This window comes from Kogia breviceps, chromosome 2, assembly GCF_026419965.1.
Source record: "Kogia breviceps isolate mKogBre1 chromosome 2, mKogBre1 haplotype 1, whole genome shotgun sequence".
NCBI classification, from domain to species: Eukaryota; Metazoa; Chordata; class Mammalia; order Artiodactyla; family Physeteridae; genus Kogia; species Kogia breviceps.
The window spans coordinates 18,572,272-18,716,450 of NC_081311.1; the positions used below are offsets into that span (position 1 = coordinate 18,572,272).

Sequence of the window (144,179 nt, forward strand, 5' to 3'; positions counted from 1 at the left end):
TGAGGTTCACGTTTGAATCAGTAGAATGAGTAGATTTCCTTCCCTCATGTGAGTCAGCCCCATCCAATCAGTTGAAGGCCTCTGTAGCCCAAATGGACTAAGACATTCCTTAATTTCCTTTTGTCTCAAATTCCTCATCTGTAAAATGGAGACAGTGAAACTACAGCGCCAACTTTCAGGCTGTTGTGAAGATTAGAGTTACTGTAGTATTAAATGATGTATTATTATATGTAGGATGTTTAGAATAGGACCAGGAACATAATAAGCCCCTCATTTTAGCTTTTACTGCTCCTGTCTCAGAGCCTCAGTTTCCTGGACCCTGCAACGGGGAGGTGGCACTGGATGAACTCCGGGTATCTCTCCCACCTTGAACGCTCTAGGATTCAAAGACTCCATTTTTTCCTTGGTACATCTCCCAGGGAGTTGGGTGGTACGTGGAGCACGGGCTTCAGTGGTCATGTGGCCTTGTCTCCCTAGAAAGCTGTCTGTCTCCACCCAGGCAGGCATCCTTTCCGAACCCTCTGCTCTCACTTGCTTCTCCTTCCCAGGTGCTGACTCACTGCATTGATTAAACAGTCTGCCACAGCTCAGTCCTTCCCTACGAGGACTGGATGTCCTAGTGGAAGGCATCCAGGTACCTTTGTTCTCTTGGGCTACAAGCCCCCCTTTCTCTTTTCCCCAAGAGAGATTTTAACGTAAAGTATAACGTGTGTTGTTTATGCTTTCATTGATGCATGCATTTATTCCAAGACGATGCTTCCTTTGGTTAACTGTTAAAAAAACGTGATTTTATAGGAGGTTATTTTTGACTGTGCCTACTTAAAGGAACAGAAAAGCAACTCTCTATAATTACTTTCAAATTCAGAAGAGAAGTCTACCTTATGAGAAGCTGAACGAAGCAATTGCCTTTATTTATGTCCACCTGGCTTTGAATGGGCTCCTTAAAAATTGTATTGGTTCACGCTCAGAACCAGCAGAGGGACATGAAAAAAAAAATGGAACAAAATGGTTCCTCGTAGGCTTTTTATTTCTCTCACTGTTTGAGGGGTTGGGTTTTTTTGTTGTTTTGTTTTAAGAACATGAAATACAGTTCTGCCTTTGGATGGACTCCCTTTGTTCAGCATTATTGCCTTTGCCACCTGCCTTGAAATGGCCCTTCAAGGGTTTTGATAAATCAGTTGCAAAGGTGTGTGATTTCATTGTAACATCTATAAGTGCCTTTTCTGAAAGGCTCTTTTTATGCCACCTAGAGAAATTCACCTCAGTGAATCTTAGGAGAACCCTAAAATCAGCTATATCAGAAGGGGAGAGGGAATTATTTTTCTCTCCTATCTATACTTTAGAAAGACACTGAGGGCATTTCAGAGGAAGGAAAGCAAGTAATGAAAGGAAAATCATCCTTTTGAAAGAGACTTCTGCAAATGCCTTTTTCTTTTTTCTTTCTTTTGATACCATGATGCTAAGAAATTTAAATAAGACCTAGCCCAGCATTCTTCATCAGTCATTCACCCCTGCTGAGGTGCTTTCCCTTTTCACTTCGGCCAGATGAGTGAGTAGATGCTGCAGGGACTTATAGATACTGATCCCCCAGACCCATCAACTGATGCTGGCATTTCTCCCTGTGTGAGCTCACCTCTAGGAACACAGGACAGAGCTGCAGGATAGATGGCCCCTGGCAAGGCTGGAAGGAGTGAGGGGCACCATCTTCTTCTCCAGGGTTCTTGGGGCATAATGGTATGTATATGCCCACAGATCATTCAGATCAGCTTACAGATCACTGGTGTACAGCAGAGATCCATAGAGCTTTAACCAAGTGACTGGATTCTATCAAATTATCTAGACATTCAGAAATCAACCAATCCTGGCTGGTCTGTGATTTTCCAATTGATGAGTCTGTGAGGGTAACACTGTCCAAATAGGTGGAGATGGAATTTTCCCGTGAAGGACATAGAGATCAACTATACTAAAAAGATAGTAATTTGGGGCCAGGCAATTAGGTAATCCATGGGACTGACTGGAAGATGGAGAGACTTTCTTCTTTCTCAGACCAGGCTTCTGAGGTGGGAGAAAGCTTGGCCACAGAGGCACATCACAGCCTTCCTGCTCTTAGTAAAACTAGGCAGCCCCTCAGCATTAAGTTTGGTGGCCATTTCAAAGAGTAAAATCACCCCCCTCCCACACACACACACAAATGCAAAATACATGTCACTAAATAGATCACAAAAAAGGCACGTGTTGGGGCTTCCCTGGTGGCGCAGTGGTTGAGAGTCCACCTGTCGATGCAGGGGACGCGGGTTCGTGCCCCGGTCTGGGAGGATCCCACATGCCGCGGAGCGGCTGGGCCCGTGAGCCATGGCCGCTGAACCTGCGCGTCCGGAGCCTGTGCTCCGCAGTGGGAGAGGCCACAACAGCGAGAGGCCCGCGTACCGCAAAAAAAAAAAAAAGGCACTTGTTTTCAGTGTAAGAGCTAAAACATGAGAAAGAGCATCATTATGTTTGACCTCAGCTGGGGACGGACGTGTCAGATGACTCAAACATTTTGCCGCTCCGACACGTCTGAGCTACCATGAAAGTGCCATGAGTGTTGATTTCGGGGTTACACATAAATTTTACTGAGTACACAGACTTTCAAATAGTCACTCTATGAATAATGCGGATCAGCTCTACCTCATCCTGTATTTCAAAGGCTCCAATAACAAGCTCACTTGTTCTCTCTCCAGTATTATATCCCATTATGTCCCTATACTTCACTCCTGTTACAGTACTTAATCTTTCTGATTTCACTTCCTGTTTTCTTCCTTCCATATCTCTCCCTGTTAGTTTTATCAATTTAGAATCCTTTGGATGCAAGCAATATAAACTGACTTGGACTGACTTAAGAAAAATAAAGGGGGAGTAGAGGGTATTGCCTGGAAGGGTGGCTCACAGACTCAAGGAACTTGACAGCCAAGAATTGGGAAGGCTGTGAACGAAGGCAGCTCAAAGATCCAAGCAAAAGGAGCCCATGAACCTTCTAGAAGGTTGTCTTTAAGATGACTCCACACCAATTTACCGCCATAACCCTCTCTATCTTACGTCTCCAAGTTTCTAATTCTTAGGAGAGACATTCTGATTAGCCTAGCTTGAATAAGATGTCCCTTACCCACAAGGTGTCTTAATCCCAGTGGCTAAAGTAAGGTAGAATAATAATTGGCCTCACCTGACTCATTTGCCTACCACTTGAACCAATGTGGCAGAGTCTGGTACCAATGTAAGACTGCTATTGATGCTGCCCAGATAAAGACAATAATTGCTGCATTTATTTTTCTTCCCCATCTCCATGGCCTGTAACTCTATTCATCCTTCCGTTCTCATCTAAACATCATCCCTTCTATAGGGTCTTTACTGATGCACCCAGCTGAATGTGGTCTTCCTTTTCCCCTCTTTGAGCCCAGATAGAACTTGGCATTCATCTTCTGGCTTTCATATTCAGCCCTATCTTATGGCTATATGTGAGCCTATCTTATTATTCGTTAACTTATCGTTCAGTAAGTAATTCAGGCATTAAGTACTTACTGTGTACAGGGATTATGCTAAGCGTACCCTGGGCTTGTAGTGGGCAGGGACCATGGCCTGCTCATGTTTGAAGCACCTGTAAAGACTAATGATGGGCCCAATAGATTCCACATGGAAATCACCCACACCTAAGGAGGCTGCGTTTATCCGGGAATGTGTCCTCTCATGAGGGCCATCTAGCTTGCTGTAGCTGACTTCATGGCCAATATTATAATCGATGCTATGAATAAATTTATTGATGTTAATTTACCCAGAAAAACCCTGCTAGAAGGATTAGATACAACACACTACATAGCAGGATAAAAATTTACACCCAAACACACATGTATACGTAATTTTTAATGACACCGAGGGAAAAATTCTCATAGACCTTCGTAAAACATAGCACAAAAGAGATCATAGGATTCAATTCTCCACTTCTGTTAAGTTCCACTCATGAATTAGTCAAAAGCTAGTCTCTTTGTCAGGAATTAGCACACAGCAGCAATGAAGTAAAGAAATAAAATGGTTATACACACATATATATCAGATTATAATCTGAAAAAATAAATACTTAATGAATCTCAATTTTAACAGTAAATAATTCTAATGAAAAGAGGAAATAGATATAACCTAGCCCTTGAGTTAAAGCCACAAAGACAAACAAATTAGAACACAATGGATAAGAACGTATAAAAAGGCAAAACTATAGATATACTATGTAGATTTGACTTAATTGTGATAGGAGTTGTAAAATCAGGCGAACATCACCAGGAAATGCTCTCCGCCAATAGAACGTCACACTCTCTTTAACATCTGCCCACACTCTGCATTTCTTCAAGGGCCAGAGGATCAAAACTGGGACTCACCACAGAGACTATATTCAAGTTCTTGAGAATAATCAAAGCTCTTTTCCAAGAAAAAGATATAATCTTTGTCCAGCAAGTCTCTGTTGAAATAAGTTGGTCTCTGGACAAGACAACAATTCCACAGCTTAACCTCCTACCCCAGTGGGCCAGCTCAGCCTCTTTCATGACTGGCTATTCAGATCACATTTTGGCTAATAGTCTTGACTGTCTGCATTCCCTGAGGTTTGTACTTTCCCAAATTGACTGCTTGTCAATGCCTACCAACAGCTTGCTTGAAGCAGCTGTAATTTGCTAGAAAGGGTCTAATGGACATAAGAAATGTCTTCTTTCTTCTAGGTCCTTTAAGTGAATTCCCTGTCATAAAGCAAAGTACACAGACCACAATACCTCAGCTTCCTACAAAAATGCCTTTGTGGATTTATACAACTCAACTTTTACAGACAGCTGGCCCAAGAAACATTTTTAAAACTGCATTTCTATCTTTCCTTCAAAATTTTTATCGAATGCCTTGTCCATTCGATAACCAATGTCCCTTATACAAATATCTACAGGATAAATTCTTCTTTCAGTGGAGGAGTTTGTCTCTATAGAGTGATTCTGATATTTTCTTGTTATCAGATAATAAGCCTCATGCAACCCACCATTTCCCTTCTTTCCACAGTTCCCAGAAAATTCAGGGGCAGAATTCAGTCATTGAGTTTATCTGTTGTAAAGTAATTTCCCTCTGAGGGATAAAGAGATTTGTATCCTCTTGTCCCCTCCCTTTATTGCCTTATTTTGTGCAGTATTTAATTTTTGAAGTGGTCTCAAATGCCTTTGAAATAGGTGGAGGATAAACTTTAAACCAATGCAGATCTAATTTCTGATCCTTCTTGCATTAATTCAAATTCCTGTAAAGATACAAAGTCAGGAACAATATCTCCTTGAGTGCTTATTCACTCACTATTCAGCGTTGGGGAAAAAGAAAAACGGTAAACTGTGTTTTACTTTCTTAGAGATGCAGCCAGTAAGACCATTTGTCTGAGCATCAATAATAATTAGATCTTAATTGTAAGGATACGCTCCAAGAAACACTCTGCTCCCAAAGGAGCAGGTTTGGGTAATTTGAGCCTCAGATTCATTTTGTCATTTGCCATGAAAGTCATGCTGAAGTGAATACGAATGTTCAAAGTGATGTGGTAAAGGTATAGATCCTGAACTTGCGTCAGACCTTTGAGGGCTCTTGTCGTTAATTAAAACCAGACCTATAGAACAGAAACGTTATGTGCTTCCTGTTTTATTATATTGTTATTACACATAATTATGTGTAATCCATAATTATACAATAATAATTTTGTAAATAAGGCTAGTCAGTAACTCGCACAATTTCAGACCCTTTGCTAGCCTCTCTTGGCATTTAGAATAAAGTCTGAACTCCCTATCATGGCCAATAAGCCCGGCGTGATCTAAGCCCTGCCTAGCTCTCCAATCTCATTTCTTTCCACTACCTCTGACCCACTCTGCTCATTTGTACCACAGTCCTTTTCTACTCCTTTAACTTCATAATGTCTTTCCCATTGCAGGTCCTTATGTGTTTACTGTTCCCTAGCCTTGCCCTTTTTCTCATATCTGTCTCTTCCAATCTCAGCTAAAGCAACATTGCTGCTTCTGAGAAGATGCCTGACCATCATCTATCATCACTCTGTCTTATTTCCTTCCCAGCTCTCATTGCATCTCTTATTTATCATCTCTCACCCCCAGTGGACAGAAAGCTCCATGAAGGCAGTGCCTTATACACACGCATTTCCTTGCACCAAGCTCAGACCTTGTTGTTCTCCTTTGATTATTTTGTGGATTGATACAATTTGATCTCCCCAACTCTCGAAGACAGAACTATCCACAAATCAGAAATCACTGCATATTAGAACTGGAACATCACTTAGAGGTAATCAGGTCCCTCAATTCACAAGGAGAGAAATTTAGGCCTTGGGAGGTGAAGTCACAATGGTGAAACTAGACCAGGGCTCTACTTACGTTTCAGTAACTGGTCTGTTTCCTCGCTACGTGTCACCATTGGTCTCTCAACAGATGAAACTTGGCCCACTTAGGGTGATCCACTTGTGCCAGTTGCCCAGGACTTTCCTGGTTTTAGCTCTGAAAGCCCCATGTCTCAGGAAACCCCTCAGTCCTGGACAAATAACATGGTTGGCCACCCTAAACGGGCCAGGGTGTGTGTTGATACATCCTCTGTCCCCCCAGTGTATGTGTTACTATAAGTAATAAAGAGCAGGGGCCAGCCATACATGCTCAAATTGACTGAGATAGTATGTCCTCAGAAGCTATAACTAGCAACTGATCATTGACAGAAAATCAACATGCCCAATGTCAGCAGACAAGCTTTGAATTCAAAAACATTCCCTTTCTTATCAGAAATCTAGTTTCCAACAGTCCATTCTTCTAGGACAAGTACGTCTTAGTCTGCTTAGGCTTCCATAACAAAATATCATAGACTGTGTGACTTAACAGAAATTAATTTCCTACAGTTTTGGAGGCCAAAAGTCCAAGATCAAGGTTCAGTGTGGTCAAGTTCCAGTGAGGACTCTATTCCTGGCTTGAAGACAGCTGCCTTCTCACTGTGTCCTCACATGCCTTACCTCAGTGCACATGTGTAGGGAGATCCATCTCTCTCTTCCTCTTCTTATAAGGCCACCAATCCTATTGGTTTAGGACCCCACCCCTATGACTTCATTTAACCTTAATTACCTCCTTAAAGATCCTATCTCCAAATACAGTTACAGGGGGGTTAGGGCTTCAACATACGAATTGGGGGTGGGGGGACAATTTAGTCCATAGCAAAATGCTACCATATTTCTAAGTGGTGATCATATCAAGTCTGCAAACTATGAATTTACTTGGCTGTGTTAGCTTGTGGCTTCAGGTTCCCCAGCACTGGGATGGTCCCCCAATAGCAGTGACAACTTGTTTGATGTTGGGTTTTAAACACAGGCTGGGTGCAGCAACAGGTTGGCACCCACCTCTTGCAGGGAAGAGAAGCCTGAAGAAGAGGGTTGGAAGGGACAACAGAGAACTCCATGGAGCCTGCCCCAGTTAGCTGCCCAGAGTGGTATACTTCTGACAACAGCAGCAGTGGCAGCCCAGGGAACCCTTGCCTCCTACAGTCTAGATGCACTATGTACAACTTCAGCGGGTATGTCTGCTGTTGCTAGTGAAGGCTGGCCTGGTGAGGGGTGGGTTGGTGACAACCTCACACCCATTTCCGTTTCCGTTCTCTGTATCCTTTCCCGTTGGCTTTGTTATTCATGAGGGAGATGAAGGCCTCAAGTGCAGGCTCAAGCCCTGGCACAATGTTTCGGCCCCCTTTCAACATCCATCTGGCTGAGCAGTGCTTTTGTGAAGTGCATCTCAAAATTCCATGGGCATAGAAACTACCTGGGGGTCTTGTTGAAATGCAGCTTCTGATGCCGTGGATCTGGAGGTCTGCCTTTCTGATGAGCTCCCGGGTTTTGCAGGTGCTGCTGGTCTGAGACCCCACTGTGACTCGCAAGGCTTCCAAAGATGTTAACACACTGCCTCAGAAACTCTCCTTAGATTGGTTTCTGGAGATGGGAGTAGCCCAGTAATTGCGCATGTAGATCTCTCTTCACTAGAGCTGCAAGCCTTGCTGCTGTTCTCTCCTTTGCTTCCTCCTGAGATAACCTTTACCTGCAAACCCGACTTCTCTTCCCCAGATAGCCCGTGATCCTTGTCCTTTCTCCCCCTCCCTTCCTGATTCTCCAGGGAAAGAAAAGCAAATTTGGAGTTCAATTGTGACTCACAGGACTTGGGCAGGATTCTGGGAAAAATGTGAAACAGTTAATCCCAAGCAGATCCTAAATTGCTGCTCACACTCCAGGAGGACCCAATGGAGTCCCAAGGGCATTGCCAACTACAGAATATCAATTTACTTCTTAAAATTGTTTTGCCCAAAAGCAATCACACAGCAGCTCGCAGGATCCCAACCTGGAATGGCATACCTGAGCACTTCGGGCTTATTTGAACTTCATTTTAACTTCTTCAATAAAGCAATACACTCATAATTATACCAACACAGAATTCTTGTTTCCCAGTGAGTCAAGGACTTCAAGGAAATGCATCCAAATTAGACTGTTTTAATAATTTCCTAAGCACAATGGTCTAGAGAAAGAAACATATCCAAAAAATAGCTTGCTGAGCAGCTTCCATATATGGTATTGGATATTTTCTGAAAAATCACAGATTTAAAGAGGAAAAAAATCTTTAACCAAGACTTCAGCCAGCAAAGTCTGAAAACTTGGAAAATGTTATCTTCAGTGCCCTCGGTTCCCTCCCCCTACCATACACCTCTTCGGAATGCTTTCTTTGACGAATACCCAGTTTCCTCATTCTGTCTTCCTCCCCACTGCTTACAACTTGCTGTCAAGAAAATCATTTATATCTGCATGTGAATTTGAACTATTGCTCCTTTTTTCTCCCACGGGTGTGTGTTTAAGCCTCACCTCTGACTATAGAAACAACCTGGTTGCTTAGTAAATAATTTCAGGGAGGTAGGTAGGTAGCTCATAGCGTGTGACCTCTTGCCCCTGTCTTTGAAAGCAGCAATAAGCATGGATACTTATATGACTTATTGTGCTGGTACCTTGGATTAGTGTTCTAGGGCTGCTATAACAAAACACCACAGACCAGCTGGCTTGAACACAGAAACTTATTTTATCACGATTCTGGAGGCTGAAAGTCCCAGACCAAGGTGTGAGCAGGTTTGTTTCTCCCGAGGCGTCCCTCCTTGGCTTGCAGATGGCTGCCTTCTTAACTGTGTCCTCTCATGGTCTTTTTTCTGTGTACAGGCATCCCAAGTACCTCTTCCTCTTCTTATAAAAACACCAGACATATTGGATTAGGCCCCTACATTTATGAACTCTCGTGGGGCGGTAGGGTCTCAACATGTAAATGCTGGGAGACACAACTCAGCCATAATATGCCTCTAGTTTTGCCCTCATCACTTATGACTGGTTAGTGTTTCCTTTTGGAAAATACCTGAGTCTAATGCCTGTTGTGTCCCCTACTTTTGAACTTGTTGGCTGATGGATTCCTGGATGAGATGGCTCGTAATTCCACCCCAGTAAAGTCATCAAATGATAAGTGCCAGCTTGTTTCTATTGCCTGGGCTCAAATCTCTTCTTCTCTTTAGGACAAACAGAAGGAACCCTAAAAACATCAATGTGAGTTATCACTCTCCTTAGAGAGTCGGCCTGCCAGTTGCCTCTGTTTGTTAGGACCTGCTGAGGTGGCAGTCACAAAGCCGAAGAAGTTGGTAAAACCAAGATAATTGTGTAGGTCAGTTCCCGTTTGCCCTCAAATCCATTGTCTGTCCTTCATCTACTCTGCTCTGTGTTTCGGAGAACCCTATTTCCCAGGATCCCTTGCTCTCTGGCTCCTAGGTAGGTCTAGTCAATGGGATGCACTGGTGGAAGGCTGGAGGATGGGAGCTGGAGAGATGCCAAAGTATCCTCTCACTTCTCTCTCTCCACTTCCTGTCGGGTCTCTGGTTCTCTCTCTCCACTTCCTGTCGGGTCTCTGGAAGCAGCAATATCTCTTCCAGAGCTCCAGCTTCATAGGGCAACCTTCCTCTCAGAGGGCCCGACTTTGGAACTCAGGGACATCACCTCTTCCTTGTGCCTTCAGCCCATAGAGTAGCAGCTTCCTGCTGTCGCTAATTTTTGAGCTGCCTCACTGCCCCCTTTTTACTTTCTCAGCTCTCCCACTCTGATATAACCCATTTCCCCAAACTTCTTATGCTCAAAGTCTTAAAGTGGTTCCTGTTTCCTAGCTGATACAATAATCATTGTACCCACTTTGCACTGTAAGAATTAGAGAGAGAGCTCAGCATATAATAAGTGCTTAAAACATAGAAACTGCTAAAATAAATTGCAGAGCTGTTAATGAATGGTGTCGTTTTAGAAGAGTAATTTTAAGAAGAATGAATTTCATCTATCAAATATTATTCAGAAATGGAACCATTAAATATAATTCTATGTATAATTCACCAATAATTCAAACCACCTCTGAAACCCAGTTTCACAGTTCTGACTTTGGTCTTTCCTAGAAAGAGAAGGATGTAGTAGAAAAGGCCCTGGATTTGGAGTCTGAAGGTGTGGCTTTCCACCAGCTACCTGTGTGATCTTGAGTTTCTCATTTTCCTTAATGGGCCTCGGCCTTTACATCCGTAAACTCAGGTGCTTCAGAGTGACAATTTTTAAAGCCCCTGTAGCTCTAACTTCTTATGACTCTGTAACTGGCATAAGTTAACTGTTCATCTCTGGGGTGAGTGGGGAGTGAAATAACATTCTTCCTTTAAAAATAAAATGGCAGGGACTCTGAGGACTCACATGACTAGGCTGGTAAGAAATCCAGTTATGTTCCTGGGGTTTTACTCATCAGATATTTCTAAGGATGACCCCCATTCTCCAGCAATGTTGGCTCAACTGGTCCATGCATTAATCCAGAATAGCAGAAGACGTGAATTGGCAGGGAGTAAATGATGGGCGAGTAGAGGAGAGGCATACCCAGAGAGTAGATGTGCAATGAGGTGGATAAGAAATCAGTATATCTCCTTCAGATGGGAGGAGCTCAGCCTGTTAGGCCAAATGATGCATGAGGGGAAGGGAAGGAGTCATGTTTGAACAGGCAGTAAAGAATATTAATTCAGGTGTTTAAAAGACAAGCAAACCTAGACTGAAACCTTGGCTCTGTTCTTTATCAGCAAAGGACCTTGGGGCTAGTAATTAACTTCTCTAAACCTCAGTCTGTCAAATCTGTCTCATGCAATGATGCTCAACTGGGTGTGATACTGAAGCCCATCCTCTCTGGGGACAATGTCTGAAAACATTTTTGACTGTCAGAACTGAGGGTAGAGGGAGACCTACTGGCGTCTCTGGGATGCTGCTAACCATTCTAGAATGCATAAGACAGCCGTTCACAATGAAGAATTATCTAGCCCCAAAATGTCAACAGTACTAAGGTTAAGAAACCTTGGTCTAATGGTAGTGCCCACTTTTTTTTTTAATTGCAGTATTGTTGACGTACAACATACTGGTTTGACATTTATATACATTACGAATTGATCACCACAAAAAGCCTAGTAATTATCTGTCACCATACAAAGTTATTACAGTATTATTGAGTATATTCCCTATGCTATATATGACATCCTCATGACTTACTTATTTTGTAACCAGATTTTTGTACCTCTTATTCTCCTTCACCTATTTTTCCCAACCCTGCACTCCCCTGCCCTCTGGCAACCACCAGTTTGTTTTCTGTATCTATGAGTCTGTTTCTGTTTTGTTTTGTTTTTTAGATCCCACATATAAGTGAAATCATATGGTATTTGTCTTTCTCTGACTTATTTCAATTAGCATAATACCCTTTAGGTCCATCCATGTTGTCATAAACGGCAATGTTTTCTTCTTTTATGGCTGAATAATATTCCATTGTGTATATATACCACATCTTCTTTATCCATTCAACTATCAGTGGACACTTACATTGCTTCCATATCTTGTCTTTTGTAAATAATATGCAGTGAACACAGGGGTGCACATATCTTTTTGAAGTAGTGTTTTCATATTCCTTGGATAAATACCCAGAATGGGAATTGCTGGATTATATGGAAGTTCTATTTTTATTTAAAATGGACCCTCCATACTGTTTCCATAGTGGCTGTGTCAGTTTACATTCCCACTAACACTGCACAATGGTTCCCTTTTCTCTGCATCCTTGCCAACATTTGTTATTTGTGATCTTTTTGATGATAGCCATTCTGACAGGTGTGAGATGATACCTCATTGTGGTTTGGATTTGCATTTCTCTGGTGATTAGTGGTGCTGAGCATCTTTTCACGTGTCTGTTGGTCATCTGTATATCTTCCTTGGAAAAATGTCTATTCAGGTCCTCTCCCCATTTTTTTTTTACATTGAATTGTTTCTTTAATATTAAGTTGAATGAGTCCTTTATATATTTTTTAGATATTAACCTCTTCTCAGATATATTATTTGCAAATATATTCTCCCATTCAGTAGATTGCCTTTGTATTTTGTTAATGGTTTTCTTTACTATGTAAGAGCTTTTCAGTTTGATGTAGTCCAGTTTGTTTATTTTTGCTTTTGTTGCCCTTGCCTTTGGAGACAGATCCAAAAAAGAAAATATTGCTAAGACCAATAGTACCGAGTATTTCATGTAATAGGAGGATTAAATTAGATAAGGGATATAAGTATCAGTGTGCTCTATGACCAGAAAACAATTCATAGGATGGCATTGGTAAGTCCTTACCTGACAATAATTACTCTAAATGGATTATAATTTCCGGTCAAAAGACACAGAGTGAATGGATGGATAAAAAAACAAGAACCAACTATATGCTGCCTACAAGAGACTCACTTCATCTTTAAAAACACACATAGGCTCAAAATGAAGGAATGGAAAAAGGTATTCTATGCAAATGGAAACCAAAAGAAAGCAGTGGTAGCTATACTTACTTCAGACAAAAGAGACTTTAAGCCAAAAAATGGTAACAAGAAACAAAGAAAGTCATTATGTGATAATAAAGGGGTCAGTTCATCAAGAAGGTGTAACAATCATAAATATATACACACCCACCATCACTGCACCTGAATATATTTAGCCAAACTAATATATCTGAGGAAAGAGATATACACAAATAAAATAATAGTAGGAGACTTCAACACCCCATTTTCAACAATGGATAGATCATCCAGACAGAAAGTCAACAGGAAATGTTGGTCTTGAACCATACTTTGGACCTAACAGATATATATAGAACATTCTATCCAACAGTACCAGAATACACATTCTTTGCAATTGCACACATAACATTCTCCAGGATAGATCACATGAGAGTTAATGAAACACGTCTTAGCAATTTCAAGATTGAAATCATACCAAGTATCAAAAGGAAAATCAATAAATAAAACAAATGAAATTGAAAGCACAACATACCAAAACCTATGGGATGCTGCAAAACAGTTCTAAAAGGGAAGTTTATAGCAGTAAATGTCTACATTAAGGAAAAAAGTTCTCAAATAAACAAAGTAACTTTACACCTTAAGGAACTAGAAAAAGAAGAACTAACCCAAAGTTAGCAGAAGGAAGGAAATTTAAAAGATCAGAGCAGAAATAAATGCAATAGAGACCAGAAAAAAAAATAGAAAAGGCCAATGAAACTAAGAGCTGATTTTTCAAAAAGATAAACAAAATTGAGAAATCTTTAGCTAAACTAAGAAATAAAGAGAGAAGACTCAAATCAAATCGAAATTGAAAGCAGAGACATTACAACTGATACCATGGAAATACAAAGGATCATAAGAAACTATTATAAACGATTATACACCAACAAATTAAATAACCTAAAAGAAACAGACAAATTCCTAAAAAAATACAACCTACCAAGACTGAATCATTAAGAAATAGAACATCTGAACACAGGCAACAAGTAAGGAGATTGAATCAGTGATCCAAAACCTCCCAACAAAGAAAGCCCAGGACCAGATGGTTTCACTGGTGAATTTTACCAAACATTTAAGGGAGAATTAATGCCAATACTTATTAAACTCTTCCAAAAATTTGAAGAGGAAGGAACACTCCTAAACTCATTTTACAAGGCCAATGTTACCCTGATAACAAAAGCAGTCAAGGACATCACAAGAAAATAAAATTACAGTTCATCATATCTCTGATGAACATATATTCATATTTCATATGAAACTGACAGATTATTTTGCAAAGCAATATGGTAGAGGACCAGTTGCGTCCTATCCTCTCCAACACTTGGTGTTGTAAGTCCTTCTAAATTTAACTGTTCTTAAATGTGTATAGTGTGTGTCTACATATTAGGAGGAGAAAACCTTTTCCAGAGACCTCCTAGCAGATTTGCTGTATTGACCATGGCTGAGTCTCATGCCTATGCCTTAGCAAGTCATGGCACTTTTCAGTCTCTAGAGTGGGAGAGGTTTTTCCAGCAAAACAAAAGGGAAATGGAATGAGTGTTAATTGGACAACCAATAATGCTTCCTTGGTGTGCCATGGTTCACTGGTTTAATTCTACTTCAAGCTGCTGAATGCAGTGATAAGGACCTGATAACTAAGTTCCTTTGAAAGATGATTAGGAAAAGTCAGCAGACCCAAGTTTTTAGCTTGGGTTATTAGAGACAGGTGGCATTGGTGGGAAAGGTATGCAGCCAGGTTTGGTTCACACTGTTTGCAGAGCCTGCCTTCTTTGATCTGCTGCCTTTTCAGTGTTTCCTAGGATTCTGAAGTACTGTTCAGTCTTCCTGGGTCTTTCCAGAACTTTGCAAGTCATCCGGAGGTGACAAAATGACCCCTACCTTGGAAAAATTGGAGGAAGTGTGTGGATCAGAATTGGTTGTGATCACAGTGTTAATTCAAGCAAGAGATACAGCAAGAATCCATGCATGCCCCCCCCACCCCCTTTGAGTACTGATGAACACTTAGGTCTCTTTCTTATGGAGAAAGACTCCTGAAAGCACTGATATTTGATTGAAAACCCCAGGAAAAGCCAGAGTGGGACTCTTTCACCAGTCTCCAGTGTGTTCCCCAAGTTTTAAGCCAAGGATTCACAGAGAAGGACTACACATACCTTGCTACTATAATACATTTCAAGTCAATCATCTTCTCTCCTTTTAGGATGTTTCAAATGACAGTGACAATGTAATGTAAAAAGCAATCATTACAGTTCATGTCACAACATTAAAAATATGAGCATAATAGGAAATGATCTCTATTAACTAGAGTTTGATCTCCATTTTTATTTATGCAGATACAAAAGGATATTTGGATTAGTAATTATGTTTTTGGCATTTCTTGGGGTTTCAAATTACTTACTGGAAACAGCCTGCTGAATTCAAATACTGGATTCTAAATTTCTTATTCATCTATAAGCCATTGCTCAACATGGATAATGGAAATGCTGTACCAGTAAGTAATGACTTGGAAGGGAAGTAGATCATTGGAATTCAGAGTGGATTTTTAGGATTTTGGTAACAGCTTCTTAAGAAAACTTTAGTGGACTTTCTCTGTAACTGAGATGGACTTGGAAGTTTTAGTTTATTTTCTTTCTTTCTCACTTCTGTTATTATGAAACTGTTTATTTCAGGGGAAAAAAAATCTAGCATTTTTTTCAAGTCTTGCCAAGGATATGTTTGCTTTATATAACTTACTGCAGTATGCCTCAGTTCCGTTTTCAAGTATCATTGTGCACAGTACCATGTATAGCTCTATGTGTGTTCAGAGAAAGAGACAGTTTCAAAATTGCCTCAAGAAGATAATTAATGTCCAGCCAGATATAAGGTATAAGAGCCAATTTCTTAATAGGGAAATAGATAATTATGAGCATAGCTACAGCACTTTGGGGTTCCCTTCTCTCAAATGCCCTGGCAACATATTGTTCTCAGAGCCCAGGGGGAGATTTTGGTCACCCCCACTCAGCATGCCCTCTACTAACAGGTCGACTCTGAGATAAGGAAAAGAATCATTCCTCAAGCATACTTCTCTCTACCTTCTGCTAATGATAACGGCGGCTTGTGTGTGAGTGTGTGCGTGCGTTCTCGCTTGTGCGCACAATACCATCCTCTGCCCAGAAACAGATGAAAAGATGCAATGCTACTCTTCTCCTCCCATTACAACTGGCTTCATGGTCCTGGGTGGGAGAGCGAGGCTTCTTTATCATTGGAGGGTCAGCTCTAGGCAAAATATTAATATCGTTGCATTTTAATTTTTGTCCCTTCTTTCTGCCACTTTCCCTTTCCCAGTGTTCCGATCACACACTCTCTTTCCTGATCACAAACACCACTCTCCCTCCTTTCCTCCATCACTAGTGGCTGGGAGGGGGTCTGATTAACACAGCCGGGCCGGGGTCTATTCAGGTACCCCTTCCTGTCATAGGGCTGACTGGTTGACTCAAAGCAATGGTACTCCATCTTTTCCCCACACAACACACCTGATGGGTGGCCTTCACATATGAGACACACCCTGCTGAGGGTATGAAGGGTTATGAATCATTCCCAGCCCACTAGGTAGCTGTAACTCCTCCCTCTTCTCTCACAAGCATAAAAGAAAGTCTAAATGAAAGTGAATAAGAGAAAATTATTGCAGGGATAATGTTGAATCTCTTTAATTTACAAAAGAAAGTAATTTGCAAGCTGTTTTGTGATTAGAGACAAATTATAATACTTCTGTCCCGCGGGACCACTGTAAGCCCCTGTGCTGACCATCTCCATCTGCCTTTCCAGATCCTCTCCCCACCCTGCTTTATGCCCTGGAGGGGGGACACATTTGGACTATCTCACCCACGTAACTTTGTCCACTGGCCAATGGAGACGACATCAGGATACTGGAGGGCAGGAGGAACGAGAGGTTGGTGTATTCATTGTCATTCTTTCTCTGCTGCTTGAGCTCCTCTTCCCAAGGCCACCCAACTTCTGGTAGGCAGCCCTCTTCCGTATCGGCAGCCTGAGTTGCAGCTATAGGTCTCTCAGGGATCCAGGAATGGTTTCCTCCCCCTCATCCTAGGGGAGCAAAGGGAGGAGGTGGGAAGGAGACCTCCCTGTTACAAATGCTGGGGTATTTCGCCGGCCCTTATTGGCTCCTCTCACCTTTGCTCACAACTTTGTAATAATTCCCAGCTGAGTGTGCCACCATACCATCTCTCTCTGGTCAGGATCCCAACTAATCTTGTGGCTGAGAACTTGTTAAATAAGTTTATTACTACTCCTAAGAGTTCTGAGGCTTAATAGGACACTCTTGTTGTTGATAGCATAAAGACTGAAAACCCTTGATGGCCAAATGGAATAGCTCTCAAATGGAGGGCTTGTCAGCTTTTGACAACTAAAGGTGAGCTACCTGGGTGCAAGATATACATTCTTCACTAATACTGCCTATATAGCACACTTCTTCATAAACTCTTAGGACACTCCAGGAAACACATACATACACAAACACATAACGATTATAATTTTCACATTCTAAAAATATTAACTATCACTATTTGCCAGACTTTGGACAATGACTTTGTTCTTGTCCTGACTTTGTTGTGTCTTGTGTAAACTAATATCATAACCCAACACTTAAAAGTGTGATACTGCCTTTAAAGTCAGATGGACTTGGTTGGAGGCTTAGATCCACCAGCTACTGTATATGTATACACTAGTATATAACTTTTCCATACCTTAAGTTTCCTGAAAGTAACATGGTGATAACAATATTCTCATAGGATGGTTGTAAAAATTAAGGGGGGGAACTTGTCCTGCTTTTTAAGCATAGTGCCTGTTGCACAGTTAATGCTAAATGAACATTAGCTAAACAAACATACAAAAAACAGACTGCATGGATTCCATTAAGCCCCTTGAAGGTAACAGCCTGTCTTCACATCTTTGTGTTTTCCTCAGTATAAGTCCAATACATATTGAGATGAATGAATGATGGATGGGTGGATGAGACTGGCCTCAAATAAAAATTTCTTCAGGCTACTTAGACATTACTTGGCCGAGATCACATTTTTAAGATCTCCAATTAGTCCTTTGGTTCTCTGGATATGAGGTTATTTTCTGCTTAATCATTCAAATCATGTCTGTGCATTCCTCTGTTTACAGGTATCTTTTCATTTTTCTTTCAGCGAGGAATTTAAATTCCCTCCACCGTGTTGTGAAATCCTCATTTCCGTTCTTCGGGAGCTTCACACAGGTATTTGCCCCCCTTGAAGATTATTTTGGTGTTCCTTTAAGCAGAGAGGGCACAGTTTCTGCCAAAGCAAACAGCAGGGGATGGAGGAGATCCTTAGCTGACTAAATATTTCCACAACAAAAGTTGGGAAATTTAACCCTGAGGGTATTGGTCTTTCTAACCATTCGCTATGGATCAACAATTAGGCCAAGTTCATCTATCAGTTATGAAACAGCCCAGAAAGAATTTGGACTTTCATTTTGGCCAGGCAGCAAAATAAACAGAAAAGTATCAAAAATACCACACAAAAGCCCGGATTATTTATTCCTACATCTATTACTGTTTTCCCTCTTAACCAGTCAGAAATTACTTAATCCAATTAAATACATTTTTTTGTTACCTGCCACATGATAGGCACTCTGTATATCTGTTAAAATAATTCTTATGCAACAAAATTTGGTTTAATTAAAATAATCCCTATGATTCATTTGCATTATTTGACATAAGTAAATTTTTTTCCTTTTTTGGAAGGTTGAATGAACCAGTGACAATGGCTTAAGTTTTTCCAAAGTTGGGAGAGTGGACAGTACATAGATTTGGAGTCACTTTTAGCTGCACAGTTACCTGGTCTATGCTTGAGCAAGTGGTCTTGTCTGTGTGAGTTTCTTTCTTCCACTGAGAAATGGATGTAATAGTATCTCCCTCACTACAAGGAGCTGAGGAATGAGTGCAACAGCATGAGTTTTCCAAAATATGTCAGTTTCCCCGATCACTTTATCCTCTTAACACACCTTGCATGGCATCTAGGACAGGCTGGAACAAAAGCAAGCACTATATAGTTTGGTTTTTGCTTATTTATTTAATGACCACAAGAGTAGAAACTTGACCTGACTTATTTTGTGAATCTTCAAGTGCTACGAAAGAAATAACTTGGGCTTTGATATGAGATTACTACAACTTTTGAGGGCAGGAAGAAAAGTGCTTGCTGGGATCTTACGTGCATATTTATTTTGGATTAATTGAGTAATGGCCAATGTAACCCCTTAGTGCCAAGAGGTTATAAATATATGAAGTTCGAAGGATTTTTGTCTTTTTCTTCCAGTTGAATAGAAACTCTGACAGCCCCTCTTGGGGCAGGGATAGCTATATGCACCAGAGCCCAGGCCTCCCTGGTAGACATTGAGAAGTACATCACTCAGGATACTCTGGTGCCAACTCTGGAAACCAAATCAGGCTACCTTAAATCACACAAGAATTTCCTAGAAAAACTATTAGATAGCCCACAACATTGAGAGCCTGGAGACTGAGCTCAGAAAATGGGCAGAAACCAAGGGAGGTTGGGCACCATTAAAATCCTGTGATAGGAACAGTCTTTCTGGACTGCTGTCACCAGCCTGGACACTGCTGGCTAGGCTCCTGCACAGCTACCAGGTTTAATCTTGGACCTCACCTGTATATAACCTGTATATATGTCACATTCTTGATAGTCAGAGTCCTGGGTGGGAGCATCTGATTGGCCAGTTTAGGTCATATGACCATGTGCTACTCATCATGGAGCTAGAAGAGGGACCGAGTTCTGTAACGGAGATGGAGGGAGGAGTGACCCTGATATCAAGCTACCATGATTCTTACAAACAGGTCAGATGGTACAATGCCTGGCAGCCAAAAATAAAAAGTATCTACTACAGAAAGTTCACCTCATTTTTCCCCTGCTTTGCTGTTTCTCTTTACTACAGTGGCTGGTCCTGGCTGTTTGGGGGCATGGTCCTCTCGAGAACAGACATACGGATATGTACTTTGCAAAGGCTAAGAATGGACATAAACTTTGTAGAATGACCTGGCAATGCATCCTGCTTTTATCTGAGTCTGACCTCTGAATTCCTGTCATGTGCAGAGACCAAGAGTTCTCTGGAACCCAGCAAGATTACCAGCGAGCACATGCCCAGAAGTGAGAACCCGATGATGGAGATATTGCCTACTGACTTGCCCAAAACTGAGATATGAGCTGCTGAAGTACTCAAGGACAGCATGTTAAAAGCTTCTTGTTTGGTTCTAGGCACCAAATAATGTTTCTTTGTTTCCTGCATTCAGGCCACAGAGGATCAGTTTTGCCAAAGGAGGAGAAGCAGCCAGAGGCAAAATAGCAGCCAAGTGAAAAGTACTTTGAAGGGTAGTGGATAAAACCACTCCTTAAATTTGGAGTCAGTTAGGCCTGGGCTGGAATCCCAGCCCCCAAACACTTCCTAGGACTACAGTCTTGGGCTGGTGACTTCGAACTCCCCGATCCTCAGTTTCTTAATCTATAAAATAGGGATAGAGGGGATCGGATCAAGATGGCGGAGGAGTAGGACATGGAGCTCACCTTCTCCAACAAATACATCAAAACTACATCTACACGTGAAACGATTCTCACAGAACATTTACCGAACACTGGCAGAAGACCTCAGCCTTCCAAAAGGGTAAGAAAATCTCCATGTAACTGGGTAGGACAAGAGAAACAAAAGAGAGAAAGGAATCGGGATGGGACCTGTACCCCTGGGAGGGAGCCGAGAAAGAATAAAGGTTTCCACACCCTGGGAAGTCCCCTCCCAGGCAGGGAGATCAGCCAAAGGGGGAACTTCAGAGCCTTGGAGGAAAGCTCAGCAACCCGTCTGCAGAGAGCAAAACGGAGAGAGACCTGCACAGATGGTCTGTGCTACCCAGCACTCCCCAGCCTGAGACCCTCCTCTGCCGGGGTGGGGTGGGGGCTGGGTGCTGAGGCTTGGGCTTCAGAGGTCAGAGCCTGGGAGAGGACTGGGGTTGGCTGCGTGGAGACAGTCTGAGGGGGCTACGGTGTGGTGTACCACACCCGACAGAGTACGTGAAGAAGCCTGGGCCCACCAGAGAGGAAAGGTGCCATTGTTGGGGGGCACACAAGGAGAGGGGAGTGCCCACCATAGGAGGGTCTTTCTCTGCTTGCGTGCTCTCAGGTGGCAGGGCACTGCCTACACGAGCTCCGGGGGTGGGTGCAAACTGCTGCTGCCATCTCAGATTCCAGAGGTGGGCGTGGGCCGCTACTGCCACCAAGGGTCCCATGACTGGGTGCCAACCACTGCCCCTGCCTCTCCAGGAGTATGTGCAGGCCACGCACCTGCACACCCCCATCAAGCAGATAACAGCCAGCACGCGCGAGAAAGGAGGTGGCAAGCATCCAAACCAAAAACAGCCCTCATGCCAACGTTAAACACACACACGCTACGCAGGGATGCTCCTGCATGTAAATAGCCCTCCAAGACTACAGTAGATAATTACTTCTCCTAAACTCACAGAGTAAGAGGAATATAAGTAAAATGAAGAAGCGGAGGAACCACTCCCAGTTAAAGGACCAAGAGTATTCCCCTGAAGGAACAAACAGTGAAACAGACCTCTTCAGTCTAATAGACACTGAGCTCAAAACCGAGGTAATGAAAATACTGAAGGACTTAAGAAAATCTAAGGACAGAAATGCAGATCACTATAAAAAGAAACCAGAAACTATAAGGAGGAGCCAAGAAAAATTAGAAGATTCATTTGCTGACACAAAAGCTGAGCTAAAAGCAAGGAAGAGCAGAATGAATAATGCAGAAGAAAGAATAAGTGCTCTGGAAGACAGAATAATGGAAATTACCCAATCAGAACAGCAGACAGAAAGCCAATTAAAAAACAAAAATGAAAGCAATACAAGAGACCTATGGGATAATATAAAGCATGCCAATCTACGCATAATAGGGATTACAGAAGAAGAAAGAGAAAAGGGGATTGAAAATGGATTTGAAGAAATTATAGCTGACAACTTCCCAAACCTAAAAAAGGAAACATTATCCAGAGACAGGAAGCACAGAGGGTCCCAAACAAGATGAACCCAAACAGACCTACACCAAGACATATTATAATAAAAGTGGCAAAAGTTAAAGAGAGGGTTCTAAAGGAAGCAAGAAGAAAAACAAAGAGTTAATTACAAGGGAACCCCCATAAAGCTATCAGCTGATTTCTCTACAGAAACACTGCAGGCCAGAGGGAGTAGCAAAATATACTCAGAGTCTTGAAAGAGAAATCTGCAACCTAGAATACTCTACCCAGCAAGATTTTCATTTAGAATAGTGGGAGAAATAAAGAATTTCTCAGACAAGCAAAAATTAAAAGAATACCACAATACTAAACCTACCCTAAAAGAAATATTGAAAGGTCTTCTCTAAATAGAAAAGAAGAAAGAAGTTATAGGAAGGAGGAAATCACTTAAATTAGCCAACAAATTTGACCTAGAAGAAATGGATGATTTGACTGACCGATCACTAGAAGTGAAATAGAATCTGTAATAAAAAAAAGAAAAACCTCCCTACAAACAAAAGTCCATACAAAGAACTTATACTGGCCCTTCTCAAACTCTTTCAAAAATTTGAAGAGGAGGGAACACTCCCAAAGATGTTCTATGAAGCCACCGTCACCCTGATACCAAAACCAAAGATACCACCAAAAAAGAAAATCACAGGCCAACATCTTTGATGAATACAGATGCAAAAATGCTCAACAAAATATTAGCAAACCAAACCCAACAACACATAGAAAAGATCATACACCACGATCAAGTTGGATTCACCCCGGGCTCACAAAGATGGTTCAACATACACAAATCAATCAATATAACACATTAATAAAAGAAAAATCAAAAACCACATGATCATCTCAATAGATGCAGACAAAGCATTTGACAAAACTCAACATCAATCCTTCATAAGAACTCATACAAAAGTGGGTATAGAGGAAACATATCTCAACATAATGAAAGACATTTATGACAAACCCACAGCCACTATAATACTCAATGGTGAAAAGCTGAAAGTCTTCCCACTAATATCTGGAATGAGACAAGAATGTCCACTCTCACCACTTCTATTCGACACAGTATTGGAAGCCCTAGCCACAGCAGTCAGACAGGAAAAGAAATAAAAGTTATCCAAATTGGAAGGGAAGACGTAAAAATTTCACTATCTGCAGATGACATAATAGAAAACTCTAAGAACTCCACACAAAAATTACTAGATCTAATAAATGAATTCAGCAAAGTGGCAGGATACAAGATACAATACCATATTTGCAAATGACACAACCGACAAGGGCTTAACCTCCAAAACATACAAACAGCTCATACAGCTCAAAAAGCAAACAACCCAATAAAGAAATGGGCAGAACACCTTAATAGACATTTCTCCAAAGAAGACATACAGATAGCCAGTAGGCACATGAAAAGATGCTCAACATCACTAATTATTAGAGAAATGCAAATCAAAACTACACTGAGGTACCACCTCACACTGGTCAGAAAAAATCTACAAACAACAAATGCTGGAGAGGGTGTGGAGAAAAGAGAACCCTCCTACATTGTTGGTGGGAATGTAAGCTGGTGCAGCCACCATGGAAAACAGTATGGAGGTTCCTTAGAAAACTAAAAATACAGTTGCCACATGATCCAGCAATTCCCACTCCTGGGCATATATCCGGAGAAAACTATAATTCAAAAAGATACATGCACCCCTATGTTCACAGCAGCACTATTCACATTAGCCAAGACATGGAAACAACCTAAGTGTTCATCGACAGATGAATGGATAAAGAAGAGGTGGTATATTTATACAATGGAATACTACTCAGCCGTAAAAAAGAATGAAATAACGCCATTTGCAGCAACATGGATGGACCTGGAGATTATTATACTAAGTGAAGTAAGTCAGAAAGAGAAAGACAGATACCATATGATTTCACTTATATGTGGAATCTAAAATATGGCACGAATGAACCCATCTACAAAACAGAAACAGACTCACAGACATAGAGATCAGACTTGTGGTTGCCAAGGATGGGGTGGGGAGGGAGAGGGATGGACTGGAAGTTTGGCTTGGTAGATGCAAACTATTACGTTTAGAATGGATAAACAACAAGGTCTTACTGTATAGCACAGGGAACTATATCCAATCTCCTGGGATAAACCATAATGGAAAAGAATATTTTAAAAAAGAATGTATATATGTGTATCACTAGCTGAGTCACTTTGCTGTACAGTAGAAATAAGCACAATATTGTAAATCAACTATACTTCAATTAAAAAAAAACTATTGTACATCCATACAGTGGATTTCTATTCAAGAATAAAAAGAAATGAACTACATACCTGCTCCAACATGGATGAACATCAAGCACAGTCTTCTAAGCGAAAGAAGCCACGTGCAAAATTCCATTTCTATGACATTTTTCAAGTGACACAATTACAAAGGCAGAGATCAGATCAGAGGTTGCCAAGGGCTACGAATCAAAGGAGAGGATAAAGGATTAACCACAAAGGTACACGTGGAAATATTTTGGGGGTGATGGTAGTTACATAAGTGATTGTTTGTCCAACTTGTCTGATGAGGCCCATGAGTGACGTTGCACAAGCAGATCACAGGTTCCCCAGCAAAGGCAGAATCAGACCAATAGGCAGCTTCTGGAACTGTGCTGTTAAGTACAATGCCTGGTACAAGAATTATTCATTGACTAAATTAATACACTTATCCTTCAAGGAAAAACAAGTGCTTGTCAAAACTTATGTAACTGTCCACCCAAAATTTTGATTTTTGCCTTTATAAATTTTACTCCAATAAACTTGACTTTGGGGGAAACAAAATAAAACAAAATAAAAATAAAATAGGGATAACGTATGCCTAAAAGTGGATGGTTGTGAGGATTAGAAATAATCTATTTAAAGCATTCAGCCAAACTCCTGCTCAGCCAGTGCTTGGTCCTCTGTGCTCTTCCTCACTCACAGAAGAAACTAGAGAAGTCAGCGTAGTTACTCAACTGTAAAGCACGAAGTTACAAGAAGCAGTTTAAGTAAAGTCAAAGGTTAGATTTCAATGGTGAAATAAAACATCAGTGTCAAGAAGAAAGGGCACTGAGGAGGGAGGCAGGGCTGTGGTATCAGCATCACTTCTGTATCAATACTAAAGCTATTTAGCACTGGAGTCACCTGGAGAAGGCGAGACTAGGAGAGGAATCAAAGACAAGAGAAGTCATTTTTGCAGTGCACATACGGTGCTTTAAGCTGGATGCTTTAACCCACGTTATCATACTAAACTACACCCCAGGAAGTAGGTCCGTTATTACCCCCACTGTGTGGATAGTGAAACTGAGGCACAGAGAGGCAGTGAGTAGGTTTCTTCGAACCTTTGCTTTCCCGTTGAGGTGGCAGAAGATTACTGCATCCATCAAGCTCCAGAGTTTCTATCTCTTCCCCTCAAGAAAGCAACCAGCCTGGGGTAGGAACCACTTAGTCCCATTTCAGTTTTGGAGACTGGGTCAGGTGCCAATCGTGGTCTAGACAACACAGATGAGGACAGGCGGGGGAGAATCGGGTCCAACTGAATAAGCATAAGGGCTCCGGTGTATCCACACAGAGGGCCGGGGCAGGTGGGAACACTGCATCAGCAAGTCCAGGAGGCCCTGGTCACATTTTAATGCTGTTAAGAAAATCGAGCCAAAAATTAGAGACAAAGCAATAGGATACCTGCATGTGCCCTCAATGTCACCCTCAGCCATTGTTTAACTGGCTCATCAAGTATTTTTTAATCATCTAGGACAGGAGCTGGCAAAACTGTGAGCCTCGGCCACATGCGTTTGTACATGAAGGCTTACTGGAAGAGCCATGTCCATTTGTTTATGTATTAGCTACGGTTTTTGTGTTACAATGTCAGAATTCAAAAGAGATCATATGATCTAGAAAGCCAAAAATATTTCCTACCTAGCCCTTTAAAAGATTTGCTGCATCCCTGACCTGGGAGAATGTGCCTGTATTTGAATTTGCTATTTACTAGTATTTGATTAGAGCCCAGATACTCTGAAGTTGTATGCCCACTGACTGGTCAATTTCTGTAAAGTAGAAAACATAACCAGAAGTCTACAGCTTTATTGCTCTGTAAGACATTAAGCAGTTTTATAATCTATGAACAAATTCATCTCAGTATCCCTTTGACTGACTCTATAAATTCCCTTCCTCTGATTCTCCTTTGAACCAGATTTGCCATCCTAATGATCTCATGAATTGATAAAGTGAATATATTTTTTTATTCATGTTCATTCTATTTCATATGAGTCATGTTTTTACCTTTGGGAACATTATACTTTGACAACTCCAAGGGATGGCATGGAATACATGAATGCTGATAATTCTTAAAATAGGGATGGTAGTACTGGATAGCCAACCCCGTTGGTACCCACTACTATACTGTAGCTCATTTAATCCACACAACAGTCCTATAAAGTACGTTAACTTACAAAATGGAGAAATTAAGGTAATAGCAAAAGCTACCTCATAGGGTGATTTTGGTGGTCAAAAAAGACAGTGCAAGTGTTTAGCAAAATACTTAGTGCCTAATATTCATTAAATGCTAGCTATGATTATTAGTATTAATGGTATTATCCTAGGTATGAGTTGTTCTTTGGTTGAAAGTAACAGATGTTTGACTCCTACCAGCTTTAGCAAATAACAAGAAGAAAATAATGGAAACAAACATCTTGAATGCACAGAATCAAAGGAAGGGCTAAGCAGCTGATCCACAGGGCTCTCTTTTCTCCACAAGGCTTGAGACTCTGAAGGACAAAGAGCCTGCCATGTCTAAAGATTCAAGTGACTTGGTTTGGTAGGACTGGAAACCCTGATCAGGTAGGGAGTTGGCCCCATTTCTTGTACCCTGTAAAGTGAAGCAAAGACTATAATGTCCTCACCTTTGTGTCCCCGTGTTGCTCAGAACAGTGCCTGCCACATGGTACATGCTCGATAAAAGTTTATGGAGCTAAATTACCAGCAGGTAGACAGGGATGCTAAGCAGACACAAATGGCAAAAAAAAGTCGAGATCATCTACAGAAAGAGTAATATATCTGATCAGGTAGTGCAGATGGAGGCCAGGTTAGGGTGGAAGGGGGCTTAAGTGGTAGCCTAAGGCTATACATTTCCTCTTCACAACTGTACAATGGAATGAAGATAATATTCCCAGCACGTTTGAGCACGCAGCAGAATTCACCTTTGTGTTCTCCACTTTGTCACTGGAATCCTCCTCTGCTTTTGGGAGGAGCTGGGAGATAAGACCTGTTCCCCTTAACCCCTCAGGGCACCAAGCCGGCCAGTTGAATTGCATCATGGGAGCTGTCTACCTCAATTGCACTGACAAGACATGCCAGGCCTTTGCACACATCCTGATCCTTCTAATCCCTTTAAGTTCCATCACCTGGACATTTTATTTGAAATTGATTTTTAAATGTCTTGAGTAATTGAGGTTTATGTGTAGTTGCCTCTCAGCCACAGAGGTAAGCTGAGGCTGTTTATATCCTCATTAAATGCCGATTAAAAGTGATTGCATTACTGGAGGCCCCAACTGACGCCATGCCTCAGGGCTCCCATGCAAGGAAAGCTTCCATACTTGGCAGACGTGAGCGTCTGGAGAGCAGAAATAGTACAGAGTTGGGCTTTGCATCCCCTGAGTGTCTTTGGCAAATGACCAGCTCTAACAGGAGGCTATCTTCCAGGCCGCCCATGGGTTCCATCTCTGGGACGTGTATAAACCATCAGGTTCTGGTGAAGGCAAAATATCCGCTTTTTTTTTCCCAGAAACATGGGACTCTCACTGGAGTCAATCTTATGACCAAAGTTTTGAGGTAGGAAGTCTAATGTCCTTTAGTGCTAATCTTTTAACCTTAGGCAAGTCCTAGAGCCTCTCTTTCCTCTTTTTTTTTTTTTTCTGCCCAGTGTCCCACTCACCGTGTGTGTGTGTGTGTGTGTGTGTGTGTGTGTGTGTGTGTGTGTGTGTGTGAGAGAGAGAGAGAGAGAGAGAGAGAGAGAGACAGACAGACAGACAGACAGACAGACAGACAGACAGACCGACCGACCGACCGACCGACCGACCGACCGACCCTGGGCTTGTTCTTTACCAAACAAATTGCCTTCAGATTTGCCACAGACCAGGGAACAAAAGAGACGACTAGGAAGGGTTGTGATCTTAAGAATATCCTCTGTCTTCGATGCTCTCTTGAGAGTAGCATTGCCACCGCCCATTCCAGGAGAAACAGAGTTCTGGGGTTGAAAGTGATGTGGAGAGACAAGCTCTGATGCTGAAATCAGAAAGACCTGGGTTTGAATCATGGCTCAACCGTTAGAAGCTGGATACTGACTGGCAAAAGCTGACTGTCTCTTGGTTCATTCTCTTCGTCTGTGAAATTGGGATATAGCAACGCCTACTTCAGAGGCTGAGTGTGAAGACATAATGAAACAAGGTGTATAAAGGACTGGGCATAAAAAAAGAGTTCACTCAATGTGAGTTTGTTTTCCCCTGAAGAGAATGTAGAGGTCATCTAAATAATAATAATAGTACCCCACCGCCTGGCCCTTGCAGATCTTTTTTTTTTAAAGTCTTGCATGCTCCACTATGGATCATGTCCTCTAAGTTCTATGAAAGAACGTTAACAAAATTCTGAAGAAAAAAGGAAGGCTGAAAAGGCAGGACTCTGAGATCTCCAACCTTCGTGAGAACATACACTACCTGCAGCAGCTCATTTTTTTATCTATTTGTATACTGAGACTATGTAATTTTTACATCGAAAAATTTACACTACTTTGGAAAGAAGAATTGACTACCGTTAGAAAATGCAGAGTCCACAGGTGAAGTCACACTTCCCAGATCCCATCACGCTGTAATGCCCTCTCACCACACCAGGTGGCAGAAGCTCCTCGGCATGCAGGTGAGGAAATCTCACATCACAACCTGTCTGGACTAGTGTATCACTAAAGCTTTTGCAACAGAGAAAGGAAGATGCACACAGATCCAGATAAGGGTTAAGTCTCCAGGACTTAAAGTTCCTCTCTTTCTTTTAAGCCAAACCTAAAGCAGCAGAGGTCTCATTGTGTTTGGTCTTTTCAAAGCTGTCCCGAAAACACTGTTAGTCTCTATTCCAGCACTTTGCACAGAGCTAGGCATTTGGTAGGAATTCAACTTGTGTTAGTCAACAGAAGAGTCTCCATTCCAAGTATATCAGACCTCTCTGTCCTCGTGGCCTGTGCTGCACCGTCGTGAAAGACCCAGGAAGTGTATGTTTTGCACTGAATGTATGCCAACAGAACTAAGTCAGGAGAAGCTGCCAGAGGCGGGAGGTAACAGGGAGGACCTCACAGAGGGGGCGAGAGTGAAATGGGCCCTGCCAGAGGGTTAGGACCTGGAAGGGCAGAGAGAAGGCAAACGATTCTTGGTAGGATGCAGAGTCAGAGCAAAAGTGAGGAGGAGGACTGAGCAGAGCATGTGAGTAAGAAAAAGATGACCAGGCTATGAGTAAACGGGATTCAAGAGAAATGGAGGGCTTCCCTTCCCTGGTGGCGCAGTGGTTGGGAGTCCGCCTGCCGATGCAGGGGACATGGGTTCGTGCCCCGGTCCGGGAGGATCCCACGTGCCGCGGAGCAACTGGGCCCGTGAGCCACGGCTGCTGAGCCTGCGCGTCCGGAGCCTGTGCTCCGCAGTGGGAGAGGCCACAACACTGAGCGGCCCACGTACCGCAAAAAAAAAAAAAAAAAAAAAGAGAGAGAGAGAAATGGAAACGTGTCTCCCTGTATGATGCTAGAAAATGTTGGGTCCCTGTCCTCAATTTTGATCAGAGACTTCACAGTTACCATTAAGCAGTGCAAATAGAGATCTTCTCTTCCGGTATTTGACCAGAATCTGTGCCACTTCCGCAACTGAAATGAGTTAAGTAGGGGCAAAAGGTTAGTCCAATAAATTTATTGGATCTTTTTATGCACTTAAAAAAAGTGGGCTCATTTAACCCAAAAAGCAACCCTATTTACACATTTATTATTCATTCAACATAAATGTATTCAGTGTTAAATTGTCCTGGGCTCCGGGCATACGGCAGTCTATAAAACACCCCAAGTCCCTGTCCTTGTGGAGCTTATATTTACAGGGAAGAAAAGAACAATAAATAAATAACATTTGGTAGCATTAAGAAATATGATGTCGGTGTGCTTATCCTTCCCTTGGAGAGAGGAGACTGAGGCACGGGGCACTTACACAAAACGCCCAGGGTCACCACCCCCTCCACCCGGGTCCACAGCACACCCAGACCTAGATGTCTTTCAATGCTGTCTTTTTAACCACATGGCTATTCTTCTCATCCTCTGGACATCACTGGAAAATTTCTAGCCTTTTCCCTTGAAATGCTTTCATCCTTTCAGCCAAAGGAACTAGCCAACATCCACCTAACGCCTTCGAGAAACAGGTCAGGCCCGTGCCTGCCCCCAGGATGATTTTGAGTCTACAGAGCTTACTTCTTTCGGGAGCCCTGGACACTACTTCCTTTTCCCTCTTTAGGTCAGATCACATCATCGCTTTTTACCCATCTCAGCTCAGCTCGAGGTATTAATTTACAGATTGCCCTGATTTCGCAGTTGTTCTGGTTCAGTCGCTTATTTGAGCCTTTGTGTGTTCTGCCCCTTGCCCACTTCTTAAAGGAACACGCCCATAATCCAAAGCAGACGTAAACGCTTTACGGTTGGAATCTATACAACTAGGGACAAAGGGGTCCCCCCCTGCAGGCTCTGTCCTGGGAGTCAGCTTCCCAGTCCAGCATCTTTAATGAGGGTTCAGTCTGAGACCACGGCAGGATTTCCTCTGAAAGTGAAAAGCCTCCAACCCCAGAACACAGCAAGTGGCATATAGTGTTTCTCAAGATGCTTTCAAATTACTTACGTATTATTTATATATGCATCTCTCTCTTTCTCTCAACATAAACAAATGTCACTGAAAGAAAAGAATTTGGGGTCAGCCAGATGGCAGGTACAAGGGGAGTGTGTGGGAACCAATGTGCGTGGGGAACAAGGGGACTCTTGCATCCCCCTCAGTTGTAATTTCCCTTTGTTCATGGAAACATGGCATGCACATTAAACGGGTCCCTTTCTGGAAGAGAAATCTTGAAAATAAACAAGAGAGAAAAATCCTTCCTTCTCTTTAGCATTCTTTTTTACGGAAAAAAAAAAACATGCTAAGACACGAAATATTTTTAGAGGGGCTTCCCTGGTGGCGCAGTGGTTGCGAGTCCGCCTGACGATGCAGGGGATGCGGGTTCGTGCCCCGGTCCGGGAGGATCCCACATGCCGCGGAGCAGCTGGGCCCGTGAGCCATGGCCGCTGAGCCTGCGCGTCCGGAGCCTGTGCTCCGCAACGGGAGAGGCCACAACGGTGACAGGCCCGCATACCACAAAAAAAAAAAAATATATATATATCTTTAGAGAACAAACCTTGTGTTAGACCTAACATAGAACATTCAAAAATCTTGTCTCTGTCTACAAAGATTAGTCTCCTAGCAGACCTGCAAATTCTATAGAAAATATCAAGGAAGAGAGTTGAGTACAGAAACCGAAAGCAAAGAGAATGTCCACAGCATCTCCCAGCTACTGTACACACTCGTCTTAGCGTAACTGTAAGTGGTCCTAAAGAGGACACAGACCCATGGAGAGCCACCCCCCTCGAGCCCCACCCAGGCACTCCCTCAGAACCACCAAAGTGGCCAACCCTGTCCCCTTCAATGAGTCTCAACTGCAGAGGGAATAAAAGCTCAGCCCCTCCTCCCAACCTTTAAAGCTTCCAAGGTTGAAATCCTACCTCCTTTCCTCCTTTCTGGACTTCCCCTTCCTGAAATGCACCCTCAGTCTGTCCTGTAACTCAGGCTTGAACCACCCCCAAGAATATCACTGTCTTGCAGATTCTTTGCGTATTTTCCTACCTCCCATTATTCCCACTCCTGAAATATCTTCCCTCTTCAACTGTCCCCCCTTTCCATCTATCAAGTTCACATGCATTCACCATGATCCAACATTCAAATCTCCCAGAACTTTCAACGAAATCTTCTTATTCTACCCTGTCTGGCTCTATAGTAAAGTGCCTTTGCAGCATTTAGCAAATTCTGCTCTCTGTGACTCTGTCTCCACAGTGTGAACTCGCAAAGGACAGGCACATTTGTTACACAGCTTGGCGTCTCTCATAGTATCTAGCACATTTCTCACTACATGAAAACCTAAAAGTTATTGGCTTAACTGAATTCTGGAGGTCAAGGACAAGCTCAGAAGGATAGCTGTATTTATGACAGTAATATTACTGACCCAAATGTCCATCCGTGGAAGAATGGATGAATAAACATCATATAATCACTCAATGAAATATAATACAGCAGTGAAAAGATGTACAGTTGCAAGCAGTAATCTGGATGACTCATAGGAATGTAATATTAATAAAAAGAAAGCCCCAGATTATAAACAATGTGACACACTTTATATAAACTTAAAAACAAACTAAATAGGGCTTCCCTGGTGGCGCAGTGGTTGAGAGTCCACCTGCCGATGCAGGGGACACGGGTTCGTGCCCACATGCCACAGAGCGGCTGGGCCCGTGAGCCATTGCCGCTGGGCCTGCACGTCCGGAGCCTGTGCTCTGCAACAGGAGAGGCCACGACAGTGAGAGGCCTGCGTACGGAAAAAAAAAAAAAAAAAAAAAAAAAAAAAAAAAAAAAAAAAAACCACCTAAATAAAATACATGATTTTATGCATGCATAAGGATTTAACAGAACAACATAGAAAGGAAAGCAAACGAAAGATGAACACAAAATTTGTATTGGAGTTGGCCTGGCATGAACCAATGATGAGAGTGTGTTCTGATGAATCCAATGCACCTGAAGTCTGTTTAAACAGCAACAACAAAAGAAAGATAAACTCCTGGCACTTAGCCACCCGTGACCCTTTGGAAAAGAGACTTGCCTATCCACCTGTGGAACATATTCTTATTTTGTTATCAGGAGAAAGAGGAAGAAGAGATGTGGTTTTTCTCAGATTTTCTTCCAAAATGATCTTCACTAATCCTCACATGGCACACATGTAACATCCCTTCATCTACTTCAGATTCTTGCACATTCTTAAGACACATGTGGGCACAAGATTCTCAATAAGAGCAAAGAAATTAATTGAGTCACACAGGACTACACTCCTGCATTTTTTCATTCAACAAATATTTATGTAGCAGGCACAGAGCTACACACGGCAAGAGAATGGTCTTCAGAATCGGTATGAACCCTCTCCTCCTAGAACTTAGAGACTAATGGAGAAGACAGGTGATGCACACAGATACACATGAATTGACTACATAATTACAGGCTGAAGAGTTCAGTGAAGAAGAAGAGGACTGGGGGCCAAGAGAGAACAAGAGCTTTGTCTTTTTTGTTGTTTGAAACAGTGTTTTTAAGAAAGGATAAAGAGAACGTGATGCTGCTGGGGTGACCTGCAGCTGAGCATCTGTGCCCCTGCCGACATCATATTTCTTAATGCTACCAAATGTTATTTATTTATTGTTCTTTTCTTCCCTGTAAATATAAGCTCCACAAGGACACATCTGTCAATGTAAAGAGTGTGTGTCAGAAGGGGCATAGCTGAAGCTCATGAAGTTCTCTCACCACCCTTGCCAATGTGGCTGATGTTCCTGATCTCCAACATTCAGATTCCTGCTCAGTGTGGCTGGGGAGGAGAAAGGTAGGATACCAGGACACAAAGGTAGGTCAGGGTAATGAACCTGGATTTATTATGGATTTGATGGAGGAGCCATTTGGGTGGGGTGGGGGGGCTTAAGCAAGAAAGTGACATGTTCTCATTTATATTCTTAAAATTTTTACCCTGGCTGTTGTAGGAAAGAAGAAGTGACTAGGGGAAGAGGTAGAGGCAGGAAATCCAGTTGGGAGTGCAGAAATAAATCTGGAGAAGAAAGGCAGTGCCTCCATATCTCTTCATGGTTTGATAAGCTCACTTCTTTTTCGTGCTAAAAACATTTCATTGAATGGATGCACCAGTTTATCCATTCGCTTATACTGAAGGACATTTTGGTTGCTTCCACTCTTTGTCAATTATGAATAAAGCTACTATAAACATCCATGTGCAGGGTTTTTGTGTGGACAGAAATTTTCAACCTTTTTGGGTAAGGAGCACAACTGCTGGATCGTATGGTAAAAGTGTGTTTAGTTTTCTAAGAAACCACAAACGATCTAAAGTGGCTGTACTCTTTTGCCTTTCCACCAGCAATGAATGAGAGTTCATGATGATCCACACCCTTGTCAGCACTTGGTGCTGTCCATATTTGGATCTGGGCCATTCTAATAGGTATGTAGTGATATCTCATTGTTGTTTCTTTTCTTGTCTTGTCTTGTCTAATTGCATTAGCAAGGACTTCCAGTATGATTTAGGGGACAAGCTTGCCTTGTACAACATCTTAGTGGGAAATCTTCAAGTTCCTCACCATTAAGTATGGTGTTAGCTGTAGGGTTTTTGTAGATAATCTTTAGCAAGTTGAAGAAGTTCATTTCTATTCCTAATTTACTGAAAGTCTTTTTTAAATATTTTAATTTTATTAGAGTATAGTTGATTTTTTAAATATTTTAATTTTGTTGGAGTGTAGTTGATCTGAAAGTTTTTATCATGAATCGGTATTGGATTTTGTCAAATGCTTTTTCTGCACCTATTGATATGATCATGTGATTCTTTGTCTTTAGCCTGTTGATATGATTGGATACATTAACTGACTCTTGAAAAGTTGAAACAGCCTTGTATACCTGGGATAAATTCCACTTGGTCGTGGTGTACAATTCTTTTTACACGATGTTGGATGTGATTTGCTAATATTTTGTTGAGGATTTTTGCATCTATGCTCTTGAGAGATACTGGTCTGTAGTTTTCTTTCTTGTAATGTCTTTTTCCAGTTTTGATATTAGGGTAATTTTGGCCTCCTAGAATGAGTTAATAAACACAGAACACAGAAGTGTTCCCTGTCCTTCTATCTTCTGAAAGAGAGTATAGAGAATTGGTATAATTCCTTCCTTTAATATTTGGTAGAGGTCACCAGGAAACCCATCTGGGACTTTGAGGGAAGTTTTTAAACTGTTCTTTAAAGAAGAAACACTAGACCATTTCCATGATGACAGTGATCCAAGAGAGAGAAACTGATGATACAGGAAAGACAGGGAACCATTACGGTTCCAAGTGCCTAAGGAGACCAGAGTGGGGTCAAGCAAGCTGAAGTGCCAAAATTGGCCTCTGAATCTTGAGAACAGAAAAGAGAGAGTATAAGTACAGAAGCAAGTGAAGCAGTGGATTTGGTAGTGGAACAGAAGATGCAGTTCCCTCGGGTGGAGGGAACTTTCACAGTGATCCAAGAAGTGAGATCATCAGCCAAGGAATAGTCCATGGTAGCAATGGAAGGTGAGAGGAGAAAGGAGCATGTATGACATAGATAATTTGGAAACAGGAAAGTGCAGTTAGATTGCAAAGTGGCGGTAAGGATTCATTAGAGATATTGGGTCATGAACTGCAGTTGAATAGAGTCAGCACTCTTGGTGGTTTCCACCAGCAATCCAGCTTGTGCAAGTGAAGTCATAAAGTAAGTTGGTAGTTGGTTCTAACCAGCTTGGGGCTTTGCTACGTATGTACATATATATTAGGAATAATAGAATGAGGGAATTAAGATGTTTGGAAACAACCAATTATAAAGATGGACAATGTAAGGACATGAAGGAGGGACGTTATGGGGAGGGAGAAGTATCAGTGAGCTCCATGGATTGGAGAGCTTGATGTGACCTCCACATTTATTGAGCAAATGCCACATGCCTGGCACTGTTTGAAGCATTATTAATTAATGTAATGAATCATTACAATAACGCTGAGAGGTAGTTATTATTGTTTACTCTTAAAAGTGAGTAAAGTGAAGGAAAGAAAGGTTAAGGAACGTGTATACATGCCCACCGCTGTTCAGTGCTGGAATTTGAAGCCTAACAGACCAGGTCCAAAGCCCACACGGTACCACTAATAACACAGCCTCATTTACAATTTCTGGAGTCAGTGTTATGAAGTATGCAAGCTGGAAGGCTAGGAGGTGATGGTTAGAGAATGACATGCTTGAAATAAGGAGTTAAAGAGTTAAAACATGAGAAAATGAGGCAGAGTAGAAAAAAAGACCGCTAGAGATTTGAAGGTTAAGAAAATAAGAGGGACTTTTCTGGTGACGCAGTGGTTAAGAATCCGCCTGCCAATGCAGGGGACACAGTTCAATCCCTGGTCCGAGAAGATCTCACATGCCATGGAGCAACTAAGCCCATGTGCCACAACTACTGAGCCTGAGCTCTAGAGCCCGCACACCACAACTACTGAGCCTACACACCACAACTTTTGGAGCCCGCGTGCCTAGAGCCCATGCTCCACAAGAGAAGCCACTGCAATGAGAAGCCCGTGCACCGCAATGAAGAGTAGCCCCCGCTCGCCACAACTAGAGAAAGCCCGTGCGCAGCAACGAAGACCCAACACAGCCAAAGATTTAAAAAAAAAAAAAAAAAAAAGGAAAGAAACTAAAGAGCCCAGGTATTAGGTGAAAGATCATCACAGATATTGGGGCCTTCAGGAATGGTGACAAGAAGTAAGGGAACAGATTTCTCTACTGCAGGACTTCTGAAAGAGAGCCTTATGTGCCAACTTATTTTATGACAGGCCAAAAAAGAGAAGTTTGGAGCTTGTTTCTCATATTTATTCACCATGATATCCTTTCTCTCAAAGCACATACTAATATATTCATAGGAACTGGATCCAAGAAACAATGCAGAGAAACACGCTCCAGGGCAAAGCCCGGATCATATCCCCACACACGTAACCCTTATCCCCCTGAAAATTAACCAAGAAACAGCTATGAAAATATTCATACCCCACTAAGGGGCAAACAGGTGCCTCTGAAGAATTATTCATTACAAGACTGACATTTTTTATCTTGCTTCAACTGAGCAACCTCTCTGTCTACACTGAGCTTTAGTCCAAATGCTCAAATGAACTGCAGTGCTGATTGCCAGAAAAATCTCAGCTGCAAGCCACTCTTCCAAAGCAATCCTGGCCTGCTTTCCAGGCTTCAGAGTTTGAGATGAGGCAAATAATCTGCAAAGTCAGCATCTGACCTTCTCCCTTACCAATGCCAACCTGAATACTTGCTTTTTGAGATTCACTCAGCATCAGCCATTTACAGCTACAGAACTCTGTACAGAACTCTGTACTGTCCTGTACTTGGAGACCTGAGCAAATATTTCAAATAATAAACAAAAAGCAACCCGCTTTTTCCTCCCATTTCCTCTCTTAAGGGAAACCTTTTAAACTGAGCTTTTTATTGGTTGTTACTGTCATTTGCCATTGTCTGTTCCCAAGATGATGGATCTGTCACTAAATCCACTTCTCCCTAAGCCTTGGTGGGAATTGAATTGACATTCGAGTGCAAACAGCCCAGCCACTGACCACAGGACAATTCCAGCCACCATGATTCATTTCAATCATTTGGAAACAAAAGGTGAGTGGTAAAATTAAAGTCAATGAACACCGAGGATAATATAGACATTATCAGGAATCGATAACTCCCTCAAGCCACTCCCAACCTGTCCCCCACCCCCTGTTACATATCACTTCACCAACTAGAACACATTTTGCCTCCATAGTTTCTTGCGGTATCAAATTAGCTTACAAGGGCCATGCTGTGGGCTATATTACAATCACGGTATAACTCTATGCTATGACTACATTTTTATTGGAATTTCTAGAACACAATTATCTCTCCTTTCTGTTTCCACCAAAGAGGAGCCATAGAAAACATCTAATAAAAAAGTATTAAACTGCATTTCACAGCACTGGGTCAATATAAATGCTTATCAATAATTTCTAGCAAATAAACACAGTGCCACTGAGTTCTTCACAGTGTTTTGTTTTTCTAACTGCGAACCACTGTAAATCTGTCTATTATTTTGTTAACAGTCATCAACAGTGCGTTGGGAAAACTACACTGAACACAGAATTCAGCTCAATGATCTCAGTGAATTCTGGTGTCAATATAGGATGGACTTAGAAGTGTCAAAAAGCTTTGTGGAAAGAAAGTCCGCTTGTACTCCTCCACAGGGAACTTTCTAAATCAGCTTTTTAAAATCAACGTTACTGAGATGCAATTTACAACAATAAAAAGACTATATTTGAAGTATACAATTCGGTGAGCTTTGACAAATATATAAATCTATGCAACCACAAGCAAAATCAGGATACAAAATATTCCCACATCATCTCAGAGAACCTTCTGGTGTCCTTTTCTGGTCAATGCCTACTACCGCCATAGGCAACTGCTATTTGAAATTGTCTCCACTGAATGTTTAGTCTGTTGTTTTGCCTGTCACTCATTTTATATAAATGAAACAGTATAATATGTACTGTCTTATATCATGATTCATCATACTTTTGAACTTTATTTTGTTTAGCTTTTACATGTCCATGTTCCATTCTTTTTTTTCTTTAAAAAAATTTTTTTTTGATGTGGACCATTTTTAAAGTCTTTACTGAATTTGTTACAATATTTCTTCTGTTTTATGTTTTGGTTTTTTGGCCTCTAGGCATGTGGGATCTTAGCTCCCCAACCAGGGATCGAACCCACACCCCCTGCATTGGAAGATGAAATCTTAACTACTGGACCGCCAGGGAAGTCCCCATGTTCCATTCTGAATAAATCTTTTTATATGGTGTGAGGGCATGTTCGAGGTTCATTTTCTTCCCATAGGAATAAAAAGTTTTCTTTCTGTGTAGAATGATGTTAGTGCCTTTGTTGAAAATAGACTAACCATATGTTTGGGTCTATTTCTAGAATATCTGTCATGTTCCACCGATCTAAATGTGTATTTTGTTTGGTTTTTTTGTAGATCATTGCAATAATGATTTTATTGACTCTCATAATACAAACCATGCTTTTATATTTTGTTCTGTTTTTAAAGTACTAAAATCACAACGGAATTTTTTTCCTTCTTCCCTATCCATTGGTCACTCCTAACTGGTCTTTGCTTCTTCCCAACCCAAAAAGAGCAATCTTACATTCCAAAGATTTAATGTATGGAATGCAAAGTCTACATTGTCAGAATTCACAAATTCTAAATTTGTTCATGATTCATATTAGAGAAAGGAACTAATTTTCTAGATTTCTACATGTATCTCATGAGCTGTTTGATTACCTATTTTTATTTTTACTATTTTTTTTTTTTTTTTTTTTTTACTAAATGTGTATGTTTACCCAGTATTACATTGCCTTGATTACTGTAGACCTGTAGTGAGTCTTAAAATTAGATAACGTAGGCACTCCAATTCCTTCTTCCTTCTCAAGGTCATTTTAGCTATTCTAGCTCTTTTGCATTGCTATAAAAATTTTGGAATTATCTTGTCGATTAAAAAAAAGGCTGGCAGAATTATGATTGTGATTTTGTTGAATCTACACAACAATATGTAGAGAACTGACAACAATACTGTATTGTCTAATCCGTGAGTATATCTCTCTATTTATTTTACTCTTAATTTCTCTCAGCAACATATTGCATTTTTTAGAGTTTTTGTACATACTTGGATATTTTTATGGTACAATTTTTTAATTGTGTAAAATTTTATTTTAAATTGTTTACTGTGAATATATAGAAATACAGTTGATTTTTGTATTATGACTGTGTCCTGTGATGTCATTAAATTCATTCATTCATTCACATAGCCATTTTTTAAGATTATTCAGGAAGATGAAGGAATGACAGCCTGAAGAATATCTTTCAGGTCTGGTGATGATTAATTTTCTCAGCTTTTATTTTTACGAAAATATCTATATTTCACCCTTGTTTATGAAGGATTTTTTTCTCTGTATATAGAATATGTGATGTCAGGTTTTTTTCTTTCAGCCTTTAAAAAAATGTCATTCCTTTATCTTCCTACTTCTCTTGTTTCTAATGTGGTCAGCTTTCACTCTTACCATTCTCCTGTATGTATCTTGCTTTGTCTGCTTTCAAGATGTTCTGTTTATTTTTTAATTTCTGTTTGAGTCTGAGTGCCTAAGTGTGACTTTCTTTGTATTTTTCTTGTTGTGGGTCCCCCAAACATCATGGATCTGTAAGCCAATGTTTTTCAACAAATATAGGAAATCTTTGGCCGCTAATCTTCAAAGTTTCTTTGCTGTGGAGACTCTAATTACATGTTTTATAAAATGTCCAATATTATTCCAAAAGTTCCTAATGTGCTACTAATTTTGTTTTAGTCTTTTATCTTAGATTCAGTTAAGGCAGATCTAGAGTGAGCCTTATTTTAAAATATGGCCCTTACTTTTTTTTTTTTAATTTTATTTTTGGCTGCATTGGGTCTTCGTTGCCGCACGCAGGCTCTCTCTAGTTGCAGCGAGCTGGGGCTACTCTTCGTTGCAGTGCGCAGGCTTCTCATTGTGGTGGCTTCTCTTGTTGCAAAGCACAGGCTTCAGTAGTTGCAGCACATGGGCTCCGTAGTTGTGGCTTGCAGGCTCTAGAGCACAGGCTCAGTAGTTGTGGCGCACAGGCTTAGTTCCTCTGCAGCATGTGGGATCTTCCCGGACCAGGGCTCGAACCCATGTGCCCTGCATTGGCAGGAGGATTCTTAACCACTGAGCCACCAGGGAAGTCCTGGCCATTACTTTTAAGGTAAGACTTTTCTGATGTCTTAACTGGATGCTGGAGTGTTAACGAGGTTTCTCCATTCTAAGTGGGCTGAACCTCCAATGTTTCCCAGCACTGGCTGATAACTAGAAACTCTGGTCTCTTCTCAATGCCATTAACAGACACTTTTACATTTGCCTCCATGTAATCTCACTCTGCACACATACAGCCTAGTCTTCGACCAAGGATCCACAAGGAACCCCTAAGCAAACAAACTTTTACCGCCACCACTCCCAATGTGCAGCTTTCTCCTCTATGACGTCTTACCCTACAGAATACAGCTCCAACTGCCCTGAATTCTCACCTTGTAAGTTTTCTTTTTTTCAGGGATTGCGGTTTTCCATGCCTGTTATCCACTACCTGAAAACAATTGCCTTGTATGTGTCATTCAATTTTTTGTTTGTGTATCTGTGTGTTTCGGTTGTTTATAATAGGGGGACTAATTTGGTACCAATTACACCATCATAAACCTCCAAGTGGAAGTTTCATTCTGTGTGTGTGTGTGTGTTGTTTTCAAGCAAACTGTGTCTAGAGAAGAGATTCCAAACAAAAATCATTATTCACTTGCTATCTACTCCTTCATTTTCATCTAAGCTCTACAAAAACCTAAGATAAGATGACCAAAGCCTTTCTTATCATGAGAAGAGAAAGGGAAAATTGAGAAATGTTTTTAGCTTGTACCCTCATGTTTCTATATGTATACCCCATCCTCTGGGGCAAAACAGTCTATACGTTTTCTATAGAGTGACTCACTTTTTGTTTTCTGTTGTCAGTCTTCTCTGGAAATTCTAAGAGTCCATCAGTCTATGCAGGACAGATTTACTATTTTTGTATCTTCTTCTAGATTTTCAATAGCATTTTCCCTTTTTGATAGTTCTGGGTCCTCTTCCTTGAAACATCAGTGCTTCTTCCTAAACCTTAAATCCAGAATGTTGTAGGAGAAGGAAATGAGTGGCTATTTCTTTTGAGCATTTTGTTTGAATAGAAAATACCAATATTCTTGAAGTATCTTTTCCAACTATAAGAATAAAGCCAACATTCTTGACCAGGTGGAGTCTCTTCTCTTGTGGTGTTTTGTTTTATTTTGACTGCCAGGGTATCGTTGGATACGTATTAGGACATTTCTTTTAAGCGGGTTTCAAGCCGGAGCTAATTATGCTGAGAGCCACCTACTCATCAGTTAGATAGTGAAGGGAAAGCCGGCAAAAGACAAGGGACACTGAGTATCTTCATCAGGCCAGATGGTCAAACCAGAAGGTTGAGCCGCCTGAACACACTGTATTGTTTTATTTCCCATTAAGCAAAGTGAAATTTTGCAGTAACATTTGACCGTGTGGTTTTTTTCTCCCTCATTGAAAACCACCAGGCCTAAAATGTGTCACATGAAATTTCAACTCAGAGTGCAGTCTGTGTTCCAGGAAATGTCACTAAGGGTTTTGAAGCAGCTGTCACTGTCATTGCAGCTTAACGAAACCAAGATTATAGACTTCATCAAGGACTCCCTGCCCGAACAGATGAGATAGATGTATGGGAAATCTCCAGTGCTGACTTTATTTTTACTTCAGCTCTAAGGAGGAGACCATGGAAGTTCCCCCCTAAAGTCATCCTTACTAGAAAGTGATGTAAACAGACATTCTAAGCCTTCTTATCACCTGGGACTGAAATAGAACCCAAACTTCAGCCAGTTGCTTTGAGCGGCTACTCTGCTCTCTCTGCCTGCACCAGAGTGACAATCGTGGGGTTTATGGGGTATATGCCAGACCTCCCGAAAGTCTCTGTCCTTCTCCAGCATAGAGAACACTTGTATTCTTTTCATGTTGATGTTCTCAAAAGGACTGGTTCCAAGAGGATGCTCAAATTGACTTCAGAACTGCTGTGAAATGCCGAGAGGGCTCCTAGGCTCCAAGTATCACCCTTTCCTGCTGCTCTCCATGCCACGTGTTTTGATCTTTCTTCTATTGCTGCTGCTTCTCAGCTGCCCCTTTCCCTCTTTCTGTGACTGCAGGCTCCTTCACCAGCTCGTTGGAAATTTAAATTTCTATCCAAAGACCAAGAGGCTCCAAGGGTCAAAGAGTGAAATGAAAAAACTCTTCTGAAGTTTTGGCCAATTATCCTGCTCAGAAAATGTAGATGGACTCAGTATTCCTGAGTTTGGAGTCTGGCTACAATCCTACCTGGGCAGCTCATTCTCAGGGGCTGTTTACTCTCCTACCTCATCCTCGTCAGTGGAACTCCAGGTTGAAGAGAGAATAAGAAAGTGAACGCCTAACTATGAATTTTATGTGCCATGTTAAAATGCAGAACCTGATTATTCATACTGAACCCATCTTCACCAACTACTTTCAAGTTTCTGCTGCAATTTAAATAAACACTCTAGCACCAGCCAGCCAGTGTGAGACTCGTGCTAGGGACACCAAGGTGAATGAGATGGTGCCCTTGCCTGCAGGATGTCCACACAGAATTCATCTGTCCCCTAGCTGACAATAAGAATCCTTAAACTTTTTAATAAGTCTATTTGAGTCTACGAGAGACAGGAATCTCCAGAAAGGAAAGCCCTCTGCTGGACATTATTTTTATACTGCCAGATGCTTCATGCCTCCCTGCCTCCATCCCAGGAGCTCCAAAGCTCAAATATGATTTGCCACATTTGTCCTAGCTCAGTTTTCAGGTGAAATTGCACTCATCTTTGCCATCTAATGCTCCACCAGCATCGTACTACCCGACCACCCTGCTCCAGAGCAGTAAATTGCTTCTGCTTTCTTAGAAAATAGAGACCAACAAGGGATGCTCTGAAATCATCTTAGGACTTCATAGACTGTATGAGTAAGGAAAGCAATGCAACTTAAATATCTAGTTAGTGAGACATTGGTGCTAGGCACTAGAATAGATGCAGGCATGAATTTCCCATGAAGCTCATGAGGCTTACACCTCAACTCCCCTCACCTGCATGGTCTTGGGAGAAGTCCTAATAATGTCTCATGGTCACTCTGTATTTTTCGCTCTAAAAAAGGCTACCAGGGCTTCCCTTGTGGCGCAGAGGTTGAAAATCTGCCTGCCAATGCAGGGGACACGGGTTCGAGCCCTGGTCTGGGATGATCCCATATGCCGCGGAGCAACTAAGCCTATGTGCCACAACTACTGAGCCCACGAGCCACAACTACTGAGCCCGCGACCCACAACTACTGAAGCCCACACGCCTAGAGCCCGTGCTCTGCAGCAAGAGAAGCCACTCTGATGAAAAGCCCGCACACCACAACAAAGAGTAGCCCCCGCTCACCGCAACTAGAGAAAGCCTGCAAGCAGCAGCAAAGACCCAACACAGCCAAAAATAAATTAATTAATTTTAAAAAATGAATCATTGTAGTGAATAAAACTCCAATCTGCATAAGTCTTAAAAAAAAGTAAAAAATAAAATAAAATTTAAAAAGGCTACCAAAGTTGGATACATTTTGTTCCCACAAAACCTGTATCTGTGTTTCGGTATGTGTAAAAACAAATCAGTAAGAGATAGTCTCCATCCTTAAGGAGCTTAATTTTAGCAAGTGAAAAATGAAAAACTGAATGCAACAAAATAAGGGGGGGGGGGCAAATAAAAGCAATGCTTCCATTTTCCCACTGACAACTTTTTTGGTGAATTTTAATCTGAGTGCTTAGAGAAATGGTTGAAATGACCAGTATTTCATTTTTAATTTTACTTACAATAGCTATTTAAATTCATGTTACCTAATACAGTGATCCAGAAATAGTACTTTTTCTACACTCAAATTTCATGGGACAATTTTACTCAAACTTTTCCTATGCAACTTTGATGTCACCATCTTAATCATCACTAGTTTCCCTTTTTGAATCATCTAACAAAGTTTTCTTGCACCGCATTCACTGCTAAGTTGCTTCAACTATAGCACTTTTTGATTACATGCATAATTTTGCCACTGAAAATTTTATCCTATGCCACCAGAACCAACTAGCATAATATAAGAATGTGGTTTTCATTTACCCTGTGGACATATATTTGAGATTCCTACAACTTATAATGATGATGTATCTTTTCAAAATGACTTTTTAAAAGTTTTGGAGATTTTTAAAATAATGATAGCCACCATTTGCAATTGTGGAGACTTTCCCCTCAGGAATACTCATTAAATCTGTGTTGAATCCCTGCTTCCAACAGTCGACCTTTATAAAAATCAAGTGCCAGCACTAAGGTTGTTTCAGGTTAACAGTGATTTTCAGACATAACTATAAATTGGAATCACCCAAAGAGCATTTAAAAAAACACTAATGCCTGAACCCACTTCCACAGATTCTGATTTAATGCTTTGGGATGCAGCCTGGACACTGGAATTTTTGAAAGTTCTCTGGGTGACCTGAATATGCAGCCAAAGTTGAGATGCCCTGTCTTCCCCAAGCAATCATTTGTTATTCAAAATAAAATAACCAGGAGAAGGACAAACATTTTAACATAGAGATTTCATAAGGACTTAAATATGACATAACTGCCTCTTTTCTAAGTGATAATTCAAAGAAATATAAATGTCATGTATATAAAGACATGTTTATATATATATATAAATATACATAAATACATTATGCATATAATGTGTATGTATATAAATGCATTATGCATATATGTATAATATATACACATAAACATATTTGCATAATGTTTTTATATATGTATATACACACACAGGAACTTTTTTATATGACAGATTTTTAATATTTTAAAAGTTACACTTATTCTAAACCAAGTTTAGAAATAGACTGTCTCAGTTGAGGATTCAAAGATGGAGGAAACTATAATGTCAGTCAGGAGAAGGTGACATCAGTAGATTCACCTGGATAAAGAGTGAGGATTCATGTAAGCAGAGCTATTAAGAGGAGGCAGGGGTACCAGGCAAAAGAAATGAAAATATAATACTCAAAGTCCCCCAAACTGTGGTATCTTTGAGGTGGCCGTGAGAATTCCTTTAAAGAATAAAGACACATGTTTTTTTGATGAGCAAAGCTATGTGCCTGGCTTCTAGAGATGACAAGCACTTCAAGATGACTTATTTGGTAGCTTTGACCAGGGAAGGATAGAATAACACTACATCTGGAAATGATGGTCCAATCATTGAGTGTGCTATTTACTACTTTACCCATGACATAAATGCAATTTCCTGCCTGGACAGGTCTGAGTTCATGGGTAATGTCTTCCTTTGGCCATTGGGGCATTGGAAATTTGCCTCCTTTTCTGCCTCTTTGTTTTGGTTTGTAAGACCAGTTGACAGCAAATGATACAAAAAGCAAGAGTTGATCAGCCTAAATATCTAAACTGAGAAAGTCACAACAAGCTTAGTAACTCCTAATATGACAGCAGATATGTCTAGTTGAAATTCATTTAGGAAGAAGAAAATGAAACCAAATGCTATGGGACAGCTATATATTGATTTTCTTTGTAAAGGGTAGAGACAAGAAAAAAGGATAAAAGTGGGTGTGATTCATGATGAATCTTGGTACCCAACTCAACTGGCTTCATCCACAAAAACAAGAAGTAAAAGGGGCAGAGTTCAAGCTTTAAAGAGCTAAAAACTTGAAACAGAAAGGTAATGTACGTTTGTAAAACTTTACATTTTTCAAAGTCTTTATTGAATATTGCATGATGTTCTTGTTATTTTATGAGATGATCTGTCAAGAATTGTTATTCCCATTTCCAGGAAGAAGTAGAGGTCAAAGAAGGTGAGTGACTTTGCCAAGGTCACAGAGCAGAAGACCCAAATCCCCCATCTCTCAGTTCTGTGCCTTTTCTACCACCCATAATAATAGATTCCTACAGTTTATGTTTTTCTTCTACCAGTAACACTAATTTAATGAATACCCAGAAAGGTTACCTGTCCAAAGGATGCAAAAATGTAGGAATTGATTATTTTTAAAAAACTAAGTGGTTTGTCTTTATTTTTAAAATTGTGTATACTTATTAAAGAAATATTAATGGACTGGGAGAAAACATTTGCTAATGATGAAACTGACAAGGGCCTAATTTCCAAAATATACAAACAGCTCCTACAATTCAATAACAAACAAACAGCCCAATCAACAAATGGGCAGAAGACCGAAATAGACATTTCTCCAAAGAAGACATACAGATGGCCTACATGAAAAGATGCTCATCATCACTAATTATTCGAGAAATGCAAATCAAAACTACAATGAGGTATCACATCACACCAGTCTGAATGGCCATCATCAAAAAGTCCACAAACAATAAATGCTGGAGAGGGTGTGGAGAAAAGGGAATCCTCCTACACTGTTGGTGGGAATGTAAGTTGGTGCAGCCACTATGGAAAACAGTATGGATGTTGCTCAAAAAACTAAAAATAGAGTTGCCATATGATCCAGTAATCCCAGTCCTGGGCATATACCCAGACAAAACTATAATTTGAAAAGATACATGCATGCCTGTGTTCATAGCAGCACTGTTTACAAAACCTAAGACATGGAAACAACCTAAATGTTCATCATACAGATGAATAGATAAAGAAGATGTGGTACATATATGCAATGGAATATTACTCAGCCATTAAAAAGAATGAAATAATGCCATTTGCAGCAAATGGATGGACCTAGAAATTATCATACTAAGCAAAGTAAGTATGATAATTTACTTACTTATGATAAGTAAGACAGAGAAAGACAAATGCCATATGATATCACTTATATGTGGAACCTAAAATACCACACAAATGAACATATCTACGAAACAAAAACAGACTCACAGATATAGAAAACAGACTTGTGGCTGCTGGGGGTGGTTGTGGGGGGGCATGTGAGGAAGGGAAGGACTGGGAGTGTGGGATCAGCAGATGCAAACTATTATGTATAGGATGGATAAATAACATCCTACCGTATAACACAGGGAACTATATCCAATTTCCTGTGATAAACTATAATGGAAAAAAATATGAAAAAGAATATAGACATGTATAACTGAGTCACTTTGTTGTACAGCAGAAATTAAAAACAACATTGTAAATCAACTGTACTTCAATAAAATTTTTTAAAATTGGATAAGAGACAAACACAAATCACTATAGTTCTATTAATAATAAATTTTCACTCTTCACATCTTTTGCATATCCTTCAGTCCTTTTATTCTATTTACAATTGTTATTTTTTAATGTGAAATGCAACACTGTTTCACTTTTATCATAGAATAAGCATTTCTCCTTGCTTTTATCCAGATTTCATGAATATTAATGGCATTATAATAGTAGCTCTCACTTATGAAATGTCCACCATATTCCAGGCACAATGCTACAGCCATTGTTAGAAACCACAATGACCTAATTAGGCAAGAGTTGTATGATTAAAGAAACGAGAGCAACCTCCCTGCAGAAGATGTTGTGGAATTCAGCCCCCAGGGTTCTGTTAACCCCACTCTCCTACACAATTTATAATCAGGTGGATATTCTCTGATTTATTCAAACATTTCCACAGAGTTGAACATTCAGGTTATTTCTAATATTGCTTATTACAAGTGATACTGAAATAAATATTTTAGGACTGGTAATACTTTCTCAATACTAATACTAACCAAACATTTCCACAGAATAAATCATAGAAACATAATTCTACGGAGATTAAAGAACATAAACAATTTAATGTGATTTAATTGTCACTTTCCCTCCAAAGCATTAAAATAATTCCCATTTACATTCCCAGCTGGGAGTCAGAATGTCCATTTCACAGGACTTGTACTTACATCAAAGTTTAGGTTAATATTTCCTTACTATTTCCTGTCTGTTAAATTACTGGTAAAAAAAATAGTAACTATTTTTTATAGTTTTAATAAGGTATAACAGATATTTTAAAAACTGCACATATTTAATGCATAAAGATTGATGAGTTGAACATATGCATAATCCCATGATACCATCACTAAAATCAATGTGATCAGCATATACATCACCTCCAAAAATTTCCTTGCATACCTTTGCTTTTGTATGTGTGTGGTAAGAACACTTACCATAAGATCTACTCTCTTAAATTTTTAAATGCACAACACCATATTGTTAGCTAGAGGCAGGATGTTGTACAGCAAATCTCTAGAACTTTATTCATCCTGTGAAACTATAAATTTATACCCACAGAACAACAGTTCCCTATTTCCTGCTCCCTCCATCCCCTGGTAACCACCATTCTATTTTTTTGCTTCTATTAGCTTGAGTATTTTTACTTCACACAAGTGGAATCACGCAGATTTTGTCTTTCTGTGACTGATTTATTTCACTTACATACTATCTCCCAAGTCTAGTCATGTTGTCACAAAATGGTAGATTTCCTTCTTTTTTAAGGCTGAATAATATTCTGTTGTATGTATATACTGTATTTTATTTATCTATTCATCTGTCAAAGGAAAAAGTAAATGCAGTATATACATATAATAGAATATTACTTGGATTGTTTCCATATCTTGGTTATTGTAAAAAAATGTCATAATGAAGCTTGGAGTGCAGGTTATCTCTTCGAGATCCTGATTTTGACTCTTTTGACAACATACCCAGAAGAAGATAACCACGAGCAAGACGATGAAATCAGAACCCTATCTTATACCACACACACAAATCAGCTCAAAATGGATTAAAGACTTAAACATAAGACCCCAATATATAAAATTCCTGGAGGAGAACATGGGGGGAAATCTTCATGACATTGATCTTGGCAATAATTTCAAGAGAATGACCCCAAAACCACAGGCAACAAAAGTGAAAATAGATAAGTAGGACAACAACTTTCTGCATAGCAAAGGAAACAATCAGTAGAGTGAAAAGGCAACCGTAGCATGGGAGAAAATATTTGCAAACCATTCTCTGATAAGGACTTAATTTCCAAAATATATAAGTAATTCCTACAACTCAATAGCAAAAAAATCACATAACCTTATTTTAAAATGGGCAAAGGACTTGAATAGACATTTCTCTAAAGAAGACATGCAAATGTCCAACAGACATATAGAAAGGTGCTCAACATCACAAATCATCAGGGAAATGCAAATCAAAACCACAATGAGATATCACCTCATACTTGTTAGGATGGCTATTGTAGGGGAGGAAAAATATCTTTTTCCTCTACCCTTCTCAGTTCTTTACTGGGATTCCTGTAACAAAAGACAGACTAACAAGAGAAAAGCGTACAAATTTATATTAAATAAGTTTTATGTGACATGGGAACCTTCACAAGGAAATGAAGACCTAAAGAAATAGTTAAATCTGAGTGTTTTTCTGCTTAGGTTTGGTGAACAGCTGTGGAAACATATCATAAAGGACAAAGGTGAGCTCAGTTTTTAAACTGGGAAAAATTTAGTAAAGACCGTTCACTCAGATTCCTCTCTGTGTCCCTTTGTCTTCGAACGTAAGGATGGTGCTTCTCTGAGTATAGGAGGGCACCTGTCACATGAGGATTTTATAGCCTGCTCCAAGGGAAGGTCAGAAAATCCTTCCTACCCATGCCATTTCTCAAATTCTTTCAGCCTGAAATATTGAATATGTCAAGGTAGCATATGTTGGGGTAGTGTGTCCTGAACTACATCACTATGATAAACAAAAACAAAAACAAGTGTTGGTGAGGATGTGGAGAAAAGTGAAACTTTTGCACTGTTGGTGGGAATGCAAATTGGTGCAGCCACTAAAGAAAACAATATTGAGGTCCCTCAAAAATTAAAAAATAGAATGCCCATATGATGCAGCAACCCCACTTCTGGGTATTGCTATTTATTAAAAAATATATATATTGTGACCTAAGTTGTCAGCATCAGCGCTTGCCTTTTCCTCCCACACATATTTTTTATCTCTTTTACTTAGGATTTTTCTCTCTACTTTTCTTATCATCATGAACAAAAATAGTTCATAATCCACTATTTGCAAGGCTTTATGTTTGATGCAATTTGGGGACAGAGAACTCCTAGTGTTCCTCACTCCTTCTCTCCCTCTCTTCTCTTCTGACAAGGGCAAATTTCCTCCCCTCATCCAACCTCCTTCGAAACTGCTGAGTCATGTTCCTGAATAATTATGAAACAGATGTCAAATTCCAGGAGATAGATATGGATATATATGACTATGTGTGTTTTTTTTTTTTAATTGGGAGGGGGTGAGTGTGAGAAGGGTGTTTGGGAGGTCTGCTCATCATAGAAGTAAAGATTCTGAAAAACTCCTTAGTATAATTAGATGCTATTCATGAGGTTATTAGAATAAGCTCAGAAGATTTCCCTAGTGAAGTGTAGCCCTTAAGAAGTGCAGGACTTAGTATTTAGAAGATGGTTACAGGAAGGGATGGGAGGAAGTGGAGCAGCAAGATGGGGAAGGAAAGCCAGTAGGGTGTGCAATTGAGCAGGTGACCACTGTGGGTAACAGGTTCAATGTTACTGGAGACCTTCTGAGAGATTGTGTGGGACACGTTTGAAGAGTATCCCACTGCAGGGTGAGCAAATGCAGTATTTGTCAATTCCTATCCCCTGCTTTTTGAGGGTAGCCCCTGGGATGTTAATTTCCCAACACTCTGACCCACACTGCACGTTGACCAGAGATGCACTCAGCTCTTAAAATGTTAACACCAGAACTGCTGAACAATCATCAACAGGAAGACACTAGAACTCACCAAAAAAGATACCCCACATCCAAAGACAAAGCAGAAGCCACAATGAGACAGTAGGAGGGGCTAAATCACAATAAAATCAAATCCCATAACTGCTGGGTGGGTGACTCACAAACTGGAGAACACTTATACCATAAAAGTCCACCCACTGGAGTGGGGGTTCTGAGGCCCATGTCAGGCTTCCCAATCTGCGGGTCTGGCAATAGGAGGAGGAATTCCTAAAGAATCAAACTTTGAAGGCCACCGGGATTTGACTGCAGGACTTTGACAGGACAGGGGGAAACAGAGACTCCACTCTTGAAGATCACACACAATGTAGTGTGTGCATCGGGACCCAGGGAAAGGAGCAGTGACCCCACAGGAGACTGAACCAGACCTAGCTGCTAGTATTGGAGGGTCTCCTGCACAGGAGGGGGTGGCTGTGTCTCACCATGAGGACAATGACACTGGCAGCAGAAGTTCTGGGAAGTACTCCTTGGCGAGAGCCCTCCCAGAGTCCATCATTAGCCCCAACAAAGAGCCTGGGTAGGCTCCAGTGTTGGGTTGCCTCAGGCCAAGCAACCAACAGGGAGGGAACCCAGCCCCACTCATCAGCATACAAGTGGATTAAAGTTTTACAGAGCCTTGCCCACCAAAGCAACATCAGCTCAACCCAACCACCAGTCCCTCTCATCAGGAAACTTGCACAAGACTCTTAGATAGCCGCATCCACCAGAGGGCAGACAGCAGAAGCAAGAAGAATTATAATCCTGCAGCCTGTGGAACAAAAACCACATTCACAGAAAGACAGACAAGATGAAAAGGCAGAAGGCTATGTACCAGATGAAGGAACAAGATAAAACCTCAGAAAACCAACTAAATGAAGTGGAGATAGGCAACCTTCCAGAAAAAGAATTCAGAATAATGATAGTGATGATGATCCAGGACCTCAGAAAAAGAATGGAGGCAAAGATCGAGAAGATGCAAGAAATGTTTAACAAAGATCTAAAAGAATTAAAGAACTAACAAAAAGAGATGAACAACACAATAACTGAAATGAAAAATACACTAGAAGGAATCAATAACTGAGGGAGAAGAATGGATAAGTGACCTGGAAGACAGAATGGTGGAATTCACTGCTGCAGAACAGAATAAAAAAAAAAAAAAGAATGAAAAGAAATGGAGTCAGCCTAAGAGACCTCTGGGACAACACGCAACAACATACACATTATAGGGGTCCCAGAAGAGGAAGAGAGAGAGAAAGGACCCGAGAAAATATTTGAAGAGATTATAGTCTAAAACTTCCCTAACATGGGAAAGGAAATAGCCACCCAAGTCCAGGAAATGCAGAGAGTCCCATACAGGACAAACCCGAGGAGAAACACACCGAGACACATAGTAATCAAACTGACAAAAATTAGAGACAAAGAAAAATTACTGAAAGCAGCAAGGAAAAAATGACAAATAACATACAAGGGAACTCCCATGAGGTTAATGAGGTTAACAGCTGATTTCTCAGAAGAAACTCTACAAGCCAGAAGGGAGTGGCATGATATATTTAAAGTGATGAAAGGGAAAAACCTACAGTCAAGATTACTCTACCCCGCAAGGATATCATTCAGATTCGATGGAGAAATCAAAAGCTTTACAGACAAGTGAAAGCTAAGAGAATTCAGCACCACCAAACCAGCTCTACAACAAATACTAAAGGAAGTTCTCTAAGTGGGAAACACAAGAGAAGAAAAGGACCTACAAAAACAAACCCATTACAATTAAGAAAATGGGAATAGGAACATTCATATTGATAATTACCTTAAACGTGAATGGATTAAATGCTGCAACCAAAAGACAAGGCTTGCTGAATGGATACAAAAACAAGACCCATATATATGCTGTCTACAAGAGACCCACATCAGACCTAGGGACACATTCAGACTGAAAGTGAGGGGATGGAAAAAGATATTCCATGCAAAGGAAAATCAAAAGAAAGCTGGAGTAGCAATACTCATATCAGATAAAATAGACTTTAAAATAAAGAATGTTACAAGATACAAGGAAGCACACTACATAATGATCAAGGGATCAATCCAAGAAGACGATATAACAATTATAAATATATATGAACCCACATAGGAGCACCTCAATACATAGGCAACTGCTAACAGCTATAAAAGAGGAAATCAACAGTAACATAATCACTTACACTGATGGACAGATCATCCAAACAGTAAATTAAAAAGGAAACATAAGCTTTAAATGACACAATAGACCAGATAGATTTAATTGATATTTACAGGACATTCCATCCAAAAACAGCAGATTACACTTTCTTCTCAATTGAGCATGGAACATTCTCCAGGATAGATCACATCTTGGGTCACAAATCAAGCCTCAGTAAATTTAAGAAAACTGAAATCATATCAAGCATCTTTTCTGACCACAATGCTATGAGATTAGAAATCAATTACAGGGGGAAAAAAAACGTAAAAAACAAACACATGGAGGCTAAACAATACATTACTGAATAACCAAGACATCTCTGAAGAAAACAAAGAGGAAATCAAAAACTACCTAGAGACAAATGATAATGAAAACATGACAATCCAAAACCTATGGGAAGCAGCAAAAGCAGTTGTAAGAGGAAAGTTTATAGCTATAGAAACCTACCTCAAGAAACAAGAAAAATCTCAAATAAACAATCTGACCTTATACCTAAAAGAAGTAGAGAAAGAACAAACAAAACCCAAAGTTAGCAGAAGGAAAGAAATCATAAAGATCAGAGCAGAAATAAATGAAATAGAAACAAAGAAAACAATAGCAAAGATCAATAAAACTAAAAGCTGGTTCTTTGAGAAGATAAACAAATTGATAAACCATTAACCAGACTCATCAAGAGGGAGAGGAGGACTCAAATCAATAAAATTCGAAATGAAAAAGGAGAAGTTACAACAGACACCGCAGAAATACAAGGCATCTAAAAGACTACTACAAGCAACTCTATGCCAATAAAATGGACAACCTGGAATGGACAAATTCTTAGAAAGGTATAACCTTCTAAGACTGAAACAGGAAGAAATAGAAAATATGAACAGACCAATCACAAGCACTGAAATTGAAACTGTGATGAAAAATCTTCCAACAAACAAAAGTCCAGGACCAGATGGCTTCACAGGTGAATTCTATCCAACATTTAGAGAAGAGCTAAACACCCATCCTTCTCAAACTCTTCCAAAAAATTACAGAGGAAGGAACACTCCCAAACTCATTCTATGAAGCCAACATCACGCTGATACCAAAACCAGACAAAGACACTACAAAAAAAGAAAATTACAGACCTATATCACTGATGAATATACATGCAAAATTCCTCAACAAAATACTAGCAAACAGAATCCAACAACACATTAAAAGGATCATATACCATGATCAAGTGGGATTTATCCCAGGGATGCAAGGATTCTTCAATATATGCAAATCAATCAATGTGATACACCATATTAACAAATTGAAGAAGAAAAACCATATGATCATCCCAATAGATGCAGAAAAAGCTTTTGACAAAATTCAACACCCATTTATGATAAAATCTCTCCAGAAAGTGGGCATAGAGGGGACCTACCTCAACATAATAAAGCCCATATACGACAAACCGACAGCAAGCATCACTCTCAATGGGAAAAACTGAAAGCATTTCCTCTATGATCAGGAACAAGACAAGGTTGTCCACTCTCACCACTATTATTCAACATGATTTTGGAGGTTTTAGCCACAGCAATCAGATAAGAAAAATAAAAGGAATCCAAATCAGAAAAGAAAAAGTAAAACTGTCACTGTTTGCAGATGACATGATACTCTACATAGAGAATCCTAAAGATGCCACCAGAAAACTACTAGAGCTAATCAATGAATCTGGTAAAGTTGCAGGGTACAAAATTAATGTACAGAAATCTCTTGCATTCCTATATACTAATGATGAAAAACCTGAATGAGAAATTAAGGAAACACTCCCATTTACCACTGCAACAAAAAGAATAAAATACCTAGGAATAAACCTACCTAAGGAGACAAAAGACCTGTATGCAGAAAACTATAAGACACTGTTGAAAGAAATTAAAGATGATATCAACAGATGGAGAGATATACCATGTTCTTGGATTGGAAGAATCAATATTGTGAAAATGACTATACTACCCAAAGCAATCTACAGATTCAATGCAATCCCTATCAAATTACCAATGACATTTTCTACAGAACTAGAACAAAAAATCTTAAAATTTGTATGGAGACACAAAAGACCCTGAATAGCCAAAGCAGTCTTGAGGGAAAAAAACGGAGCTGGAGGAATCAGGCTCCCTGACTTCAGACTATTCTAAAAAGCAAGATTCATCAAGACAATATGGTACTGGCACAAAAACAGAAATACAGATCAATGGTAAAAGATAGAAAGCCCAGAGATAAACCCACACACCTATGGTCAACTAATCTATGACAAAGGAGACAAGGATATACAATAGAGAAAAGACAGTCTCTTCAATAAGTGGTGCTGGGAAAACTGGACAGCTACATGTAAAAGAACGAAATTAGAACACTCCCTAACACCATAAACAAAAATAACATCAAAATGTATTAGAGACCTAAATGTAAGACCGGACACTGTAAAACTCTTAGAGGAAAACATAGGAAGAACACTCTTTGACATAAATTACAGGAAGATCCTTTTTGATCCACCTCCTAGAGTAATGGAAATAAAAACAAAAACAAACAAATGGGACCTAATGAAACTTAAAACCTTTTGCAAAGCAAAGGAAACTACAAACAAGACGAAAAGACAACCCTCAGAATGGGAGAAAATATTTGCAAATGAATCAACAGACACAGGATTAATCTCCAAAATATATAAACAGCTCATGCAGCTCAATATTAAAAAAACAAACAACCCAATCCAAAAGTGGGCAGAAGGCCTAAATAGACATTTCTCCAAAGAGGACATACAGATGGCCAAGAAGCACATGAAAAGCTGCTCAACATCACTAATTATTAGACAAATGCAAGTCAAAACTACAATGAGGTATCACCTCACACCAGACAGAATGGCCATCATCAGAAAATCTACAAACAACAAATGCTGGAGTGGGTGTGGAGAAAAGTGAACCCTCTTGCAGTGTTGGTGGGAATGTAAATTGATACAGCCACTATGGAGAACAGTATGGAGGTTTCTTAAAGAACTACAAATAGAATTACCATATGATCCAGCAATCCCACTACTGGGCATATATCCAGAGAAAACCATAACTCAAAAGACACATGCACCCCGATGTTCACTGCAGCACTATTTACAATAGCCAGGTCATTGAAGCAACCTAAATGCCCATCTACAGATGAATGCATAAAGAAGATGTGGTACATATATACAATGGAATGTTACTCAGCCATATAAAGGAACGAAATTGAGTTATTTGTAGAGACGTGTATGAATCTAGAGACTCTCATACAGAGTGAAGTAAGTCAGAAAGAGAAAAACAAATATTGCATATTAACGCATATATGTGGAACCTAGAAAAATTGTACATATGAACCGGTTTGCAGGGCAGAAATTGAGACACAGATGTAGAGCACAAACGTATGGACACCAAGGGGGGAAAGTAGTGGGGGGGGATGGTGTGATGAATTGGGCGACTGGGATTGACATATATCCACTGATGTGTATAAAATGGATGACTAATAAGAACCTGCCATATAAAAACATAAATAAAATAAAATTCAAAAGTTCAAAAAAAAAAGTGCTGATTTATGCCAAATTCAACTGCAAATGGCACAGTGTCTATTAGGCCATAGGAGAAACAAGGTTTCTGGTGGGGAAGGGGAAGGTTTTCCTGGCTGTTGTCTTTACTGAAAGCAAGGACAGTAAGTGGGGCTATTTTGATGACTTAGCATCCCAGAGCAGCCTCCGGAAGATAAGCACCCTTGCTTTTACAAGGGCATGGATTAGTACACAAGAATCAGCACCTGAAAAAGAAATTACCTAAACGTGGGGTGATGTCAGTTATTTTGCTGTCATTTGAATGGTGATGAGATGGGAACGGAGGAGCCAGTCACTAAGAGTAGAAATGGGGAGAGGGAGAAGTCAGTCCAGGGTCTGTTGCTGTACTGGACAGCTGAGGGAGCGGAGCATCTGAGGAATGGGGCTCAGGGGTCAGGGATAATGGCCAGAGGCAAAGGAAAGAGACAGACAGGCTGGGAAGAGATGGAGATGCGACACAAGCCTTTGTGAGGGCGGGAAGCCCTCGTACCACAGTGCCTGGTACAAGGTCATGCTCGCCATAATTCCTCCACCCCTCATTCCTTGGTTTACAAAGTTTTACTCATCTTTCAAGTATCTGGTTGCATGTCTTAAATCTCTCTTCCTCAAAGAAGCCTGTCCTGATTTGCTACTCGTCTTAAGCTCCTCCTAGGATGCTCTATGTCCAGTACCATCCCAGCATGTTTCACACAATATATTCATGCTTTCATTGTCTTTCATCCTCTCTAGATTGTGAACTCATCCCCAGGGCCTGACACATAAGGACTTAAGAAATATCTGTTGAATAATTGGAGTGGTTTATGCGACTCGGTAATTCCCTCTATAATCCATCTTTGTGATCAGGAGGGTGTGAGCAGCCCCAGGGGAAGGCCTTGTGGGACTCATATTCACACCCAAGATCCTAGTATTCTGCCTGGGACCCAGCAGGTGCTCAACGATATGGCTGGACAAACTGAACCTGTAGGAGCACAAGGATGTGACTGGGAAACTCAGGCAGGTGACTCTACCTACTTTCCTTTTTCTTTTAAAATTCAAAACCCAGATTTTCCAAAGACTACAAAAGCAAAGTCCTACAGACAGTTTGTGCCTGGTCTGCCAGTTCTGGTGAAGCACACAGAAAGGGGATTAGGAGGTGTTTTAGAATAGACAGCCATACAAAACTACCCTTTCCCTCAGGTAAGCTTTGCCATTCTTGACTTTCCACAACTTTTCTATGTTGCAGAGAAAATGTAATGCTGAGCAAAAATAGTTTTTAGGTGTGCTCATTCTGGCCTATTTGTTTGATTAAAAGCCCAATTATTTGTCATCATTTATGGCTAAACATGAGATTCTATTCAGTGATGTGATCAATATCATATAGAGAACTCAGGATGTTAAAAATCTGGGAAAAGCTAGTGTAGGACAGTAAATTCAAATCCCTGAAGAGCTGAAGTTTTTAGCAATTTTAAAAGATTTTAAAATCTTTTTTTTTGAAAGATAAGAGCCGTCCTATAGCTTCATAAAACTGAATGCAAGTCAGACCTGCGTTAATGAACTACACATTAGGCAAGGTCTGGATGTTAGATGCAACATCTGTTATCCCTTAAAGTTATTGTATACTTAGAAATGAACCTAATTAGCTAACAGATAGGTCTCTGGCATTGACATTTCCAAGGATAATCCTAAAAGGGGAATAAATAAGTTGTTTGCTGGAAAGGAGGAATGCACAATTATATAATGTGAGGAAAACACCTAGCTCAAGCTCTTTGTAGGCATAAGCTATAATCTTGTGCACTTGTGTGCTTGGATTTTTGTTTTATTTTTTAATTAATTTATTATTGTTGATCATACAATTAGTCAATTCATACATTCTTATGAAAATTCAAACAAATAAAAAATTCTACAGAAAGGTCATCTTTGCCACACCAATCTCAGTTTTCTCCAGAAATAATTTTATGTACATTGGTATATGTATGTCCAGGTCTTGTTCTATACATTCATATGTATGTAGGCTTAAATTTAGAATTAGATATTTTTGTTTTGTTTGCTTTTTTTTTTTACATAATGGGCATTCAATTGTAAATTGTTTTATAAATTGCTTTTTATTTCAAACGAGTATATGTCTGACGGTATATACAGATATCTCATTCTTTTTCATTGCTGCACAGTACTTTATAGAATGTATGTGGTATATTTCATTTAACTGTACCTTACTGATGGGATATTTAGTCATATTCAGTTTGTCACTATAACAAACAATATTGCAATATATACATTGCATTGTGTACTCATGGGAACATTTTTCTAGGAAAATCCTTAGTTGTACAATTGCCAAATAAGAGGATATACATATTAAATTTTGATAAACATTGTGAACTTTTTCTCCAAAACAGGCTGTGTCAGTCAATGTCAGCACCAACAACAGTGTATAGAAAAATCTCCATGATCTTCTTCTTCCCCTATCCTCCTACTTCTTTTCCTCCTTGTTTTCCAAATTTATGGGGGAAAAAACCCCGATATTTCATTGTTGTTTAATTTGTATTTCTCTAATGATAAGTTTTATGTCTTTCCATATATTTCTGGCCATTTGCACTTTTTTTCCTGTGTATTACCTGCTTATATTTCTTTGCCTCTTTATCTTTTTTCTTATTGATTAATAGAAACACTTTATATATTTTAAGTATTTACCTGCTACACTGAAAGAAAATGTTTGCAACATATATGGTATTGAATTTTAACTTAATGTCTTGTTAATTTGTATAGAGTCAAATTAATCAACCTCTGTGTCTAACTTAAAATTTTGCATGCCCCAATATTTACTTTTAATTCTTTTCTATATTTTCTTATTTATAATGATACTTTTACATTTTTATCTTTAATTTGTCTGGAATGAACTTTGCACACTTTTGGATATGGATCTAATTTTCTTTTTTCTCAGATGGCTGGCCATTGCCCCCAAAGCCTTTTCTCAGTTATGCAGAGCATCATCTCTACGATATATTTATCTCTGGTTTATCTCTGGATTCTTTTGTATTCCACTGAACGTTTTTAAAAATCTATTTCTATTCCAATACAATATCTTGTTTACTATACTTTTATAGTATATTCTGATGTCTAACAAGACATATCCCCATCATTGTTTTCCTTTTAAAAAAATGATTTACTTATACATTTCCTATTCTACAAGGACTTTAGAATTAATTAGTTGAGTTCAATAGAAATTTGATTGGGAATGCACTGTTTAGATTAACTTATGAGAATTTATTTAGCCTTCCTAAACACAAACATGGCATATTTCTATTTCATCAAGTTCTCTTTTCCACCCCTCAGTAAGTTTTATAGTTTTCTTCATGTTCATATTAGAAAAGTATACTTTCTATCACTAATGTACAGAAATAGATATTTAGATAGATAATAGATGGATAGTATCCACTGAACTTGCTGAAGTTTCCTGAGTTCTAATAGAAGATTTAAAATATCTGACAACTATTTAGGTTTTCATATCAATTCCAAATATCAGTTGTATCTCTTTTTAGTAGTTATTGATTATTTTCCATTATTGTATTGTCTAGAACTTCCAATATAATGTTGAATAGTAGCAATCTGAATAGCCATACTTCTCTTATTCCTGATTTTAATAATAATGCTTCTAATATTTCAACATTAAGTGATATGTGTGCTAAGGTTACAGTCTAAGGTTATTAGTCTTTGTATAGTTTTGTATCCCACAAATGAAGGCAACCATGTGTGTGTGTGGAGGGGTGGCTTTAGTCTCACAGGCCGTATTGGAAAATAATTAATTTTGGAAAGTTTCCCAATCTTTAATCACATCCTTTATAGAGCCCTGCAAAAGCACTTTGTGAAGAGGGCCCCAATTAACATATTCTACCACTTCTTAATGTTCCAAATTGTTTTCCCATTAACGCACGGATAAATAAACATCATTCCCCTTTGGTTAAAATCACCAGAATTGACCCCATTTGTGTTGTTTCTTTCTACGTTTCAAATCTGTCAGCACTTCAACTTTATGCAGCTTTAAAGCACCCCAATGTCATCACTGCATGAACCCCTCCAGGCACCATTCCCAATCCCCTAAGGATCGTTCTTGCACCATTGTTATGACTCTTGAACTTTTTTAAGAACTCCCCTGAGCTATGTCCAGATAGATCTGACAGTTATCTGCCTGACCCCAGAGAACCTCTGCTCTCCACATCTCACCATTCTAGGCAGCTAGCTTTGATGTGTCTATGACCTATTGTTTCATAAATTGTCTATCTGGGCGATTTATTCTGCACCCACATGGTATCATTCATTGCAGGCCTGGCACTATACTAGAATATTTAGTGGAGAATAAAGGCATAAAAGACATTGCCCTTTTTCTACAATTGCTTATACTTTAATTGCTTTAAAAAATGCAAGCAAGATCTGTTCTGTGGCTAGAAAATTCTTCTTGGAAGGGAGGCATTCTTCAATTAGGTCCTAAAGAGCCTAGCAGACATAGATCAGGTAGAGAAGGTCTGGAAATGTATTTATTTTTTAACTAATTTATCTTCATTAGTGTGTCTGTCTTAGCTGCAATCTGATTGGGACACACATTAATACATGTCTCTCCATATTGAAGCCCTCTCTGTAAATCACTTCCACATAATCAGACACTTAGTCATGTACTCTTATCTCCTTCTCACTCATATTCTGACAGGTGCCAAGCCTGCCTAGGGTATCTCCACAGAAAGTTCATTTCTATAATCACATTTGTCCCCACCTGAAGTATTGTAATCTACATCTAGGTGGCCTCCCCACCTCCAATTTCTCATCTCTCCAAGCCATCAAATACACAGCTATCATCTCAATCTTAGAGAGAAGGTATAAGCATCCCAATCCACTCCTCAGAACCTTAATGGCTCCTCATTGTCTACAATATCACACTATTTAAAATCTTGGGTGACCTTTCCTACTTCCTTACTAAGAGCTGGTTTTCCATAATCCAACCACATATAACTGTTCAACTAAGTCCTATCTGCTGAAATAGCCTCCTCTCTTATTATTCTAATTCCTAATCCAGTACCAAAACATTTTCTGCATTATTTCCATCTCTCATTAATTCCACCTTTCACTGGATTTTACAGCCCATTTATACTATGTATGGCAATTAAATTATTAACTGCATCATTGTTATATTTTCTTAGGATGATCACAGTGCCTAGAACACAGGAGGGCCTTTGTAAATTCCTTCTGAATTGAATTGATCATGCTAAATAATAACTGAAACGATCAGAGGTCATAAATCTTCCTTGGAATGGAGAAATTTCCATTCATAATATTTTGTGTTCGTGCTCCAGAAGAGTATGTATAAGCCAGTTCTAGGCACTAAGTTATTCAAAATAAGAATTGTCAGCTTTTCCTACAATGTGCCGAGACCTATGCTTGTTTATTTTTTTTCCTTTATTTTTCCTAGATTATCTACAACATTGCCCTTCCCTTATCTTTAGGGAATGCCACAGCTTCTTTCATTGGTATTCTAATTTTAATTTTAAAAACAACTATTCATGTGGAGAATCAGTTACATTTCTTTTCTTTTCAAATTTTAATAATACTCAGTACAATACACAGTTTGCAGAACAAGATAAACATCCTAAACCTACAAGGAGTCAAAAAGAACACCTTGAACCTCTTTAAATGTTAATCTAGGTGTTATTCAGAGATGTCGCACAGAGAATGGACCCTGCCAGACCATGCCAAGGACACTGGCTTTTACTCTCTTCCTTCTAACTGTGCCTCAATCCCAGAGAATCCCCCAGCCACACATTTGTGTTGTTAAATACCAATGAGAAGGAAATAGTTAAGAGGGACTTCTGAGTTCATTGCTTTTCTTCAAGTATTTATGAACAAAAAGTTGGAAAAATTTTCACAGCATAAGTGCATTTAGAGAAGGCTAAGAGCAGCAGAAAACCAGATGACACATTCTGGAATGGTAGCAATCAAGGTTCTATTCAATCCTTCCCACCCACCCCATGCATGAGAATATTTTCCCCTTTGAAACTTCTTGTGCAGTTGCATAGGTGTATTGAATTCACACTGATCCACCAAAAAAAGGCAAGAAAATTGTTCATATGTCAACAACATCTAGAAATTTCAGCAAATTTTTTAAGATGCAAAGATTAAAAATAATCCACTAAGGATTATTTCCTACTATCTGAACAATGGTGATGCTTTCAGCTGTGAATAATCTGTTAATCTAACCATAAAGTATTTGTTCAGAAAAAAAGTGTGGCTACCTCTTCACCAGGTACTGGGAAGGTATATGGGTAGGCCAGGAGTCAGCAAACTTTCTATAAAAGGCTAAGCAGTAAATATTACAGGCTTGGCAAGATATACAATCTCTGTTGCAATACACAACTCTGCCCTGTAGCTCAAAAGCAGCCATAGATACTAGTAAACAAATGGGCATTTCTGTGTTCCAATAAGACTTTATTAGCAAAACAGCCAGCCAGCCTACAGCCATAGTTTGCCTTGGGTTAGACTGTATATCCTTTAACTATAGTGATCATATCTTTCTTAGTAACCATTGCCTCTCCAGTGTCCAGATTAGTGTCTGACACATAGCAGGTGCCAAATACTTGTAAATACAAAAAGTATTTAGTTTTTAAAGACATATTTCTTGTCCTCAAAGAGCTTACCATCTAGTTTTTCATGGAGGACAAAAGCAAGAAAATGTAGAGTAAGAACAAAAAGTTCAATGATTGTAGATTCAAGGTTAGCTTCTTGACTCACCATCAACTCACTCTACCAACGATAATGAGGGTTTATATTTTAACTGATCGTGTCTTCGTATCTTGAGGACTCAGTTTTCTTAACTACTGAGATTGGGTTTAGGGTTAAGGTTAGGTTATAAAGCCACCGTACTTGATGGCTTTTCAGGTTGCTTTTGTGAAGCTCAGCTCATGTCAAGAACCCAAAAGAAGCCCCATGAAATTCACAAAATAAAAAAGAGCCTGAGGTTGACCAAATGACCAAGTCCCCCACTCTATTCACCTTTACCTGTCACTTCTGATATCATGTTCTCCCACAGCATGGAAGATAAATCAGACCCCATTCCGATCATCAACAAAGCTCTAGCCAGCTTCCTAAGAGGGCTAAACAAAGAAGATAGAGCAAGAATGGAGGCACATTCAGAAAGACAAGTGTTATTTTATATGGAATTTTCTTCCTAACAACACAGGTCATCACCTGGGGGACTGTAGCTGATCTTGGTTTGACACAAGGTGACGACCAGTATATCAGTTAGAGTCCCCAAATAACGTAGATGGTACACTCAGGATAATTCCAAGGATAGTTCATTTACAAAGGGAGTATTTACAAAGACATGGACAGGCTATAAGAAAACCACAAAGGATGGTACAACATCCCAAAGTTAATAAGAAAAGAGAGTCACCACCCCTAAGAAGTCCAAAGGGACAGGGGAGGAAGAGTTACGTTAGTCCCGAAGGAGAGAGTCATCTAGGAAAGGTCACCATGTAAGGAGCAGTGAACTTGTGTGGAGTGGCATGGCTAGATGGAGGAGAGTCATTCACTTTTCTCACTTTCCTTCCTCTCTCTGATTTCCTGCTGGGGCTCCTGACTGGTTGAACTGAACCATAAGCCAAAGGGCAAGGAAGCCTGTTGGTGCGGTCCACACAGGTCAGCCTCCAGGGGCAGAGGGTAGGGTAGGATAGGGACGATGGAGAGCAGATCTGGAGGAACAAAGAGAAGATGTCCAGCACTAATGGAGCCCAAAGGAGCTGAAAGCATTACACTGAGGCTGTCCTCTACAAGGCCTAACAATATCAGGGGAGCATCAGATTGATCGCCCACACACTCCCATTTTTCTCCTGAATGAGATTTTCGCCACTGTCTACAAGAAAATGAATTGAGCAATTTTCTGTTCCCTGCAGTGTAAGGAGAATCTCTTGCCAACCACTCTCATTTAGCAGATGGTAGGTGATACCGTGAGGCCTGTTTGGGTCCTTGTAAGGCAAACAGCCAGAGAGAGAGCACGGGGGACAGAAGTACCAGTTCCCCCCGCTGGCTCTGCTCCTAAGTGGCTAAGCAACCATGGGGAGGTCACTGCTCTTGGGGTTTAGCCACACTTTCCTAATCTAAAACAATAAAGTCATTGGATCTGACGATCTGTACTCGGGCTTCTTAACCTAGAGTTCTCTTGAAATTATTTAAAACCTCTGAAACACTTGTGCACTTAAGCCTTTTCCATCAGAATAATAATGGCTTCCTCTACTCAAATAACTTACTACCAACTAGGGACTTAGGCATTGTGCTTAGCTTGTTCTCTCTTTCTCCCATTGTCTCTCGAGAAAAATCTCATTCAATCCTCACAACAACTTAAGAAGCTCATGAGTCTTTTTCTAGTGTACCATTGAGTGACTTGCCCAAGACACACTGTTAGGAGGTGGCACAGCCAGGATTCTCACCCTGCTCTGTAACCACCAAGATCATGCTCCACCTACTCTCCCAAGGTCAAACACACAAGACCAAGGATGCCAGCGTGCATTAACTGCTCCTGCAGGACCAGCCTCAGGGCATCATGGTAGGGCTTTTCCCTGGAGTGAGAAGGCTTGGGAGTTTGGGTGCTGAGTCCTCACTGGTACCTCATAGTGGGGGGAGAGGTTGGGGAAGGGCAATTCTGGACTGAGGAAGTCAAGCCCTGTTAAGCAGAGCTCTGGGAGTAAGGGAGACACCACAGACAGCAGACCCGAAGCTGAAGGAGGCCTTGAAGCTGAGCAGAAGTGCTTCCTCTCTCATTGAAGATGATTTTTCCTGGATCATCTGAGGAAGTAAGTATCACCATCCCCTCTACAGCTGCCTCAGAAGGCTCCAGAGGAGAAGCTCCTCCAGCCTAAAGGAAGAACTCATCCAGACTTTCCAGAGAGCAGAGACAACACAAGGTTGGAGTTCTTGGTACTCTGTGATCTGGCATATCCAAGCTGCTTGAGCCACCAGAGCCCCATGTTGAGATTGCTGCTGGCTGCTTTGCCACCATCTGGAAAACCTCTCCACCAGGCTTTGGCTGTTCTTTGAAAGCCAAGCTGTTCTGATGTTGCTTATTCCAAACGGGGCAAATGCTTAAAGAGCAACTGTGAGGCCAAGGTATCCCATCTGTGATGCTCCCAAGATACTTTGAGATCAAGAAGGGCTTTTCTGACCTATCCTCTAAGCTCCGAAGTGGGAAAAAATCCCTCTGAGCCAACATGCAGTCTTCTTGCTAGCCTGGTCAGTGGATGTCACCTACGGTGAGACACCAGGGACACAGTTTCCCTGAAGAAATCCCATTCCAGGGAGGAAAGGATTTGCTGGCCTCTCTGAAAGGGCAACGAAGACTTCAGACTTCATCAATCCTAAACCTCAGGATGGGATACTCCACTGGGCGCAGGCAGCCAGCAAGCCAGGCTCATTTCCTCTGTGCTGGCACAGCCATGGCAACAGCAAACTTTGGCAGCCCTGTCCGACCTGGATCACAGATGTGAAATGCTCTGCATGACCTGGCGAGGTCTCTAGATCCCACTTTGTTCTGCCAGAGGCCTTCTCTGCACAGCCCATCAATCCCTGTAATCCCTTCCTTACTGCCTGGCTGCACAGATGGCTTCGTTGCCTCTGAGCTGCCTGAAGCCTGCAGTCTGCTGCCACTGCTGGTGCCAGAAACCCCAGTCTAGTAACCCAGGGCATGAGGGACTCTGAGGCTCTCCCTCCGGGTGTCAGGATGGAAAGGGATTCCTGGCGTTGCCCTTCTTGACCTATAGAAATATGAAGATCTTTTTGAGTAGCCCAACAGTAAGGAATCAGTTGATGTATGTAAACCTGCTCCTGATTTAGCCTGGTAACCTATGCTGACATATCAGCAAGAAATAGGTTTTCCTTCAGCTGTTTTTCTTATTTCCACAGCTTCCTACCAATGATAGTGACTTTGAGATACTTGGGAACTTCATTTTGTCTTTAAACTATTTGAATTATAGTTGACCCTTGAGCAACACAGATTTGAACTGCATGGATCCACCTATCCCTGTCCTTTAAACTAACTTTGACCATCCTCCCTGTGAGAGGCAGCAATAAGGACCCAAAGGAAGAGGCCCTCTCCTCTAGAAATTTTCAAGTAGATGAAAAACAACCCCGAACATCCACTCGTGCAAGAACTCTTACATGTGGAACCAGGAGACAGTTTCAAGAATGGCCAATGCAGCATGAAAGTGATGTTTTTAAGCGAAATAACCCAAATATGTATCAATAATAGAATGTACACAGTCAGTGTGGGAAAGCAACACATGGTACACTACCCAGCAGTGACAACTGAGTCAACTACAACCCCAAGTATCAGTGAAGATCAACTCCAAAGCATAATGTGGAGTGAAAGAAGTCACAGGAAAAATGCATATAATACATCCATATGACACTGAAACATGCAAAACTGAATTAAAATAGGATTGAGTGTTCAATACGTAGGTGGTAAAACTGTAAGGTAAAGCATGGACATGATTAACATACTAACCAGGATGATTGGTCCCTCTGGGCTTGGGGGAACTAGAGCAGGGTGTGACTGAGAAGGGAAACATAGGTCCTTCTAGGGGACAAACATTCTATGTCTTCACTTGAGGGGCAGGTGCCAAGTGGTCTGTCTTATTCTCTCTCCTCTCTCTCTCTCTTTATTGAAGTATAGTTGCTTTATAGTTTTCTGTTAGTTTCACATATAGAGAATAGTGATTCAGTATTTTTACAGATTATTCTCCACTAGAAGTTATTATAAGATAATGGATATAATTCCCTGTGCTGTACAATATATTCTTGTTGCTTATCCATTTTATATATAGTAGTTTCTATCTCTTAATCCTATACCCCTAATTTTCCCCTCCCCTCTGGCCTCTGCCCTCTGGTAACCACGAGTTTATTCTCTATATTTGTGAGTCTGTCTCCGTTTTTCTATACACATTCATTTGTATTATTTTTTAGATTCCACATATAAGTGATATCATACAGTATTTATATTTCTCTGACTTATTTCACTAAACATAATATTCTCTAGGTCCATCCATGTTGCTGCAAATGGCATTATTTCATTCTTTTTTATGGCTGAGTAATATTCCATTGAATATATATACCACATCTTTATCCATTTGTCTGTTGATGGACACGTGGGTTGCTTCCATATCTTGGCTATTATAAACAGTCTGCTATGAATACTGAGGTGCTTGTATCTTTTCAGATTAGTGGCCTGCCTTATTCTTATTCTTTCAACTGTACACCTATTTTGCAGACACTTTTATATGTGTGTGCATGTCTCATCCCCTATAACAAGTACCATGAAGGTAGGGCTTTACCTGTTTTGTTTATTGCCAGATCATCAGCTTATGGAAGTGTGCATAGACAGCTGATATTCAATACATGTTTTTTGTTTGTTTGTTTGTTTGTTTTGTGGTATGCGGGCCTCTCACTGTTGTGGCCTCTCCCGTTGCGGAGCACAGGCTCCGGACGCGCAGGCTCAGTGGCCATGGCTCACGGGCCCAGCCACTCCGCGGCATGTGGGATCTTCCCGGACCGGGGCACGAACCCGTGTCTCCTGCATCGGCAGGCGGACTCTCAACCACTGCGCCACCAGGAAAGCCCCAATACATGTTTTTGAATAAATGAACAAATTCATTACTTAATGAATATTTTCACAATATAAATTCTGATAATGTTTAAAATAGTAAAAGCAATAGACAAGAGTACTTTTGCCATAAGTTCCACACATACTGATGAGAGACACAAAGAGAATGGAATGAAGTGAGGGGAGAGGTGTTCACTGTGACCAGTGTCATCCGGGGAAGACAAGCCAGACGGGGAGGATGGGAAGGAGAGAGGGGAAGGGAGGGGGATTCTAAGCCAAAGGACCAGCACAATAATTATTACCATTAACTGAATTTTTACATTGCTCCAGATCTTATTTGATATTCATTACAAGCCATTAAGGGAAATGACATTATTACCTTCATTTCACAGATGAGCTCACGACTTTCAAAGATCTAGGAAGTGGACCTGTGGCCTCGTCTGTCTGACTCTAGTACAGACACAAGCAGGGGTGGGGACACACGTGGAGAACTCGGCTTGTGGACAGGGAGTGGCTCCTCCTAGGCTGGGCTTCCCAAGTTCAGCTCTGACCCCACTGAGCTCACTCCCTGGCCCGGCCCCATCATGGGGCAGACTATGTGCGAGGTGCCCAGCTCCCCTTCGGTGAAAGTTGAGTGAGCAGCCGATGACTAGGGGTGAGTCACCTGCTTCTCATCCGGTGGCAGCAAAGGCACCATTATCTCAGTAGAGATCCTCTTCCTGCAAAAGGCAGATGTATGCCGCAACTACTGAAGCCCGCGCGCCTAGAGCCGGTGCTCTGCAACAGGAGAAGCCACCACAATGAGAAGCCCGCGCACCGCAACGAAGAGGAGGCCCCGCTCGTCGCAACTAAAGAAAGCCCGCGCGCGGCAATGAAGACCCAGCACAGCCAAAAATAAATAAATAAATAAATAAATAAATAAAAAGAAAAAAAAAAAGAAAAAAGGCAGATGCAGACTGAGGAACTGGGGTTTTGCAGCTCAGATCTCCAGGGATGCATGAGCACCAGCTCAGGTAAATGGGATCGCAAGCCAAGTCCATACTTAGAAACAGTCGTGGAAACTTCCACTCTTGAAAGAGAAATCCTCTTATGTGTTCCAGGGAAAATTAATAATAAAAGTAAGAATGGCGGCGTTTACCCAGTACCAGGCTCTGTGGTAAGTGCTTTATATGCTCAAAAGAACAGTGTGAGGTATTTAGTGTCTCCATTTTACCAATGACTTGCCCAAGGTGATACAAACTGTAATCTATGTGTGCAGGACTCAAATCCAGATTGACAGGCTACAGAACCTGAGTTTTTAACCACATCCCTCTATTGCCTCTTGGGCGTGACAATGCAGTGAAAGGGTCAGGAGATACCTGGGAAGTTGTCAAGTTAAGGAGGGATGGTATCGCCCATTATGTTGATGACCCTGGGATAGGGATTTAGGTGGGTGTCCTTGGGTCACTTCACCAAGAACTATCTCTCTACCTTCATCCCCTCCATCTGTTCCCACCTGCTTCCCAGACCTCCAGACAACGTGTCTCTGGAAGCTTATCAGGTCCCTTAAGGCAGGCACCAGCCTTAAGGTTGTGCCTCTCCTTGCAAGGCTAACAAGGATGTGTGTTAAATTCCCCCTGGGAGCTTGTTGTGTTTTCCTTTTGCATTAAGTTAAAATTCAGACACATTTGCATCTTTATCTCACCTTGAGCTTCTGTTGGCAGTGGTTCCCACTGCCTTAGCTTTCAGTTTCTCCGTTCTTTCCTCCACATCACCCAAACTCCTGCAAGACTTGGGCAGGAAAGTTAACGCTCAGACAGTTAGGCAAGGCGCCCAGGAGAGCTCACAACTTTAAAAGAGCCTTTTTAAAATCTAGACTAAATTGAAGAAGCAAATCAACACTTCCTTTTACCTTATTTGTAAGTTTGGATTTTCTTAAATCAGGACCCCTTCCTTCTAAATCAGATCATAATTTGTGTTATGAGAAAAATATGATAGGAAAAAGAAAATGTATAAATAGAGAAAAAGGATATTCAAGGCTTATAACGCAAAAATCCGAGTCCCTTTCTTGCCTATATCTTTTAAACCTGAAATGCTAAATTTTATTAAATTCCTTCCAATTTATATGTTGCAAACAGAGCCCAGACAGACTCAGTTATAGTCCTTTCCAAATCAGGCTTCATCTAGTCTCCAACCTGGGCTCAGACCAAATTAGGTGTCTTAGCCCTGCCCTCCCTCACGCACACAGCAATCACAACAGTTCTCTGGTGAGCTTCACGGGTGTGGTCGGAGAGCTGAGGGCCCGGGCAGCTGCCCCAGTTCCAGCAATTACCTCTGTGTTGTTCACCCCATGCTGTCATGGCTGGAATGAGAAACATACGTGAAAAGAAAACAGACTGAACTGGCCTCATCCTGCCTCTCCCCAATGCCACAGAGGGTTTACAAAGAGGTTTTTGGCATCACATAACAAGAAAATTGCCAAGAAGAGACTTTCAGAAGAGTCTCTGAGAGACATAACTCTGTGATCCGTGGGAAAGCTATAAAAGTGGAAGAAGAAAATCAAAAGAGAAGGTCAGACAGTACAAGCAGGGAGTCTCAAGGTGGTGTTAGATGAAAATTTAAAATACTTGAAGATGGCTGGTTCAAAAAAACAGGCATCATGTTAAGAATAGACAAAACTGAAAATAGGTACCATGGACTGCAGTGCAAAGATAATTCTTCTAATATCTAAATGCTTATAATACTTGGCGTCAGGTTGACAGGTGCAGGATTTTGTAATGAAGCTTCCACTTTCTCCACCTCTTCCTATACATCACTTTCCCATATATATATATATATATATATATATATATATATATATATATATATGAAACAAAGAGATATCTGACCTTGTCCACTAAGATTCATACCTTCCCTTTGCTGTCTCCAGAGTTTCCATTTTAGTCAGTTGATTCTCAGATACTTAGTGGTGTGCAATTAGGAGTTAGATGATGTTACTGCTACTACTAGTGCTAGTAATAATAACAAAAGCAGCTAAGATTATTGAGTGTTTACTGTGTACCAGGCATTGTTTGTTTTTGTTTTATTGAAGTATAGTTAGTTTACAATGTTGTGTTAGTTTCTGGTGTCAGCAAAGTGATTCAGTTATATATATATATATATATATATATATATATATATATACATTTTTTAAGATTCTTTTCCATTATACCTTATTACAAGATATTGAATATAGTTCCCTGTGCTATACAGTAGGACCTTGTTGTTTATCTATTTTATATGTAGAAGTGTGTACCTGTTAATCCCAAACTCCTAATTTATGCCCCCCTCCCTTTCCCCCTTTGGTAACCATAAGTTTGTTCTCTATGTCTGTGAGTCTGTTTCTGTTTTGTAAATAAGTTCACTTGTATCATTTTTTTTAGATTGCTCACATAAGTGATATTATATGGTATTTGTCTTTCTCTGTGACTTACTTCACTTCGTATAATAATCTCTAGATCTATCCATGTTGCTGCAAATGGTAATATTTCATTCTTTCTTATGGCTGAATAATATTCCATTGTATATATACGTACCACATTCTCTTTATCCATTCATCTGTCTGTGGACACTTAGGTTGCTTCCATGTCTTGGCTATTGTAAATAGTGCTGCAATGAACATTGGGGCACATGTATCTTTTCAAATTAGAGTTTTCTCCAGATATATGCCCAAGGGTGGGATTGCTGGGTCATATGGTAGCTCTATTTTTAGTTTTTTAAGGAACTTCCATGCTGTTCTCCATAGTGGCTGTACCAATTTACATTCCCACTGACAGTGTAGGAGGGTTCCCTTTTCTCCACACCCTCTTCAGCATTTATGATTTGTAGACTTTTTGATGATGGCCATTCTGACTACAATGAGGTGATAGTTCATTGTAGTTTTGATTTCTCTAATGATTAGCAATGTTGAGCATCTTTTCATGTCTAGGCACTGTTTTAAGCATTTTGTAAGTTTGAACTCAGTAGTCATCATAGTACTTTCCTCACAGGATTAAATGCCCACCTTATATACAAGAAAGCGGGTGCATAAACAGTCTCTTGCATTCCTGGTATTACACAGCTTGTGAGTGATAGAGAAGCTAGAGGAAAGATCAGAAGATTTAGGCAACTGGGTTCAGACAGTCCACATAATAGAGGCCTGGGAGGGGTGAGGGAGGAAGAAAAGAGAAAAGCCAAATGGGCTGGACATGAAGAGAGACTTTGGGGTTACCAGCAAGTGGGAAAGACTTAAGAAGGAGAGACAAGACACTTTTCAGAAACACTGCTATAGATTATGAATTGGATCAACTTTAATGTTCTTCAAGGGACACAAGTAAAAATTGTACTTATATACAATTTTACTTGTACACAAATAGAGTATTTTATAATACTCTATGTGTTGGACTGGGTTCTCAGATCACAGCTCCATAGAGCATGGGCCTTATAAGGACCCTTTTATGATTACACATCTAAAGTGCTTTATGGTTTCACATATATGATCTCACCAGTTAAGCACAATAATCTCATGAGGATACAGTGTAGTGATGAGGTGTATTTGCAGGAAGAGAATAGGGAGGAGTGAGGTGCCTCCAAATAGCTTAGAAACAAGATGGCTTCTCTGATAATTAAGCTATGAAGTCAACAAACAATGGATTCATCCACTGAACAAATATTTATGGAGTACCTACTGTGTAGCAGGAACTGTTCTACACAGTGGAATATAGTAGTGAACCCAATAAATATTTTCTGGAGCTTACATTCTAATAAGGAAAGAGAGAAAAGAACCAAATAAATGAATACACAATAATGTCAGTTAGTAGCTGACCCAGTGGTTCTGATCAAAAATCTGCAAAGTCATCCTAAGAAGCCTGGATACCTACCAGCTCTGCAAGCTCCCATTTTCACCTATAGGATTGAATGTGTCACCCAACAGGAGGAGAGGAGGTTGGGTAGCTATAGAAGAATGGAAAAGGAAGAGTTTAAGAGCCCAATATCAGCAGAGCCCACAAAAAAACTGTAGGAAAGACATATTTCAAATCAAGCTCTACCCCTTCCCAGTTGTGTGACTTTGGGCCAGTTACCTATCCTCTCTGTACCTCAGTTGCCTCAACTGTAATAATACTGCCTATATTAGGATTTGGGTATGCATTAAACAAGGCAGTATCTATAAAGTATTTACCATAGTGCGCTCAAAAAATGTTGCTTGCTATCCATATTATTGTAGAACCCCTACTGACGAAGCTGCTGCCTCTAGGAGAATTAGGGAAACTCATGAAGTTGATGGCAAAGACTAAAATTTATGACAGGAGTCCAGCTTGGTGACAGTCCTTACTGCTGATCACAAGCCCCAAACACTTAGGTTGAGGGCTAGTACGGAGCTCAGCATTGATAGAAAATGCCCTCCAGAGATACCTGAATCAGGTTGTCTGTACATGTCTCTATATTCAAAATTCTTCTTATTTCATGTTCTTATTAACCAAAAGAAGCATCAGCAGTCATTATCAAGCACTAACTGGGTCCTGGCACTAGCCCCATGTTCTAGAGAATACAAGGACAACAATAACTTGAGACCAAACTTAGTTTCCTGCCTCAAGCAGCTCACCGCCTAGCTAGGAAGTAAGATCTATGTGAACTCTGAGTGCAAAGAAACCCAAAGCAGCACAAAATCAGGGCAAGACTCGGGGTACCCCACAAAGCACCACCGAGGAGAATAAGAAAGCTGTTTCCTTGACCAAAGGCTGAGCCATAGCAGGATGAAGAGAGAACACTTTTGTAGAGGGCCTTCTAGTGCCAGCGACCCAAACACATTGTCATTTACCCCTCCCATATGTCCCACCGGGATACATTCTTAAGTCCATTTTATAGATGAGAAAACTAAGTTTCAGAGAAGCTGAATGACTTGTTCAAAGTCATCAGATACTCAGAGAGTGCGCCAGGATACAAATTCACATCTGACCTCTAAATTTTTGTTATCTTCCTGGTTTTTGTTATCTCCTGTTATGACAGGAGGCGATACCGGGCAACGTTAAGAGTGTGGCGGTTTCCGGGGACAGAGCTGGGATTTGAATTGATCTAATTGTGTGATTTGGGCAAATTATTTTGTCTCCTTGTGCCTGTTCTCTCAGATTTCAAAATATGTCTCATGACAACATCCCTCTCATAATGTTTTTGAGAATTAAATGACATGATCCTTGCTTAGCACACAAGTGGCACTCAGTAAGTGTTGGCGGTGAGATCAGATACGATGATGCCACTGGGTCTTCCTAAATCCACTCTTCCCCAGTGCTGCCGCCCTACGACTAGAACCCTGGGGCAGAATTGGCACCTTGAGAAGGAAGGGAAAGTAGCCAATGGGGGAACACTGGGGCAAAAGCTTGGCTGAACACTTCCCAGGGCCGGCAGATCCCACCCACCAGCTACCTGGTTTCCTTCAGGAGCTGTGCTGCTCAGGGTGGACTCTTTGGGAAACAGCTGTCCTTACAGCCGAGGCTGTCACTGTTCCACTTACGCCCCCTGAGCTCACTATGTTCAGCCCCGTCATGCTCTACCTAAGGGATCTGGTCAGAGGAGCAGGGGAGGCTCCTACATAGAACAGCCTGAAGTAGGTAGATGTCGCCCCCAGCTTCCTTGCTTCCTGGAGCAGGGAGAGTCTGAAGCACAGTCTCCGCCATGCGCCAGAGTTCCCTGCAGGACTGAACTACAGGTGCCCACACAGTAATCTACTCATTAACATGTCCTTTTTTATTCCCTTTCCTCTCTCATATCCCCACTTCCCTACTTGTGCTTCCTGAGATCACCCGAATCCCAGTTGCAGGGTCTGCTTCAGGGGGAACCCAGCTCACTAGCTCAGCACACACAATTCTAGGTTAGGTCACCCCATCATCTCTTAGTCTCTCTTCCCACTGGGACTTATAATGACAGCCCTTTGGCTTTTGAATAGGGCTTATTACCAAAACGCCCAGTCTGCTTATAACACGGACTGGAACTAAATGAGTGTCACCAGCCAGTTACCAGTTTTTCAGTATCTACCTTGTTCTCCACTGCCCCCAGCTCCACCACCAACCTGAACACCCACTCAGGACGGGGTCTTCACACCCTTCGTTACCTTGATGCTCTTCTCAGGAAAAAGACTGGAGGAAGCAGTCAATTTCTGTAATATCTCTGAACTAAGGAATGTTTCATCTGGGGACTTAAAAAGAAAACAGGTTTCCCGAATCAGCAAAGATTTATGCTAAACAACCTTCTTATGAAATGACCCACTGAGAAAGAAGAGTCTCACTGTAGCAGTTTAAAAGATTTCTTGGAAGAGGAGAGAGGAGTCATATTCTTTCTCACTAGCTGACTCTAAGGGAAGTGTCCCATGCTGCCAACTGGACTCTTAGCAAAGTGCAAAACAGCTCCTTATAAAGCCCTATCAGATATCATCGATCCATTTAGAAAATATTTATTGAGCACCTGCCATGTGCCTGTGTAGGCTCTGAACTAGGTAATGGGGATAGGGTACTGAAAACACAATAACAACATCAAAACCTCAAAGTCTCTGCCCTTATGAAGCTTACGTTCTGTGTTAATTATCTATTGCTCCGTAACAAGTAGCACCAAAACTTAACGGCTTAAAGCAATAACCATTTTCTCTAAATTCTGCAGGTTAGCAATTGGGTCAGGCTCAGCTGGGCTGTTCTGCTTGTCTCATCTGGGGTCACTCATGCGACTGTAGTCATTTTGTACCTCAACTAGGACAGGATAGTCTAAGATGGCTTGACTCCCATCTGGAAGGGGGTGCTAGCTACCAGCTGCCTGGTAGAGGGCTTCTGTCTGCTCTTCCTCCAGTAGGTTACCCTCAGAAGTTCCACCGCGTCATGTGTGTAACATTCTGTGGGTCAAAGGCAGTCACAAGGCCAGCCCAGTTGTAAGGGATACTCCATGTCTTGATGGAAGATGCTTCCAAGATACATTGCAAATGGCATGGTTACAGTTTGGGGAAGTATTTGTGGCCATTTTTATCACAATCTACTGTGTACTGGAATAGCTGAGACAAACAGCAAATATATAACAATGCTTATCGCAAGAAAAAAAATTGTAACCATGCATGGTGACACACACTACTAGACATATTGTGATGATTCCACAATATACATACAAATATCAAAACATTATGTTGTATACCTGAAGCTAATATGTCAATTATATCTCAAAAACAAAACCAAACAGAAACCAGAAACAGTGCTTAGAAGTTCTCAACCTCGTTTCCACATAAGAATTAGCTGGAGAGGGGGAAGATGGCGCAAGAGTAAGATGCTGAGATCACCTTCCTCCTCACAGATACATCAGAAATACATCTACAGGTGGAACTTCTCCTATAGAACACCCACCGAACCCTTGCAGAAGACCTCAGACCTCCCAAAAGGCAAGAAACTCCCCACATACCTGGGTAGGGCAAAAGAAAAAAGAATAAACAGAGACAAAAGAATAGGGACAGGACCTGCACCAGTGGGAGGGAGCCGTGAAGGAGGAAAGACTCCCACACACTAGAAGCCCCTTCGCGGGCAGAGACTGCGGGTGGCGGAAGGGGGAGGCTTCAGAGCCATGGAAGAGAGCGCAGTAACAGGGGTGCGGAGGGCAAAGCAGAGAGATTCCTGCACGGAGGATCGGTGCCAACCAGCACTCACCAGCCCAAGATGCTTATCTGCTCACCCGCCGGGGTGGGCGGGGGCTGGGAGCTGAGGCTCAGGCTTCGGTTGGATCGCAGGGAGAGGACTGGGGTTGGCTGCGTGAACACAGTCTGAAGGGGGCCAGTTCGCCACGGCTAGCCGAGAGGGAGTCCGGGAGAAGTCTGGAGCTGCCGAAGAGGCAAGAGACTTTTTCTTGCCTCTTTGTTTCCTGGGGCAGGAGGAGAGGGGATTAAGAGCACTGCTTAAAGGAGCTTCAGAGATGGGCTTGAGCCACGGCTATCAGCGCGGACACCAGTGACGGGTATAACATGCTATGGCCATTGCTGCTGTCACCAAGAAGCCTGTGTGCGAGCACAGGTCACTCTCCACACCTCCCCTCCTGGGAGCCTGGGCAGCCCGTCACTGCCAGGGTCCTGTGATCCAGGGACAGCTTCCACGGAGGACGCACGGCACGCCTCGAGCAGGTGCAATGTCACATTGGCCTCTGTTGCCGCAGGCTCGCCCTGAATCCGTACCCCGCCCTCCCCCCACCCTGAGTGAGTGAGCCACAGCCCCCAAATCAGCTGCTCCTTTAACCCCGTCCTGTCTGAGCGAAGAATAGACGCCTTCAGGTGACCTACACACAGAGGCGGATCGAAATCCAAAGCTGAACCCCAGGAGATGTGCAAAAAAAGAAGAGAAAGGAAAATCTCTCCCAGCAGCCTCAGGAGCAGTGGATTAAATCTCCACAATCAACTTGATGTACCCTGTATCTGTGGAATACCTGAACACACAGCAAATCATCCCAAATTGAGGAGGTGGACATTGAGAGCAAGATATATTATTTTTTCCCCTTTTCCTCTTTTTGTGAGCATGTATGTGTATGCTTCTGTGTGAGATTTTGTCTCTATAGCTTTGCTTTTACCATTTGTCTTAGGGTTCTGTCTGTCCGTTTTTTTTGCGTTTTTACTTAAAAAATTTTTTTCTTAATAATTATTTTTATTTTAATAACTTTATTTTATTTTATCTTAATTCATTTTATTTTATTTTATCCTCTTACTTTCTTTCTTTCTACTTTTTCTCCCTTTTATTCTGAGCCGTGTGGATGAAAGGCTCTTGGTGCTCCAGCCAGGAGTCAGGGCTGTGCCTCTGAGGTGGGAGGGCCAACTTCAGCACACTGGTCTACGAGAGAACTCCCAGCTCCACATAATATCAAACAGCGAAAATCTCCCAGAGAGCTCCATCTCGACGCCAAGACCCAGCTTCACTCAACGACCAGCAAGCTACAGTGCTGGACACCCTATGCCAAACAACTAGCAAGACAGGAACACAACCCCACGCATTAGCAGAGAGGCTGCCTAGAATCATAATAAGGTCACTGACACCCCAAAACACACCACCAGACATGGACCTGCGCACCAGAAAGACAAGATCCGGCCGCATCCACCAGAACACAGGTACTAGTCCCCTCCACCAGGAAGCACACACAACCCACTGAACCAACTTTAGCCACTGCGGACAGACACCAAAAACAACAGGAACTATGAACCTGCAGCCTGTAAAACGGAGACCCCAAACACAGTAAGATAAGCCAAATGAGAAGACAGAAAAACATACAGCAGATGAAGAGCAATATAAAAACCCACCAGACCTAACAAATGAAGAGGAAATAGGCAGTCTACCTGAAAAAAAATTCAGAATAATGATAGTAAAGATGATCCAAAATCTTGGAAATAGAAGAGAGAAAATGCAAGAAACATTTAACAAGGACCTAGAAGAACTAAAGAGGAAACAAGCCATGATGAACAACACAATAAATGAAATTAAAAATACTCTAGAAGGGATCAATAGCAGAATAACTGAGGCAGAAGAACGGATAGTGACCTGGAAGATAAAATAGTGGAAATAACTACTGCAGAGCAGAATAAAGAAAAAACAATGAAAAGAACTGAGGACAGTCTCAGAGACCTCTGGGACAACATTAAACGCACCAACATTCGAATTATAGGGGTCCCAGAAGAAGAAGAGAAAAAGAAAGGGACTGAGAAAATATTTGAAGAGATTATAGTTGAAAACTTCCCTAATATGGGAAAGTAAATAGTTAATCAAGTCCAGGAAGCACAGAGAGTCCCATACAGGATAAATCCAAGGAGAAACACGCAAAGACACATACTAATTAAACTATCAAAAATTAAATACAAAGAAAATATATTAAAAGCAGCAAGGGAAAAACAACAAATAACACACAAGGGAATCCCCAAAAGGTTAACAGCTGATCTTTCAGCAGAAACTCTGCAAGCCAGAAGGGAGTGGCAGGACATATTTAAAGTGATGAAGGAGAGAAACCTACAACCAAGATTACTCTACCCAGCAAGGATCTCATTCAGATTTGATGGAGAAATTAAAACCTTTACAGACAAGGAAAAGCTGAGAGACTTCAGCACCACCAAACAAGCTTTACAACAAATGCTAAAGGAACTTCTCTAGGCAAGAAACACACGAGAAGGAAAAGACCTACAATAACAAACCCAAAATAATTAAGAAAATGGGAATAGGAATATACATATCGATAATTACTTTAAATGAAAATGGATCAAATGCTCCCACCAAAAGACACAGACTGGCTGAGTGGATACAAAAACAAGACCCATATATATGCTGTCTAGAAGAGACCCACTTCAGACCTAAGGATACATACAGACTGAAAATGAGGGGATGGAAAAATATATTCCATGCAAATGGAAATCAAAAGAAAGCTGGAGTAGCAATTCTCATATCAGACAAAATAGACTTTCAAATAAAGACTATTACAAGAGACAAAGAAGAACACTACATAATGATCAAGGGATCAATCCCAAAGAAGATATAACAATTGTAAATATTTATGCACCCAACATAGGAATACCTCAATACATAGGGCAAATACTAACAGCCATAAAAGGGGAAATCGACAGTAACACAATCATAGTAGGGGACTTTAACACCCCACTTTCACCAATGGACAGATCATCCAAAATGAAAATAAATAAGGAAACATAAGCTTTAAATGATACATAAAACAAGATAGACTTAATTGATATTTATAGGACATTCCATCCAAAAACAACAGAATACACATTTTTCTCAAGTACTCATGGAACATTCTCCAGGATAGAGCATATCTTGGATCACATGTCAAACCTTGGTAAATTTAAGAAAACTGAAGTTGTATCAGGTATCTTTTCCGACCACAATGCTATGAGACTAGATATCAATTACAAGAAAAGATCTGTAAAAAATACAAACACATGGAGGATAAACAATACACTACTTAATAACAAAGTGATCACTGAAGAAATCAAAGAGGAAATAAAAAATGCCTAGAAACAAATGACAATGGAGACACGATGACCCAAAACCTATGGGATGCAGCAAAAGCAGTTCTAAGAGGGAAGTTTATAGCAATACAATCCTACCTTAAGAAACAAGAAACATCTCAAATAAACAACCTAACCTTGCACCTAAAGAAATTAGAGAAAGAAGAACAAAAATACCCCAAAGTTAGCAGAAGGAAAGAAATCATAAAGATCAGAACAGAAATAAACAAAAAAGAAATGAAGGAAATGATAGCAAAGATCAATAAAACTAAAAGCTGGTTCTTTGAGAAGATAAACAAAATTGATAAACCATTAGCCAGACTCATCAAGAAACAAAAGGAAAAGACTCAAATCAATAGGATTAGAAATGAAAAAGGAGAAGTAACAACTGACACTGCAGAAATACAAAAGATCATGAGTGATTACTACAAGCAACTCTATGCCAATAAAATGGACAACCTGGAAGAAATGGACACATTCTTAGAAATGCACAACCTGCTGAGACTGAACCAGGAAGAAATAGAAAATATGAACAGACCAATCACAAGCACTGAAATTGAAACTGTGATGAAAAATCTTCCAACAAACAAAAGCCCAGGACCAGATGGCTTCACAGGCGAATTCTATCAAACATTTAGAGAAGAACTAACACCTATCCTTCTCAAACTCTTCCAAAAGATAGCAGAGGGAGGAACACTCCCAAACTCATTCTACGAGGCCACCATCACCCTGATACCAAAACCAGACAAAGACGTCACAAAGAAAGAAAACTACAGGCCAATATCACTGATGAACATAGATGCAAAAATCCTCAACAAAATACTGGCAAACAGAATCCAACAGCACATTAAAAGGATCATACACCATGATCAAGTGGGGTTTGTTCCAGGAATGCAAGGATTCTTCAATATATGTAAATCAATCAACGTGATACACCATATCAACAAACTGAAGGAGAAAAACCATATGATCATCTCAATAGATGCAGAGAAAGCTTTTAACAAAATCCAACACCCATTTATGATAAAAGCCCTGCAGAAAGTAGGCATAGAGGGAACTTTCCTCAACATAATAAAGGACATATATGACAGACCCACAGCCAACATCGTCCTCAATGGTGAAAAACCGAAACCATTTCCACTAAGATCAGGAACAAGACAAGGCTGCCCACTCTCACCACTCTTATTCAACATAGTTATGGAAGTTTGAGCCACATCAATCAGAGAAGAAAAGGAAATAAAAGGAATCCAAATCGGAAAAGAATAAGTAAAGCTGTCACTGTTTGCAGATGACATGATACTATACATAGAGAATCCTAAAGATGCTACCAGAAAACTACTAGAGCTAATCAATGAATCTGGTAAAGTTGCAGGATGCAAAATTAATGCAAAGAAATCACTTGCATTCCTATACACTAATGATGAAAAATCTGAAAGTGAAATTAAGAAAACACTCCCATTTACCACTGCAACAAAAAGAATAAAATATCTAGGAATAAACCTACCCAATGAGACAAAAGACCTGTATGCAGAAAATTATAAGACACTGATGAAAGAAATTAAAGATGATACAAATAGATGGAGAGATATACCATGTTCTTGGATTGGAAGAATCAACATTGTGAAAATGACTCTACTACCCAAAGCAATCTAAAGATTCAATGCAATCCCTATCAAACTACACTGGGCATTTTTCATAGAACTAGAACCAAAAATTTCACAACTTGTATGGAAACACAAAAGACCCTGAATAGCCAAAGCAACCTTGAGAACGAAAAACAGAGCTGGAGGAATCAGACTCCCTGACTTCAGACTATACCACAAACCTACAGTAATCAAGACAGTATGGTACTGGCACAAAAACAGAAATATAGGTCAATGGAACAGGATAGAAAGCCCAGAGATAAACCCATGCACATAAGGCCACCTTATCTTTGATAAAGGAGGCAAGAATATGCAGTGCAGAAAAGACAGCCTCTTCAATAAGTGGTGCTTGGAAAACTGGACAGGTACATGTAAAAGTATGAGATTAGAACACTCCCTAACATCGTACACAAAAATAAGCTCAAAATGGATTAAAGACCTAAATGTAAGGCCAGAAACTATCAAACTCTTAGAGGAAAACATAGGCAGAACACTCTATGACATAAATAACAGCAAGATCCTTTTTGACCCACCTCCTAGAGAAATGGAAACAAAAACAAAAATAAACAAATGGGACCTAATGAAACTTAAAAGCTTTTGCACAGCAAAGGAAATCATAAACAAGACAAAAAGACAACCCTCAGAATGGGAGATAGTATTTGCAAATAAAGCAACTGACAAAGGATTCATCTCCAAAATTTACAAGCAGCTCATGGAGCTCAATAACAAAAAAACAAACAACCCAATCCAAAAATGGGCAGAACACCTAAACAGACATTTCTCCAAAGAAGATATACAGCTTGCCAACAAACACATGAAAGAATGCTCAACATCATTAATCATTAGAGAAATGCAAATCAAAACTACAATGAGATATCATCTCACACCAGTCAGAATGGCCATCATCAAAAAATCTAGAAACAATAAATGCTGGAGAGGGTGTGGAGAAAAGGGAACACTCTTGCACTGCTGGTGGGAATGTGAATTGGTACACCCTCTGTGGAGAACAGTATAGAGGTTCCTTAAAAAACTAAAAATAGAACTACCATATGACCCAGCAATCCCACTACTGGGCATACACCCTGAGAAAACCATAATTCAAAAAGAGTCATGTACCAAAATGTTCATTGCAGCTCTATTTACAATAGCCAGGAGATGGAAGCAACCTAAGTGTCCATCAGCAGATGAATGGATAAAGAAGATGTGGCACATATATACAATGGAATATTACTCAGCCATAAAAAGAAATGAAATTGAGTTATTTATAGTGAGGTGGATGGACCTAGAGTCTGTCATACAGAGTGAAGTAAGTCAGAAAGATACAGACAAATACCGTATGCTAACACATATACATGGAATCAAGAAAAAAAATTTTCATGAAGAACCTAGGGGTAAGACAGGAATAAAGACACAGACCTACTAGAGAATGGACTTGAGGATATGGGGAGGGGGAAGGGTAAGCTGTGACGAAGTGAGAGAGTGGCATGGACATATATACACTACCAAATGTAAAATAGATAGCTATTGGGAAGCAGCCGCATAGCACAGGGAGATCAGCTTGGTGCTTTGTGACCACCTAGAGGGGTGGGATAGGGAGGGTGGGAGGGAGGGAGACGCAAGAGGGAAGAGATATGGGAACATATGTATATGTATAACTGATTCACTTTGTTGTAAAGCAGAAACTAACACACCATTGTAAAGAAATTATACTCCAATAAAGATGTTAAAAAAAAAAAAAAGAATTACCTGGAGAGCTTTGCAAAAAACTATCAGACCCTCCACCACAGACCAATAAAATCAAGGACTGAAGCTTGGGAATACACATGATTAACCAGCTTCCCAAATGGTTCTAATGTGCTTTGAGAATCACAAGTTCAAGTGCACTGAAGGAAAAATAAAGTAGCATAGGGGAATCTGGAGCAATGAGACAACTGTTAAGATGTGGACATCAAGGAAGGACTCTCTAAAAAGGAAACATTTGAGCTAAGACCCAATTGAACCAAGAGAGCCGGATAACCTTGGTGCCACTGGAAGAGGAGAGGGAAGCAAGTGAAAATACTGAGGCCAGAGGTAGGGAGGAGGCCCAGGCGGCAGGAGCAGACATAGAGGAAGACACATTGGAGGAATGGTGCAGACCACGCAGGAAGTGCCTTGAAAGAATGTTCTGCTCGGGGCTTCCCTGGTGGCGCAGTGGTTGAGAGTTCGCCTGCCGATGCAGGGGACACGGGTTCGTGCCCCGGTCCGGGAAGATCCCACATGCCGCAGAGTGGCTGGGCCCGTGAGCCATGGCCGCTGAGCCTGCGCGTCCCGAGCCTGTGCTCCGCAACAGGAGAGGCCACAGCAGTGAGGCCCGCGTAAAAAAAAAAAAAAAGAATGTTCTGCTCACTTTGCCAGAGTCAAGGTCTTAAGGTTGATCCAGTTTCTCTGTCACCTCACTTGGTTTTTGTAAAGAGGGGAAGCAATAAAGAACTGACTAAATACCCTGTCTGCGGAAGAGCACACGACTTTTCGAGAGTTATTTTTTTAAAAGAACTCACTAATTCAACGGTAGTCTCTGGGAAATAGGAAAGGTGGAGGGGAGGAGCACGTGGGATAGGAGAAAACAAGCAACAGCAAAAAAGCACTGAGAACACACGTGTGGGGAATAAAGGAACTCAACAGTGAGCGTTCACCGGGCGCGGGTTCTTCACTTTGCAGGAGCAAATGGAAGCCATGGTCCCACGTCCGCCAGCGAATTAGCCGCTGAGAGAGGATAAGGATGCAGGGATTCAGCTCCTGCTTCCCTCCCACCCTTCTTTGCCACCTTCGCCCCGCCGCTCGGCCTGTCCTTGCCAGAACACCTTCAGGCACCACCAGAGGGGTCTTCAGCATCTTAGCCTCGACCACCTTCACCTGCTTCTCCAACAAAGCGTCTAACTAGCTGTGAGCTTCCCTGGGAGAAGCCGGCTCAGCGTGGAGTTGTTACTTTACACACCTCCAGCTGTGGCCGCAGCGGGAGGCGGCTGCATCCGACCACGCCCCCGCCCCGTGAAGTCGCTTTAGAAGGTAAGGAGGATGTGGTGTGGCCCGATTCCCAGAGACAGTGTCTCTGCAAGAAGGAACAGTCCCAGAGAAGAAGAGAAAACTAAGGCGCAGACAGAGAACTCTAAACCCACCGAGTGAAAAATGGTCGGTGTACCCTCCCCCCAGACACTACGTGTCTGGATATTCCACCAGCCCCTTTCCTGCTCCTATGGGATCCAAGTCAGCCACCGAGTTGTCACTGCGCTGAGAGCTCCCAGACCACAGCCTTCCCCCGGCCAGGCCCTCCCTACGGTGCTGAGGCCCTGCATGAGACTTAAGCAGGAGGAGGATGGCTGTTCAATACGCAGAATCCCAGGGCCCTCTCCAAACACACTGAATCAGAATCTATGGAGTTGCGAACCTGGGCCTGCTCATTTTAAACAAGCTCCCCAGCTAATGCTGTTGCAGGCTCATAGTCCGAAGTTTAAATGAAAACTTAAATGTAATTCTCAACCCCCCAGCAACCAAGAGAATTTCTCTTGCATCAGCCTGATAGGAAACCCCTGACCCAAAACCCTTTTTCCAAAACATACCGCTAAACAGGAGGCCCCAGAGTGAGGCCCAACTCCGGCAGAAAGAGGATATTTCCCCAAGGAATTGCTTTCAATAAGCTTGGAAAACAATGGACTCTGCAGCCCACACAGTCTGCAGCAGCCTCCTAGCTCTCCATGGATTAGAGGGATCTTGCTAAACTCGAATGAGGAGACCCTCCTGACCAGGGCTCTTAGCTGGCTTGAGCCCACTGCCCCAGTTTGGACACTGGCATTGTGGATGGAAACCCCAGCACATAGTTCTGGGAGACGAGAGAGGCAGGACCCTGGCTTGCCACATTGCTCGGAGGTGAAAAGGTTTGGCCCAGACTAGTTCTGTTGGAGACACAGACTTTAATTAAATGGGGTGTGACGATGAAGGAAAGAAGGGGTGAAGGAGAAGGCCACTGAGACAGGCAGGGCCTGCAGGGAAGCCCCGCATCACCTCCTGGGCAACCAAGTTCTTTTTATTCTTTCTCTCTCCCCATTTCTCCCTCCTCTTTCTCTCCTTTTCCTTTGCTCTCTTCCTTTTTATTTGTCTCTTCTTGTCTCTCTCTCTCCCCCTCCCACATCCTCTTTCCTTTTTCTCATTCTCTCTTCCTTTCTCTACCTCCCCTTTTCTTCCTTTTCTTTTTCTCCTTCCCTCTCCCCCTCCCCTATCCCTTCAATTTGCAACAAACATTTACCAGGTGTCCCCTCTGTACCCAGCCCTGTGGATAGCCCTGAGGAGAGAGAAGCACACCATCGGTGGTCTCTAAACGCTCCCAACTCACAGGGAAGATCCAAGGAATAGGCAGTTGCAATCCAGGTACAAGTGGTAAGGTTGGGGACACCTAAGCTAGGCATCTAATCCAGGCCGCAGCTCAAGGAGGCGATGTCTAAGCAGACGCTTGAGAGGTGAATGTGTAGCAGGCCAGGAGGAGGGGTAGAGAGCACGCCAGGCTGGTATAAGTTCCTAATTCAAGAGAAACATGGCACCTCTGAGGGACTGTGAGTATATCCAGGACAGCCATGCATGGTTGTGCAGGTTGCATCCTGCACAAGACACTGGGTCCTAGAGCCATCCTGGGACAAGGACCTTCCTTTCACACAGTGAGCCTCCTGTGTTTGGCTCCTATATTGACAGGAATGTCATGTCAGATTCTTCTACTGTTACTCTTCTTCATGGTACGTTGGCAAAAGATTGGGACGAGAACAGTAAAGTAGGAGATTAAGTAGAAGCATCTTTCTCTGCTTGTTCAGGGAAGTGACATGATATTCTCAGCCTCTACCCAGTCTGAGGCTCACCAGATCTAACCTACTCTGGAATTTCTTCCCCAGCACTTTATCCTTACTAGGTATATTTGGTACCCCTGTCTTCAGATTAGACTCTCTTCCTTGAAGTTATCCATGCCCTTGGATTGGACTGCATGGAAATGTTTTGTTTCCCAATAATTCCAGCCAGCGTTTACCTAGTGATGCCTCATTACCATTTAGAGAACACCTTCATGATGTATATCAAGAATCATCACTTATTCTCCCCTTCAGGAAGAAGAGGTGTTTGATATATTGCATTCTTTTTCAGAGTTTGGCTCCATCTCTGATCAAAGGCTCTTTAAAAAGTCAGATGCACTTAAGGGACACTTGCATTCTTTCCTAGTAATTAAAGCTCATTTAACTGGTCAGGATTCTCAGCTGTGACAAAGATGGCCTCAAGACACCAGCAATAAACTCCTTCACCTTCAGAACTGAAACCACAAGGAAAACTAAGGGTTGCCTCTCAACATCTTTTTCCTCTGCAGTCAACCCCAAAAATAGACTTTACTATGATTGAAGTAGTATTGACTCAACCTTGCCCGTTAGAGTTCTTTGAAGGAAGGGATACTTGGCAGTAACCTTCAGAATCCCACTCAGAAATAGGATTCTGAAATATTTAGGAAAAGTAATATATATTGTTATCTTTGGGGAAGATGTTTCAAAATGAGTCGACTTCATCTTCTTTGTATAGAAGAACCTATTTATTTGCAAAAAGAGTAAATGGGGGAAGAGGCTCCTCTAGCCTTTAAAATTTGCACTATCAGGAAAGGGAAAAAAGGAAAGGGGTTTTTGCCCTCCGATGGGAATGACTGGTGAGAGAGATGCATACTCATGCAGTAGCCTGTCCCCAAGCATAGAGACATGGCTAGAAGACATCATAGTCCCAAAGGCATGGCTGAGTGCCATAGACAGAGACTAAAAGACCTGGAGGGCTGTCCTGCTCAACTTTTCATTCTAGAGGTGAGAAAACTGGGGCTCAGTGAAGCCAAGTCACATGCAACTCAGTGGCAGTGCTGAGATGAGTCCCCTAATCTTCTGCGAAGAACTTTCTCAGCACCATGATGCGCCCTGATTTATTGTCTTTTATTTCATTAATTCATGAGGGCTCAGCTCTGTGGGGATCCAGAGAAAGTAAATGATGTGGTCTCCACCCACAAAGAGCTTTTGATTCTTCTAATCATCCTAAAATAATGTTGTTAGTGTTTTTGAGCTAGCCCACTGACCTGGAAAATGCTTTAGACTGTATTTAACACAACACCTTTCTTGTTTACAAAGAAATAAGGCTAATTCACAACTACTGTTTGTTCCCTGAGCATTTACTGGAATCAGTGGGAGACAGTGGCTTCAAGCATGGAGAACAGAAGCTGACAGAGAAGGGGGGTGCTTTCTTCTCTATATAATAGACCAGAAACAGGAGGTAGTAAATTGTGTGTGCAGAAGTGTGTGTGTGTGTGATTTTAAGCTGAAATGACACCTAACTAGCACACGCATGGATTTTAGTATCTGACAGATTGGGCTCAAATACTAACGCTGATAAAATTTACTGTGTGATCTTGGTCAAAGGAGATAACCTCTCTCAGCATCAGTTTCTTCACGTCCAAAGTGGGAATAACCTAATCAGAGCTGACATGGAACCTTGGTGTGAAGATCGAACACGGCAGAGAATATTAAGTCCCTGCCTCCCGGGGATAAAGGAGAGACCAGTTCCTTTTTGGGGGGGTAATTATGATTAGAGAGAGTGGAGAAATGAGCTCTCTACTTTCTATTTTCCCGTATTCTTTCAATTCTCCAGGATTAAGATGTTTTCAACTGTGAAACAGAAGGGAGAAGACAGAAAGGAGACTATTAAGGATGAAAAATGGCTACGATTTCACAAGCGGTCTTGTTGACAGAATGTGAGTACATTTTCAGAATAATTAACAGCAAAGCCAGGAATGAGGAAATTAATAGCTACTGATACAACAGCCTTCCAAACGGCAACCTCGAGGCTGACACACAGTGAGGCCTCAGTTTCTCAGATTCACTGAGGCACCTTGAGAAATGAGGTCAGGGAAGGCCTCTGTTGATAAGCTGCTCACTGCCTTGGGAGACTAAAGAGGGCGATCTGTCCATCAAAACAACTCTTCCAAAGAGGGGAATGAATATTGTTAAGCCCCTACCACGTGCTCAGCCTGTACTAGCTGCCTTTGCATGTATAAATGTAAATATTTTGTCAATCTTATAGATTAGGTATAATTAACTCACTTTTCTAGATGAGGTCATTGAGGGCAGAGAACTCAACTTGCCCGAGGACACGTTTGGAAACTGACAGTCATTTAGAACCCATGCCTGCCTAACTCCGAAGTTTATGCTTCTACCTCTCTATAAGACCACCTTCCATGAAGTGTGCAATGGATATGAAGGGAGACAGTCTTAGGACAGTAGGTGCTGGGGTCACTTTATTGATGATTATTTCACTTGTGCTAGAATTTAGATCCATCATTGAGTAGCTAGGTGAATTTGGCAAGTTACTTAATATGTCTAATTTGTACCCCAATTTCCACATCTGTAACTATTTTGTGATTTTGCAGACGTCATTGCCATCCTACAGGGGTGCTGAGAGATTTAGAACCTTTAGACCCTATAGAACCACCTACCCTCACACAGAATGCTGCCAGAGCCTAACTTCACTGAGTAAAGAATGAGCAGCGATGTTTATAGGAATGCGTATCTCTGTGTGTGTTGGAATAGAGAATATAAACTCAAGTTCCGTATTATTTCTTTGCCTCAGAGTCAGCTCAGTCCTTATCACTAACCTGGGGTTGAACCATTCTCATGTTTCTCAACCTTCTTTTTCTAAAGTTTCTAGAGTCTCCTGACTGCAGGAGACCAGGAGAGCTGAATACGTGGCTCAGTTAGTTAATCCACAGGATCCAGGATTTGATGGACACTAGAGAACTTGAAAAAAGATACAACCTTGAGTCCTGTCTCTGTGGAAACCACAAGGAGAAGCCCTAAATGTCATGAAAACTTATAGCAGCTATGGTATGCTATAAGGTATGGAATGAGAACAGCGTGGACTTTGGAGACTCCAAACTCCAATCTCAACTTCAAGATTACTGGCTGCACGGCCTTAGGCAAGGATTCTTCTAATGGGCAACATTGCTCAGGGACTCCTCATGGGTCTGGCCAGAACTTCACTGTCTAACACTCTTTTGTCTTAATCCTCCTTTCTCCCCTCTCCTTTCTCAGATGTCAGCCCTGTATCATGGTCTGAAGGCTTAATCTGTCCTCTGCTGCTCCTTTCTTCTTTATCCTTCACAGTTGTTTCTTCCAGCAAATCTCATCCCCAAGAAAGCTTGTGGATGGGCACATTCGCTACCCAGCTTGTAATGAGGATCTCATCCTGAGTGGGACATGAGATACGAATAGTCCCTGGTACAAGGTGGTGGCCTAACTGCAGAAGATGCACCGAGGCAACCTGACAAAACATCTTGATGGAGAAGGATGCCCTTGGCAGTGTGATAATTCAGGCACTTCAAGGATATGGGGGAAACCACTGCGTACAAGGACAGCAGAGTTGGCTAGACACCAGTAAGTTGTACTGATGCCCTGCAGGGGATGAAGAGAAACTAAAAGTGGTCAAAAAATAGCTAATGACTGAGTGTGAGAGCCAGAGGGCCTTTTTGGTAGTTTAAAGGAAGTTCTTATCTTCTGCAGAGGAAGGACAGACAATGATACTCATTTACAGTTTTGCCCTAAGACTACATTAACTCTCTTTCCCTCTGTAATAATACAGTGCAAAGAGATCTGGACTTTGGGGATAACCTACAGAATGTCACATTGATCTATTACATTGATGTCATCATGTTGATTGAGCAGTACAAGTGAGAAGTGGTACCACTGGTAGAGGCAATGGTAAGATACATTGCTAGGGATGATGGGAGATAAACCCTATGAATTTTAGGGATCTTCCATTTCAGAAATGTTTCTGGGTGTCTCCTGGTCAGGAGTATACTAGGATATCCCCTCAAAGTAAAAGACAAATGGCTTCATCTTATATCACCTACCACAAAGAAGCACAGCCTCCAGTAGACCTCTTTGATTTCTGGAGGAAATACATTCTGTACCTAGGCACATTGCTCCAGCTGTATGTATACTGGATGACATGGAAAGATGCCAGCTTTGAGTGTAGCCAGAGCAGGGAAGAGCCCTGCAGCACATCCAGGCTGCAATACAAACATTCCTGTAAATTGAGCCATGTGGCTTCAACAGACCCTGTGGGATCAGATGCATCTACAGGGAGGGAAATGATCCTGTGTGGATTTTATAGAAGGCACCAGTGGGAAAACCACAATTCAAGCCCCTGGGGTTTGGGAACATGGCCGTGACATCTGCAGTGAAACTTATATACATTAGGAGAAACTTCTCCTCTCACATTATTGGGTCCTGTTAGAGAAGGAATGGTTGACCATGGGGCATCAAATGACCTTGTGTCCATAACTGTCCACTCTGAGCTAGATTATGCTAGACGCAACAAGTCGTAGACTCGGATGCAGTAGAAGTCCATCTATAATATAGGAATGATATATCTGGGTTTGAGTCAGACAGAACAGGACAAGGTGTACAATCTTCACAGGCAGGTAATCCAAAACCCCACGTTACCCACCACAGTTGGATGAGTGGCCCCTTGAGCTGCACTTATGGCCATAGAGAAGGACCTATACAGCCAGCTAAAACCCAAGCTTAGAATACAGGTGGGTCAGCTTGGTATGTGGGTGCATGCAAATAATGGGCAATGGCTACACTGCAGGAGTGGCCTTGAAAGACAGTGAAGTGTGAAAATCTCACTGGGTGAAACCTGATCAGTGTACCTGGTTATCTACTTTATGTGGAAAAACAAGTAGCTCAAGGTGAGAATATATTTCTTGGATGGCTGCTCAGAAGCATGGAAGGAAAAAATCTGAAAGATTGATAATAAGGATGTCCAAGAGACGTGGATGGACATAGAGACTGTCATACAGAGTGAAGTAAGTCAGAAAGAGAAAAACAAATATCATATATTAATGCATATATGTGGAATCTAGAAAAATGGTACAGATGAACCGGTTTGCGAGGCAGAAATAGAGACACAGATGTAGAGAACAAACGTACGAACACCAAGGGGGGAAAGCAGGGGGGAAAGGGGGGGCGATGAACTGGGAGATTGTGATTGACATATATACACTAATATGTATAAAATAGATAATAAGAACCTGCTGTATTAAAAATATAAAATAAAATTTTAAAAAATAGCATAAAAATAAAATATATTTTCTTAGGTCATTGTAACACACACACAAAAAAGGATGGGGCTTCCCTGGTGGCACAGTGGTTAAGAATCCGCCTGCCAATGCAGGAGACACCAGCTCGAGCCTTAGTCTGGGAAGATCCCACATGCCGTGGAGCAACTAAGCCTGCATGCCACAACTACTGAGCCTGCACTCTAGAGCCCGGGAGCCGCATCTACTGAAGCCCACGCACCTAGAGCCCGTGCTCCGCAACAAGAGAAGCCACCGCAATGAGAAGCCTGTGCACCACAACGAAGAGTAGCCCCAGCTCGCCGCAACTAGAGAAAGTCTGCACGCAGCAACGAAGACCCAACGCAGCCAAAAATAAATTAATTAATTAATTAATATTTTTTAAAAATGAGGATGTTCATAGTAGAGATATGTGGATGGACTTATTGGTGTGGACCCAAAGAAATCTGCATCTCACATTAAAGCCAACTGGGAAGCATACACCACAGAAGGGGCCCTGAGCATCCAAGTAGACTAAATGACTCAGCCACTGACATCAGCCAGACTTCTACTTCAACCACCCCTGAACTGGGATGACAGGCACATGAACAGTGGCCATGGGAGCAGAGATGGGGGTCACAAATGGGCCCAACATGACCGTCTCCCACTAATACACCCCTTTTAATTCACTCTCATGACACTTCATAGTTCTCTTGTGCTGCACTTACTACAGTTGTAACTAAACCTCACCCCTTTCCCCAAATGGAGACTGAGTTGGGGAAAAAGACCTCTTTCTGGATTAGGCATTTCAGTTTTTCTTTGTGTAACTGAGAGCGCCTTTATGAGAGGCATTTGTTGTCTTTGCTCTTCCAGCAGGCCCCAAAGGTTTCAATCTGGAAGGAGGAAAGAATAATAATTGGATTTACTAACTTTACGGGAAAGGAAAGGCTATGCAGCTTACAGGTACTGGAGAAGTTACTTTCTTCCTTTCATGGCTTGAGAATGTACTGTCCTTGAGAACTAATAATGTCCTCAGAGATGTAGGTATGCCCATGGATCAACACGTGCTAAGTTAATTAAGCAGATGTATCTCCAAAACATCCCGTCAGGAAAACCATGCAGGAGGATATTATCTGCCTCCACCCAAGCCTGTGAGACCTAGAGCCTCCAATTTCCTTCCCCATACTGGAATGTCAACAGGTATCTATCTCCATTTGTCTGGCCGAATTTCTAGGACACCATTCCTGACACAAGGACTCAGCCTTCGGAAATTGTAGAGAGAATAAGACAGAGGGAACTGGGTTGCAAATCACCTCACACGGGCTTCCCTGGTGGCGCAGTGGTTGAGAATCCGCCTGCCGATGCAGGAGACACGGGTTCGTGCCCCGGTCCGGGAAGATCCCACATGCCGCAGGGTGGCTGGGCCCGTGAGCCATGGCCGCTGCGCCTGCGCGTCCAGAGCCTGTGCTCCGCAACGGGAGAGGCCACGACAGTGAGAGGCCCGCATACCGCAAAAAAAAAAAAAAAAAAAAAATCACCTCACATTAAGAGGGGTGGAGTTCCTCATGGGAAAGACAGAGAAAGAGTAGGAATCCAAGGGCAGAGAAACTGACGGAAGAACCAGAACCCCTTTAGGAAGGGGTTGCCTCGAAAGCTACTTCTCCACTGAGTTTTGAAAAAATTGTATTCAGCACATAACTTTATGTTTTCCTTTTGTGCGTTGTCTTTGACTTTTTAAAAAATACACATTTTATTGGAAATATAATATACATGGCAGAACGTATTTACCTAAGTATACAACTCAATGATTTTTATTAAAATGAATATACCTCTGTAACTTCAACTCCCACGTTAAGTCAGAGACTATCTGCGTATCACCTACCAGTCACAACCCATTCCTTCCTTAAAGGAAACCACCGACCTGGCCTCCTGAAAGGATAGAAAAATTCATACAGACTATCATTCCCATGGAAAATAAGAAAAACTTGATAGGCTAGTTGCAAAAGCCATGCATTTAAGGCATCAGAGAGCTGCAGAAAGGATGAGCAATGGAAGGAGTGAGATTCCAAGGGGGAAAACAGCACAGCTGAGCTAGGCTTTGCAGCTGCCCCGAAGGCATTTGCAAACTCTGGGTATGGGCCAGAGGCTGCTCATTTGTACTTGGCCTGGGAAGAGCACTGATGGGGAGATAAGTGCAGAAAAACTGGTGGGACAGAGCTTCTGGCAGACACGTGGAGCGAGTGACAAAAATGGAACACTGAGGAGCTTCAAACACATGACATTTTTCTCGTAAGACATTTGCTGAATCTTGAAGCTGCATAGAGCAAGCGTAGAAAGGCCTGAGCCCCAAATCAGAAAAGTACTGTGGAATTTCCCATAGCCTGTCACTGCCTAAGAGACAAAAAGTCATTATGAGGAAGGGTCCTGAGAACTATGGACACGAGTAGAAAGTCCTTGTCATGAGCTGAACTATGTCCCCCTAAATTTCATATATTCAAGTCCTAGCTTCCAGTACCATAGAATGTGACTGTATTTGGATATAGGGTCTTTAAATAGGTAATTAAGTTAAAATGAGGCCATTAGGGGGCCCCTAATCCAATGTGACTAGTGTTTTCATAAGCAGAGGAAATTAGGACAGAGACGTGGTCAGAGGGAAGACCACATGGAGACACAGTGAGAAGGAAGCCGTCTACATGCCAAGGAGAGCGGCCTCGGAAGACACAAACACTGCTGACACCTTCGTCTGAGCTTCATCTGAGACTACAGCCTCCAGAGTTGTGATAAAAAAGATGTATGTTATTTAAGCCACCCAATCTGTGCTACTTCGTTACGGCAGCCCTGGTGAGGCAACACTGATTACCTGCAACTGCTTTTCCCGGCGCACTTGCTGCCCTGGGCACCTCTAAATTAGGTCTGCAAATCCAGGCTTAGCCTCTGGCAGAGGGCCACTTCTGTGGGACAGATAAAGTAGCACAGCAAGTCTTGGCAGTTTTATTAGGCTGAAGTGACAAAATTTAAGACTTGAGGAGCCTCGAACATACTACCAGTCTCCTTGTCAGTATATCTGCCAAATTCTGAAGCTTCAAAGGTGGGGAATCAAAATGCCAAGCCACAAATCTCCAGAGACTGGAGCAAAATTTTCTGCTGTTACTGAGTTGAAGGAAAGTCAGGCTCTCAGCTGAAATTCCTGATGGCCACAACAAGAAGGAATCAGACTGAAACTTGGACTTAACAAAACTGTGACCCAGCTTGAAGCATGCACCTATGACTGGATTAAGGAGATTGGCACCCCCCCCACACCCGATTTTTTTTCTTGTTTGTTTGCTTGTTTTTTAGCTGTGTCAGGTCTTCGTTGCTGCGTGCGGCCTTTCTCTAGTTGCAGCGAGCAGGGGCTACTCTTCATTGCAGTGCGTGGGCTTCTCATTGCAGTGGCTTCTCTTGTTGTAGAGCATGGGCTCTAGGTGTGCAGGCTTCAGTAGTTGCAGCATGAGAGCTCAGTAGTTGCAGCTCACGGGCTCTAGAGTGTGAGCTCAGTAGTTGCGGCGCACGCACTTAGTTGCTCCGTGGCATGTGGGATTTTCCTGGGCCAGGGATCAAACCCGTATCCCCTGCAATGGCAGGAGGATTCTTAATCACTGTGCCACCCAGGAAGTCCAAATTAGCCCCTTTGATAGGCACTATTTGCCTATCAAAGGATAGGGTAAATTTACCTGGGGAAGATAACATCGTCTGGAACTCTACAGTATTTTAAGGTATTTAATTAAAATTTACTGTGCATATAGAAACAGAACCATGTAACATATACAAGGGGAAAAACAAATGATAAAAGCAGATCCACAGATGATTCAGAAACAATCAATTCTCATTATGTGTAATAGCTCTGTTCCATAAAGTTGCCATGAACACTGAGTACTGAATACTGAACTGTTTCTCCAAGTGAAAATATGCGGATAGGTTCCTTTCCACCCTCTGGTAATTTTTTTCAATCAAAATTCCATTTGCATAATATAGGTTTGATGGACAATAGCCTCATAAAACAAGCCAGCCTCACTGGCGTTGAAAACCTCTTCTGTGTAACTCTTTTCCTATATAACAATTAGCAAGTGTCTTAAAATTCTTCCACAGCCTCCTTATCTGCGGAACCTGCCTTGCCCATGAGTTTGACATTTTTCATGCCATACAGCCTTTTGAAATGTGTGGGCCACCAGGAGTAGCTATTTCACATTTTCCTCACCCTGAGTAATGTGACAGTAAATTTCATTGGTATTCAGTGTCACAATAGTGCTGCTCACTATACTTTTGAGTCCACAATTTTAGCTTCTTTTCCATAGCTTCATCATGTACTATCAATGTTATTTAGCACTTTCTGGAGCGGCTTCACATATGGATTACCAAATTTCCTCTTCTTTTTCCCAGATGTATCATATTGTTGATTTATTAACACTGAACTCACAACCTGTAGCACTATAACTCATGCCCAAAATTTGTATCACATACCTATTTTCTCCATGAGGTGCATTACAGCCTTCTTGAACTTAGAAACACTAAACAGCACCTTCACATTATGCACGGGGGGCATTTGAAATAGCTACGTCTCCAAATAAAGCACAAAAATGCAAAAAACATAGCAAATAAACCACAAAAAGCACACTTGTTTACGGTGTGAGAGGTGAAACAAGAAGGCAGAGCATCGTCTTCTTCTACTTTAGCTGGGAATGTGTGAACCAAGTGAATCAAACTTTTCACCCTCTGCACCTATCCACAAATGACTATGAAAGTGCTGTGAGTATTGATTTGGGGGTTACAGATAAATTTTAGAAAGTAAGCAGATTCACAAAAGAAATCCACAAATAATGAGGATCTACTCTATGAGTGTGAGCAAAGACTTCAAAGTAACTCATTAATATATTCAAAAGTATAAAGAAAAACTGAAAAAAGGTAGATAATTTCATCAGAGAATTGGAATCTATTAAAAAAGAATCAATGGACATAAAATTGGAAACTTGATGAATAGATTTAAAAGACTACTGGATCTAGAGAAGACAGGGTTATTTAACTGGAAGAAAGGAAAAACAGGACAAACTAAGGATTATTTTTTTAAAAACAGAACAGCATAGTGGACAGGTGAGGAACATCAAAGTCAAATTGTCAAAAGTGAAAAACAGAAAATCTTAAAACTAGAAAGAGAAAAAAGCATTAACTCCAAAGGAGTATTAAATTTTACAGCTGCCTATGTAATGGAAACTATGGAAATCATGATTCAATAGAATCATATCTTTAGAGTTCTAAAACATGATAATAATTATCCTAACTTCTACCACCACAGATTAGTTTTTTTCTGTTTTTGAACACTGTATAAGTGGAACTACCATTCTCTTTTGGGTCAGGTTTCCTTTGTTGAACATTTTATTTGTGAGATTCATCTATGTTGTTGCCTGTAGCAGTAGTTCATTCATTCTAATTACTGTGTAGAATACCATTATAGCAATGACCACATATAACTTAACAGCACTACTATTTATGCACTATTTGGGTGTTTCCAACTTGTAACTAATATGAAAACTACTGCTATGAACATACTTAAGTGCATGAGTGTTTTGGTGCCACATTTCTCCTGGGTACATTTGAGGAGTGGAATTGCTAACTCAAGAAATATGCAGATGCTGTGAACTAAATTGTGTCCTCCTCAAATTCATGCATTGAAGCTATAACCCCCATGTGAGTGTATTGGAGATACAGCCTTAAAGAGGTAGTTAAGGTTAAATGAGATTATAAGATGTGTTCTGATAGAACTGGTGCCCTTATATGAAGAGGAAGAGATACCCAAGTTCTCTCTCCACCATGTGAGGACACAGCAAGAAGTCAGCCATCTGCAAGCCAGGAAGAGAATTATCACCAGAATCCGACCATGCTGGCACCTTTGCATACTGGCTTCTTTCACTTAGCAGTGTGCATTTAAGATGGCTTGCCAGCTCATTTATTTTTATTGTTAAATAATATTCTATTAAATGGATGTACCACACTTTATTTACCGACTGAATAGATTGTTTTTATCAGTCTAACATCTCGGTCACTTCCAGTTTGGGGCAATTATGAATAAAGCTGCTATTCATGAGCAGATATTTGTGTGGATATAAGTTTTCAGCTCATTTAGGCAAGTATCTAGGAACACAACTTCTGAAATGTATAAGACTATGTTTAACTTTTTTTTTTTTTTTTTTTTTTGCGGTATGCGGGCCTCTCACTGCTGTGGTCTCTCCCGTTGCGGAGTACAGGCTCCGGACGCACAGGCTCAGCAGCCATGGCTCACGGGCTTAGTTGCTCCGCGGCATGTGGGATCTTCCCGGACCAGGGCACGAACCCGTGTCTCCTGCATCGGCAGGCGGATTCTCAACCACTGCGCCACCAGGGAAGCCCTGTTTAACTTTTTTTAAACAGCATTTTTTTCATTCTCACCATCAATGAATGAGAATTCCTGTTGCTCCACATCCTCCCTGGCATTTGGTGTTGTCAGTGCTTTGGATTTTAGCTATTCTAACAGGTATGTAGTAGTGTCTCATTGTTTTAATTTCCGATTCCCTTATGACATATGATGTTAAGCATCTTTTCATATGCTTATTTGCCATCTGTATACCTAGTTTGGTAAAGTGTCTGTTCAGATATTTTGCTCATTTTTTAAAAACTGGATTTTTTTCTTCTTATTGTTGAGTTTTAAGAGCTATTTGTATACAGCTGATCCTCAAGGAACACAGGGGTTACTGGTCACAACCTTCAATGCAGTTGAACACATGACCTTTTATCCATGGCTCTGTTTCCACAGATTCAACAAACCACAAATTGTGTAGTACTATAGTACAGATTTAGTGAAAAAATCCACATATAAGTGGATCTACACAGCTCAAACCCATGTTGTTCAAGGGTCAACTGTATTTTGGATGCCTTCTTATCTGACAACCTATTTGTCTGATATAAGTAGAGTTACACCCATTTTATATATTATGTATATATATATATATATATATATATATATATATGCACATATATATAACATTTCCATCCTTTAAGTTATGTCCTTATATTTAAGGTATGTCTCTAGTAAGCATATAGTTAAGTTTGGTTTTGTTTTTATCAGCCTGACATTCTTTGTCTTTCTAATGAGTCTATATCATTTATTTTAATATATATAACATAATATAATGAATGATTTATTATTATAGCATTATACATAATTACTGATATATTTGGATTTATATTTATCATCTTTTCTACCTGTTTTGTCTTTTTCTTCCCTTTCTTACATTTTTTAGGATTAACCAAGCATTTGTTAATTCCATTTCCCTCCTCTATTAGCTTCTTGGTTGTGCATTCTTTTGTCATCTTTGAGTGGTTACTCTAGTTTAGAGATTCTAATTATCCTTGGCTTCTTATATTTACTACACATTTCATCTAGTTTTTTTTAAGTATGTTGGAAACTTTTTTTTTTTTTTGCTGTTTTTGTTTGTTAAGGTTAATGTCTTAATTTACCATTCATTTTGTAAGGATACTTTTGCTGGATATTGAATTTTAGGTTGGCAGTTATTTTCCCTTAGCATTTTGAAAGTATTATTCTGGCCCCAGAAAGGCAGGAAAGACAGGGCTAGACCCAAGGACAGCTTCCTCATACATAGACATTAGGCAAAAGGCAAAGGCACCCCCTTGTTTTGCACTTAATGAGATCATGAACATGGAGGAATGGCGTCAGCAACAAGAACATAAATTAAACTTTGAGACACCTGAATAGGGAGCCCTGGCCATAAAACCGGCAGAGCATGGCCGAGCATGCGTAATAGAACTTCCCAGGCTGCAATGACTGCTATTAAGACCTTCCACGTGTGGCGTTTGACTAGTAAAGGAAAATGTAAGGGAAAATAGCTTTTAGAGAGCATGTGCAATGGCTTCAGGAGCCCAGCACTCAAGAAAGGAAGCTGATGCAAACAGGTGAAATCATACCCCCGCCTCCACCTTCCCATTAATGAATATTCCACCCCTAATCTAAGAAACCTCCACCCGGTCAAGGAATTAAAATGAAATAAAAAGGGGGTCAGAAAACCCCTAGAGGTGCTCCTCACTGGCAAGGTTGCCCATACTCTTCTCTGGGTGCATACTTTCACTTTGGGCCTTTAATAAATTGCTTCTTTGCTTCTCTCTATGCCTCAGTCTCTGTATGTTACTCCTTTGCATTCCCTGTCCAAATTCATTTAGACAAGAACCTGGACCTTGGGCTTCCCTGGTGGCGCAGTGGTTGAGAGTCCGCCTGCCGATGCAGGGGACGCGGGTTCGTGCCCCGGTCCAGGAAGATCCCACGTGCCGCGGAGCGGCTGGGCCCGTGAGCCATGGCCGCTGAGCCTGGGCGTCCGGAGCCTGTGCTCCGCAGCGGGAGAGACCACAACAGTGAGAGGCCCGCGTACCACCAAAAAAAAAAAAAACCCAAAACCTGGACCTTTAATGTGGCCTGTCCACAACACCAGGTCCCTCAGGCAGCCACCCCCTGTGGGCACACGCCCAGGAGCTGCTCCTGCCCCGCACTCCCTCTCTCTGCCTTTCACTTCCCAGCTGCCAAGATCTTGGAAGATTTGAAGCTCAGCAAAGCAGAGAAATCCATCGAGAACAGTCTGTAAAGTGTCAAGCAATAACCAGATATTACCTGTGAAACAAGAGGGAAGATGGCAGCAGGGCACAACCTTTAAAGGAATGACATAGCATTGAGAATACCACGTAACTGGTTAGAACCAATTAAGCCCAAGATGGCGGAAGACTCAACTTCCAGTAGACCTTGAGTCTCATTATATGCTCATTGTAATATATTAGCATGCTAAATGACACATCCACAGGTGCCCTGACAGTTCCAAGGCTAACCATAAAAGGCCAAAAAGTGGGCAGTGGCCAATTCCTGGAAACCCTTGCCCTTTCCCTGAAATAGTTGGAATAATCCTCCCACTCATTAGCCTATGAAATTACCCAGCCCACAAAAAGTAATCACCCTGTATTTTGGGGCCTCTTGCCTTCTGAGATGGCCCCCACTCTGAGGAGTGTGTTCCTTCCAAAGCCGTTCTCACCTATGAGCCGTATTCTGTCTCTGGAATGTGTATCTCTCTAAATAAATCCATTTCTTACTTATCACTTTGTTTCTTACTGACTTGTTTCTGCAACAAGACATAAAGAACCTGAGCTTCATTAAGTCCTGAGATCAGGTGTGTAATTTCAATTAAAAGACAGTGGGTTCAAGTCCCAATCTGAGTTGCGTGGTTTCACCTGCACTATTCCTTGCCCCTGCCCAAACCTCAGATTCTTCCACTGGGACAGGATGGCAGGGTAGAAGGCTTGAGCTCACCTCTCACGAGCGCACCAAAATCACAACTGCTGAACAACCATCGATTAAAAAGACTGGAACCTACCAAAAAAGATACTCTACATCGAAAGACATAAAGAAGAAACCCAATGAGACGGCAGGAGGAGTGCACTCACAATATAATCAAACCCCATGCCCCCCAGGTGGGCGACCACAACCTAGAGAACAATTATTTGCAGAAGTTCTCCCACAAGAGAGTTCTGAGCCCCACATCAGGTTCCCCAGCCTGGGGGTCTGGCCGCAGGAGGAGGAGCCCCCAGAGCATTGGGCTTTGAAGGCCAATGGGACCCGAGCACAGGAGCTCCCCAGGACTGGGGGGAACAGAGACTCCACTCTTGGGGGGCGCACACAAGTTCTCGGGCACACTGAGACCCACGGCAAAAGCGCCGACTGCATATAAACCTGCGCCAGACTTACCTGCTGGTCTTGGAGGGTCTCCTGGAGAGGCAGGGGGTCTCCTGTGACTCACGGTGGGGACAAAGACACTGGTGGCGGAGGTACTGGGTAATAATCATCAGCATGAGCTTCCCTGGAGGTCGCCATTTGGAGGCCAGACCCGGCCCCAGCCAACAGCCACTGTAGGCTCCAGGGCTGGGAAGCCTCAGGCCAAACAACCAAAGGGGTGGAAACACAGCCGCACCCATCGGCAGGCAAGCGGCCTAAAGACTTCCTGAGACAGCCCTCTAGACACGCCCCTTGACGCGCCCCGCCCCACCAGAGAGCCAAGATGCAGCTCCACCCACCTGTGGGAAGGCACTGGCCACTCCCACCAGGAAGCCTGCACAAGCTTCCAGCTTTTCCCACCAGGCGGCAGAAACGAGAAGGAAGAAAACTCTTCAGTACAATCTGGCAGCCGGAGGAACCGAGTCCACAAACGCAGACCAGAACCTACCCTGGGACCAGCTGGATCCTGGCCCTTGGGTGATGAGAGGGAGTATATTGCTGGGACACACAGGACATCCCCTACAGAGGGCCACTTCTCCAACGTGGAGAAACATGACTAACCTTCCACATACATAAAAATACAAATAGAAATTTAGAAAAAAGTGAGACAGAAAAAAAATATGTTCCAGACAAAGGAACAAGATGAAAATATTCTGTTTGGGGGGGCTTCCATTGTTTCAGTAGAGACCTTAGCTGTCATGCATTGTTGATCCTAAAAGGTGATTTTTTTTCCTGATCACATTTAATATTTTCTGTTTCCTTTAGTCTTCAGCAGTTTTTCACTGTCTTGTATCTATAATATGTGCTTTCATTTAATTTTATCCTGCTTGGGGTTAGTAGAGATTCTTGAAACTATGGCTTGATGTCTTTAATCAACTTTGATAAATTCTCTGTCATTCTCTCTTTAAATATTGTTTCTGCCCCCATTTTCTCCTTTCTGCCTTTTTGTGCATTGAATTACATGAACGTTAGACTATATGCCATGCCCTATATGTCTCTTATTCCATTTTTATGCTTTATGCTTTATTTTTCTATGCTCTGAATGGATGCTTTCTATTAAAATTCCTTCCAGTTCACTAATTGCAAATATATTCACCCTATCCTCTTGGCAGGTAGCTAGAGTAGGCGCATAATACCTCAATCCAGTGAGGGGATTTACTTCTGTGAGGCTCAGTTTTAGACTTTGTAAGGCTTGGTCTAGCTTTGATTCAGTGCTACTTTTATCTTGTAGTTCTTGAAGAGTCCTTGGGTATTTTCCATGATTCCTCACCCTTAAAGGGTCTTGAACTTCAATTTGTTATCTCTTTTGTAATGTTAGATTGATGAAAGTTCCACTTAGCTTTTCAGCTACATTCTGCTATGTTCCTTAAGCCCTCTCTCTCTCCCCACCCCCCAACAAGCTTTTTAAAAAATGGTAAATGGCTCAAGGGAGTAAATATGTCAGACTCACATTCCTGCATCTTGACCTCTCAGGTTCTTGTAACCTTACAATCTCCCCAGTGTTTTCAAACAGATTATATTTAAAAATTTTATCCAACCTTTCCTACCATTCTTGGTGAGAGTATTGATCTGTCACAAGCCATCTAAATAGCCATAATACTATATTTTTTTATCATCTAAAGAATAGATGTTCAGGAAAATCTTTAGTAAAAAAATCCATACCAATGTAAACTGGAAGATTGAAAAGACTCAGCAAAGCAAAAGGATAATCTGGTCTTTAATATACATCGAGAGGGCATAGCCTCCTATGAATGAGACATTTCTCCCAGTTCCAAAGGAAGAGCTGTAAATTGAGCAGGGTCCCACAGTAGACCTGAGAGAAACCAAGCAGAATATCATATGTTAAAAAACAACTTCCAAGTGCCCCACATAGAAGAGATGTGAAATCAAGACCTCTCTGGGAATTCTCTGGTGGTCCAGTGGTTAGGACTCTGCACTTTCACTGCCAGGGGCGTGGGTTTGATCCCTGGTCAGGGAACTAAGATCCCACAAGACACGTGGCACGGCCAAAAAAAAAAAAAAAAAAAGACCTCTCTTTGGTTACCACACACACACACACACACACACACACACACACACACACACACACACACACTGTATACTGAGGCTCTGACCTCTGAAGGAGTGGAAAAAGTAGATGTTTGGCATAAATAATTAGTTAATTAAATGTGATTCTTTCTTGATGTCTGACTTGTCTGGCAAGAGTATAATCTCCCTGAGGGCGGGGACAAGGTTGCCTTTTGTGCTATTCTAATCTGATTAAGTATTTCAGTGCTTAGCATACAGCATGCATTCAGTAAATTTTAGCTATTTTTTTTGGAAAAAAAGGAAAGAAGAGGCACCTTTAGGAGAAAGTGTCCCTTGGAGAAGCAGCAATCAAAACAAACCACAATTATCAAAGATTCTTGAAGCTGAATGTGCTTGACTTTTTTGTCACTGTCAGACTGCCCTGGAGTAGGAATCAAGCAAACATTTCTGAAACTTAGCAGTTTGTTCATTCTCTGTTCTCCACCTTCCATATTCCTCTATCCCAGTGGAAAGAGGAAGGTTAATCTTCTCGTATTAGAGGCTCCTGGCCTCAATGAGTTTCATGTGGTATTGAGTGGGGTGTTAAAAAGAAAAATCCAAAGAGAGACCAAGGTAATGGTTTATGTGAAGTAACTGTAATATTCAAATTAAAGCTATAAGTCAACTATGCAAATAAGCCTATGCCCAGGGCAGAAATGCAATCAAACAGCCTGCAAAAGGAAACTTAATAAGCACTGCATCTTCTTCTATTACCTTGTGAGTAAGTTTCCTGAGAGTCCGGTCTTGTGGGGACACTGAGAGTGTAGCTTCAGGCATTCCGGTAGTTCTCACAGCAACTGTACTGGGACCTGGCAGCATTCTAAAGCTCCAGGAAGGGTTGAGCAGTTTGCATCTGTGTCTCCATCAGAAGGCATTAAATATGCAACTGATCAAGAGAGTAGTTAGGAATATGAGGCGCCTATGGGGGAAATTGCTTGAAATGATAGCTAAATGTACATGCTTTCCCTCGGAAATGGCTTTGGGACTAAAATTCTCACAGGAGAGTTGGTTAGAGAATGGGAGATTATCCAAACGAGACTGGTTGTTGACAGTTTGGGGGAGGGCTCGACCAAAAGTCATGGTTAGTCACCAAAGATAGGACCCAGTCTTACCCATGGAATTTAATTTGTGCTATTTGCTGGTGGCCATAGAATCATAGAAGCCAGTGACCACCCATCCAGGTTTGCCCAAGAGAGCTCCATTTTAAAACTATTGTTCCAGCATAATTATTACTATTACCCCCTTTCACTCTTAAACATGTCCTGGTTAGAATGATAAATTATATGATCAACCTACAAAGGAAGGATCTTCAAAAGCATTCACCTTTCCGATAAGTCAAGTGCTCAGTCCAATAGCATAGGAAGTCACACATCTCATAGCCCAGATTTATGTTCATTAGTGATGAGGCTGGTAAATTTCCTGCCTCTAGAATTTCTCAGGCACAAGCTAGATAAGGAGATGAGGTAAAGGAGATTCAGGTGACAAAAAGGAGGCTGAGAAAATGACCACGGTGTTCTCTCTTTCTCTGAGATTCAGCAAGAATCAGAGGTTCAGCAAGAAACAGATCCAGAGGGGAAATAGTTTCTCAAGTTTCTGCAAGGAGATGGCAGCTGAGGAAGGGTTCTGAGTCCAAGTTCCTCATTTTCTTTATTAGATCCCGGTCAGGGGAGAAGAAGTGACAGAGAAAAGAAAGAAAGAAAGTCAGGGTGGTTATAGGTACTATAGGTACCTATATATAGGTACTATATATAGTACTATATATAGTATACTATATACTATAGTATACTATATATAGTACTATATATACTGTATATATACTATATATATACTATATATAATATATATACTGTATATATACTATATATATACTATATATAATATATACTATATATTATATATAGTATATATATTATATATAGTATATATATAGTATATATACAGTATATATAGTACTATATATAGTATACTATATACTATAGTATACTATATATAGTACTATATATACTGTATATATACTATATATAATATATATAGTATATATACTATATACTATGTATACTATACTATATATAGTACTATATATACTATATATACTAGTACTATATATAGTATATATACTATATACTATAGTATACTATATAGTACTATATATACTATACTATATATAGTATATATATATAGTATATATACTATATATACTATATATACTATATATATACTATATATACTATATAATATATAGTATATATACTATATACTATATATACTATACTATATATAGTACTATATATACTATATATACTAGTACTATATAGTATATATCTATATATAGTACTATATATACTATATACTATAGTATACTATATATACTATACCTATATATAGGTACTATAGGTACCTATATATATATATATATATATAGGTATATATATATACCTATACTACCTATAGGTACTATAGGTAGTACTATAGGTACTACATGCCCCACCCTGCCCCCCAATTGAAACCTGGACTCAGGCTCTAGTTTGGATTCAAGGACAGCAAATTCTTGTTAGACGTGTCAGCACCTAGGGGTTTTTCTCAGCCAGGATAGGGTAGCTTTTGCTGGAGTATTAAAATTTTAGTGGCTTAAAACAATTAAGTTTTTTTTCTCTGCCACACTTTCCATCATGTGTCGGCCGGGTGCTCTCACTCAAGTCATAGTTACTCTAGTACTGCATGTTGCCATGGTCACTGAAGCAGGGAAAAGGGGCGGTAGCGACTCACCCCCTAGCTCTGAAAGTTTCTGCCCCTTCTGACACTCGTTACTTCTACTTACATTTCATTGGCCACAGGAAATCACTAATTTCTTATGGATACACCTAACTTCTTATCTTGTTCATGGAAGGCAGGGAACAGGAACTATTTGGAGAATAGCACCAATAGCACAGGTTTATGGGAGAGAGTCCATAGCCAAAGTGCCTGGTACACAGCAGAAGCCATGCCTATGCCAGCTCCCTCCCGAGAAACATATCGCCATCCTTTGGAACCCTTCCCTCCCAGCTCCTCTCTTTTCGAGGAGACACCAGCATTGGAGACTGTTTAGCCTGGGAACTCAGGAGGGGGAGAAACCTCTACGGTACTCCTCAAGCAGGTGAAGAGTTATTACATGAATCATAGGCAAGGACTTACTTGCTATATCCTGGCCCCGGCACATCAAAACATCAGCAGCAGCAGAAGTGGCCCCAGCAACAGAACTAGCATTTATTTACACGGCACTTACTATGTGCCAGGCACTGTTTAAAGGGCTTCACTGTACATTTCCTCCTCACAATGTTTATTTGAGATAGTTACAATCAGTGTTCTCTTTTTACAGGTGAGAAAACTGAGGCAAACGAGGTAAAGTAACATCTCTGAGGTCAATGGTTATTAAGTGTCTAAGCTGGGATAGAAGACCAGGCCGAGTGCTCCAGATTCCGTGATCCTTTACCTGTGTGCTAGACTGACTGCTTGGCAAATCAAGACATATCTCTCTCTTTTTGTTTTTTGTTTTTTTATGTTTACCAGTTTATTAAAAGATATGATAAAGGATACAGATGAACAGCCGAATAAAGAGATACACACAGCAAGGTCTGGGAGAGTCCCGAGTGCAGGACCTTCTGTCTCCGTAGAGTTGGGATATGTCACTCTCTTGGAAGACACCTCTCTTGATGTCATTAGATGCTACTGGATAACCATAGATGCTATCGGGTAACAATAGCATCTAATGGCATAGCATGTACTAAAATGGTGTTTCCCAGGCCATGGAACTCCTGGGGGCATATGAAATGATTTATTGATACCTTAAGAGCATTAAGTCGCACTGAATCACATGGTGATGAGTGCATTTCCTTTTCACTGCTTTGTTCTTTGTTTCCCAATCCTTCTAATTATGTCAAAAAGCAAACTTAGATGTCAAGGATGTACTGGCACTAACCATCACTTATTAATCTCACTTTGGAGAAAGACAACAAAGGCCTCCCTCTGGCCAGTCTTTTGCCGGCAACAGTGTCTGCCCAGAATTAAAACACATTGTTTTGTTTGCATTGTATGTATTGTTATTGTTACCTTCTATTATTGGAAAGTGATGCTAGATTTCCACTGTTTCATTTTAAAAATACATTTGTTTAAGTAAAAAAAGTGAGTTGATATGGTAAAGTAGAAAATAAATAGCATAGGTGGTAATCAGTCGGGCCCCAGATGGTGCAAGCGGCGGGTCAAAGACTAGAATTTGGGAAACAATATTCTGTACAGGGAGGTTTTCAGGGTAGCAAGTTGGACTTGTGTAGATGATCAATTCTTTTCCTTAAAGAATTAAGGGGGACACATGGCCTGAGATGGTAGCTAGCTGTGTGACCCCGGGCAAATTTTCCTACCATTGCAGAACCCCCAGGCTACCATCTACAAACTGGGAGAAATAAAACTTAGCTCTCAGGGTTCTTGTGATTATTAAGGCATATCGTGGGGAAAATATTGCCTGGCTCCCCTTGCTAGGTGTTGTGAAGATCAAGCGTTCATTCCATTTTAAGAAACCTACCGCATGCTGGGCAGTTAGAAGACAACCTCAGCTTCTGCCCTTGCAGAGCTGGGTCTTGTGGGAATTTACACAAAGAATAGCAACCAGAGAAACAAAACCATGGAACTGCCATTGATCAAGGATTCACCAGCGGCCAGGTGTTGAGCTAAGTGTCACATGTGTATTTTCCTATTTCATCCTAACAATAGTTCTGCGAGGAAGAAGGTAAGTATCATCATTCCCATTATAGATGGGAATCCGGAGACTCAGAGGGATAAGGAGATACAAAAGTTATGAAATCGATGAATGGTAGAGCCAGGATTCAAACTCACAAGTGTTTTCTTCTCAAAACAGATGTCACCCAGGAAAAGAGAGGTGGGATGGATTTTAGCAAGGAGGATGGAGCTGCCATAAAAGCGTGTAACAGTCAGTCCGGCATGCATCCAAGCGCTTTGTGGGCTGTACAGCACGGACACAGGAAACGGGTTGGTACTCATTATTCCTACTGAATTATTTTTAGAGTCCAGTCTTCCCCAAGGGAGGTTTGAAGTTCTCCCAGTGCCCGGGGAAGTGTGGGGGGGACTTCCTTTATTAGAGCATTGTCCCTCCGTGCTTCCCAAGGTTTCTCGCACACAGGAATCACCCCCAGGGATCTTATTAAATGCAAATTCTAAGCCTGCAGTGGGACGGGAGTTTCTGCCTTTCTAATAAGCCCCCATGGTCTGCAGACCACAGTTTTTCTAGCAAGGTATTAAAGCCCTCAGAGCCCACGGGGCGGTGATCTTTCCCCCGGCCTCCCTTGCAAAGCGCCCTCCTAGGCTCTAAATCAAGGTGTAGCCCTCGCAACAGGATGGGAAGCCTCCCTACCTCAGTGGAAATGGGCAGGACCAAGTCGGGTTGGGTGCGGAGCGCGGCAGTTTCAGCTCAGCCTGGAAAGGCGGGTGGGGGCCTGCCGGCTCATCAGTCCCCACCAGCAATTAGCCAGAGGGAAGCTGGTCCGAGGAGCCATTCACATTTACAGGTCACTCCAAGAGCCCTGCCCACACTCAAGCAAGGGTACCACAAAGTGTGTATTATTGAGGGTAATGAAAAAGCCTATGAAATGAGCAGTTAAATGGCACTTACTCAGGGAGTTGGGAGCTCATCTGGGGATGGGAGTCTCCCTTTTGCCTGGGAGTGGCCTTTGGGCATTAGTTCTTTGGTTGTTTTCCTGTCTAGCTGTCCAGGTGCTGGGCTGGTGCACATTAAGCAGGTAAAGGGGCATCGGAGTCTTCTTGGGGGTCACCTACTTTCATCCTCACTCCTACCCAGATGGATAGATGAGGCTGCTGACCCTCAGACAAGTTAAGCAAGTGATAACTCAGATTCAACCGCAGACCTGCGGACTCCAAATGCCAGTCTGGAAATGGCCTGGGGAGTTGGGGGAGGGGAGACATCTGTGAACTACCTGAAACTGTATGCAATGCTGTGTGGGGGTGTGTGCATATAGCCTTTTTGTGTGTGGAGAGAATACCTATATTTCATCAGATTCTCAAAGGCACCTGTGATTCTCCCAGAAGGTAACAGCTCCCCATCTAGATGGTTCACCTGAAAAAGAAGTGCCCTGGGACAGTGGTTCTCAGTCTTTTTTAGCAAGAGGGCCTGGGTTTTAATGTCAGAATTTTCAACCACCCTTCAGGAGATAGTTGGGATTTCAGAGTCTATTACTTGAAAAACACACAACAACAAAAAGGAGCTCTGAATTCAGGCCTGTTTTCAAGTGAGTCTGTATTTTAATCATTATACAGTCCTCCCTCAGTATCCATGGGCGACTGATTCCAGGACCCAGCTCAGATACCAAAATCTGCTGATGCTCAAGTCCCTTATATAAAATGGTCTAGCATTTGCGTATAACCTATCCTATAATTTATCTCTTGATTACTTATAAGGAATACAATGTAAGTGCTATGTAAATACAATGTAAATACTATGTAAATAGTTGCCAATGTGCAGTAAATTCAAGTTTAGCTTTTCGGAACTTTCTGGACTTTTGTTAGTTAATATTTTCCATCCACGGTTGATTGAATCCGTGGATTTGGAACCCTGCGGATACGGAAGGCCAGCTGTACCAGCATCAGCATACACTCAGTAAATAGGAGTCAGTGAATGTGACAAATATTGTTTCTTTCCTTCACCCTCTATTCCCAACCACTATGTGGCAGGAATGAGTCTAAATGACAGAGATCCCTCCCCCTAATCCAACGTATGCCACAGTGTCATGTACCTACAACAAGCACAAGAGGACAGTCCCTGTCTTAATCACAAGAAGCAGTTCATGACAGTCATTAATAGCCCCAGCTGTGTTTGGGGGCAAAATGCAGTTGTAATACCATTGGCCAATCACCCCAGTTTACCAATCTATGGAATGGGGATAAGAATAATATCTACCTCATAAGGAGTATTGTAAGGATTAAAGAGATGTTATACATGAAGCATTGCTACCATTAATTTAGCACTTCCAAGGTGCTGGCCACCTTACATTATCTCATTTAATGGTGAGGTTCTGAATGTTTAAGTAGCTTGTTCAAAGTCCCCGGAAGTGCTGTGATTTGAATTAGGTCTGTCCAGAATCTAAATCCATAGGTGATATGCTTTCTACTCTCTCAACCGTCTATGCCCTGAATGCCATCACAGAGCCAGGCACACATAGGCAATTAATAGGTATATGTTCATTTAAATGGGTCTAGGTTCTAACCCAATACACATGTTTGGAAATGAAACACAAAGAATCAGCTGGAGGCCTTCTCTGAACCTTGGCTTGAGGTGCACACACCATGGGCTGCTGAGAAACAGTGTACTGTCTTTACAACAAGGTGTTGACAGGCGTTGTAGAAAAGAGTCTGCGGGTGGCATTTGATAACGCAGACCCTTGTCTTGACTGGATGACATGGGCACGATTTCACCTGTCTGAGCTCAGCTACAATACGAGAGTATCAATAGCTGCCTTGCCTGCCTTTTGGAGCTGGTTATAAGGAGTGAGTGAGATCACTTACATGAAATTGTCAGATATTGTAGGTAAGGTTTTCTCATTACTGGCATTACAGCCATAGTGACAGGTAGAAAAGTCCCAAGAGAACTCCAAAATAATTCTGCTTGGAGGAAACATTACATTAAACAGCAGGGGACAAGAAGTGGCCAGGGCTATGGAAAGACTTTGTCTTCAATGGAAATCTAAAAGTAACTGATTTCGAGTCTTAAGGCTACTATGGAAGAAAAAAAAGTGGCTGAAATTCATGGCCTTCCCAAAGTCATCTTGTAGAAAGAGTTAAAAGTGATTTAAATAAGATATTTACCAACAATCAACTTTACCACCAAACTGACCTCGTTTTCCTTAAAACATTCGTAGCCTAGCAGCTGGGGGACAGGAAGAATTTCATTACCTAAACACAGAAGGCTGGTCAAAGGATCTGTAAATGCCAGGAAGGCTCTATTCAAAAAGCTCTGAATTGGATTTGTACAGTTCAAGAGGTGGCAGAGATCAGGAAATGATTTCCAACAGAAAACAGCGTAGAGTCTGCCTTTCAAGCTGACGGAGCAAAGCTCTCCAGAAATGTCCATGACAGCTGGGCGGCTGTTCCCAGAGAGAAGAAGCAAGGAGGCTGAACCCAGGCCAGGGTCAGCCTCCCGGCACACCCACGTGTGCCCCCAGGCTTGGCCAGGCCACCGGCTTTAGTAATCAGGCCGCAAAGATTGCAAGCAGACCCTCCCTTGGGAAGCTTCCCCAGCAGTTACAAAGCAGTGTCCTACCAGGAACTGATGGAATAAACCACTGACTTTCCTGGTAATTCCTTTTTCAAGCCATGCTTAGGTATCAGAGCAAGCAGATCTGTATCAGATTCATCCTCCTGTTTTCCAAGCAGAGCTCTCGTTGGAATTAAAAAAGCTACAATTAAAGTACCTTATTTGGGCATGCTGTAATTAGTCACCAATTCAGCATGCCATCAAATGTAATCCGAATATAAACACCAAGGCTGCAGGTGCCAGTCTCCTGGTGAGTTCTGGAAACTAGTGAGCTCAACCTGCCTTTCTCATAAGATCTTATCACCCCTGAGTGACTCACCTGGGGGGGGCGGGGAACCAGTGAGAATGAGCCCCCAGGCAGTCTGTCTTTCTAAACATTTCTAAGACCTATGAGTTGGACTTCCAGGGAGCAGATTTATCTCATTGGCAGTTTTTCAATCTACACTTCAAAGGGAACGGTTTGGCTTTGTGATCAAACACAAGCTTCAGGGCCACTATTTATCCATTCAACAAATGTTTACTGAGTCCCTACTGTGTACAAGACCGCGGGGATTCAATAAGGAATAAGACAGGATGATCCGCTGGAAACTCCATGAGAGCAAAACCATGCACTGAGGCTGTGTGACCTTGGCTAAATGAGTTGACCTCTCTGAGGCTTAGTTTGCTTATTAATAAAGTGGGGATAACATTCATCTCATAGTGTTGTAGCGAAGACTGAATGTGAGAAAAGATGTAAACATCTAGTACTTTGCGCAGCACAGAGCCGAGCTGGGACTGGAAGGTCAGTCTCCAGATGAGTCCAGCCCCTGACTCTAATGTGCTTCCACTAGCTGCTCCGCTGCACCTCAGGGCGGGGCTCAGATGGAAGGAGGACCGGGAAGTAGGAGCCAGAGTCATGTGACTGCTTTCCTCCACTTGGAGCTCGGCGTTTTCCTATCGCCACTAGAAGGGTGTGAGTTAGCCATACACGTGCAGAGACTGTCTGCTTTGTACTGGGAAAGCCTCCACCTAACGTTATTTATGTGCATGGCTATGTTCTGCCGGACCCTTAGCTCCAGAAACCCCCCTCCCCCTCCTGCTTCTCATTAATCAGGTCACTTCCCAATTCCCCATAGAATTTTACCTAATGTCCTGGGCTGCAGGGAATGGAGCCTGGCAGCAGTAATAAGTGGGCATATTCAGCCAGCCTGAGGCAGGCGTCTCTACATGTATTCTCATGGCACCTGGGTAGCTTTTCCTTTCAGGTGTGTCTGGTCTCCTCCCTGGCCCTGATACTCAGGCCACTCACTCAGTCATCCACATGGATATTAACTGCGGCTAGGGACTGCTTTTACATACATTATTTCCTCAACGCATGGCATCATCAATTGTCAATTGTTTAAACTAAAAAACTCAGATTTCATCCTTGATCTCTCTGCTTTCAACCATCACATCCAATCCATCAGCATGTCCTGGGGACTTGATCTTCCAAACGTGATCTGTCCATTTTTTTTCCATCCTCACAACCACAACCAAGTCACCACCATGCAATCACCTCCCAGTCAGGCTCTCTGCTTCGGCTGCTTCTGATCTATTCTTCACACAGTGGCCAGAGAGATCTTTTGAAAAATGCAAATCAGATCAGGTTACGCTCCTAGCCAAGACACTCCAACAGCTACCATCACACTTAGAATCTAGTTCAAACCCCTTGCTCTGACCTCATGCCCCAAAGCCCTGCCCTGCCCTCCTGCTGCACCCTGCCACCCCCTAAGGCTTCTGCAGCCCCAGGGTCTTTGCATTCGCTGTTGACTGCCTAGCAGTTACTCCACAGACCTTGGCCTGGATGGAAGCTTTCTTAATGTTGATTCTTCAGAAAAGCCTTTCTTGACCTCCCAGCCATTCTCTATCACATCAGCCTTTTAATTTTTGTATCCCACCAATGCCTGATAATTTCCTGTTTTTCTTTAGTCTGTCTCTCCTGCCTAGAATGTAAGCTCTCTGAAGGAGGTATCTTCTCTTTGTATTTCGCTTCATGGAGCAGAGCCTGGCATATAGTAGACACTCAGTGTGCTTGTGGAGTGAATTAATATTCATAACAATTATCTGTAAAATGAGGATAAACCCACCTGAGAAAGGTCAGGTGACTTGTATGACACAGCCAATATGCTGCAGAGCCTCAACTCAAACCTGTCTCCGTTACTCTAAAGCTAATGCTTTTTCTACCCTCATAGTCTTCTGATTTGTTTCTCTTTTCCTTCCTCTGCCCTCAGCAGCTGATGCAGTGTTACCTGACATTTCATATTTGTGATAAATGCCTGAACATGACCTCAAGTCTTTGCCTCTTTTTTCTGCATTGGCCTATGGCTCACACCCCAAATGTCTGCATTTTTAGCCCGTGCTGCTTTTCTAAATTAACAGTAAACACTTATTCAAAGCAGACCCAGCCAGCATCCTTTACCTTTTACAAGAGATGCCCACCACTCATCAAGCATCTGGCATTTCTCTCCACCATCCCTGCAGAAAAGAGGTGTCCACCACACTGCAGATCAGAACGGGGATGGGGAGTTTCTCTCCAGGAGGAAGATTCAGCCAAGATTGCCACCCTGGGGCTGGTTGACCAAGCTTTCCGGAATGGAGGTACCATAAGAGCTTCAAAATCCAAGACTGGGGCTGGGGGCAGGAAAGGGGGAGTGATTTGGGGTGAGAGCGTGGTGCCATTTGCATAGAGAACTCATAAAGGGGGGAAGGGCATGCTTGTGGGGAGTGCCGGGTGATTCTGTAGTGCAGGCGTTGAGTATGTGCCTTGAGACAATCGGCCCCTGTCCACGTACCTGTAATCACCTCTTTAAAGTAGAAATGAACAGCACTGAACTGGGAGTTAGAACAGTTACCTTTGAGCACTGTCTGGGATCTACGTACTGCAAGGCCTTGGGCAAGTCTCGTGACTTTCCTGTCCCTCAGAATCCTCATCTCATGTGGTTATGGGTCAGCACCCCACCCCTGCTCATCCCAGAGCTTTTGTGGGGACCACACCAGATGATCGATGGAACAGGATCTGTGCAAGAGAAAGCAATTATCATTGTGGTTCTTAGAATAAAGGATCCCACACATTGCAATTCAACCCACAGGATATAATAGAGTAGGGGCAGGCAGGGGTAGGGGAATTGGGATTTTCAACCCCATTTTGCTCTCTATGAATCACTGATACCAGCCCCTCTAAAGGCCCGGGGTCCCACTTTCTGCCCTACCCATTCCACAGACTTCCCTCAGACTCTTCATTCATCCAAATCTGGCCAAGAACAGTACTGCTGCCCTGGGGAGAAGACCTCCTTAGGTTGCTGAAATCACAGTGGCCCCTGAGGGAAAGAAATCCAGCCACTGACTCAATTCAATAGGGAAGCAAAGAAAAAGGCTCTTCTTTAAAAACGGGTTTACCCAGAAAGGCCACACCAAATCAAGGGCATTTTCCTCAGTGACCAAAAAGCTAACCTATCCCACATGAGACCAAGGCTGACATCTGTGGAGGCAAATGGGAAAGGGCTACAATCATCACAGATCTCATCACCTTAGGAGTTGGGCTAATGATGGACATAAATCCAGCCGCGCATCTGGGTGATTTTCTCGGCACCATACTTTGCAGCCCTAACATCATTTAGTTGAGAAAGGGCAAGGGATTACATTACTCACATGTGTATAAATCTAGTTAAGAGAACCACTTCTGCCCTAACATGTTTAAACTTCTGTGGGAGGTCTGGGCATCCAGCCCTTTGGACCACCTGCATCTGAGTTTGTGAAGTCATTCGAGCAACTGGTCTTCACGGGGCCAGCACCATATTCTCTGCAAAGAGATACCCAGCCCCTCTGCAAAGAAAACACCTAGCGAAGGGCTGTTGAAGCATTGTTTTATGTCGGTCTCAGCCTATTGATAGTGATGCTACTGGCTAGAAATGACTATGGGCATTCACCTGGGCCCCATCCTACCAGTGGGAGCCCCCAAACGCACTTCCCCAACCAGAGCCAGTGTTGTGGCTGGACCAACCCTTGTGGCTCCTATCATGGTAGCAAGATACACCTCAGCAACAACCATCAGGAAGCTTTGAAAAGACAAGGTTAACTACTCACAAGTCCTGGAAGGTACAGGACACACCCAAGGCCACACAGGGAGGTCATGGGTAGAGAGAAAAAGAGTGTGGATCTTGGGTCCTGCCTTGATTGGGGTCAAGGCTGGGGTGTCTAGGGTTTCGTGGGTTCACTCTTTATTGGCGAATTTAAAACATAAGATCGGAAACTGAAGCACAGGAAGGGAAAAGCAGGCAGTCAAAAGGTCACTTATCTAGGTCAGCCAGGTCTCTCTAAAAGGAGAATTTCACAGATGGGGCAGCTTGACTTTTTATCTAGTTGTGTAGGTGGCAATGTGTCTTTTTCCAAACAGATGTCTTTGAAGTGGTTGCTTGGCAATCAAAAGCTTGATATCATATGCTTATATTACAATCAAAAAAGCTAATTGTCAGGTGTTTACACTACAAGCGCACTATATTCAATGCAATTCAAATTGTATGTATTGAGCACCTGGTAGATGCAGGCTTGATGCCGGGAGGATGATCTGACAGATCTAAGGTCAAGCCTTAGTTTTGTTGCTTGTTACCATGGTATCATGATCACGTGTGTGACTTAACTTCTCCAAGCCTCAGTTTCTTCATCTGTAAACTGAAGAAAATGATAAGGTTTAATTCATAGGGTTTAGATGGTGTTCCAAGAAAAATGCATATGAAAGTGATTTTAAATAAAAAGTGCTATTAGTTTGTTAAATAACCCTATAGATGTCATCAGCAGGAGCAGGAAGTGTTTATTAATGGGGAGAAGACAGTCTCTTCCTCGGCTGGCTGGAATGAGAGAGTGTCTTGAGAAACCTCCATGATTTTGGTAAAATGAAATGCTTCCAATTTCATTCTTTTACATGTAGCTGTCCAGTTTTCCCAGCACCACTTATTGAAGAGACTGTCTTTTTTCCATTGTCTATTCTTGCCTCCTTTGTCATAGATTAATTGACCATAAGTGTGTGGGTTTATTTCTGGGCTATTCTGTTCCATTTATCTATGTGTCTGTTTTGTGCCAGTATCATATTGTTTTGATTACTGTAGCTTTGTACTGTAATCTGAAGTCAGGAGCCTGATTCCTCCAGCTCTGTTTTTCTTCCTCAAGATTGTTTTGGTTGTTTGGGGTCTTTTGTGTTTCCATACAAATTTTAAAATTATTTGTTCTAGTTCTGTGAAAAATGTCATGGTATTCTGATAGGGACTGCACTGATCTATAAATTGCCTTGGGTAATATGGTCATTTTAACAATATTAATTCTTCCAATCCAAGAATACAGTATATTTTTCCATCTGTTTGTGTCAACTTCAATCTCTTTCATCAGCATCTTACAGTTTTCCAAGTATAGGGCTTTTACCTCCTTAGGCAGGTTAATTCCTAAAACATTTTCTAACACCATATTCAAAAATAAATTCAAAATGGATTAAAGACCTAAATCTAAGCCCAGAAACCATAAAACCTCTAGAAGAAAACATAGGCAGAACACTCTTTGACATAAATCGTAGCAATATATTTTTTTGGATGTCTCCTAAGGCAAAGGAAACAAAAGCAAAAATAAGCAAATGGGACCTAATTAAACTTAAAAGCTTTTGCACAGTAAAGGAAACCATTGACAAAACAAAAAGACCACCTACTGAATGGGAGAAAATATTTGCTAATGATATGACTGATATGGGGTTAATATCCAAAATATATAAACAGCTCATACAACTCAACATCCAAAAAAAAAAAACAACCAGATTAAAAAATGGGCAGAAGACCTGAATAGACTTTTTTCTGAAGAAGACATGCAAATGACCTACAGGCATAGAAAAAAGTTCAATATCCCTAATCATCAGAGAAATGCAGATCAAAACCACAATGAGATATCACCTCACAGCTGTCAGAATGGCTATCAACAAAAAGATCATAAATGTTGTTGAGAATGTGAAGGAAAGGGAACACTTGTACATTGTTGGCTTCAGTGGTTGTGGCGTGCAGGCGCTAGAGCGCAGGCTCAGTAGTTGTGGCACATGGGCTTAGTTGCTCCGCGGCATGTAGTATCTTCCTGGACGAAGGCTTGAACCCGTGTTCCCTGCATTAACAGGCAGATTCTTAACCACTGCGCCACTGTAGAAAACAGTATGGAGGGTCCTCAAAAAATTAAAAATAGAACTACCAAAAGATCTAGCAATACCACTCCTGGGTATATATCCAAAGAAAATGAAAACACTATTTTAAAAGATACATGCACCCTGATATTCATAGGAGCATTATTTACAATAGCCAAGATAAGGAAGTGTCCAGCAACAGACGAATGGATAAAGAAGATGTGATATATATATATGGACTTTAAGGGTATTATGATTAGTGAAATAAGTCAGGAATAAAAAGACAAATATTGTATGATATCATTTACATGTGGAATCTAAAAAATAAAACAAAGTAGTGAATATAACAAAAAGGAATCAGACTCACAAATATAGAGTACAAATTAGTGGTTACCAGTGGGGAGAGAGGAGAAGGGAGGGGCAAGATGCGGATGGCAGATTAAGAAGTACAAACTATTATGTATAAAATAAACAAGTTATAAGTCTATATTGTACAGCACAGGGAATATAGCCAATATTTTATAATAACTATACAGAGTTTAATGTTTAAAAATTGTGAATCACTATGTTGTACACCTAAAACTTATATAATATTGTAAATCAACTATATTAAATTTTTGTTGTGTGTGTGGTATGCGGGCCTCTCACTGTTGTGGCCTCTCCCGTTGCAGAGCACAGGGTCCGGACGCGCAGGCTCAGTGGCCATGGCTCACGGGCCCAGCCGCTCCGCGGCATGTGGGATCTTCCCAGACCGGGGCACGAACCCGTGTCCCCTGCATCAGCAGGCAGACTCTCAACCACTGCGCCACCAGGGAAGCTGAACTATAATTTTTTAAAAAAAGAATAGCATTATAGCTAAATTGTCAAAGAAAGAAAGAAAGAGAGGGAGGGAGGGAGAGAGGGAGGGAGAAAGGGAGGGAGGGAGGGAGGGAGGGAGGGAGGGAGGGAGGGAAGGAGAGAGAGAGAGAGAGAGAGAGAGAGAGAGAGAGAAAGAGAGAGAGAGAAAGAAAGAAAGAAAAGAAAGAAAGAAAGCAAGCAAGCAAGCAAGAAAGAAAGAAAGAAAGAAAGAAAGAAAGAAAGAAAGAAAGAAAGAAAGAAAGAAAAGAAGGAAGAAAGAAAGAGAGAGAGAGGGAGGGAGGAAGGAAGAAAGGAAGAAAGAAAGAAAGAAAGGAAGAAATGCTTCCAATGGTGGACTTACTAAAGTGACCTTGGGTGTTAGTTATCCTGTCTGTTCCTGTTTTCTTATCTGTCAAACAGTGTTGTGAAGATTAACTAAGGTAATAATATGTAAAGTACCTGGAGCAGTGCCTGACATAAGCAAGTTCTGTATGTGTGTTTTGCTATTTGTTATTATCACATAGACATTTAAAAGGCAGGCTCCTCACAGCTTGAAAAGGTCTTGGACTAGAGACCTTCCCTGACCATCCTATTTCGCGTTGCACTCACCCAACTACCCACTCCTTGGGTTGTCAAATAAAATACAAGATGCTCAGTTAAATTTGAATTTCAGACAAATAATGAATCATTTTTAGTGCAAGCACATCTCATGCAACATTTGAGATATACTTACACTGAATAAGAAGTATTTGCTGTTTATCTGAAATTCAAATTTAACTGGGTTTCCTATATTTTTATTTGCTAAATCTAACAAGCCTACCCATCCCTTACCCTGTTAAATAATTCCAGGCAGTGAAAAGTGTTATAAAAGTGTCATTTTTAACTTGTTTATCCTAATGTCTTCCTCAAGGATGTAAACTCCAGGAGAGCAGGATCTTGTCTCTCTTCTATCTGTATTCCCAGGGCTCAGCAGCATACCTGGCCCATGGTAGGAACATAATACAAAGGTGTTTTTATAATGACTGAATAAAGGATCTTTGCAGGGCAAGGGAGACTCCCTTGGAAGCATCCAACTTTCTGCTTTTCTGGTCTTTCTCAAACGCTTCTTTAAAAAATCTTTCCAAGCAACATTCCAGTCCACGAACCTCGGTCTGAGCACTACATGTTCACAGCCTGGGGACCCCGATCCTTCTCAGAGCTTGGACTTCCATCTGGGCTTTGGTGTGGGGTTATGAAACACGGTCTATTTTTTCTTTGAACTGTGAAGAGTCAATTCTCTGCATTCCAATTCTGTCACAGTCCTGGGCTCCACAGATACAACAAATGGACTTGCCTTATGCTAATGGCATTTCATTTATCATTATGGTGCTGAATGAGGGGAGACCATTAAGTTGAGCGTGATGTTTTATTAGTGTGTTTTTCTGAGGTCTATGACTCTGCATAACACAATGAATAAAAATGACCTAAATTGAGCTTCATGAGACATTTTCAGTCTACACTTGCTCAGCCGCCCAAGCCTGGTGATGCCTTTGGTAAATAGCATCAGACTTCCAGTCTTCCCTTTTAAAGCCTCGTTGTAGGTGCGGCTGGAATTTCATTTAATTTGACTTTTTTTTTGAATTTTGTAATAACTCTTGTTTCCCATAAAAATGAAAATCGCTCAATTATTTTTGACTTTTAGTTTAAAACAATACAGACTTTAGGGACTTATTCCCGTGGGCCTGAAATTGGCAACATTTGCCACACTGTTAAAAAGGGTGTTTCTAAATGTGGTTGCAGTCAAATGCTCTACCACTGAGCTACACCCCCTAAATGTGGTTGAAATTGTTCATAGTCTTTTCTGATTCGGAGTGTCATATTTGCAGTGTCTGATGTACTGCATTTAAACAGAAATGGCTCTCTCTTTGCTTTGGAATTGAGTGGGTGGTTATTCAAGCAGCACTACTGTAGGAAAACACAGGTTTGTAAGGGACTGACGTGGTGGAGGGCGGTTACCGTCTTGCCTCCTGGATTCGGCATTATGAGGACCTAATTACCTAAAAGTTAGGTACTCTGCCCTCAAACTCCTGTAGCACAGCGTTTAAAAGAAAAAAGAGGAACGCTAAAATAAATGGACTTGCCCAAGTGTCACTGGACAGTTTTCAGCAGGTCTCTTCAAAAGGGACAGTTGATGAGAACTGGGTCTCAAGCCTTCCTTTCTAGCTGGAAACCGAAGGGAACTCTGCAGTTTACACAAAGCCATATTTCAAGGATGTCAATATTGTTTCACAGACTCCAGCAGTCAGTTTCAGAATACATGAGGGCTTTCCTTCCCCTTTGAGTCAATAACTCGTCAGGGAAAAAAGAAGCAGTATGCATAAAGACGTTAGTTAACAACATCAGCCATACCAGCAAGAAGAAATTGGAAGCAATCTCTACGTGCAGCATTCTGGAATTGTTAAGTAAATTATGGTGTGTGGACTGTGATGAAAGATAATGCATTCATTGAAATGATCATTAGAAAGATTCAAATCCATGGAAAATGTTTAAGCTAAAGTATCAAGTGAGAGAAAAATTACCAAATAATATGGGAATGGTGATTGCAACCGTATCAGTATAACTATGTAGATGAATACAAATTGAAAGAGGAGGCAAAAATGAAAATAATAGTTGCATAGAATTAGTTGGGTTGAAGGTAATTAATTACCATTTTAAAGAATAATTTTGAAAAGCTAAAACTTATTTTTTAAATAATGGTTTTAAAAAAGCAATGGCAGAAATGTGCAATCGGTTTAAATCTTTGAACGTAGAGTCTACTTCTTAGTTCACGAGACCACAGAGCTAATCAGTGGCAGGACCTGGTTTAAAACCAGGTTTGTCAAACTGTAAAGCCCATATTCTTAACCAGTATTCTGTAACACCTCTTTTGCTGTCAAAGACTCAATCCTGCCATACATTATTGAAAAATGTGTCAATTACACTAAATGTCTGTTTAATTCAGAGTAACAAAAATTTGTTCTTTTTTTTTATTACGTGGGGTTTTCTTGTTCTTTTGTTTTGTTTTATTTGACTTCCTCTGCTTTACCTCTTTATCTTGAAATAGAGCATGGGTGCATGTGTATGCAGCTGGGCAGGGGTGGGGATAGAGGGGAGTGGGGTGTTGTTCCAGATCATAGAAGGCCCTGGTTATTTAGATCTTCTGTGGCTGATGACTGCTAGAGAGTCTCTAATCAGGATTCCTGGGCCCGGGGAGCCTGCGGCTACCTGCCTCCTTTGAGGAAATGTTTGGTATTAAATAATCTTTGCAAGCCTGTATGACCCAGTTGTCTTGCCCTAGTGGGACAAAACCATGATGACCTTAAACTCTTCTTCCCCTAGGCCTGTTCATATGAATTGCCATCCCTCTATATCACATTCAGAGCCCGTCAGTCATTCTGGATTCAGACTTAGAGATCTTATTAACGTGAATTGTATTTTAAGAATCAGAGCAGAGGAAAATAACATATGCTTGCATTAACGGGAGAAAACAATAGCAATTGCTTCTGCATATTATGGTTGGGTCTCAGATTCGATGAACTCTGAAATGAGATGGAAAATATAATAAGCATGTTTCTGAAAATTGAATAATCAGCATTCCACAGGGGTCCAATTGTAATGGATGGAAAGACATAAGTAAAATAAAAGGATTGTTTGCTCTTAAACTTTTCTGAGACTGTCACCATAGAAGTGGACTTATCTCTCCAAACAATTGCCAGCTGAGATGTGGAATAAGGACCACAACTCTCAAATTTGAAGTATCACATTTTAAGTCAAGTTTCGAAAAAAACAAATCCAGACACTTTTCAATTTATAAGATTAATCTTCTATCTTTCCTCTAATAACAAGTAAATTGAATCTGCAAAATTATGTCCAGTATATGATTTTCAACTGTGTAATTATTGTTTAAAGACAGATGTTTTCGGGCTTCCGCGGTGGCGCAGTGGTTGAGAAACCGCCTGCTGACGCAGGGGACACGGGTTCGTGCCCCGATCCGGGAAGATCCCACATGCCGCGGAGCGGCTGGGCCTGTGAGCCATGGCCGCTGAGCCTGCGCGTCCGGAGCCTGTGCTCCACAACGGGAGAGGCCACAACAGTGAGAGGCTCGCGTACCGCAAAAAAAAAAAAAAAAAAAAAAAAAAAAAAAAAAATACATGTCTTCAGTTTCTTCTGTTTCCTTTTGAAATTCAAGTCCATTTCAAATCTTTTGTTAATAAGAAATTTCGTTCTCAGAGAATAGTTTCTTTGTGTTGGTAATTAAGTGTTATATTTACACAAAGGAAATAGTGAAATACAATCTCTTCCAAAAAGAACATTCTAAAACATTCCACCGAGTGCAAAAGCATGACCCTGCAGTGTCAGAATTTCTCCTGGTGATGCCAACAAAAACTCCTTGAGCTATTTTACAAGGAACTGAAAAGAAAGTCTGATTCCTCTGAATGATATGTTTGTCCCTTTTAAGCGTGATGGTTGAGGAAATATTGAAACATCTCAATAGCAATTCTGAAAGTGAATATACAGCAACTATAAATTTATTTCTTGATACTTTGACGTTAGATCTTTCCACTGTGGCATGAGTTTACTTCTTAGGTAACAAATATCTTTCAGGCAAGTGTGTTTTCTGCTCATTTGATATAGTTACTGATGTGAATTTTTTCCTAAGGTGAAGAATAGACATTAGTTAATATACCAACAGACATGTATGGGTCACCCCCCGACCACGTGGCAGGCACTCTGCCAAGAGCTGCAGGAAACACAAGTCTAAGTAAGACTGCCCCACCCTCACTAGTGTCCAGTCTGGTCAGGGAAATGAGATGAATAGGATTTTGGTAAGCAAAGGAGAGATGATAAGAGATGCCAATGGCAGGCATGGGGCGTGGGGGGGAGGGAGGGGACAAAGGCTTGGAGAGGCAGAATACAAGCCATGTTTAGAAAAGAGGAAGTAAATATATATAATGATTGCTATCATCACATTTATTATGCACCAGGCACAGTGCTAAATGTTTCATTTACAATAAGTTTTGTAGAGTGACCAACTCATCCCAGCGTGTGGGGGGGTTTTCCCATTTTAGCACCGAGTCCCGCATACACACTGGGCCTACTGGTCACCTACATGCATTCCTTACAATGACCTTATGAGATCTATCTTGCTATCATTCTCAGTTTACAGAGGAGGGAATGGATGGTTAGGAGGCGGAGGAACTCATCCAAGATGGCACAGTTGCTACTATACGAGGAGCTGAGATATGAACAAGAGTGTTCCTAATTATTAATGCAAGACATGAATCCTTAGGCTAAAATGGAACATTTTCATGGCATAGCTCCAAGTGACCAAAATGAAAAAAGGGAGTTGGTACAAAATTGTGGTGGGATACAAATCCAAGGACTTTTCCTGTAGGTACTTAAGAGTCATTGAAGGTTTCTGAGTAGTAGAACGTGGTGGAAGCTTTCCTGATTAATTTGACATTCATGGCACCAAAGCAACAGTTCAAATCAATGATTTGTTCAGCCACTCTTCCTATCTCTAGAAATCTACAACCTTACCCCACTTAAGGCTACTTCTCCTGAACCACAAACAAACCAAAGAAAGCTTTTTGAAGATCCAAGAAATGTCCTCCTATCCCCAATTCATTTCAAGATTTTTTTCCTTTACTGGATAGTATTTTTCCCAAGTTTCTCTCAATAGCAGAAACTAGAAGTACTTGAAAGGCTGTAAGTGGTTTTGCTTAAACACACTTCTTTTATAGCCTATTATACCTCAAATCTCATTTTCTTAAAGAAATAACAAGTAGAACAGGTGCTGGGTCTAGTCTTCTCCCTGAGAGATGAGAGCAAAAGCTGATCAAAAAATGTGTCATGTGGCATGATTTAGAGTCTGTGTGTGCACATCTTTTGTTATTTTACCAATTTCCTGTGAGTCTGTTTATTCCCTTTCATTGCCTTTTATTCTGAACTGTTATGTGGTTATTTGAAAAAGGGTGAGGCGGGGGGATGCTCTTCCTATCTGTTGAGATGTATGCCATCTGAGATCAGCATCATTCCATGGTCTGGTGCAAGACAGCCAAGCAGACAAAAGTTCAGTCAGAGGGAAGGTGGTAATTTTCATGAAGTATATCTCCCTGTCTGACTCAAGGAGGTACATTATGCAGAAACCTGAAACAGGAAGCCTTTGTGCTGGGAACATCCTCTTAACTGCATTCCATAATTCTTCCTGCCAAGTCACCAGATCCAGACATTCCCAAGCTCCTGCTTGTTGGAAATTGAAATCATTCCTTTTGCAGAAACAACCCATCCTTCTTTGTGAGGTCCCATCCAGTTGGTCAGAATGCCTTTCTGGGAGTTTATTTGGCGACAAATTATATAAAGGAATTAAACAGAAACCCCATTCGTAATGTTGACAATATTCCCCACACACATGAACTATTTAATGAAAATCAGGAGCTAGGGAATTGAATTTGCACACAAAGAACCTATGTAAGATGGATATTCTCTGAATGCTAATGCAAGTTTGTTGCTGTTTTTTTCTAAAGACCTTTTTTTTTTTTAAAGTTTACTTAACCATTTACAGCTATTACAAAATATTGGCTATATTCCTTGTGTTGTACAATATATCCTTGTAGCTTATTTTATTCTTATAATAGTTTGTACCTCTTACTGCCCTACCCCTATATTGGCCCTTCTCCCCCTCTCCACTGGTAACCAGTAGTTAGTTCTCTATATCTGTGAGTCTGCTTCTTTTTTGTTATACTCACTAGTTTGTCTTATTTTTTAGGTTCCACATGTAAGTGATATCATACAGTATTAGTCTTTGTGTGTCTGACTTATTTCATTTAGCATAATGCCCTCCAAGTCCATCCATGTTGCTGCAAATGGCAAAATTTCATTCTTTTTTATGGCTGAGTAGTATTCCATTGCATATATATATATATATATATATATATATATATATATATACCACATCTTCTTTATCCATTCATCTGTTGATAGGCACTTTGGTTGCTTCCATATCTTATCTTGGCAATTGTAAATAAAGCTGCTGTGAACATTGGGGCCTTTGCATATACCCAAGAGCTGTCCCTTGCTTTGCTTTTAGTGACAGGGAAACAGACCTTTAGTAATTTCCTGCCTCAGTTGATTCCACACAGAATGGGATATCCAGAGGTATTTTTGAAGTCCAGGGACATTCTGAATATGGAAACCAAAGGGTGGAACCCCCCCAGATGGTTGGTACCATCTGGTAAGGAGTAGGATGTGTGAATAGCCAAAGGACCCTTACTCTTCCATGGATGAGTGGACTCAATCAAATTAAAAAGAAGGTGATTTCTGCTAAACATGAGTATAGGTAGCTGAAGGAATTGTTTAGAATGGGGACAGTTCAGAGTCTTGCTTTGACCCTCTATCTTTAAGTCAGTTGGACCCTTCCACAGAGGTCCACAAGAACTCTCTAGTACAGTGGTTCCCTTCCCTGTCTGTACATTAAAGTCACCTGTGGACTTTTAAGATGGCCTGTGCCTGACCACAGCAGATGAATTAAATAAACATTTGGTTATGGGAGAATCCAGACAACTGTATATATTTTTATGTGCCTACAATCAGGGTCCTTTCAGGATGCAAAAACCAGAAACAAATAACCAGTTAGTGAGGAATGCAGGAAGCAGCTACTACCGCTACAGGTGGGGGAAACAAAGGAATGAAGTCAGGGCTATTAAAACTTAGAGTGTAGAGGAGGGTTCCTGCATCGCGGAGACCCTGACCTCCGGGAGGAGTGGGTGCTGTCACTTGTCACTTGTTGTCTGAGCTCAGAGGAAGAATCCCGTGGAGCTGAATGAAACAACCCAGACTTCAGAAGAGCTTGTATCTGGTTTGCTAGAGCTTGTATCTCAGATACAAATGGTTCTGGGATTGTGGCAAAACTGGAAACTGAAACCAGTTTTTGCTACTAGAACCAACTGCTGTGGCCAGGGTGACACTGATAGGAACAGAAAGCAAAGGGGATGGAGCAAAATCCTTTCTCCATAGTCCATCATTTCAGTCTCCTTTAGCGCCCCCTGTTGGCAGAGCTGATAAAGGAGTAATGCTATAGGCTGAATCCCAGTCCTAGCATTTCAAAGTGAAGCATAGAAGGGTGAATTTGAGGTAAGAAATAAGCATTAATAACCAGAACTGTTTGCCCCAGGTGATTCTATTGGGAAGGCAGTGTTAAGAACTACTGACTATGGAAAGTTTGGATTTAGGACTGTCCTAGGCATTCCTGGTTTGCTTTTGTTTTGCCCCAGTCCTTAGTCAGTTCAACTTGTCCATTATCACCCTGCTTCTTTAGTTTCCATGTTTTCCTTTGGACTCTTGGCCTTTGGGTTCCCAAAGTTATGGCTTATATTTGGCCCATGCATTCCCCCAGCTTTGAGGAACTCTGGCCCTCACTAGACCTACCGGACCCAAGGCTGGACAGTTAGAGGAGAGGGATTGGATTCTGGTTTCCATGGAGTCTGTTTTGGCTCCTAATTCAGGGACCATATTTCCCTGGAAGCAGCCAGCTCTGGTGCTCCATTACCACATTGTGTTGATGGTGATGGCCAGTCCCAACAGTGGTTTGCTGTTACTGGCTTTGAAGAGAACCCAAATAGGAAAACTTGCTATCCTGTGCATTGTCACTGAATAAAAGCATGTGGGGCTTCCCTGGTGGCGCAGTGGTTGAGAGTCCGCCTGCTGATGCAGGGGACATAGGTTCGTGCCCCAGTCTGGGAAGATCCCACATGCCGCGGAGCGGCGAGGCCCATGAGCCATGGCCGCTGAGCCTGAGCGTCCAGAGCCTGTGCTCCGCAATGGGAGAGACCACAATGGTGAGAGGCCCACGTACCTCAAAAAAAAAAAAAAAAAAAATGTGAAACATGAAAGCTGAAATCGTGCCTCTGCTTTTGCTCTCTGGAGAGCTTGATTGGGTTCTTTCTACTAGTTGTGGGGTTCCTCACTTACAAAACACCCAACCAGTTAGATCAGAAGAGAAATAAACTAGTTCTTCCCATCCTGAGGACCTCCCATATACATAGAAACATGATGAATCCTCATTCAAATCACTAGAATGAGCATCAGCAGGTTTCAGTCATTCGTTTAACAAACATATACTCTGCACCTACTGTGATCTAGGTTGGGTTCCATGCACTAGAGGTATAGCAGTGAACAAAGCAAAGTGATTCTCCTCACGTAGGTCACAGCCTACGGAGGAGGAGAGACAATAAGTAAATAAGTCAACTTATAATGGCATATTAGGTAGATATTCCCGTGTAACAAATTACCTCAAATTTAGTACCTTAAAACAACAAAGATATATTATCTCATAGCTTCTGAGAGTCTGGAGACTGTTGGGTGATTTGGCTTAGTGTCTCTCATGAGGTTGTAGTCAAGTTGTCATGAGGGTTGATCTGAAGATGTGTCTGGCTTTGGGGGAATCTGCTTCCAACTTCACTCATGTGGCATCATCATGAGGCTCTGTTCCTCACCATGTGGACCTCCCCGGAGATCTATTCACAACCTGGCACCTGGCTTCCCTTGGAGTGAGTGACCCAGGAGAAAAAGTGGTCAAGATGGAAGCCATGGTATCCTTTATAACCTAACCTTGGAAGCAGCATACCTTTGCCTCTGCCATATCATTCTTAACCATGATCAAATACGGGAGTGGACTACCTAGGGGCATGGATACCAGGATAGAGGGATCTTCAGTCTGTCTTGGAGGCTGGCTACTATGGGTGGTAATAAGTGATACAAGGCAGGGTAAAAGGGTGGGGAGGAAGACAGTGTTTGGAGTGACTATTGCTCTTGATACAGATGGTCAGATGACTTCACTGATATAGAAAAAAAGACTTGAAGGAATTGAGGGAGTAGCTTTGTGGCTTCCACCTAGAGGTCACCTTTTCTGGGAAGACTTCCCTCAGCTTCTGCCCCACCCATCAGTTTCACTAAGAACCCCTACTGTGTGCTCCCAGAGCACCCACGTGTACTCTCTGAAAGCTCTCATCACCCTGTGGTGTCTTCTTTCTTTCTCTGCCACTAGAGGGTGAGTTCTTCAGTGCCATGGACAATGTTTTATTCATATTTGTATCCCCAGTAAAAAAATCTGTAAATTTGATGAGTGAATAAAGTGAATGAATAAATTTACTTCCTCTGCAGTCTTTTTTGGGGAATTTAGTTTGAACTCCTCTTTAACATTGTATGTTTTTTAAAAATTAAACATCAATGATTGGGGGACTTTCAAGATGGTGGAGGATTAAGACATGGAGAGCACCTTCTGCCCCACAAATAAATCAAAAATAGATCTACATGTGGAGCAACTCCTACAGAACACCTACTGAATGCTGGCAGAAGACCTCAGACTTCCCAAAAGGCAAGAAAATACCCACTTACCTGGCTAGGCCAAAAGAAAAAAGAAAAAACAGAGACAAAAGAATAGGGACAGGACCTGCACCTCTGAGAGGGAGCTGTGAAGGAGGAAAAATTTCCACACACTAGGAAGCCCCTTGGTGGGTGGAGACTGTCGGTGGCAGAGTGGGGGAGCTTCGGCGCCACAGAGGAGAGTTCAGTAACAGGATGCAGAGGGCAAAGCAGAGAGATTCCCACACAGAGGATCGGTACCAACCACCACTCACCAACCTGAGACGCTTGTCTGCTCACCCACCAGGGTGGGTGGGGGCTGGGAGCTGAGGCTCCAGCTTTGGAGGTCAGATCCAGGGAGAGGACTGGGGATGGCTGTGTGAACAGTGGGGCTACTGCACCCCAGCTAGCTGGGAGGGAGTCCGGGAAAAAGTCTGGAACTGCCTAAGAAGCAAGAGACCATTGTTTTGGGGTGCGTGAGGAGAGGGGATTCCTTTCCTGTCTGCCCACAGAAGGCAGAGCACCGACTATACAAGCTCTAGAGATGGGCACAAGCCACGGCTATCAGCTCAGACAGCAGAAGCAGGCATGAAATGCTAACGCTGCTGCTGCAGCCACCAAGAGGCCTGTGTGAAAGCACAGATCACTATCCACACCTACCCTCCTGGGAGCCTGTGCAGCCTGCCACTGCCAGGGTCCCATGATCCAGGGACAGCTTCCCTGGGAGAACACACGGCGCACCTCAGGCTGGTGCAACGTCACTCTGGCCTCTGCCGCCACAGGCTCGCCCCGCATACCGTACCCCTCCTTCCCCCCAGCCTGAGTGAGCCATAACCCTCTAATCAGCTGCTCCTTTAACCCCGTCCTGTCTGGGAGGGAACAGAAGCCTGAGGGAGACCTACCTCCAGTGGCGGGGCCAAAACGAAAGCTGAACCCCAGGAGCTGTGCAAACAAAGAAGAGAAAGGGAAATTTCTCCCAGCAGCCTCAGGAGCAGTGAATTAAATCCCCACAGTCAACTTGATGTTCCCTGCATCTGTGGAATACCTGAATAGACAAGGAATCAACCCAAAATTGAGCCGGTGGACTTTGGGAGCAACTGTAGACTTGGGGTTTGCTGTCTGCAACTGACTTATTTCTGATTTTTATGTTTATCTTAGTATAGTTTTTAGCACTTGTTATCATTGGTAGATTTCTTTATTGGTTTGGTTGCTCTCTTTTTTATTACTTTAAAATTTTTTTATATTAATAATATTTTTTAATTTGAATTATTTTATTTTATTTTTAGTTATCTATTTTTTTTCTCTCCCTTTTCTTCTGAGCTGTGTGGCTGACATAGTCATGGTTCTCTGGGCTGGTGTGAGGCCTGAGCCTCTGAGGTAGAAGAGCCAAGTTCAGCACACTGGACCACCAGAGACCTCCCAGCCCCACGTAATATCAATCAGTGAGAGCTCTTCCAGAGACGTTCGTCTGAACACTAAGGCCCAGCTCCACCCAATAGCCAGCAAGCTCCAGTGCTCAATGCCCCATGCCAAACAACTAGCAAGAAGGAACACAACCCCACGTGTTAGCAGAGAGGCTGCCTAAAATCATAATAAGTTCACAGACACCCCAAAACACACCGCCAGATGCAGACCTGCCCACCAGAAAGACAAGATCAAGCCCCACCCACCAGAACACAGGTACAAGTGCCCTCCACCAGGAACCCTACACAAGCCACTGAACCAAACTGACCCACTAGGGGCAGACACCAAAAACAATGGGAAATACAAACCTGCAACCTGCAAAAAGGAGACCCCAAACACAGTAAGTTAAGCAAAATGAGAAGACAGAGAAATATGCAGCAGATGAAGGAGCAAGGTAAAAACCAACCAGACCAAACAGAGAAAGAGGAAATAGGCAGTCTACCTGAAAAAGAATTCAGAGTAATAATAGTAATGATGATCCAGATCTTGGAAATAGAATGGAGAAAATACAAGAAACATTTAACAAGGACCTAGAACAACTAAAGAGAAAAAAAATCAATGATGAACAACACAATAAATGAAGTTAAAAATTCTCTAGAAGGAGTCAGAAGCAGAATAACTGAGGCAGAAGAACAGATAACTGACCTGGAAGATAAAATAGTGGAAATAACTACTGCAGAACAGAATAAAGAAAAAAGAATGAAAAGAATTGAGGACAATCTCAGACACTTCTGGGACAACATTAAACACAAAAATATTAGAATCATAGGGGTCCCAGAAGAAGAAGGGAAAAGGAAGGGACTGAGAAAATATTTGAAGAGATTATAGTTGAAAACTTCCCTAACATGGGAAAGGAAATAGTCAATCAAGTCCAGGAAGCACACAGAGTACCATACAGGATAAATCCAAGGAGAAACATGCCAAGACACATATTAATCAAACTATCAAAAATAAAATACAAAGAAAAAATATTAAAAGCAGCAAGGGCAAATCAACAAATAACATACAAGGGAATCCCCATAAAGTTAACAGCTGATCTTTCAGCAGAAACTGCAAGCCAGAAGGGAGTGGCAGGGCACATTTAAAGTGATGAAAGGGAAAAACCTACAGCCAAGATTACTCTACCCAGCAAGGATCTCATTCAGATTTGATGGAGAAATTAAAACCTTGAGAGACAAGCAAAAGTTAAAAGAATTCAGTAGCACCAAACCAGCTTTGCAACAAACGCTAAAGGAACGTCTCTAGGCAGGAAACACACAAGAAGGAAAAGACCTACAATAACAAACCCAAAACAATTAAGAAAATGGGAATAGGAACATATATATTGATAATTACCTTAAATGTAAATGGATTAAATGCTCCAACCAAAAGACATAGACGGGCTGAATGGATACAAAAACAAGACCCATACATATGCTGTCTACAAGAGACCCACCTCAGACCTAGGGATACATACAGACTGAAAGTGAGGGGATGGAAAAAGATATTCCATGCAAATGGAAATCAAAAGAAAGCTGGAGTAGCAATTCTCATATCAGACAAAATAGACTTTAAAATAAAGACTATTACAAGAGACAAAGAAGGACAGTACATAATGTTCAAGGGATCGATCCAAAAAGAAGATATAACAATTGTAAATATTTATGCACCCAACATAGGTACACTTCAATACACAAGGTAAATGCTAACAGCCATGAAAGGGGAAATCGATACTAACATAATCATAGTAGGGGACCTTAATACCCCATTTTCACCAATGGACAGATCATCCAAAATGAAAATATATAAAGAAACACAAGCTTTAAATGATACATTAAACAAGATGGACTTAACTGATATATATAGGACATTCCATCCAAAAACAACAGACTAATTTCTTCCCAAGTGCTCATGGAACATTCTCCAGGATAGATCATACCATGGGTCAAAACTCAAGCCTTGGTAAATTTAAGAAAATTGGAATCACATCAGTTATCTCTTCCAACCACAATGCTATGAGACTAGATATCAATTATAAGAAAAAAATCTGTAAAAAATACAAACAAATGGAGGCTAAACAATACACTACTTAATAACCAAGAGATAGATCACTGAAAAAATCAAAGAGGAAAACAAAAAAATACCTTGAAACAAATGACAATGAAAACATGATTACCCGGGCTTCCCTGGTGGTGCAGTGGTTGAGAGTCAGCCTGTTAATGCAGGGGACATGGGTTCAAGCCCTGGTCTGGGAGGATCCCACATGCTGCGGAGCAACTGGGCCCATGAGCCACAACTGCTGAGCCTGCATGTCTAGAGCCTGTGCTCCGCAACAAGAGAGCCGACAATAGTAAGGGGCCCATGCACCGTGATGAAGAGTAGCCCCCACTTGCCACAACTAGAGATGGCCCACGCACAGAAACAAAGACTCAACACAGCAAAAATAAATTAATTAATTAATAAACTCCTACCCCCAATATCTAAAAAAAAAAAAAAAAGATGACCCAAAACCTATGGGATGTAGCAAAAGCAGTTCTAAGAGGAAAGTTTATAGCAATACAATTCTATCTCAATAAACAAAAAACATCTCAAATAAACAACCTAACCTTACACCTAAAGAAATTAGAGAAAGAAGAACAAAAAAATCCCAAAGTTGGCAGAAGGAAAGAAATCATAAAGAACATATCAGAAATAAATGAAAAAGAAATGAAGGAAACAATAGCAAACATCAATAAAACTAAACGCTGGTTCTCTGAGAAGATAAACAAAATTGATAAACCATTAGCCAGACTCATCAAGAAACAAAGGGAGAAGACCCAAATCAATAGGATTAGAAATGAAAAAGGAGAAGTAACAACTGACATTGCAGAAATACAAAGGATCATGAGAGATTACTACAAGCAACTCTATGCCAATAAAATGGACAACCTGGAAGAAATGGACACATTCTTAGAAATGCACAACCGTCCAAAACTGAACCAGGAAGAAACCAAAAATATAAACAGAACAAACACAAGCACTGAAATTGAAACTGTGATTAAAAATCTTCCGACAAGCAAAAGCCCAGGACCAGATGGCTTCACAGGTGAATTCTATCAAACATTTAGAGAAGAGCTAAACCTATCCTTCTCAAACTCTTCCAAAATATAACAGAGGGAGGAACACTTCCCAAACTCATTCTACGAGGCCACCATCACCCTGATACCAAAACCAGACAAAGATGTCACAAAGAAAGAAATCTACAGGCCAATATCACTGATGAACATAGATGCAAAAATCCTCAACAAAATACTAGCAAACAGAATGCAACAGCACATTAAAAGTATCATACACAATGATCAAGTGGGGTTTATCCCAGGAATGCAAGGATTCTTCAATATACGCAAATAAATCAATGTGATACACCATATTAACAAATTGAAGGAGAAAAACCGTATGATGATCTCAATAGATGCAGAAAAAGTTTTTAACAGGATTCAACACCCATTTATGATAAAAACCCTCCAGAAAGTATGCATAGAGGGAACTTACCTCAACATAATAAAGGCCATATATGAAAATCCCACAGCCAACATCGTTCTCAATGGTGAAAAACTGAAACCACTTCCTCAAACATCAGGAACAAGACAAGGTTGTCCACTCTCACTACTATTATTCAACATAGATTTTGAAGTTTTAGCCACAGCAATCAGAGAAGAAAAAGAAATAAAAGGAATCCAAATCAGAAAAGAAGAAGTAAAACTGTCACTGTTTGCAGATGATGATACTATGTATGTGTGATACTATACATAGAGAATCCTAAGGATGCTACCAGAAAACTACTAGAGCTAATCAATGAATTTGGTAAAGTAGCAGGATACAAAATTAATGTACAGAAATCTCTTGCATTCCTATACACTAATGATGAAAAATCTGAAAGAGAAATTAAGGAAACACTCCCATTTACCATTGCAACAAAAAGAATAAAATACCTAGGAATAAACCTACCTAAGGAGACAAAGACGTGTATGCAGAAAAGTATAAGATACTGATGAAAGAAATTAAAAATGATACAAACTGATGGAGAGATATACCATGCTCTTGGATTGGAAGAATCAACATTGGGAAAATGACTATAAAGCAATCTACAGACTCAATGCAATCCCTATCAAATTACCAATGGCATTTTTCACAGAACTAGAACAAAACATTGAACAATTTATATGGAAACACAAAAGACCCCAAATAGCCAAAGCAATCTTGAGAAAGAAAAACGGAGCTGGAGGAATCAGGCTCCCTGACTTCAGACTACACTACAAAGCTACAGTAATCAAGACAGTATGGTACTGGCACAAAAACAGAAATATAGATCAATGGAACAGGATAGAAAGCCCAGAGATAAACGCATGCACATACCTTTGATAAAGGAGGGAAGACTATACAATGGAGAAAAGACAGCCACTTCAATAAGTGGTGCTGGGAAAACTGGACAGCTACATGTAAAAGAATGAAATTAGAACACTCCCTAACACCATATGCAAAAATAAACTCAAAATGCATTAAAGACCTAAATGTAAGGCCAGACACTATAAAACTCAGAGGAAAACGTACAAAGAACACTCTTTGACATAAATCACAGCAAGATTCTTTTTGACCCACCTCTTGGAGAGATGGAAATAAAAACAAAAAATGAACAAATGGGACCTAATGAAACTTAAAAACTTTTGCACAGCAAAGGAAAACATCAACAAGACGAAAAGACAACCCTCAGAATGGGAGAAAATATTTGCAAACAAAGTAACTGAGAAAGGATTAACCTCCAAACTATACAAGCAGCTCATGCAGCTCAATATCAAACAAAAAAAACAACCCAATCCAAAAATGGGCAAAAGATCTAAATAGACATGTCTTCAAAGAAGATATGTAGATTGCCAACAAACATGTGAAAAGATGCTCAACATCACTAATCATGAGAGAAATGCAAATCAAAACTACAAAGAGGTATCACCTCACACCAGTCAGAATGGCCATCATCAAAAAATCTACAAACAATAAATGCTGGAGAGTATGTGTAGAAAAGGGAACCCTCTTGCAGTGTTGGTGGGAATGTAAATTGATACAGCCACTATGGAGAACAGTATGGAGGTTCCTTAAAAAACTAAAAATAGAACTACCATATGACCCAGCAATCCCACTACTGGGAATATACCCTGATAAAGCCATAATTCAAAAAGACACATGCATCCCAATTTTCATTTCAGCAGTATTTACAATAGCCAGGACATTGAAGCAACCTATGTGCCCATCAACAGATGAATGGATAAAGAAGATGTGGCACACATGTACAATGGAATATTACTCAGCCATAAAAAGAAACAAAACTGGGCTTCCTTGGTGGTGCAGTGGTTGAGAGTCCGCCTGCCAATGCAGGGGATGCGGGTTCATGCCCTGGTCCGGGAGGATCCCACATGCTGCGGAGCAGCTGGGCCCATGAGCTGTGGCCGCTGAGCCTGCGTGTCTGGAGCCTGTGCTCCACAACGGGAGAGGCCACAACAGTGAGAGGCCCGCGTACAGCCAAAAAAACCCCCACAAAACTGAGTTATTTGTAGTGAGATGGATGGACCTAGAGTCTGTCATACAGAGAGAAGTACGTCAGAAAGAGAAAAACAAATACCTTATGGTAACACATATCTATGGAATCAAAAACAATGTTCTGATGAACCTAGGGGCATGACAGGAATAAAGATGCAGACATAGAGAATGGACTTGAGGACACCGGGAGCGGGGAGGGTAAGCTGGGACAAAGCGAGAGAGTAGCATTGACATATATACACTAGCAAATGTAAAATAGATAGCTAGTGGGAAGCAGCTGCATTGCATGGGGACATCAAGGTGGTTTGCGACCACCTAGAGGGGTGGACAGGGAAGGTGGGAGGGAGATGCAAGAGGATGGGGACATGAGGATATATGTATACATATAGCTGATTCACTTTGTTATATAGCAGAAACTAACACACCATTGTAAAGCAATTATACTCCAATAAAGATGTTTAAAAAAAATTTTTTAATCAATGATCTGTTGTCTAAAAATAAATCCCTGGACATATAATCATATACCCACTTTAAACATAAAAACCAACTCCTATTATGCTATGTCAATTTCATTGCCTACAGATACTTTTAGTTTATGAAGCACTGCATGGAACAAAAATATGTGGCAACTGATTGAATGGGAACATTTTGTGAGAAAAATATTTTTGTTTCCATGCAGCAACATTTCTATTAAATAGCTTCTAAATATGTAAAAAGAAAAAAACCCTCAGATTGGCAATAGAATACCCTAAGGAGTCTAGAAAGCCTGCAAACCAGCAATATTATTTTATAATGAAAAACAGATATGAGTGATATTATTTCTTCATGTTTCTTCTTTCTTTTTTTTAAGCCAAGGAAAGTTTTTATTTATTTATTTATTTATTTATTTATTTATTATGCATTGGGTCTTTGTTTCTGTGTGTGGGCTTTCTCTAGTTACAGCGAGCAGGGGTGATTCTTCCTTGCAGTACGTGGGCTTCTCATTGCAGTGGCTTCTCTTGTTTTGGAGCACAGGCTCTAGGCACGTGGGCTTCAGCAGTTGTGGCATGCGGGCTCAGTAGTTGTGGCTCACAGGCTCTAGAGCGCAGGCTCAGTAGTTGTAGCACATGGGCTTAGTTGCTCCATGGCATGTGGGATCTTCCCAGTCAAGGGATCAAACCCGTGTCCCCTGCATTGGCAGGCAGATTCCTAACCACTGCGCCACCAGGGAAGTCCCACACCCTCCTTCTCTGGGCAATTTTTTTCTTTCTAAATATATGTCCAATAAATCACATGCTCTGATTCACCCACAGCCCTGGGCCAGAGGCAGTCATTTGTACAAAAGGACAGTTGGTCACTCACGGAACTCTGTTTCCTGTGTGTTTGGGAACTAAACCATCATTCTGAACATCAGTGGTCTGGCTCCTTAGGACTCAAGAGGTCTAGTCTGGCATCTAGTTTAGGATTGCTCCCAAAGTTCAGCCCTGAGAACTGAAAGTACCAAAGCCAAGGAAACCGTAATGTCCATAGACGTCACCTAGGTATCTTGCTAAATGAAGCTTCTGGTCCAGAAGGTCTAGGGTGGGACCTAAGATCCAGCATTTCTAACAAAATTCTGGGTGATTCTTTGCGGCTGGTCCTCCTATCATGCTTTGAATAGTAAGGTTTTAAAATAGCTTCAGAGAGTCCAAAGTGGACCTGTCTGCCTGCATCTGTAGATGGTTTGAGATTTTTTTTTTCTTTCCCCTTTTCTTTTTTTAACTATACTAGTGAGGAACCCTTAATAATCAAGAAACAAATTTATTTTATTAATTTACAAAGTTGTTAAACCATTTGTTCTCCACAAGATAAATTACATTTCAGGTCTCTGTTCCTTCAAAAGCTCTCTTTGAAAGACACATTTTGCCATACATTTTCATTTGAACAAGTGCCAAGATGCCAAGGAATCTACAATGTAGATTTTAAATCTAACTGAATCATTACCTATTACCTCCACATCAAATGTACTGTACTTCAAGCATTTGCAAATGGAAGTGAGCCAAGAAAAATATAGCCATTAGAAATAAAATTTAAAAGTTACATTGATCATCTCATATAAAATTCCAGGTCAACACCTTTCTCCTATACTCCAGCTGCATGGGAGGAACAGGAGGATTTCATCCACGATTTCTTTTATTTTAAAATGTCTTATTATTATTATTTTTTTTTTGCGGTACACAGGCCTCTCACTGTTGTGACCTCTGCCGTTGCGGAGCACAGGCTCTGGACGCGCAGGCTCAGCGGCCATGACTCACGGGCCCAGCCGCTCCGCCGCATGTGAGATCTTCCCTGACCGGGGCACGAACCCGCGTCTCCTGCATCGGCAGGCAGACTCTCAACCACTGCGCTACCAGGGAAGCCCTATTATTTTTATATTTTAAATTTTTATTATTTTAAATTTTATTATTTTAAAATAAAAATATTTTTTGATGTGACACTGATCTAATTCTCAAGGCAGTGCAGAATGTGCAGTTATTCACTAGTTTTTGGCTTATGTATATTCAAATTTTCTTATCAAGGTGTACAACTGTGACATCATATTGGCTGGAGGTTGCTGACTTTTGATTAATTTTTAGAGATTTAGCAAAGTAAAAAAAATGTGTCAGAATGAGTAGGAACTTCCCAAGCTCGTATCTGTTCAGCAGCTCACCGACCGTACCTTGCTCCTTACCCAAATCTCCAACCACATCTCCATCCTTAGCGCCCTCACCATGATCTAAGTAGGAAGGTAGCACCTGTGCCCAGAAGACTTTTGAGACCCACTGACTGAGTCTCTGTAGTGGCCAAGTCCAGCCTCAACATTGTCCCATCAACAAGCTACCAGCCGTGTGTCATTTCAGTCCCCAATTCAACGTGTCTCACAGCTCTCAAAGCATGTATCTTTTACAGATGACAACTCACAGGGTGAATTTGGATAGTTTTAAATGTCTAGGGACTTCCCTGGTGGCGCAGTGGCTAAGAATCTGCCTGCCAATGCAGGGGACACGGGTTCGATCCCTGGTCCTGGAATGCCGCGGAGCAACTAAGTCCGTGTGCCACAACTACTGAGCCTGCGTGCCCAGGGCCCGTGCTCCGCAACAAGAGAAGCCACCGCAGTGAGAAGCCCACGCACCACAACGAAGAGTGGCCTCCGCTCACGGCAACTAGAGAAAGCCCACGTGCAGCAACGAAGACGCAACGAAGCCAAAAAAAAAAGAAGAAGTCAGGGGCTTCCCTGGTGGCGTAGTGGTTGAGAGTCCGCCTGCCGATGCAGGGGACACGGGTTCGTGCCCCGGTCCAGTAAGATCCCACATGCCGCGGAGCAGCTGGGCCCGTGAGCCATGGCCGCTGGGCTTGCGCGTCCGGAGCCTGTGCTCCGCAACGGGAGAGGCCACGACAGTGAGAGGCTCGCGTAAATGTTTTTAAAAGCCACATGGTAAGTAAGTGGCAGAGCCATGATTTATACTTGGGTCTTTTAATTCCAAATCCCATACTTTTCACACTACACCACTTTGCCTCACTTAAGGCCAGGAGATAGTGTTTTGAACCTAAAATTGGTGACACTGGTCTAAATACATTTCCAGCATACCACAAGTCTCAGTCTTAAGACCTTTTTTTCTTGGTCCAAACATCCAGACTTTCAAATCAGAAAATGCATACTCAGAATTGAATCTGTGCCCGTGCATGCTGTAGAAGGGGTTTGGAGGAGACCCCAGGCAGTAAAGGGGAAGCCAAGTATGAGGCTCTTCCAGTTTCTACCCTTCCCAAGTCACTTCTACTTCTTTTTCCTTTTTTATATGTTGAGATATAATTTTTTAAATACATATACTCACTCTTATAGGGTAAAGAGCTCCAGAAGAAGAGAGACCCAGAGCCATGTTTTACACTAGCTTATCTATGTCTGGTTACCACCTATGTCTGGGTCACTGCTCATCACTTCTCCATGACTCAGTCTCCTCACTTGGGAAAATGAACCCGCAGAGCGACTGTTAGGACCAATGAAGTAATACAGTGTTACTTTGGGAGTAAGTGCAAGGCATTCTCACATGGGTGCCCCTGCTTGGCTAGGGGGCAGGGAGGGGCTGCTGAGGTGATGGTTAGGGTGAGAGGAAAAACAGGCAAGAATTCTCTGCAGCCTAGAGCATGATAGAGCCTGCAGGGAAATTCCTGTAACTTTCCCAAGGATCATCCCGCGCTGGGAAAATGCTTGAATGGTCCTGCAGAGAAACTGGACCCTTTTCCTGTTCCCATTAGGAAAGCTGGCATCCAAAGAAGTGGAATCTTTAGGGAAAGGAAGAGTGTCTGCCGTGTCAATAGTCGGTTCTTTCCCAGCACAGCCGATGAGAAGGCCATCTCAGAATACACCTCGTGGGAACAGACCAGAGAGCACTTCCTAAACTGATAGCCCGGGAGCAGGCAGGACATCGAAAGCTGGCTTAAGTGAATCATTGTAACTGGGATCACATAATTTGACTGTGAGACTTTTTTTTCTTTGTGTCAGCATAATGTCAACCTGAAGAGGCAGCATGGAGAAACAGAAATAGGACAAGGAGTTTGGGTTGACTCTCTGGGTTTAGACTCTGCTTTAACTCCTGCTCTGACCTCTATAAAAGTGAGTGAGTTCCATTTCCTCCTATGTAAAATGAGCATATGTTGGGTTTTGAACAGGTCAATAAATAACGCTTTTCTCCTCCTCCAAATAAGAATCTGAATAAAATAAAAAGTAGCCATGAGTCAAACTGGTGCGGGGGGGGAGTGGTTTGTCAACATCACCTTAATAACTGGATTTGGGACTTCTGGATTCGGGAGTGCAGCCTGAATCCACAGCCCGTAATTCTTAATATTTCTAATATTTTTCCCTTTTCCAAAAACTGAACCAAATTCAGGCAAAATAGTCATAACCATCTACCTTCCCCAAAGGTTACTCCTGGCAACAAAGAGAATAGTGGGATCAGTTAGAGGATCAGATCACTTCCAGAACAAGAAGAGGAAACAGGGACTCTATGGTCTTAAACCACCTGGGAAAAGAATGATAGGCTGAGGGGTGTGCAGACCCTTAGCACCCAACCAATTGGAAAAAGGAAGCAGCTTCTTGGGGATGGGAGTGTGAGAGAGAGACTGGAAAGCTCTGTGATGGAACCTGAAACATAAGGATGAAGAAGAGCTTCCCCAATCAGAGGCCACCACCGTTTCCCTTGTAGGGGTGGTGAAATCATTACAGGAGATGAAATAAATGGAGCACCAGTCAGGGAGCCAGTGACCACGTGCGGTTATTTTCTTTCCTTCTTGAATCTTTTCCCTCAACCTGCTTTAGAAAATGAGGACAATTAAGTTCTGCAGCAGCTCCCTGAGACGCTTTCCCCAGGGCAACACCGGCTACCTCAGTCTGTTCTTGTCAAGGTAGGACGACCGTGCATCCTGGGTTCCCCAGGGCAGGCTGTGGGCCCTGTGTCCTGTCCAGTTGAGCACTTGCTGGAAAAAAAGAGTCCTAACTGGGTTATACTGACCCTCTTTCTAGTAGGAAATTTTCAGGCAGAGAAACAACAGGTTTTTCTCCCTTTGTTTCTAAATCGCTACCTCTTGCCTCTTCTCCCCTTCCTTCTCGGGCTCCATTGCTGGGTCCTTTAGTAAAGGTCAGCATTTCCCAGGTGTGGTTCCTTCCTGTTTTCTTATGCCCTCTCTGGATGACCCCACCCACTCCTTCTTCAACTACACCAAACTACATTTGCTCCAACTTCCAAAGCTCTGTCCCCTGCCCTAACTGCCCCGCTCACATCTCCGACTGCTGCGCCTTTACCCAGATCCCCTCCGAACATCCCAAACGTAGCTCACTTTCTTATCCTTCTTCCCCCCAACTGAGTCTCTTTCTTGCATCTTCCAGCTCTACTCTTCCCCCACTTTCCCTAACTGGAAGTCTTAAAATTATCCTAAGTCGCTGATTCTTTTTTAGTCCCCACATTTAATTAAAGCTCGATTCTGTCAATATCTCTGACATGTGGCCTCTTCTCTCCAGCCTGCCTATCACTGCCTTAGCTGGGTCCTCATCCTTCACCTGCCTCCTTGCAAAGGCCTCGTAAATGATCTCCCGTCTACATGTGTCGGAGTCTTAACCACTAGACCACCAAGGAAGTCCCTCTCTCTCTCTTTCTATCTCTGTCTGTCTGTCTGTCTCTCTCTCTCTCTCACACACACACACGACGTAACCTGCAAGACACACCTGACTCCCTTTGCCCGGTGCTCTCAGTCCAAGCTCCGTACAATGACCTGCACATCCTCTACTGCCCGGTGCCTCCTGCCTTGTCACCCATTCATCCGCCCTCCAAGCCTTCAGACCCAATGGCACTGAATTGATATCACCGTTCCTAGAAGAGGCTATGACCCTTAACGCTTCTCTGCTTAGGCCGCTCCTGCGCCCTCCGCTTTGAATGTCCTTCCCCAATACACACACCTAATCCCTGACTTGTAAACATATTTTTCCTTTAAGGATGATTTCAGATGTCCTTGCTTTGGAGAAGCCTTCCCCAACTGCTCTCCTCGTTAGTTATGTCCCTTTTGGGTGCCCTCCATATTTAACTGCTTAATAGAGTTACACATACTCAAGTTGTAGGTAATCTATTGGCTTTTATGATTCTCCCATTATAATGGTAGTTTCTTGAGAACAGAGAATCATTTTTTTTAAGCCCTTTATTTCCAGCATCTAGGTGTTGACTCCCTCTTAGGTACAATCATTACGCCATTTATTGCACATAGAGATAAATGGAGGGATGAAGATGATTTACATTAGTGTGTCAAAGCATTCCCATTAACCACAGGTCTGGGAATCAGGAAACACAGCGCCAGGCATCAGTGTTGCCTCTCCTTAGCCTTGTGAACTAAAAACCAAGTCCCTCCTCCAAGCTGTGTTTTGCTTCTTCATTTTGAACAATGGTCAAATAATAGCCCAATAACTCTCCTGATGGGTACAACAGCAACATGAAAATTTTTCAG

General features: G+C 41.5%; 1 long non-coding RNA gene across 2 annotated transcripts; it reads right to left on the minus strand.

Moving 5' to 3' along the window:
* Positions 1-16,654: 16,654 nt before the first annotated feature.
* On the minus strand, positions 16,655-102,601 carry LOC136793678 (uncharacterized). Of its 2 annotated transcripts, XR_010839288.1 has the most exons (4): positions 102,394-102,601; positions 24,355-24,485; positions 19,632-19,746; positions 16,655-17,017 (listed from the first exon to the last, which is right to left on the minus strand). It is a non-coding gene; the product is annotated as an uncharacterized lncRNA (long non-coding RNA). The 2 variants fall into 2 exon arrangements; XR_010839289.1 differs by lacking the exon at positions 19,632-19,746.
* Between the last annotated feature and the right edge of the window lie 41,578 nt (positions 102,602-144,179).